This window comes from Zonotrichia leucophrys, chromosome 2 (assembly GCF_028769735.1).
Source record: "Zonotrichia leucophrys gambelii isolate GWCS_2022_RI chromosome 2, RI_Zleu_2.0, whole genome shotgun sequence".
NCBI classification, from domain to species: Eukaryota; Metazoa; Chordata; class Aves; order Passeriformes; family Passerellidae; genus Zonotrichia; species Zonotrichia leucophrys.
In genome coordinates, this window is record NC_088171.1 from 124527616 (window position 1) to 124664223 (window position 136608).

The following is a 136608-nucleotide window of genomic DNA, read 5'->3' on the forward strand; positions in this document are numbered from 1 at the left end:
TTCTGATATCCTCAGAAATGGTTTACATACACACTGGCCTTTACTGTGCTAAACAAGTAACTGGAACGCTTTCAGTTCTAGTATGTCAACACAGTGTTTTTGTCTCATGTTCAGGATGAAAACTGAAAAAAAAAAGAATTACCCTCATCCCCCAGTGCAATATGTAGAAATGTTCTCCTGTGGAAAGTTTCATTTTGAAGTCTTCCAATTCAAACTAGTTCATTTTGGCTTTGTTTCACATGGAGATGTATCCTTACAGGTGGTTTTGCTGCTTTTCAGTCCTTGGGATCTATATCCACTCAACACTGTCACAGTTCTCCTCATGCTCCACTCCAGCCAGAAAAGAGAATGCAGTGAGGGGGAAAAAACCCACCTTGACAAGAACCTCCATCCCAAACTTGTTTCTTGTATGTTCCAACGAGACATGTTTGAATTAAGATGATAGAGTCATTGATCAAATAGTTCATTCTTCTAGGAAAAAAAAGTCAATTTCCTCACAGTTGCATTTTCCTATAAAAATTTGTTTTGGTGCAAGTTTTAAAGCAGCTGTAAAATGTGATATATTTGACAATTATCCTCTTATTTATGGACTTTAATGTAGACTGAAGAAATCCAGATTCAACTCTTCAAAGTTTTGGTTAGGAAAGAATGCATTCAGATGTTTACTGAAAAGTACTTCTATAAATTGGATTAGTCTCTACCATATTTTTCCTAGATGGAAATGTCACTTCCAACTTGATTCTCCCCTCTAGTCAGTGAGTACTGCCTGCAGTACAAGCAAAAGAGCTCTGTTGTGAAAGAACAAAATCAGCTTGGCCACAAATTGTCAGCTCAGAATAAAAATATAGTCCCAGAAGAAGGGCTGAGGTTGAAGGACACCATTCAGAAGATGCAAGAAGCCAAATTACTCAAAAATAGACCAAATAGCAGGGAAATGTTGGGTGAAATTGAAGCAGAAGTCCTCAATACTGCGGCTTTCACTACATAAAACTTGCATTTTCATTTTCTGTCATAAGTCATTAGAAATGTCAGTTCCTGTTCAGAGAACCTCACTGCTGACTGTACCTCAGTTGGAGGTATTGCTTTTCTCCTTTGGTTTGTCTTTGCCTGTGCCTTAAGACAGCTGCACTAAATTTCCAGTGACACCTGCAGTTAAGATCCCTGCAGTGAGAATTCAGAAACTCTTCCCATCTGTCTGTCTGAAGAGCTGTGGTAGCCAAGTGTTTCCTCTGAAGTCCATGTGCATCCTTCTCCCCCACAGCCTTTGTACCTGTGCTCTGACACCGTGTTTGAAGTCAGCAAGTGAGCAGTACACACTGCAGAGCCTCCTTTCTGGACTGAGGCATTGCTGTTGCCTGCACACTCTCCCCTTCCCCCTAATGAAACCTGGAGTAACAAGGAGGAGTCACAAATTCAAGCTCTGTCCAGCTTCCACTTTGGAATCTAATCTAATTACACTAGATTTGTCTGTATCCCCTCTGCAGATTTAACTAGACACAGTGCACAATTCACTTCCCACTAGAGCTTGTTGTGTAGTTTCTTGGGTGATTGAGATACAGTTCAGTAAGAAGATAGTGGATAGCCTTTGTGTATCTGAAGAAAAATAAACAGCACCTGAACAGACTGAGCACAGCCTTGAGTTTTTAGTCTATGAAAAAAGAAAAGCCCTTACATCTGCTCCTGAAACCTGATCCCTGATGAAATATGCACCACACACTCCAGATCACACCTTAAGATCAGAGGAGAAAAACATCAAAACCCCAGTCAGACCTCTGCAGCTGATGGCTCACAACTTGGGGCTCCTGGTGGCAGGAGGCTGCCCAGGAAGTTCTGACACCCCAGGAAATTCAAGAATGGCCTGAGAGAGAGAGAGCCCTTCTGCTTTGTACTGGTAACACAGTGCAGGCTAAGCAGGGAAGCCCAGAGCCCACATCTCATGGGAACAAAAGCAGAAAGTGCCCCTAACCTATGTGCCTCTCCTCTGTGGGTGTCAAGCACATCACCACATCAGACAAAGAGCACATTTGCACACCCATTTCATCAGTACTCTGCCAATTCTGGGTCCAGCTCCACCGTCTGTCCACATCTTCTTGTTCATGCTGTGAACCAGCAGACTGACTGCTCAGCACATCTCACCAGCCCACTGAGATAACTGTTACCGCTGTTATTTCAGTAGCCATGCACATAAAACACCATTTCTCTCTTAAAGCCTAGGAAATCAGAACACCACTACCCAGCAAAAAAGCCTCCAAACCAACCAAAAACAAAATAACAAACCCAACCAAATCAGAGTCAGTCAGGCTTTCTATCTCTTTCTCTCTGGTGAATCATATGAAACTAGAATCACAAGGACAAACAATATATTCCTCTCCCAAACAAGAAGCTTTTGAAGTCTTTGAGGCTGGGACATGCAGCTCTGTGAGTCAATTCATGTCAGCTGTGCCCATCCACATCCCCCAGGAGGGCAGCTGCCCTCCCTGGTCTGTGATATATCCCCAGCACATAACACTCTCCAACACTTGGTAGCCATTTGTTGGCTTGCTGATGCTAATGCTCTGTGAACTCTTATCAGATGTATTTATTACCACAGTTGTTAATGTTTTGGGAAGGCACTGGCTGGCTTGAGTTCAAAGAAGAACGACAAGAACAGAAAATAAGGCCTGAAGGTGCTTATGTCAGGAGTCTGACTAATGCACCTTACTGAAGAGAAGGTTGAAAATGCAACGTGGTGAGTGGGTGTTGATACTCACAGCTGCAAAAGGTGTTTTAGTGCAGGGCTTTTCAGTTCTTCAGAGCAAGATCCAGTTTCTTGCTCTCAGTCTTAGAATCTTCAGCAATATATGAAGTATATTTCTGAGAAGGAAGTATAATTAATCACTGGGGCTGGAGAGTGGGGCTTTTGTGATTAATTGTAATTGATCAGCAGGGAACACAGGGGGCATCAATTAACTTGCTGTTAAAGATTTTAAAAGAGAGAGGATGCTGAGCTGCATTGCATGACATGTGATGTTGTGTTGAGGAGATTAGTGCAGGTGAAGAATGTGAGGTAGCAACATCCTGAGGTCTCTTTTCTAATGCAGTAACATGCAAATCATTTGTGTGTCTGCAGCGTAGCTTGTAAGGGTGGCAGTGGAAACATGTTCAAGGTCATGTTGTGATCTAAGAATACAAAACAGTGAGGTGCTGCATCTTATATTGCTCTGTATTCAAATAAACCCATCTTACTAATGGATTTATTTGAATACAGAGCAGTATAAGAAACAACTACGGTCTCATTTAATTCCAGAGAGGCAGTGCTGCATGTGCAAAAGCTTAAAGCTAAAAAACTTAAATGCATTTTGTCTCTCTCATCTCTGCAGATGCTTTGTTGAGTGCTTATTAACACAAAACTCACATGAAGGAAAACAAAATGAAATCACTTGTTGCTTTCTAGAATCTCAAATAACTCTCTTCTTCCCAAGGAAGGGGATAGTGGGAACACCATGGGGCTGGTACTCTGGAGGACACGAAGCCACAGAGAATATAAGCTGGATTTTTCTAGAAGATGTGTCGCTTCATGGAAGATTAATGTAGGTCAGGATGAAAATTACAGTTTAAGTGCTGTCCTTGTTCCTTTCTGTGGCTCCTTTCAGTGGCTCTTTTTTTCCCTGAGCTCTTGGGGTGCTTATTTTTAGGTGCTTGTCAGGAATTAAGTGATCAAGGGAAAGAACAATTTTTCCATCATGTTCTATGTTTCTTTTAAAATCAAAAGGTTTAATTAACAATATTCACGCTACAAGCTTCTTAAAGATTTTGTGGAGTTTGGTATTTTTTGACACTCCTTATCACATTCATAAGTATGGAATACATACATGCAGTTGACTACTTCAGACTACCCAGGCCATTCCTTTCATGTTTCCTTTAGAGAAGGAGAATGAAGACAAGATTTCCTTGCCATCCAGGGCCAATGTGTTTCATACACTCGAAAAGATTTACCACAGCTAAAATAATGTTGCTTAAAACCAAGGAGAAGGAGAGAAAATGTGCACAGGGCTTCAGGTGCTCTTGCCTGGTGTCAGCCCTGTGCGAGAGCGGCTGCTCCAGTGTGTGGGAGCTGCAGAGGGATGGGGCCAGGCTGGCCAGCTCTGCTTTGCCTCCTGCTTCTGCCAGAGGAGGCAGCCCTGGCTGGTCCTTGGGAGAAGGAACATCTTCCCTGTTGACTTTCCAGCTGACTCTGCTCCATCCTGACATTTCCAACATTCTGCTCAACTCCCTCAGCTCCGGGAATGCTTCAGCCCTGCCAGCAAGCCCAATCTGCAGGGACAGGGGATGGAGGGGTCCCAGAACAGGCTGGTAGAAGGGAGGGAAGGGGATGAACAGAAAAAAAAGGTGGTTTTTTTTCAGAAGTTAAAAATAAAGAGAAAGGATCAAGAGGCTGCCAGTCACCGGTTTGTTTCTTAATTTCCTCTGCTTAGCCTTGCCATGAAGAGCGTGCTTAGGTGTTCCTCTCTGTAGATTGAGTTGTTTTATTGTATAAAATTGTAACTGTAACTTGTGCAAAAATAAAATGAGACATTAGAAGGAGCTTTCCATTTGCCCCATTTTTACTGGGAGTGATGTCTTAAGTTTTAGCTGTCATGATTTTCAGATTCTGTACTGCATTAGTATGTAACTCTGAACTTCATATAAAGTTCATTGGTTTTTTTCATTGGTTAGAAAGCTCTATTCACAGGTCAGTCAGACAAAGCAATCCTTTTCCAGCCTGAGAAACAACGACACCATTGCACTGGAGGTATAAAAGTATAAACAGCAGTGAATTGAGGAAAGCAATCTAGGAAGATGGGACTTCATAACCTGAAGCTGCAATTAGACAATTAACCCCAATATCTAAATGGACCAAAACTTATAAAAGTGTGAAAACTCATGTCTCAGAGTCCATCTTGGCCAGGCTCTTGTACTGCCCAAGGTGTATCCTTTGAAGGCCTTTCAATAAATGCCTATTTTATTCCTTTAATAAATACCTACTTTATTCCTTGAACTCTGTCTAGGCTGTGTTTTAGGCAGCCTCTTCAGGCATCAGGAGCTGAATCAAGCCTAACTGAGGTAAGCAGAAAGGATTGTGGAAGGACACACAGCTTAACTGGAGACACCATGGGGAAATGAAGTTGAAATGAATGTAGGTTTTTACATATATATGCAGCAGTCACACAATCACTCATATGGCAAGAAGGCATGGATCAAAGAGGAAGAGCCTAGCATGAGATTAAAGGGGGGATAATTGCAAGCAACCAGAAAGTTTTATAATAGAGGTGATAATAATATACAGCAGAGGAAGGATATGGCAAGGAACAGAAATGAGGATAAAATGCAAATATAAGAGATCCTTTGATCCTTCTGGCTTGCTCCTATATAACAGAATTATTTTATCACCCACTTACTTCATTTCCCTTCCACTTTCATCTTGCTTTCCTCTGATAGCTCTCTAGTTCCCCTGCCCTGACACCATACCCCCTCTGCCTCTCTCCACATGTCTGGTAGCAGTGCAGTGCAGGATGTGTCCTCATCATAAAGTGCCGGTTCTAAATACGAAACATCTTCAGTGAGGGATTGTACTTCTCATTTTGCTGCTGCCTTTGGGAAGCAACAAAGCTGGCAGGGGGAGGAGTGCAGAAAATGAGCACATGTAGTGAGCCAAATGGTCAAAGTTCAGCCTGAAATGCCAAAACCCCTCACCGCCATTCTGGGGGAAAACACAAATATTTAAAGAAAAGAGAACTCGAGAAAGAAGCAGCCTGAGAGTGGGATTTCACAAATATTTTTGAGAATTTTTGTTTTTTACCAAAGCTGCGGAAGTAAAAAACATTTTCCTTCCTCCTTCCTTCCCTTTTTCTGTATCCTGTTTAGTTTCATAGGTCAAGAGGTCTGTGACCAGAAGGAAGGAACCAGCCCTTTTCTGAAGAGGATGTCATTTAAGTCTCCAAACAGAAATCTCTGCCCTGCAGCACTGCAGAAAGCCTGGTCAGCCCTGGCTAAAAACTGAGGCTAAACTTGGTTCTGTGAGTCACCACTTGACTGACTTCACACTGCAGGCACGACGGAGCAAGGCAGTGATGCTGATAGACACCAGGGCAGAGAAGAGGGGAGAAGTAACGAGAAGCAAACATGAAGTGCCAGTTTGTCCTCTTCCATGGCTAGAAGGTGTGTTGATGGCCTGAAAAAGACTTAAAAGCATTTCTGGCAATGATTTCTGCAGGTGGCTTGCTCACTGTGTGGGGGTGGGACTTGAAAGCACAGGATCTGCAGCTAGGAGGATTTTGTGTTTGTGTTTGAGCAGCAGTTCCAGCTGTAGGGTAGGATGAAGGCATCCTCGGTGTGCTCTGGTTTCAGAGGGTGCACTGGGAAGGCTGCTTTACACACAGTGCTGCTTCTGCCAGTGACTAAAGAGCAAGGAATAAATTTGTTCTCTCTTCTGAGGCAGGACTCAGAGCTCCCTTTTCACTGAACACTGGTGTGGGCACTGTTGGTCAGAGCCTTGTGTGTGTGAGGGTAGGCAATGCCCTGTGTCATCTGGAGAGTAGGTGAAGTGTACCCAGGGACAGGAAAGCAGGCCTAGTGGCACAGGTACAGGTGTACCAAAATGAAAGGGTACCTAGTGCAACTGGACTGCAGGGTGGGGTAAGAATATGATAATCCTGGTCTTGTTCCAGCTCTCAGGCTCTGACAGTTCTCTCCTGGCAGAGCGAGCAGTGTCTGCTTCCTGTGACCTTAAATGGGCTCACCACTGAGGGATGGTGTTAAATATATTTGGGTTCCCCCTTACTGACTCATTTTCTGATCCTCTGGAGCCTAAATGGAATGAGTGACTTGAATGATGTGAGCAAGCCCATAGAGGAGTGAATATTGAGCTGAGAGCATGTGTGTCACCTTCCCTGGACAGCTGTGGTGTGCACCGTGCTGGTGGGGAATGGAACAGCAGCAAAGGTGTCAGAAGTGAGACAAAAGGCTTGGCCTTCCACATATTAGTTAGTCAAATGGTCTTAACCACAAGCAGTGAGAGAGGGATGCTCCATGCCTTGTACACTGTGAGATAACTCAGTGGTGGTGATGACACAAACACACCTCTGACCTGCAAGGATGAAGGACAAGATTCCAAGCTAAAGCTGCTCATATCTCTTTGCAAGGAATTTAGAACAACCCTTCTCAACCCTTCTCTGTTTTTTCCTGATTCATTCACCATGTTTAAGTATTGGGTAAGATGCAGGATTTTGTGTGCATGAGAGTTAAACACCAAAGTTTAAAGGGGTGTGGGATGTGTGTCCTCTGGGATGTGCTCCTGGTGTTCCCTGCGTTCCCAGCCTGGCAATGGAGGACCAGCCTATCGCTCTTTCTCCGACCTCGCCGTGCTCTTGACTTCTGGCTACTATTTTTGGCGACTGCAGATTCCTTACGTACCACAGGAGGTCAGCACGGGACAAGTTTTTACTTCCACTGAATGCGTGGAAAAAATGTGTCTCGATGTCGAGACCGTGCAGTTCCCACCTGCTTCAACAAACGTGGTGTTGCTTTTGGTATCAGTTGTATGTAATACAGCTTTAGGCTGCTCGTATTTTTATTCTCATCTTTTCTAAAAACGGCCAGTTAATAGTTTTCCCCCCCTTTTTCTGGATGTTGTCACTATGAAAACTAATTTTGTGAAAAGCATTTCTCTGAAATATATATACACACACATATTATCACATGTATTTTTTATAGATGTATATACTAAGATATAGATAGATATACTTTTATAGATATATAAACTATGTATCTATGTATACTTTTATAGAGATATATACTATACTGCTTATGGTATTTAGAAGGAAAGCTAAAAAGCCTGCAAAGCTAACAGTTTGAAAATCTGGGAAGGATGGGTAAGTTTGCTTTTAGCCAATAGCCAAGGGGAATGTTCACATATTACTGAAAAATACTGAAATGAATGTTTGGTGGATTAGTGATTGTCAGAGTCAGACAAGACACCTGGAGCTGTGGCCCTTGCTTGGTTAAAAACAACCTTGGTGTTTTAATCCAGTCCTTGGTAGTGGCTCCTCCCTTTCTCACCACCTGTAACTTTTGGCTTTTTACAACTTGAAAAAAACCCAATGAAGTCTTGTCTCAGAGCAAGATTTTACAATAGGTATCACAAGGCAAAACTGTGATAGAGTAATGAGAAATTTGCTTGACATTTGCCTTGCATTGAAATAAATGGGTTTGAAAACTCTTCTCCTTCCCCAGAAATTATGGAGAAAAAAAAAGAAAAAAAGAGAAGAGCTATGTCTGTTGACAGTGGTATCTTCTGGGGATCAACAGGCAAAATATAATTCAGGAAGGTGCAAATTCTTTTTCCTCTCCAAAGTTAATTTTAGAACATGAATCTTAACATAATTTTTGCTTTTATTTTGTAAGCCGGAAAGAGAAGTGTAGCTTAGTCTTCAAACAATTTTTATAACATAAATATTTTTCTTGGCATCATAGAGATGAGTGTGTGGGAGAGGGAGAAAAAAGTTGGCAGTTTAGGCAAATAAACTGGAAAATAATATGTTCGCTTAAGGGCACCAAAATAATATTATTGTTCTCTAAGTGACATTTGCATTGCTAAAAAGTTTCTTCTGGTGCAGCAGATTTCCATGAGGACCTCACATCAGAAGTAACGTTATAACACAATGATTCTGTGAGGCCACATTTGGAGAACAGGTCTCAAATGCAGTAGAATGATGATGGCAGCATGCACAGTACAAAACACACAGCTCATTGAAACAGAAATTGTTTTCTTGCAGCTAAGATTATTTGAAGTCTAAATTTGAATCTAGTGAATTATTTTACTACAAGGAATTAGGTTACAGAAAGTTACTGATGCAGGGTCAGGTAGAGACGGAATCATTCAGTCTCAAAATTTTCTCTGGGAAGTTCATAAGGTTGTGAAGTATTTCTGAACCAAATGCACCTAAGCTAGTCATGTCTCAGTGCAGAACTGGATCAAAAAGAGACAAAGCCTGTGCAGGAGTGGAGGGAGGGAAGCACAAGTATTGAATTTTGGTCTAAAATGGAATCCCTTTAATGTAGAAACATGCTAAGAACTCTAATTCTGAAGACAGCCCATCTGTCTTCAGAAACATCAATTACAGCAGAGATTATTATCTCTTAAAGTGGCATTTAATTAGTGGAATTTACTCTGAAACATCACTTAAATGCTTCTTTGGTAATTATACAACTTCAAATCCCTTTCTTTTTATATCTACAGGAGTCAGCCATAGGATTCCCACGCTAATGGTCCAAGTGAGGCAGCTCTGAGTACCTGCGGGGCAGGAGGGGCTGTGGAGACAGCGGCTGTTCCAGCAGCAGCAGCTGCAGGGAGCGCTCCAGCCGTGCCTGGGGCTGCTCATCCCTGGCTGCGCACGGACGGACGGACGGACACGCCCGCCTGCGGGCACCGGGACCTCTTGTTGGGAGCAGGGCGGAGCCTTCTGGCCAGAGCTGCTCCGCCTCTGGCCTGGAGAACAGGTTTGTTCACGGATTTCCTCTGCTCGAGAGGTGGCCGAGCGCGCACGGGTGCGGTGGGGAGATGCTGCTCGAAGGGAGGAAAATGGGAGCACAAGGAAAGTGATTAAAGCACTCCTTAAGTTTAACAGCCTTGGTATTTACATTGGACTTGGCATTGTAGCAGGAGGTAGGAACGCATTAGCCAAAGGAAAGCCTAAATATGACCTAACAAAGCTGGGAGTCAAGAATTTGGACAGAAATGGTATTAGTTTATACTTTTTCTTTTTCGCAAGAAACTACTCCTTTTTTCAGGGATGCCTCTCCAGCTCGCAAGCTTCAAGCAGTAGCTTCATCAGCTTTCCTATGGCGAAGGCACATCCTGGCCAAACGATCCTTTGCTGCCTGATCTGTATTTTGCAAAGAACACTTCTGGGAGGGTAAAACTGTGTGGCTGATAACGAGCACTGTGGTAAGCTGCAGCAGCTGCATCAGGTCCTTGCAATTCCAGAGCATCATATTTCCAGACCTGGGAGAAAGGCATTGTAAGAGATGTTATCCAGAGTCCCATGTGATTTAGAGGCACATGCACCATTTTTTAAAACTGACTTACTGAGAAGTGATGGGCTGGGCAGGGCCTGTAGAGAAGTCAGATGGGCATTTTTGAAAACTGTACCCCTTATTTTAAAAGAATGGAAAACATGAGGCAATCACGGCTGATTCAGCATCCGACAGCCTCAGCCAAGTCATATTTTACCTCTTCCCTTCCCTCCCTGCACAAAACTTCCAGGAAAACCTGCAAAGAAAAGGCATATGTGGGTGGGAGGAGACCTGCTTTTAATTTCTGTACCTCCTTTGCTGCCAGGATTGCTCCCTGCTGTGCACAGGGAGGCTGCCAGGCAGGAGCAGGACAGGGGAAGTGTTGCTTGCAGAATGCATCAGGAGGAGCAGCGTGAGCCTGGAAGTGGGAAAATACAGTCACCAGCTAAAGGCTGAACTTCAAATTGACAGGGGCAAAACTCAGAATTCAACATCCCTGTCCTGTGTGTCTTTGCTCACAATGTGTAAACATCAGCTCTCTGATGAAAAGGAAGGGAATCAGCCCTGCTCCTAACTAAGTCAATGCACAGGTTATCTCCAGCTGGTCCTTGGTTGAGGCACAAGCCTTCATGGCTGGGAAGGAACTGAGGTTCACATAAACAACTAACAAGTTATACACAAGGGATTTATTACATGAATAATTTGACATACTCCATGGTAGTCAGATACAAGTGCATTTAATTAATGTTTTGTGGACATCATAACAGTCGGAATATTTCAGCTGAACAGTCAGTATTTGGCTGAATTCAAGCCAGTGCAATTCATGACATAACCAGAAACAGGGAGTTACAGGTCTACAATGAGGTTAGACTAGATAGCAACAGCATATTTATTGTCACATCAAAGCATTACAAAGTATGAAAGCCCAATATTTCAACTATCTCTAAAATGGTATTTGTACAAAGCTGTTGTAGATACTTAAATGTAAGGATTTGTCGCATCAGTAATGGACCATGACTTTATTTTTGGAAGTTATTTGAATATTCAAAACTATTTGGGGCAACAAGAAGAAATGTAAACATCTGACAGTCCTTTGAAGGTCCCTTCTGAGAAAATACATTGTGTGCCACAGGAAAAGTGCATTCTAACTGGTGTGTCTGCTATGGCCAGTTTGACTCACATTCACTTAGCACCAGGTATTTATCCATTTCTGCAGTAAAAAGTTAGAAAATCTTTGTATTAACTCAGAAAAGAGAAAACTAAGTCAAAAGTTTTTTTTCTTCTTCTTTCTTTAGAGGAACAACAGGTAAATTAAAAAAAACCCCACCCAACATTTAAACAGTTACCTCTTATGTACAAAGAAACCAGGAGCTAGCAAAGCGCATAGCCCCTAACAGTCTTTATTATTTTTTTCTTCAGGTTCATGTACCTGAATATATGAGTTTATTTACAGGTGGACAGGTATCCACAGAAGTAATAATCAGAATTTTTCTATTTGGCTAAAAGTTGTATAAAAAAAGACAAAACACTGTTCAAATACTTTCCAAATATATATATATATATATATATTAAAAGTATTCAGTATTTCCATCAGTGCCAGAGTTGGAAGCTCTTCCTCGTTGTAAAAAGTTAACTTTGTGATAGTAAGTGACAGCAAAGGACTGACAGGGTCAGTCAGAGCTTTGATTTGAGGGACTGCAGCTGGAGCTACCCCAGGCCCACAGGGCAGTTGCAGATTGCAGGGAAATGAATCCATGTGTGTCTGTTGCAGTGACAGGCCACGTCCTGGGAAGGGTGACCTGCTGCTCCAGAGAGCCTCCACTCACACTGGACAATCCTGTGGAACTCTCTGGGGCAGGTTCCCTTTGAAAACAATCACCCAAAAACCTCTGAAGTAGTGAAAATATTCTTTCTGCAAATGAACAACTAGCATGGGTGGGCAGGTAGCTCAAGAAATGGAAAAACGTAATCGCCACGCTAATTCTTGTAAAGAATATAAAATTAAAGGCTTGGCCCCTCAAATACAAATACATACCGCAAAAATATTTTTAATTAACATAACCTAGATGAGTGCAAATCTCTGGATACATAAGAATATGACTACCTTCATACTGGTATCAAATATTTAAACAGTTTGCATATAAACAAAATCTTTCTTTGTTGTTGAGTCCATGCTTGCTTTAGTCTAAAGCAAGGATATTCTTATTACTTCTACTTTTTTGGTCTTTCTTCCTGTAGGATAAAGCATATGAAACACGCTTCATTGAGTAGACTGGACTGATGTACATTACAGCGACAACCCAAAACTGAAGTAAGAAATGTTGCATGCAGTATCTTTTCCCCACATTTAATTACATCGGCTACAAGAACAAGATATCCCTTTTCCATCTTCCCTGCTCCCTTCCAACAGAAGGTGCACTAAACCCAAGCTCTGATCCTTTGTCCCTTGCACACCCCAGCCCTGAAGTCCCCAGTGATGAGGATGAAGGGCTGAGCACTTTGGGCAGTGCATCACTTGGGGCAGGTGCCAGCAGGGAGACCACAACCCCTGTGGAGCCATCCCTGCCTAGCACGGTGGGGAAGGGATGGTCAGAAGGAGCCTGGGCTGCAGGGATGGCTGGAAAGGCTGTCCCAAGGGCAGGATGGCACTGCAAGCCCAGGGGCAGCGGCCTCTCCTTGGCACAGCTCTCTGAGTGGCTGCAAGCTCCTCCTGAGCCCGGCTGAGCCCGGCGCCGGCCCCGCTCGGCCACCCCAGCGCCCGGGATGCTGAGCCGGGGTGCCAGAGGCGCTGGGGCTGGAGCAGCTCTGCCAGGGGAGCACTCGCTCACACCACACCCCTGCCTGGCCATGCTGCACCTGGCAGCCCAAACTGGGCCTTGACTTGGGCACGGGCCCCTCTGCTCCTTGGGCTCTCCAGCTCAGCATTGCTCTGTCCTGCATCTAAGGATTTTGGAGAGCAGAAACAAGACAGGAGACAAATATCTGCCAAAGGAGGTGGGACACACCTTCTGCTCCTTAAGTTTGGGGGTTTCTAACCTAGGGGAAAGGTTGAAGTGATTCAAGATACAGTAAGCAGCTGTGTGAAAATGCATAGTTTGTATGTATACATTCATTTACAAAGACCAAAGGAAGGTCCTTTGCTATGTAGTTTAATCACATCTGCTTTTAACAAAAATATGAGCTGACAAAGCTACAGGATGTCAGTTAGACACACAACCTGGGAGTAATGGTAGCTGAATGGCATTTCCCAAACAGAGAATTAACTTTTCTTTTTGCTTTTTTGAGATAATTTTTCAGTCATTTTTCATTTGAAGTCTGTTGTTTCTCTAACCGCGTGTTTTAGGATTTCAAGAGATTCCTATTCAACCGTGGTCATCTCAGCAATGACAGACCCTGCTCTGAAGGCTGTTAAGAAGTAAAAACCCCAAAAGACAAACAAACAAACCAAGAGAAACCTGGGTTTAGCTATGGTGTGTGAACTAGATCAAAACATGGCTCTTTTAAGCTGCTTAAATTCTAGTTCAGTAGTGAATAGTGCTTTTTTGTTGTTTTGTTTTTGGTCCTTTTTTTGCAATAGCTGAGCTAGTACTAAGAAAATCCTATGAGTTTGCTGACTTTCTTTTCATTTAGTTGACACTTTGGAACCTAGCTGCTTCCTGTGAGGAATGTCTGTTGTCCTGAGCATTCCTGAACATAGAACAGTAATGTAACAGGCAGGATGGGCTTAAATTGAGAAAATCTTGGTCTAAATGGTCTATTTGAATGGGTTTTTTTATTCCATTTGCACTTTTTCTGAAGAAAAACCCCTTTGTCACTTGTGACACTAAAACACAGTGGTCTGCTTCTAAATGTAATTTTAACAAAGATCAGTACTCTCTGCTAATCAGTGTGTTCTATCAATATTTAATTCAGCAATGGATTGACTTTTCTCATGAGACTTTATCTTCATGTTTGTTTCATGACCTTGATTTTTACTTAGCATTTGACTTAGATTCTTCCTTGCAATTTTTATTGAACCATATCTATGGAACTTGCACAAAAGCATTTTTGAAGCTAGGAAAAGGTAAGGATCTCATATAACCAGATTCACATGGAGGAGAGTAAAATTATCTAAGCATATTTTGCCATCTAAAGTCAAGAAACATTGCCTGTTGCTTAGTGAACTGATCATTCACTGGGAAATGGAAAAGTAGTAAAGGTTTTTTTTCCATACAAACAGCGATTAGAAGTGCAAGAGGACTTCTTCATTCTAAAATGCATTGATCAGAAACAAATTATTCATTACTTGAACTACTTGAGTAACTTGAGAAAAAAACAAACCTTCTAAATTTTTACAGAATTACTCTGTACAAAGGTGGTTTACTGTGTTGGTGAAACTCAGGAGCTCGTGCTTAGCACATCACAAATTCATTCTTTAAAGTTTCAGGTGCAAGCAAATACTTCTCAGTACCTTGACTCAATTATTTTTATCAACTTTTAGGCATTAATATGCATATTACTAATTTTGCAAATGTTTCTAATTTAAGAAAAAAAACTGAAATGTTTGGAGAGTCCCGACTTGTACTGAGAATGATTCCCAAGATATCTGAAGTCCACTGGAAGTACTCTTGGTTCAGCAGGCAGATTTTTAACTCATTTGCTGACACAAAGATTTTAACACTTTTTTTCTTATGAAATAACAGCAGAATTCTCAGAGGAGTTTTGCAGGGCCCAAGTCTGGGTAGCTTTGATCCAGCACTAAATCATTTTCAGTGGCAATGGACTGCAGAGGCCTTTTGATGAGTTATGGCCAAGGTCCTCAGAATTCTTGAGCTCTCCCCAGCTGCTGTTGCTGCAGGAGACTGGGAGAATTTGACAAAGGTCTGTATGGTGGCATCTTGTTGTGTGTTTTTAATGTTGTAAGAATGAGAAAAGCACCCGTTTCTTACAAGAAAGTTTTTTGCAATGTCTAAGTCACTGTTAGTGGAAGCCCCTTATCTAAACGTGCTGTGCCAGCCCATAGGCTGCCCCAGAGCACAGAATACAACCAGACTGTGAAGGAATAGCATCTGCAAGTCTTCTTTTCAAAAGCTTCTTTCAAACATACATGGAAATACAGCACCCAGCTGGGCCACAGAGCTGTTATCTGTGCTGCCTGACAGAACCACGTTGGACAGGGCCTGTCACTGCTCTTGTTCCTCAGCCAAGCACGGACTGAGTTTTCAGACACCCCGTGCTCACTATAAAGGTTTTAAGCTTGCTTTGCCCCATTGTTCCAAGAGCTGACCCACACTGTGCAGCCCTCATTTCTGGGGTGGGATGGGCAGGTGGCATCAGCCCACACTTCTCTTCAGCACAGGTACCACTGGTGTTAAGCACAAGGCTTGCACAGCACGGGCCGTGTGCTCACCTCGCTCCAGGGACTCCCAGAGCTCCCTGGAAGGACACAACAGCTTTGCAGCACACACAGACACCTGGATCATGCCCATCTTTTGCAGGAAGAACTGCAGCTTGATTAAAAATGGCAAGGTGATACATTTGCAGTCCAAGGGGAAGCTATACCCAGGCTATTGGAGCAGCAGTCAGCTTTTGCTTTTACCTATGGATGTAGAAATGAGCAGAATGTCTGGAAGCCTCTGAAAAGGAGCTGGAATCTCTGGGAGGTGGCCAACTAAGAGCTTTTTCAAGGATGGATTTTACATGACTTCCAAGCTGTGCATGGTCCATGCACACACACACTCAGCCTGGGAGAGGGGAGCCCAGCAATGATTCACCCTGGGAAGGAAATGAGCATTGCTGGCTCTCTCTCCCCTCTGCACTGCCATGTGCCTTGTTTTCCCCACTTTTCTTTGTGTGATTTGGAATAAAGAGTTTGGACAAAGTAAAAGTCAAAAAGGTCTTTATTTTTCAGCATGCTCCATAAGATTTAAAAGGATTCTGTGCTAGGGCAGAGTAGCTGTTCTTTGTTTAAAATGCTGAAACTGGCATTTACAAATTAAGACAAACTATGTGCAATAGTGTGAGTGCTGCAAGCTTAACACCAAAACCAGAGGGAAGATGAGTTCATTAATTCACTTAGGAACAAAAGGATTGTCTTTAGGACACTAGTTCCCAAAACTAGTGGGGATGGAGTCAGGAAAAACCAAATGGAAATACTACTGCCAACCTGGCAGTGTCCCTGCAAGTTGGGAGAGTGGCTGTTTAAAGAGGAAAATCCAAACTCTCCTATGGCTTCTGCTGCTGCCTTGTACGCGGAGGAGTTCACTGCCTGCAGGGCCCAGGGGCTTCACAGGCTGCCCACTGCACAGCACAGGGAGAAACAGCTCCTGGCTGCTCAACTTAAACTCATTTCCAAATTTATATGAGCTCCTGGCATTTTAAACTTGCCTATTAAACAGTTGCACACTTCTTTAAACTAGATTAGGCTATTTGTTTAAACCTTTATCAATTAAACTAATGCAGGTTTTGCATATAAGGAAATCTACCATCTAGAACTTTGTGTTCTTCTCATTCACATTCCACTTTAAACCATAATATCCATGAATGTATTGAGTTTACCAAATGATAAATAATTTCAGAAGCTATCATATTTCTCAATGTATCATTAAAAAATGTCTCTGACCCAAACAAATTATTTACTGTATTTTAGGGAATTTGCATTTTTATAAAAACATCTTCGTTTCATGGTTAATTTCAAGTTAAAACTAGATTAATAAAATGTTTACTGTTCTGTGTATCAAAAATACATGGCCCAAAAAGTGAAAAAATTATATAAAGTGCAATGCAGAGCAAATTAAAGCTCCGTAATTTTACACTGAATTGAAAGAGGAAATGCTCAGCTTCTAAAAATAATAATTCAGAAAAAATGGTTTTAAAAAAGAACTGGAACTTACTTTATACTCTCTGAAACAAGATTTGATAGGAAACAAAGGAAGAACAATGTATGCAGGCCGGTATTTCACTTTTGTCACTGAAGCAAGAAAAAAGGATATGTGGATATAAATACTGCAGTCTTCTGCAAGCAGAATGTTTTAGAAATCCCTTACTCATAAAAACTAGGCAGTTAGGGTTTTAGTTTCCTACAGCTACTTACCCTGTGCTGAATTTCCCCCCTTCTATGATGGAAACACTTTTCTTACATGAGACAACACAAATAGCAAGTGACAAGAAAACATGCTTGCTGTTTTAGAGAGTTAAAAACCCCACAGTGCAACGGGGGCTGATGGTCCTTTCTCCAGTTCCCTGATGCCCTTTACCTCTTGCCCAGCATTCCCATCACTATTAAACTGAAGCTGTAATAAAAAGAGGCTGAAACTGCACTAGCAAAGCAGCTGAGGATCATTCCTAGTTGTTACCATGTCTGGGTGAGAAGCACACCCTGGTTCTCTGTAGCCCAGAGATTCACAGAGGTCATGACTTCCCAGCCCCTTGCCTGAGATTACTGTGAATCATTCCAGACTGGTTCCAGGGAGGAACAGGATCCAGTAATGTTGTTTTTCATATCCCTTAACTCCTCCAATATCTGCTTAGCAAAATCATGGTGCAGTTAAGATGCAGACTTAAGATGCATTGGACGTACAGTTATTGATCTAATTCCTCTCTTTTCCCCCATATATTTAATTTCATACCAAAATCAATGCCACCAGCCATAGGTGGAGCTCTCCTGAGTTTAATGCTGCAGGGGTATTGTGCAAGTTCAGGTCTTTAATGAGAGTCCAGACAAGACATAGTGGGATAAAGGCAGCACTACCATGCCTGCCCCATGACAGAGCAGGGCACAGACCCAGCAGGTCATGAGCTATCTAGCATTTCACACAGACCTACACTTACAGGACTGGCTCAAGCCAGCATAACTCAGGAAGCTTCTCTCTAGAAATGTCTCTGCTGAGGGTAGGAAGAGCTTTTTCAACAGCAGCACAAGCTTATGTCACCTTAACCTGCTGTGGAACTACAACCTGACGCAGGATGCAGAGGTCTCAATCTAAAACAATATCCCCGAATTCCATGACTGACCAAGATGATGTCTGGCTCTTTGCAAATGCAGCAGTGGATGGTGCTGTGTTAGAAATACCAAGGGGCAATGTTCCCTTTACAAAGGTCTACTAATGAAATACTAACTTAGGTAGTCTAAGAGTTGGGAAAGAGTTGGGAAAGAGCTGGAAAGAGCCTCCTTTACTGGGGGTCCAAATTGGTTTAGGGCTCAGTGCTGGGTTCCAGCAAATGTTTGGGCAAAACTTGGTTAAGGTACAGGGCTCTGTGAGAGCCCCCACCGAAGCTGCAGCAGCATGGCTCTGGAAAGAGGGACACAAGGGACACAACCATGCCTGATTCAAAGTCTGACAATGCTGGCACTCATTCAGCAACTTTCTGTAATATAAAAGCTATTCCACAGTTTGATTTTAATAGCTGAAAAAGAGATTCTTTCTCTTCAAAAGAGTGTTCTGTACTATGAACGCGTCATGAATATACGTGGATAACCAACCTCCCCCAGGCTGGACACAGCAAAGGCAACACTGGAGCCAACAGCACAGGGATGTGGGGCTGGTGACTCAATTCCCAAGGGGCTGGCTATCCTGGATGCCATACTGAGAAACCCCTTCTCCCTGGGGCTGGTGTCAGCAGGACAGATTACGGGCTGAATACCACCAGCCTAACAGCTCTGCAATCTGGCACCAGGTAACACACCCAGAGTGCTGCCACTTTGGTATTACACATGTGCAGAGGTATCTACTGTATCCATCCCTCTCACAAAGCTGAATACACAATTCTCACGCCCTCAGAAAGGGAGATACACAATTTCACACTCCCAATCCCAGTGGAAAGTACACAGAGGAAAACCCACATGCCTTTGTACTACAAGCATTACCTGTGTGAACAGCCCTGGTCAATGAAGTTTTTCATGGGGATAGCTGAAATCTCCTGAGAAAACCTGTACTGCTGTGAGGGCTCAGCTTGTTACAATGGGATCTGCATTCTCTCTTAACTATGTAATAAGACTTTTTACCAGACTTGTAATGCAGAAAAAAGACCCCAAACCACCAAAAATCAACACAGAACTTGTGTAATTGACTGCTTAAGACTAGTTTCCTCCTACTGGGATCCAATTCTGAGCAATTTTTTCAGGTCCTGTCTGACTGGCTCAAGCCCCTTTGCCTACTGTCTCTGCATTTGTACTTTGGCCCTTTGTTACAAGTCTGTCAAACAGGGAAAGAACCAAACAGTCTCTGTTCAACAGACCTGATTATTTCTGTCTTTCAGTTAATTCTGGACTCAAAGCACAAGACAAAAACAGTAAGAGAGATGGGAAGATGATCTGTATTTCATTATTTATCAGCAAAAAAATCCCCAAACAGGGGTGAGATAGCCAGATACACTGTACATGGCAGCCTGTATTCCATCAACCCTGCAGTGAAGATGGAGAGAAGAAATATATGAGTGGAGCTTTTAGTTTGATTGTTCAGATCTTTCTCATGACTGAACAATGAATGCTCAATGCAATCTTTTCCTGTAATCTGCTTGTATGAACTCTCTACTTAAGCTGGAGCAGATCATGTTGCATGATCTCATTCGGACTGTACAGTATCATGAAGAACTCAATTTTAAAAGTTTTTTTCAAAATGATACCATTCAAGCCAAATACTGGTAAATTTAGGAATGTTTTCACCATCAGAATACAAAAACCCCCCAAAACTTTGAGGAAATACAAGAGACAAATCAAGGGAAATTTCAGACTAAACTGTCTCTGTAACCAAGGGAAGTAGATTTTTTTTTCTTTCAATTATCCAGAATTTGTGTGGCTTTGTAAAGGTGTTTTAGTTTACTTTTGTCATGGAAAATAACATACCACTATGTGATTTACAATTTCTCCCTCCTCCTTTTGGTTCTTAGGAATTCCCAAATCCTATACATTATAATGTATAATAAGCAGTTATAAAATTATACCAACATTATAATTTCAGAGAGGTATTAAGATCCCAGTGCTATAAAAGTTCATTTTCAGAGAGTGCATGCTTGCAGTGATGCACAAACACACATCACTTGTTTCCCTAATTTAGCCCTTTGTAAGTATTGCACCTGGTTAATAAGGCTACTGTCTATTTTCTTCTAACACCAAAAATTACACATAGGCAACATCATATGTGGCTTAAAAACATAGTATTACTAAAGTTTTTAGGTAAACTCATTTATTTCCTCGCATACTCAGAGCTCCTATGCCTCCAGTTGCCTGGAGGAGTGTTGAGTGTACAGGAAATACAGATGGAACAAGAGAAATTTATTTAATGTGACCTGCTTATCATGTATTTTTTTATTCAGTGAGCTCAAGTAGGTTTCTTTGAGCTTGATATCAAATACACACCTTTTACAAACTTAAACAATGCTTTCACATGGTGAAATGTACAGCTGAACTTGTCTCTTTCTCACCTTCCCTTCTGCAATGCAAAAAACCATAATAAAAAAATTCTGTAAATTTGTCTGGTCTTCTAAATACGAGATAAATTGCATAAATCCAGGAAAAGGCAGATTGTCCCACAAAGTGCATATTTCACACAAAGCTACAGGAGTTATCTGCTCTGGCCAAGGCCTGATTTCAGAAGAGCTCAAAAATGTGTGCCAAACTTTAGGAGCACGAGGAGTCTCCTCAGCAAACTCCCCAGGTGGAGGCAAACACATCTCGAGTGCTCTGGTGAACCTGAGCCTACATTTTGTCCTGTAATACCAGCAGTTCTGTGTCTGTGCAACTGTACTTTGTAATTCACAAACTATGTGCTCCCCTTCCCTGAAAGATTTGTTGGCATCACTTTAAGAATTAATTACTACAGTTAAACACTGATACTGAAAATTCTGATACCATGTAAATGCTATTTACATTTGTACTTCCTAATACAGAGGATGCTGATTTTTGATCACTTCATTATACACATTTGGGCAGTTGAAAAACAGAGTGCCTGGACACAGAAAAAAGAATCTATAGGAAAAGATTATTACAGATCAAATAGGATTTTTCTGGGTAAAAATAAAGCAAAATTGAGAATTTGCAAAAAAATCTTGTGGAATTTCAAAACCCTAGACAGCCCAATTCTAAACCTTGGTTTACTGAAGCTGATACCTTTGCAGATATGACAAAAATATGTGATGACATGTTTTCTTTTAATTTCATGTAGAAGTAGCCCTTTGCAAAGTGCAGTACACCACTCTCCAGGATATCATGCTGACATACTGCTTTTTTGCTTGCTGAAGTCATTTGGTAAGAAATAATTCAATTACAGACAAAGCATGTTTTGACCAAGCAACTTTGTAGACAAGAAGCCCTTATATTTACACTAGATCTTGAAAAGATTTACACAAATTTATAGATTTACATTAAAATAGGTTATGTTTTAAGCTAATTTTTTGTATTTTTATGTATTTTTTTTGTATTTGGAACTTCCTAAGCTACAGCATTAAGTAAGATCATGATCGTCAATTAGTGCTTAATTCTAATTTTAATAATTCAAGTAGTGACATATTGCTTTTTCCATTTTGCCTAAAATAGAAAAAAAAAATCATTCTCTTAGATATCTTCCATTCAAACAAACTCACATCCTGCCTTCACAGCCCTCTCATGTTCCCTGAGGAAATCTGTTTCAACTGTTTTCTTTTTTCCTGTCTTCCAGAGACAGCTTTTTACAAACATTTTAGTAACTTTTGTTTATCTGGCCATTGCCATTAAACATCATATATTAATTGATGCTGGGTATCACATACTATGTTAAGGACTCTAGAATCAAACCTGAATCTTTAAGAGGATTGGCAAGCAGTAAATACCAACACTCAAACATTTTAGAATGTTCAAGTCCATCTTTAGTTTTCATTACATAAAGAATTCATATTTAATGCTGAAAGAGCATTTATATTGCTAAATTTATTTCCCTCAAGGGTATATGGGAGATCTCACATTCAGATTCAAATACATAAGGAGAAAATTCTAGGTGTCAAGATGTGTCAAAAACTAGCAGAACACCAGCTCGTTACTAAATTTATCTATTCTCTTCTGTTTCATCAGCTGAAAAAATTCTTGCTGTGAATGTGAGGAAACACCAGAGCAACCTGTACTTTCTTCTGGCTGCTGCCATCAGAAACAGGCTGATTTCCCTGTTCCCGGAGTCCTTCTGCACTGCTGTTACAAATGGTCTGTGTGAAGCACAAGGAACATGAGTGCTTTCTGTATTGAGGAATAAGCTCAAAAAGTTGCAAGTGGAGACATACAGCTCCTTAAACCCCCCATTTGGATAGAGCTGAGAGCACAGTCAGTGTGAAAGCACTGTATTCCAAGATGAACTTGTAGTCCAAGTTCAAGTGGACACTCAAGTGGAGATGTACATTGGCTGTTAAGATTTTCCAGCTCCATGTGGATGCAAAGAAAGGCTGCTCCCATCTAGCAGACAGACAGTGTATCTAAATGCTCAGCTTAATTTCTGCCCATGACTTCCTTCTAGGTATTTTCCAAAGGTGCCATAAAACTCTGCTGAACTTGTACTAGAATAAAATCTACACTATGATACCTTATAGCTGTCTGGTTATGTACTAGAAAAACCTGACAAATGCAGATTAAAGTCCAAACTCCACACTGCTCTCAGTTCCAGTGCTACCACCTCACAAGAAGATTGAAGAAAATATAAGCTCAAGATGAGCTTTACAAATGTTTCCGTATCAAAATGTTTCTAAGAAAAGGCGCAGCACAACTGTCACCAGCAGATGCCTCTAACTTTGAACAAACAGATGGAAGACTCACTGGCAATCTCCAACATCTCTGCAAATGGCTACCAAGCCCCTAATTCCATGTCCTGCTCCCAAGATCATGTTCCAAGACATTTACAGGCGGCAGAAGAAAGAAATCACTTCGCAGTGCAAGACTTACAGCGATTGTCCTGGATTCTCAACAGGGCCATTTCAGCTGGTTCCAGGCCACAGCAAGCAATAGAGAACCATCCCAATGTACTGGATCAGAATGAGTGACAGAATGAAATTAGTGCCAAGAACATCTGGGACACTGCATGGTGCTGGAATCTGTTGTGCAGGTTCTACAAGAGCTTTTGGCTACAGCTTTACCTCCTGTTCTGCTGCCTATCTAGTCATTATTGTGAAAAACAGAAGGGACAAGGAATAAAGACAGCCAGGAACTGCAAGGACTGCAAGGAACTTGTAGATAATTAGACAGCTAACATTCATACCAGGCTAAGGTTGTAGGAAAAGTAAATGGCAGACAGGCATTCTGCTTGGCTTACTCACACAAGCAGGGCTGGCCTGCCAACAGGTACATGCTAGGTGATGACTGGTGTTGATTAAAAGTGTAAACTTGCAAATTGGAACAGAAGTTTGACTCACTTTGCATCTTGTATTTCCTGTTGTGTTTGTGCAAGGCACTAGAGAATCAGGCACATTGTTTTGTGTGGAAACCCTTTTATGACTAAGATGATCTGAGTTTTAATGTTCAATAGGTTCATAGAGGAGCAGTTGGAGCACAGTCAGTATTAAAAATTGCCATTAAAATTTCCCACTTCTAAAATTATCTCATTTTCCAGATCTTTTGGGGAATGAGGTGAATGGGGAATTGGGAAATAGCTTTGTTTTAACAATAAAATATTTTTCTTTTCCTAAAGAAAAATATTTGGGATGAGTATGGTTGATCTCCACTCTGATACTGATGCTGGCAATTTCTGTTACCAACGTCAATAATATTAACAATAAAACAGATCCTTAAACTTTTATATCAAGTTCTGGTTCTTGACACAGATGAACCCCCATCCAGTTCCCTGTAGCACACAGACACTGCATGATGTGTTCAAGACATTCCTTCTGACTTCTCTGGAGGGTCAGAGACAATGACCTACCTCCCACAGAGAAACCAAAAACTGCAACGGTCATCACATGTAGTGATGACAATAAATGACCACAGCACTCAGGCTAGCTCCTCCTCAGGAGAACAAAGCAATCTGACTGGTTTGGACTGGTCAGTGCAGAAGTGTGAGATAAATCAGGTGTTAGGACAGTGACACAGCCCAAAGCAACACAGAAGCAAGAGACTGAAAAATGGAAATGATTACTCAGATTCTGATCAGTACTGCCAGCAGAAGGGAGGCTTAGCTGACATTTCTGTTCCTGCTGGCTGTGTGGGGATCACAAAGGGGATCTGAGCAGGCACTGAGCTGCTCGTGCAACTCGAGTTAACTGGAGCTCAGAGCACAAAGCGACTGCAGAACATTCTCTGCATGGCCGGGCTGTCACCGGCCTGGCCTCAGACACAGGACCTCGACAGGTGCCTGCTTAGGAATCAAAATGCCACAGCCAGAAGATCCAAAATTGATTTAATATAAACTACGGATTAAAGGTTGAGTAAAAATACTGGTAATTTAGCTCTGTCCTGCAGGACTTATCTATACTTCTGACTCGTTAACATCAACTTTCTCTCCAACTTTGATGGTTTGTGGCTTTAGTCCTTTATGTAATCCATATTCAATTTGTACCAGAGGGCAATCTGGTCTGGCAACAAAACCATTCTTCTGTGCAGAAATTTATAAAGAATAATCTTATTACAATAATTCCTAAAGTGCCCTCGGGAAAGCTGCTCACAATGCCATGACATTATAGAAACAACATACAATCTGATACATTATTTTCAAAAAAATCCTCCAAAGCAAAAAGGAGGTGAACAACAAGTATATAGGCAAATACTGTTAGTTCAACAACAGTCGAATTATGGAACACTTTATAGTATTGGAGTGCCTTTAAAATGGGAGGCAGGGAACAAATTGGCAGGAATATCTTGGGAAAGTCACAATTTTTTTATGTTTTATCAAAGTAAGTACACCATCAGCAAACCCAGTGTTTGAAGATGAAATGTCTGTGAATTACCATGAGGTATTTAACCACGGAAATTGAAAAAAGACAACATGTAAAGAAAATCCAGGTTTTACTAAGAGGAAAGAAGATAATACAGTGTCTATGTATATCCATTGACTCTTAGTGTCTTTTTTTTCTATTTGTAAAGAAAACAATCTTTCTCTTCCCTGTTAATTCCAGATTTTATATACACATATAAAACTATATAATATATATAGTTTTACATGTATATACACACACACATACAAAAATACTCATACACACTCACATGTGTATATATCTCAGGGTCTTACTGGATTTCAGAGTCTGTTTTTCTTTTTTTTTTTTTTTGTGACTTAAGAGAACACAATTGGGTAAAAAATCAAGTAATTGCATGCATGCAAGCGCATCTTGCCACTTGTGCATGTAAATTACACAATTTGTAAATAACTGCAGAAATAGCATGCTCAAATTAGGCACCTGATTGCCCAATTAACTTGTTCCCAGAAAATCAGATGATAACCTTCAGTAGCTCCTATTATAGATTCTTCTTTTCACTGCTACCCTATGGAATCCACAGTGTATATTCCAAACAACTGCATTGTTATTTTGTGCTTTTACACAGACACAAGCAGCCCTGCACACTTAATAAAGCTATCAAGTGAACTTTGGACCAGATTTTGGAAAGTTGTTTAGATACTTAAAAGCCTTCTTATGAGAATGAACCGGCTTAGACAATTAAAAAAAAAAAATTTGTCTAATTTCAATTGGTTCAAATGTTATGAAAAAAACCAAAAACCAGTCATTCAGCCTCTATTAATAGGCAAAGTTTTGCTTCTGTGTCTTTAATTTTTTTAAGGTGTATAAGTATTATTTCGCCATATACATTCATTTCCTAGTAAATCCTTCCTTTATTTTGCATTTTGAAATAATCATTAATTAACAGTAATTTGATACAGTGGACACAGAACACCAGGCTGCTGCACTCCAGTGTATACTTCCTAATGGACAGAGAAACTGAAATATCCAAATCAATCCAAGTACTGCAAACACAGAAACTCATTAATTCATCTATCAAAATGAGTTAAGAAATGGTCTTTTACCACAAATATGCTGCTCCTTTACTGTTGTACTTCTTTTTCTGAGATGATGTTGCGGAAAGAGGGTATTTTCTTTTCTCTACCAATTTTTTGCATCAAATAAATCTTAGTAACTTTAAAAGAAAAAGCTGAACGAACCATTATCTTAACAACAATCTTTGAAATAAGAGAAAAGGAAGCAAAAGCAGAACTGCTGGGCTGGATCATTTCCCTGAATAAGGTATTACATATAATCCTAGCGGCTGCATTTACCAGTTCTTCACAGGCCTCCTGCAGCAACAGCTGTGCTGGTCCAACTGTTCACCCCCCCTCAGAAAGGGGAGAGTAATAAGAAAAGCTACTGGAGCCCCCTCATATCCTTGTGGGTTTCAATCAAGCATCACCGTATTTCTTCCCTCAGACTTCTTGTGACAGTATCTGCTGGTGACTTGCCATTGCTGCTTTTCTTCCTCTAGAGGATCAAAATCCAATTTGGTACTTAAATTACTTTGTTCCACTCCACTGGTCTGTGCCTCTTTTAAAAAACTTCCAGGAGTGCTGCTTGTCCTTCTTGCAAAATCAGCTTTGCTTTTCTCCTACAAACAATCAAATGAAAATCCCAACTCTTCCCCACATGCCCTTTTCAAAAATATAATCATGACCATTTGTATCAGGAGAATTATTTAGCAGTCTCCAGTCTTAGTACAGCTTTTGTTGAGAAAACTGTAGCTTATATGACTCTGAAGTGTTTATTAGAAAGCTTTCAAAGAGATCTTCATTTCAGGAAAAGAAAAATTGTTCAGTTTAGCAAATACAGACGTTCACAGCAGAAAGACTGAAATGGTTAAAAATGATCCTAGGGAGCAAGCAGCTCACAGAGTTAGCAAAATAATTAACATTTTCCTTTCTTTTACAGAAGAACACTAATAGCTGCTCTGGTTTCCACACTTACTGAGACATATTTTGTTGTGTGGTCTTGGTTTTGCTTTTTTTTTTTTGCTCTATTGCTCCACACAGGTTTTAATTAGTGCTTCTCCTTGGCTACAAGTGCTTCATTTTGAAATACAAAGCTCTTAAAAAAAAAACCCAAAAAAACCCCAAAATAAACAAACAAAAAAACCACCCCAAAAAACCAAAACCCTCAACATCACTGGAGGGGAAAATGGGAAGTGATACAGCGCAGCTGCAGCAATCTGCTTCTGCTGTTGTCCTCCCCCTCCCCAAATCCTCTGCATAATTTCAATGGTTAGTCGATGAACCTTTGGCAGGCCTTCTTCCATCGGCAGGCAGTGCACCACATATCTCTGTTCTCCATCCCATAGACCTTCCGACACTTTTTCCCCTCCCCTCTAGGCTTCCTGTCAGAGAGAAAGGGAAGCTCGTTAACCAGATGTTTTTATAGTTTTGCTTTTCATCCTAAGACCAGGACAACAAACTCAGTGGACTGCAGGAGGTAGAGAACCCATGGCTTTTCATGGGGTTTGGGCTGGTTTCATTCCAGCTGGGAGCTGAGGAAGTGACAGACACATGCATGGCTGTGACTTCATCACTCTCAGGGACCAGGCCTTCTCCTTGCCTGGCTTCCACAGCTTCTGTAGCAGCTGCTGAGCCCTCTCCTCTGCTCCTGGGATGATCCCAGGAACATACTGCCCTGACTTTAGCCAGCAACTAAACCTGGACTTAATGAATTATACTTTAGCCAAATGAAGTGCCAAGCTGTAATGGGCAGCCATAGCTGTTCCACAATACAGGCCAGGCCATGTCAGGCTAAAGTGCTGCAGAGCTGTGGTAAAATATTTGGAATAGCTCAGAGCAGCAGACCTTGACCACCAAGAAGTATCAGCTATGCCAAAGCAGAGAAAAGCTACCAGCTCCTAACCTTGCTGGTCCTTCCTGCAGTTTGCTCTGAGCTCACTGACTGAAAAACAACAGAGTGAGTGGGAAGTTTTAACCCTTGCTCTCACTTGCAGCACATTCTTGTGTGCACCTTCTCCGTGGTTCCCAAAGCCAGCAAGCTGGGCAGCACCTGCTTTTAAAGCTGTAACAATTGTCCTGTTTTCCATCTTACAACCACACTCAAAAGATCACAAGTTTAGAAAATGACCCAAGTAACTGTTAAAATGGATTTTTTAATTCAACACACAGCAAGGCAGCAAACCTGAGGAGCAATACTTCACCAAGCAATCCAATGTTCACTATTGCAATGCCACCTGTCCCAGAATCTTTAAATAAAGTAACTGTACCAACATAACTGTTTAATATCTGATTTATATGTTGCATGGCACACATGGGATTCCTTTCTTGCATACCCACATATTTTCTGATTACTAAACATGAATTAATGGGCACAATCCACGAATTGGGAAGATCCCAAGTTTGGTTTGTAGCATATGCAATGATCTGAGAGTCATGAAGAAAATGAAAAGCATGAAATCTTCTTTTTGCCTCATTTTAGGGTACAGTCACCTTTAGGACTGTGAGAAATAAGGAGTTTCTTTACTGTAAGAAATTTAGCATTACAGTCTGATTTTTTAACCTTTTTGAAGACTTTAAAAGTAGATTCTGGTCAAATATCAGTTAAATTTAGTAGTAATGAATGCAGCTTATGTCTAGGAAGACAAGGCATAAAATGCTTTGCCTTAATCTAATTTATTGTAAGACAGGGCTTCTTATAGTTCAATTGAAGCCAAACGCCATTCTGACTGAATGGAGATAAACATGGGAGATAGTCCAACCTTTCAGGGAAAAGTGCAAAACCAGACAGTGCAGCTGAACTTTACCTTTGATGGTAGTGAAAAGAAAAATAGGTTCTGAACGCTTACTTTGAAGAGCTCTAGCAAGAACCTGCCTGACAAGTGCAACCAGGGTTGGTGGTGGGCTTTTTCTGATCCTCTGGCCACCGACAACTTATTTACAGAATACTCTGCAGGTTGTGAGGCTGTAGTGTCAGCAGGAGCTAATGGTCCCATACCTCAAGCCAAATGCTACTCGAGGCGGTGATGAAAGAACCGTGTGGGTCTGTTTCTGCTCTCCACTCCCTGCAGCACGATTATGGGTTGGTGAGACCTGTCAATACAGACAAAAAAGCTGCTTACAAACAACATACACATATGAATGCAGTATAAATACTTTTCCTAAGGAAATGCAAATTATGCTGCATGGTGGCAAGGATACCCAGGAAAGGTGACTATATAACATACAAACATAATTAAGTGAAAAATTAATTCAGCATTAGGTACATTAACTTCTCCTTGTTTCTCTGTATTTCGAGTCATCCTCCTAGAGCAATCCAAAATACAGATCAGCATTACTGAAGGTTTTGAAAAAGACAAGAAATACATCCATTCTTATTTAAAAACTCTGAATAGGTCTTACAAAAACTTTCTCCAATAAGCAAAGAAAATAACTGGAAAAATAAACTCTGTCCTGTGCTGAGATCAATACCAAAAATCTCCTATGAAATAAAGGGATTTCACTTGTTGCACCTGCCTGTCACTTGGCACTCTTCGTGGAGAGACACCCTTGGAGAAGAGAGCTTGTTGAAGAGCACTTCCAGCAGGGCCCCTCGAGGTTTAACAGGCAGGGAGCACAATGCAGCCCTTCTGATCAAAGTTGCTAACAATATGTATCTCCTCACCCCACACAGCATGTGAATGTTTCCAAGAGAAGGGTGTAGTTTGGTCTTCTGAGACTTTCCAAAGAAGTCTCCTACATGAGCATGGGACTTGACAACATCACTCAAGTGATCACACGGCATAAAGCTTGGCCTTAAATGATACCTACATTATTTTACTATGGTCTTATTTTACTCCTGTGTGAAGGCCACAACCACTTTACATCTAAAATACCAGAAGAAAATTCTGAACACTCGTTTTTTTGTTGTATATTGAATGTAGCATCTAGTGCACAGTCAGCCTCCTGCTGCCAGGAACTGCAGATGTGATCATAGTTCTCTGCACTGCTATGACTTTTCCCTCCTGCCCTTTTCAAGTTTTACAATATCTAGAAGAGAGGGAACTGACTGACCTCACTTGAAGAGAATTACTGTATGTGCTTCGATTTTTGATACGAAGTCTATTTTAAAGCTACTACATGGTAGCAAAAAACTAATGCTTGTCATTGAGTGCAGACACTCGTTTAAACATTTACTCTTGGCAAGTAGCAGGAGAAATTTTTGATTTAAGTGTATATGTGGCTCACACTCTGAACAAACTTAGACCATTACTGATATACAAAATATACCTGCAAAACTTGAAAGAAATTTCTTCTCTCTCTGCCAGCTCACCATGTTTTGTACATCCAAATCCCACATTAGCTCCTTTTGTTCTATCCCTCCAGAATACTAAGGGCAGCTTGTTCCCTGCTACTTTTTTCCAAATTTTTATCAACCACTTTCCTTGTTTCATCTAAGAATGTATTAGCTGCTTGTCATTGAACAGAAGAGTACTTGGATGGCCTCCTATGTTATAAGCAATTATCTTGCTACTTCCAAAGAGAGATCAGGCTGGAGCAGTAATTACAGCATGCAGACTCCTCCCTTGCATTCTCCTGAGAGGGTCTCTACACGATGGCTCCACAGACTGGCACACCAAGGCAGCTACACAACACTGAAGCTGAGCTGCAGTGTATTCTGATAGGCTTTGCAGCAGGGCTATCCAATACCAGTCAGCTGCTCTCAACATGGAACACTGAGAGCAGATTAAGAGTAAGCCCTGAGAAGGCAATCCTTGCCCTTGGAGGCTTTTCATGTATGAAGCACTGTCGAATGCAGAGTGAAATAACGCTGTTTGTTTGAAGCAAGGGCCTGGAGTTTCCAGTTACAACTCCTGGGGGGGAAATTGTGATTTGAGAGAAGATTTGTGACCTGTAAACATCAGATGATCAAAGATCTTGCCTGTTCAACCTTTTTGGGTCTTACAGCAGGCAGATGTAAGTAAGAATCAGATGGTGGAGACCACAGTGACATTCAGGAAGACTTTTACCACACACTACCTAGAAGTGGAAGTACATGGTCATTATTTTAAGTTCTCCAGTACCAAGACATATGGACTTCACCATGGCACGTCCCATTTGCATAATTTAATTCTCTCTCCTCACACATCCCTAAGGTGTGGCTGATTGAGTCTCCTAATTCAGCCTCCATTAGTAGAAAAATCAGTCTGTCCTTTCTGCTTCATGCAAAGAACAGTACCTCACAGTAACTCATAACTGTTCCAACATTCAACCTTTCACTTGCAAAGTTTTCTTAGAAAAATGCTATGAAAAAGTGTATTTCCAATCTGCCTTGGAATCTAACCTGTGCATGATTAAGAGCACAAACAGCTTTGGAGGTTACCCTAATTACAGAACCACAGAATAACCTGAGTTGGAAAGGACCCACAAGGATCACTGAGTCCAACTCCTGGCCCTGCACAGAACATCCCCAAGAGTCACACATGACACCATGACCAGTACCTGACAGCACTGTCCAAACACTTCTTGAACTCTGCCAGCTGCTGCTGTGAGCACTTCCCTGGGGAGCCTGTTCAGTGCCCAAACTGGGGAAGAATCTTCTGCTAATACCCAACCTAAACCTCCTCTGACACAACCTCAGGCCATTCCCTCGGGTGCTGCCCCTGGTCCCCACAGAGCAGAGATCAGTACCTGGCCCTCCTCTTCCCCTCACAAGGAAGTTGCAGGTTGCAATGAGGTCTCCCCTCAGTCTCCTCTTCTCCAGGATGAACAGACCAAGTGACCTTGGCCATTTCTCCTCCCTTATCACTACAAGATGCCTAAATAAATGCCTGTGTTTAGATGTTGTGAACACTCCTGAGCCTAGAGCAGCCACATACTGAGCCCAACTGATCCAGCAGCAGGTATGGGTTGTTTTGAAGTGCTCAGTTACTTGCTGATAAGTACGCCCATATTCCCAAAGGCCTTTCAGTGCTGCTCTGCTAAAGACTTTCTGAAAATAAGGACTTAATGCAACTCCTGGTGTTTGAACACCCTAGTTCCCAGGACAGAAAGAAGGAAGTGCTCAATGTCATTGAAATTCACTGTCCACAAGAATGAAAGAGGGAAACAATATGTGTCAAAAAATAAATGTGAAAGGAGACTATATTGAAAATATGTAGATCTATGCACTTTTTCAAATTCATACCTAACCTTTTCCTATTCAGTAGTTTGTCCAGGCTGGAAAAGTATTCCCAAGCCATTTTAGAAAACTGCTTGCTTAAATATTAAGGGTCAGACAAAAACTAATGGTTTGGACTCACTCTCTGAGGTACCCTTGGGTACTACAGATTTGTGTCTCATCTCAGGGACTGTGTATGTCACAATTGTGTGAGTTTGTTATGCTGGCTCTGTCATACAGTCTGGCCTTAAATAAACCCCATCAGAGAAAGTCTGAATGTAGGTGAAGTACCTACACTCAGTGTAAGGGTGGGAACTATCAGACCCCTGATTTTGTAAAGCAATATCTAATTGACTTTGAAACAGAAATAAAACTTTAATTTAAATACAAGTATTTAACATAAATTTGCATTTGTAACATCACTTACTGCACATAATTTTTCACTGCAGGTAAGCCTCTGTAATTCATAAATGATCACACTGATGACAAAGGAGTCAAATGTGTGCAAACCTGGAAGATTTTTTTCTTCTTATTATGTTTTTTTCTTTGTTAAACAGCCTTATAAATGTTGTTAGAGCTATAATGGCAGTTCTAACAGTTCCCTGAGCAGTTCATAATTCTGCATCACTGCTTCCCCAGGCTTTTGTATTGGGATTACTTTCAAATTGTACTTAAATCGTTGCCATCTCCACCAAATTCTCAGAAAGTGATTTAGTATTTCTTAAATTCTATTGAGAACTCTCCACTCTACAGTCACAGATCAGCGCTGTTGCCTGAACAAGTAAACTCAACGTGTATGTGTCTAATCCTGCCCTATTAAGTGTCTGATTTACAATGTGACTAATTGCATTTTTAGATTCCCAACACTCCTGGCACCAGTTTCTGCTACTTCACAAAAGGAGCCAGTTTCATAATTACTCCATATCAACCCCATTGTTGGGAAATCAAATTCTCAGGGAACTCTGCGGATAGCACACTCTGTCAAGGCACTCTTGTTGAAATTGCTGCCAGCATGATGTCTTTCACTGTTAGTTGTTCCTTGATGGAATTTAATAAATATTCATTGGCAGAGTGCAGTGTAATTGATTCAGTCACTTTCATTTTTATCAGCTCTGCAGGATGCCACAGCTTCTGCAGAAAATCTCCAAGATTTGCCAAAGGTTGACAGTAAGAAGCTTTGGAGATTCACTTGGTGAAGAGAAGGGAGGGAAACAGTATCTCTTATCGCCTTGTCTAATATTCACTGTCAGGAGAAAAAAAGCTATATGGTTCTTTGGATGAGCAATGTGCCTTATATAACACACTTTAAAAATTCATAAATTCATAAAGTGTAATATCAAATGAGATGTTATAATATCAATAAAGGTTTATGATTAGAGAATATCAATTTATCACAAAAACAGTGCTTTCCAATAAATGAAGATACTTTACATTAATATTTATTTCTATTAATCATAGACAAGATTTCCCATTACTCATAAAGAGTGATTTGCATTTACTTTCAGCAGTCCCCACACCAGACACTACAAGCTGAATCCCTTGCAACTCTTCATGAAGGTTTTTCACTCCCCCCACAGTACCACACCTACACACTGTGGTGTACTACATGTTTAGAATCATTGCAACTCTATGTTTAAGCAAATATCACATTTCTGCAGTCCTGTTGATGTCTTAGGATTTTAGCATCACTGTTCACAGAATTAGGCCTTGTATGCCAGTTGAAGAAAGGGTCACTGTTGAATTTCCATCTAATACATCCTCATTAAAAAGCTATCAAACTGCAATATGTATGAATAACAAAATGCAATAGATACATGTTTTCTGTATAAAACAACATTTTCCTGCTATTAGTAGGGGCTACATACTTGCAGCCTCCTAAAACAGGACTTCGCATTTCATTTTATTGTTTCTTTCAGCTGCCTTTCAAAAATGCTTCACCTTCAAAGTTCATTTAGGTAACAGCCCCACTGCCTGAATCCAACTGGCCTGTCAGCAGAACCATCACCAGGCTGATTTTCCATCTAGTTTTTTTAAGAAATCTCTTAATGGCACAAAAATGAAGGACATAGTGCCAAGCTCTGCACCTACCAGAATGTTCTTTTGTAAGCATATAGTTAAAAAAATATATATACTATAGATTCAATTGCCTGCTTGTAGATACTGATGCAAAAATAAGCTAATTGCACTGATAAAGAGAGTTACATAGGTGTTAAAAACAGCCATGCTGACAAATTCAGGCATATGTTTAATTTGTTTCCTTTTGGTATCTGCTGTGTCACATTTAATTCCATAATTACACAGTCTGAAACAAAGCAAAAAGATCTAAAACCCCTTTTTTCTCCCCTTCTTTCCTTTTTGGTGTGCACTTACTGGAATGCCGGTGAAGGTAACGGGAGGCGACTGCCAAGAGATGCTAAAGCTACTGCCATTGGGAGTGAATTTGGCTGACCCTGGAATGTTCACCGGAGGAGTGGCCTGTGTGAAAAGAAAGTATTATTCCAGCAAGAAGAACCATTCCTCTTCCAAAGGATCTTTCATTCCTTGAAATGGTAAATATGTGAGAGATTTTCCAAGGCATAAAAAAACTTCATGGTGACAAGCATTTTACCCTTGTGAGAGGGATAATCATGGATAAGCTAGTAAGGAAGGGACAGAGCTATATATATACACCACTGTTCCTGAACCATGTTTAGAGAAAGATGATTGCTCTCAAAAGAATCCATGGAAAACTTTAAAGAGCTACATCTGCTAAAAAAACAGACAAAATCAAATGTCACATACAAATAACTTTCAAAATAATGCCAGCAAGAAGCAAAAACTACTGCACAGATGACCACTTGTTCCACAGTGACAAACAAGGCCATACTTAAACTCATGGCAGTTGTTTTACACAATTTTAGTGTGGACAGCAAGGCCTCTTGGATGAAGCAATTAACAGTAAGTGTTGGCCATTTCTCATTTATCAGAAAAATGTTTAGAGTCATCCCAATTGAAACAGTTTTTCCTATTAAGAACAAGGAGCTGTAAATCATCCTTTGGATTTAAAAAACAGCTCTTGAAATACTAAACTGAATCAAGTATTTGGGCTCATTGAACTCCTATGTTTTTCCCATCTGGGCTGTAATACCTAGAGCTGCCCTGGGGTACAAGGGTGATAACGTGAGCTTAGACTGTTGAGCATTTTTCATCTTGTGTCTTTCCTTTGGTTTTTTCACTGGGTTATGAATTTCCACGAATTCTTCCCTGTGTCTTTTTTAATCCCATTTAATTTTCAGAATCATGAAATTCATAGTTGTGTAGCTACCCTGCCTAGCGGGAGCGTGAGCAGCCAGCATGAACAAAGGCTCACTTTGACCCTTGAATTTCAAGCTGTCACAACAAAAAAGAGCCCTCCTTGGTTTAAACTTACAAAGAATTTGCTAAAATGAGTTTTCACTTCTGCCTTTCAGTTGTTGGTACATGACAATAACACAATACACTCATTTAAGCAGTGTTTGTGTCTGGAGCTGCTGAAATTGTCTCACTGGTTCAGGAAGAGAGTGCTTCCTTGAGCCACCAGGCAGAGAGGAGTGATGAAAAACTACAACCTGATAGTTCCCATTAAAGATAATCTTACAAGTAAACAAGGGTTGAAGCAATCCCCTACAGCCTTTCCAGGAAAAGGAAGGTGAGGCCACCAGATGCCTCTGTGTATGACAGCGATGCTCTGTGGGCTGCCAAGCTGCTGACAGCTCCAAGAAAATCCACACAGACATGCAGAGCAAACATCCACTGAGCTCCATAAAATATAAAACCCTCTCTGAAAGGTGTCAAGAACAATTTGGCAACTTCAGGTGGTACCAGTGGTTGTTCAAATGCAAAGGAATGAATGACCATGGAGCTCCAGACAGAAAGAACTGGAGAGAGCTGGATGAGCAGTGAGGCAGCACTGCCTCTGCTCAGCATCCCACAAGGATGGCAGCTCAAACCCAGGGTCTGCTCTGCAACTTCCTCAGGTATTTGAGTAAGACCTGGAAGGGGAATCCTAGGTGCTGAAAGAATCTGTCTGTAGCAGGTTTAAATTTAACAGGTTAAATTTAACAGGTACAGGCAATAGTTTTGTAAAGAAAGATGAAGTTTAAAACTGACGCAACTGGCAGTTGCTTAAAATACCGTAGTGCTCAATTCCTTTTTCTCAGTGCCTAAATATCTGCCTAGACATGATCAGACTTAGATATCTATCACCTTGTTCACTTGTTTCCAGATGTGCATCTTTGCTCAGCAAGCACAGTCCACATTTTCAGGCTAACATTTTAGTCAATCTCTTCCATAAGGCAAGCAACTAAAACATTACAACCAACTGAAAAATTCCTATACCCCAACTTTAATTTGCTTAGAGACCTCCATCTAATTGCCAATCAAGATATATTAATAAATAATTTGCATTTACTTGTGCCAACATTACTCTTATATCTGAAATAGCCCATGCTCATCCTCTTCAGCTCGTGCCTCTCCTTTCACTTTCTTCCCAGGCACCAATTCCATCTTCTTCTTGTCCCTTGCTTTGCCTGAGGTATCAGTCCCAGGACTGGGGAGGCTGCCCATGTCCTCTATGTCCTCTTTCTACTTCTTCTGGTTGGAGCCCATCACATCAAATTTGGCTGACCAGAATTCTAATTCAGGATTTCAGATGAAGTTATATGGGGGTCTTGTATAATGGCATCAACAATCCCTCTCTCTCACAGGTATTTCTTATCCAAGAGAGCTGACAACTATTTTTCCCCCCCTCAGCTCTGTTGTTGTTGGCTCACAGTCATTCCGTGCTTGATTAATGAACATAGGCTTCCTTCTTACATAATTTTCTAACTACTCTAGTTTATAGCAGAAAAATCTCATTAGTTCCTTAAATGCAGGACTTTGCGTGTTCTGACATTTAACTGCATCCAAAACCTATTATTCTTAAGATCACCCAGTCACGTAAGCCTGATCTGTAACTCCCTTCCTGCTGATGTCTCCCAGGTTTGTTATCAGTGAAGTTTATTATAGTATTTGTGTATTACCAAAATGATTTAATGAAAGTGAGATCAGGGCCAAGAACAGCTTTTCATTTAACTTCACTAATGACATTCAAAGGCCCTTTCAATATAACTCACTGCTGTTCTCTGTCACTTTCCAGCTCCTTCTCCTACACTAAATTTAATCTCTTAACAAATACTGCCTATATGTTTTAAGATCAAATGCTCTCCTTGAACCCAGAGGAATTTTTCTTTTGCCTCCTGTATTGTTCTAGTATCACCTTTCTCCAGGGCTCCTCCAGTGCAGTTTGCCTCAACTGCTGTACTTTCCAGAATTTCTTCAATTATTTTTCTGAATAATTTCTCACCCATAGGATGGGGTCAGGGAAGAGCATCAGGACTTTCCTCAGTTTCCTCATATCTTTCTCACTACAAGTAGTCTATCTGATGTTTTCCAGTCATAGAGGAAATGGCAATTAACAGATCTCTTTAGGATTCTTGTGACCAAACTTTGGGTCCTGTATTTTTCCCCCATTTTTTTTTTAACAGGAACCCTGTGAAGAACAATATTCAGCCTCCCTTATGCAAGTTCCTTGAGCTGCTCCCAATGAAGTAATCTCCACTTTCTCCTCTGGCTGATGAGATCTGAATCTCCACCCTGCCTCCTGGCCCTTCTTTCAGGGCAGAAGGGATATTGGCAGAGGATGCCACTGACCTCTACGGAAGCTGCTTCCTTTGCCAGGACAGCCAGAATGCTTGAGCAGGGACCTGCCTCCTGCTTCCAATTAGCAAGCTGTCAACAGTGGGGACTGTGTCACTCCTCACTGATGAAATTAAGCATTGAAACCAGAGCAACCTGAAAAGCCCACGGGGCTCAGGCACTTGTAGTCTTGTGTCATGGAATACCATCAATTCAGATCTAATTCAAGGATTTTAAACACTTGAATTGGGATTTCCTTGGCCAAGTGCTTTACTCAGAGGTTGCTTGTAAAAAAGGGTTGAGTGGGTCTCTGAACAGCAGGGCAGACTGTCATGACTGCAAATCCCAAATGAAGCAAAACTTGTCATCAGCCTAGACTTGTTGCCTCACTCTTTGAGGCAGGGCTTAAGCTATACTGAGAAGCAAGTCTTTCTCCTAGCTGGCTTCATCAGTCCCCAGGCTGGCATGCTACCTGATGCAGCTTCCACCTGCAATGCCAAGCTTCCACCCATGCTTTTCAACAAGCACAAAAGCCTAAAACAAGCCTGTGAATTCTCTACAGCTCCCTCTGACCTTTTAGTAGGTGTGCTCCAAACACATCACCAAAGTTTTATCTGTACAACGCTATATATGATAGTTATTGAATCTGATAAATTTAACAGAGTTCTAGAGTGCATACAAAGGTCATGGACCACACTGCTTCAAAGCCTTTATTCTTCTTTTATCTTATGGTATCCAGACCAAAACATGTCAAGTTTTAGTGCAGTTTTATAATTAATGCTTTCTGTCAAAGCTTAGCTGGAATGTTCTAGGACAGCAGTTTTTGCCATTTGGAAAGCATTACCTCCAAAAATAGGAAGGTACCATATTTGTTTTTTCATTCTTCCTGCTCTACTTTACAACTGCAAACTGACATCTCACACTGTACAAAAACAGGAAATGAATTGTTCCTGGCATCCTTGAAATCAGTCTTATACTTGCTGACTCTTCAAGCAGAGCTTGTACTTATCCAATAAAAACAAAGCTGAAATGAAGACTGGGAGGGATTCAGCTGACAGGATGGGAATTTTTACAACGCAGGAAACCCCATCTGAGTACATCACCTAGGATTCTCCTTATGGTCAGTGAAAATTGAACTGATGCAGGGCAGTGGGATACACAGATCAACTCTTCTCAACCTGAAGTATGCACCTATGTGTGGCCAAAATCCACCAGCTGTGGCGGGCACATAAACAAACAAACAATGAGCTCAGAAGAATGCATCTCAGTTTAAATAAAAAAATTGCTTTTGACTGCTCTGAAAAGCTTTCAGCCCATTAAAAGTCACACACTGTGCTGTGACATTCTTTACACATTAGTGAGATAAGTGTAATCCCTGGGGCTCCCAGCACTGGTGTTACCTGGTAAGCATGGTCCGTGTGTACGAGGTAGAGGTTGGTAGGAGCTGAGCGGCTCAGAGGTGTCATCACTTTAGTCTCGGTTTTGGCACAGGAAGTTTCAGGACGGATTGTGTCTTGGGTGGGAAAGGAAGGAGGAGATGCTAGAGATGGAGACACTGGGGAAAGACTGCTTAAGCCATCAGCTACTGAGTCCGTGTTGAGCCTGATTTCTGTATAGTAAAAATCCTCCTCTCCATCACTGTAGTCAGACTCTCCTACACGTCTGTATCGAGAGAAAGAAGTGAGAATTGATTGAAAGCAAGAACCCCAAGGTAAATTTTAAGTTCTAGATGCATGAGTGAATATATCCATATTGTTAATAAACTAACAGTTGCAGTTTCAACCCTTCCTACTTTATCTGCATTCTGACTGCAGGTAAGGGGAAGAGGAAAATCATCTAGTCCGAAGGGAAAAGAAGTAGGAATTACTCTTTTCCCCTCTGTGTTATTCTTGACCAATTCTTTCACCTTGGAGTAGATGTTTGATTCCCTGTGATCAAGTATCAGCTTCTCATTTGTAACTACTGTAAAGTTAACAAGAAGCTCAATGCACTCTGTCTTTGAAAGTCACAGCAAAGATAACAGACACAGACAAGATACACTTCACTCATGTTCCAGCAAACAATATGCAGTCTTATCAGAAGTCACTTAATTATACCAAATATATTTACAGCTGCCATTCACTGTAACTTCCTGTAACATAAGAGAAGAATATTTGCTAAAAAACAGTCTCACCATGCAACTCCCAGAGAAAGCACTCATATGGGCTGCTTGCCACAGCCAGGACTTTCTGGTCCTACTCTCCAGAGGCAGACTTATTGAAGGAGGGCATGTAGAAGGTTTAATTGCCTAAAGTTTCATCTGATGTGCATTTGAGCACAAGTGCTAACAGTGAACAACCCAGTCAAAGCAGTAGCTCCCAGCAGACTACACATTATCTTGAAGTCCAGATCAGAAGGTGCTGAGAGAACACACGTCCAGCAGGTCATGCAATACCCTGAACCTGTCTACTGCAGAGTGTCATCCCAGATATGATGTGCACACAGCACATATGATGTAATGGTACTGAGCTGTGCAGCTGACAGGGAAGTGCAGTGCAACCTCGAGCTCCATTTGACCTTCTAGCAAAGCTGACAGAATTTCAGGAAAGAAAGTGCCTTGCTGTTAGAATAAGTGCTCATTCACCTTGATGCACTATTCCACAATTTCCTCAGAAACACAGGGATATGAGACAGAGAAGCCAAGGGCAATCTAGTACCCTAGTTCATCTATCCAGCCAAGGGCAATTGCTCCACTTTTATACCAAATCCTTTAGACCCAAAAAGACTGCTCTCTTACCCAAGGTGAATGGTCCTTATGTGTTTCTGAATCCCTGCAGCTGTGCTGAGTACCTTCCCACAGTTCTTCCATAGGCATTTGAACATCACCTTCATGGAGTTCTGAAAATTATGAGTAAAGCAGCATTAGTTGTATGGAAGTTGTAGGGATATTAGGAAAAATTTCTTCCCTGAAAGGGTTGTCAAGCACTGCAACAGGTTGCCCAGAGACATGGCTGAGTCACTAACCCTGGAGGTATTTAAAGGACCTGGGGACATGGTTTAGTGCTGGACTTGGCAGTGCTGGGTTCAGGGCTGAAAATTTCTGTGACTCTGTAATTCTGGGAAGGTAGAAAAAACCCCAAACTGCCCAAACCAGATAAACAGTTACAAAACCCTGTAAAGACTCAGAGCCTTTGACTCCAAATTCATAATGACCTAATAGTCTCTTATCAAATGTGTCACCCTACTGAATTCAAGAGAAACCAGTGAAAAGCTGCAGTAGCAGCTTGTGACAAAATTTTACTTCTCTCTGTTTATTGGCAACACTTTTCCATTTTTAAGTTTCAGTTCCTCCACTAAGGGAGGTAGATGATGTAAAAAACTTCCTATACTTCTTTCAAAAAAACCCTGATGAGGATTTCTCACTTAATCCAAGGCACCTTCTTAAATTAAGGTCTTTCCAAAGCAAGCACTTGTAAATGTTTCTGCTCGTGATATTTGCAGCACAAAAAAATACTGTGCCAGAAAAATATAGCTTCTGTTACGCCCATATTCACCATGAGCTGGCACAACCTGTGTCATGGTTTGACCAGGAAGGAGTGGGAATTCTGGGAAGCTGTGGTCAAACCAATGAAGGTTTTGGGTTTCATACTGACACCTGGTGTAGCCAGTGGGGTTTGGACACACCTCCGAGAATACACAGGGGTTAAAAGCAGGGCACTGCCCTGGCACTTCCTCTTTTGGACATCGTCGGGCGAGGAGTTCAGATCTCTCTCCCCCGCCCGGCCCGCTGCTGCTGGGCGGGGGAGGGGCCGCCATGCCGTAGGCCTGGGCCTGGACAGAGGTGGGGTTGAGGGGGGCTTTCAAGGATGGAAGGGTGGGGGAGCCCCAAGAGACATCGGGCAGCCAGCCCCCCCCCCCCCCCCTCCCCCCAGGAGAGCAGCCAGCCAGGAGGAGAAGGAGGGAGACTGCCCGGCAGCGTGTGGGCAGCGTGCGGCGTGGGAGTCGCTCCGGGACCGACAGCAGAGACTGAAAACTTTTAACCCTTTCTTGCATGATTGGGGCCTTACAAAAATGCTAATCCTCCTCGAAGCTGAATAAGAAGGGAGATGAGAGATGAGATGACTTGGCCCGGAGATTGTGGAGATGATTGGATGGGGAGAGATGATTTGGAGTGGCCTTTTGGCTGGACTTTTTCTTGTAGCCATGGACTCAGTTGTTCCTGTGACACAGACTGCATTTAGGGGGAGGCAGTGCCTCAAAACCAGGAGGGTTCATTTGTGAGGACCCCCCGGCCCCAGGGGGTTGGAAAAATATGGGGGGGACAGTTGTCCCAAAAGCAGAGACTGTGCCTTTTTGGAGTGAGACAAGGCATCCTTGAAAGACCACCCTAAAAGCAGCTCTGGTCCATGTCTCGGTGGTGAGAGCACTGGGCATGGAAGGAACATGTCACAAGCGGCAAAAGGACTTTTTTTTCTCCCCGGGCGGTGCCGAAGTGACAAGGAAGCATCCGAGGTTTTCAGTGTGTTTCCAGAAGCCTATGGAACAAGAAGGACTCCTTTCCTCTTCATGAACTGCAGTTTGAGTATACTAACGTGTGGGGCCAAGGCTGGGCAGTTGTTTTGAGAGAATGTATTGGATTGGGAAAGTCAGGTGGTGGGGAGGAGGAAAATGGTTTTTTTGTAAGGTTTTCAATTCTTTTTCTTCTTTTTTCCTTATAGTCTCTCCCTATTTCCCTGTAGTTTAAGTAATAAAGTGGTCTTTATGTTTAAGTTAGAGCCTGTTTTGCTTATTCCTGGTCACATCTCACAGCAGACACCAGGGTGAGGCATTTTCATGGGGGGCACTGGCTCTGTGCCAGGCTCAAACCATGACAACCTGTTTTTGTTTCACTCAGAAGCTGCTGTGGACTTTACTCAGACAAGAGAATGAGAAGTTATCAGTCTGTGTTCAATATTTTAAAAATACAGGTATAATCTCATTTAAATATTCTTTATATATTCTTTAATATAACTTAATTGATCCCCACTGAGTTATCACTGATTTAGAGCACACCCAACAAGGCTATCACCAGGCCAATCTTCAACATTTTGAAGACTCAGGAGAAAAGCAGACTTAAAACAACACAGCTGTTACAAACCCTAGAGATATTTAAAAGCTATTTTTACCTCAAAAATCAAAATATTGTATTATAATTCTATAATTTCTATTACACATAAGATTAAATTAATATATTAATATAAAACTCAATTTAAAAAAAGGGGGAGAACAAGCACATTCTTAGGCACATTTCACTGTGCCTTGAACAAAAGCTGACTTGGTGCTTCCCTCAGTTTGGACCCTTTGGAACTGCATGCCAGTAGATGGTTTCAGCATTTGTTAGAAAGATGATGATTAGAATATAACTTAAAAAATAATCTCAGTGGACAGGCTTTTCAAAATACAAGTTGATTGTAGCAGCATGTTCTCACAGTTCCCTGCAGTCTAACATCTCCTGTTTTAAGGCATGGATGCTTAAGGCTTTGAGATTTGGGGTACCTGATCATACTGGTTGTAATAAAAACTTCTGTTTGGAATAAATTGCACATAAATTGCCCATTTTTTATTTGATAATACAACTATCAGTCAAACAGACAGAGAACTCTTTCTTTTCTCAAATTAATCTATAAATTCTGATTAATATTTTTCTTATTTCCATAATACAATACTAAATACTATTATCAGCTCAAAACCACACAACCAACCACCAAATATGTCAAAAAGATGAAGGCCATGTTTATAACTGATATCCTAGGAATTCCAATATGACATCATAAACACCATACACATCTTTATGAGCACAGAATGATTTAACATCCACCCCCAGTTTGATGGTAAAATCTGTGGGTTTTGGATTTATTGTCACTGGTAGGAGTTTGCAAAAACCCACATGCTTGTAACATAATCAAGTGAAAGCTCACTTGGTGGAAATAAAGAATATGCTTACATTTCTTCCATTTCCTTTCCAAAAATTACCTATTCAGGTTTAATGTTTTATTTAAGAAAATAATGGAAGATAAATGGTTTGGTGAGGAATAACTACCTTAGAGGAAACTTTTAAGCAAATAATAAAGTTACCAATCACTCTATTTCCAGCTTTATTCCTTCTGACTTTTGCAGCCTGAAGAAGAAATAACCTGAACATTTTTGTTTCAGCTTCTAAAGGTGGTAAGATGTACTCAGATCAAGTACCACGCTGGAACCAGAATAGAGAAAAAACCTGCAGGAAGGCAAGTTCATTTATAAAACCAAGTTTGGCATGGAATGTTACTGTTTATCTAAATAAAACATTTGCCAAATAAAGCCAGATCCTTGTGAACAGAACAGATAGTGTAATAGACCTATGGTGAGTACATAAATAGAAGTATTTGAAAGCAACTTAGAAAACAATAAAGATGGCAGCTGCAAACCCATCTGTCTCATCACAGCTGAGCAGTAAGAGTGGGGCTAATAAGATGAAGGTTAACTGAGAAGTAAAAGGCAAACCAGGACATTTTTGCACTCGTACTCCTCCTGCCCCACACCCCCCGCCCCAAATTGTCTCTCTGTTTAGTGCAACGCTCAGCTCCAACTTCTAATTTATTATAACAAAGGTGTCCTCCAAAATATATTTTTTCCTTCTTAGTAAGATGCACAAATATTTTCGCCCCTTTCCCATGAACAAGGGAACAATTGCATGGGTCAGCAAATAAGCAGCTTCTGGAGCAAGAGGATAATCTGAACAGATTTAAACAATCATTAAAACTTCTTCCTGCTGGTGATGAAGCAATTAACTGTCTCAGAGGCAGAAAAAAATTCACTAAGGGAAAAAATTCTCTGTTTTTTCTCCTTACAAAAAGCCCTTTTACATCTTGCTATGTAAAATCTATCCTGTTGTGTTGGGAGGGAAGGAAACTTGGACTAGTGCCATCTCTTTGTTTTCTTTTTCTTCCAGAGAAGCTTGCTGGCTAGCAATGGTGCTTTTTTGGGGTTAGTTTTGGACCTGTTTTTTAATGTCGTGTTTTATTTAGCTTGCTTTTGCACTCCAACTGAGGATAAATTTGGCTAATGCTAATGCTATATCAAAAGCCATCGGGTTTGAGCTCTCTCTCTCCATTTTCACTCCATATGTTTGTGCAGAGAAACCTTCACAGTATTAAGGTATCTGACACGCTGTCAGACAAACAGCACTTTCAGGGAACAAGGAGTATTAAGGCCATAGTCAGTTTTTGTGATGACATGTAAAGGCTGCCTGTTGCATCCTGAACACAGAGAATTTGTCAAAGTAGGACAGAAAACCCTTGAATGGCCAGAGGCAACACCTTCTGGAAATCCCTCTAGTGTTTTCTGAGCAAGAGGCTCTGTAGCACCTCACCATCTGGCAGGAAATATGTGGTGCTGATGGCAGCATGTATGTGCAGGAGGTGACCACGTTGAATGAGACACAGTGACTACATGAAGTCCCCATGTTAAATGCATGCCAAGGGAGGATACACAAGCAGAGCTATTTGGATGACCTGCTCCTCTCTCACAACAAAATAAGCCTACCAACATCCTATCTAACCATGGATGTGGAATTTAACATAAGGCTAACCTTTCTCTTCCTAGGAATGGGTTCATCAAAGAGAAGGTTGCTTGTTTCCCCTTCATCGATCCCATCATCTGCCTGGGAAGGCGTCCGAAAAGCTTTGAAGCTGTCAGCTGACAGAGGTGGAGATGGGGTGGATGGGTTGGACTGGTCACTGGGAGCATTCCAGCTCCAGTATCCACTGCTGCTGGTGCTAGAAGGCACAAATCCTCCTTCTTTCCAAGATCCATTCAGGGATTCTGTCAAGAACAACAAAAGATATTATTACAACAGTATCATTGTGAGAGGGCTAAGGAGCTCTTTTTTCTAAGGTTTAGATGCCATGTTGGTAATTAAATGCAAAATCAGTAAAGGAATGTGAAAGCACTGGATGTAGAGAGGACAACCATATCTAACCCACTACACATAAATTACATATTCCACATTTGATTTTTATTTTATTTAAAACAAAACAAAACAAAAAAAAAAAAACCACAAAAGCAGCAAAGTATTTTTCAAGTATTTTTCTAAAAAGAAATGTTGCATTTGAAAAGATAACCTGTTCTGAAGCATAAACAGTGATAAACCATCATATATTGCATGCATGATTTAAGGAAAACATTTAAATTGACCTTTAAATTTACTTCTGTGATTCTAAATACATCCTCAACTTTCAACAGGAACACACAACTCTGGTGTCCAAAGCAAGCTCCAAGCCACCACACTGCCAACAGGAGATCCCCTGGGAAGGGGACACACACTCTGAGCCCCAAAACACTAAGCAGATCCACAAAAACATGACCATCTTCCCAGTACTAAAACACCAAAGAAAACCATAGTTACACTCTGTTCTTACAATCTCTCAATATACCTGCCTCTGCCTAATTTGAACTTCCACATGAGGTGGGGTGTGTATCCCTTGGGATACACGGGTGTGCAGGCATCTGCACACTTCAGAAGTGAACACACAGACACTGGATCACCTCCACACCCACTGGAGGAACTGCCTAATCAGTGCTGCAGCTCCCCATCCATTACAGGCTAAGAAGACACTGGAACTAACAGCTAACACTGCAGCACCATGGGGGGAGCACCAGCACTGGAACTAACAGCTAACCCTCTGCAGCACCATGGGTGGGAGCACCAGCACTGCCTGTGCAGCCTGAGGCACAGCTCGAGCCATGCTTTATTCACATGCACAGATCCTCAGGCTTTAGATGCTGGCATGTCACCCTCACTGTCCCTAAAGGGCTGCTGGCAGCAGAGAAGCATGCAGGTCATCAGCTCAGTGCAGGCATGGCCCAAGCACACCCAGGGTGCAGCCACAGGCAGCTCTGCCAGATCTCTCAGGTTCTCACAGGACTTGGGCAAATGAGCAGGGACTGTTTAGGTGCAGCTTCTCCCTAACTCAGGCATTGGAGGCTTCTCCCAATGACACTGTGGGTGCCTGAGTGTTGTGCAACACCTGACTTTGGAACTGGCAAGCAAATAACATCTTATCTGTTCATGAAGCAGTATTTAAGTGTGAGACAAGTCCTTTCAAGCCAGTGCCTGTCTTTAAAAGATCTGCAGAAGTCACTCCTTCATTCCTTCTCAATTTCTTACAGATAAATTTAACTAATAATATTGGCAAGAAAGTGAGCTATCAAAAGCTTACCCCCAAACCAGTGAATTTCTGTTTTTTCTTTCTCCTAACTGACTTGGTTTTGGACAAAATTCTTAATGACTAACATCAGCTGCTCAAAAAAACAGAACACAGTGCCCCCTTGAGTAGGCAGCTGCTACAGTAGTACTGATTTACTGATCAGGACCACACAGTATAAATGGAATTGATCCTCTCCCTCCAGCCTGCCCAATTCCTCTTTGGAAAAGGACAAACATACATGTTCTGGCAGCTCTGAAGCTAACATGAAAATGTCATGTTTTGTCTCATGATTACAACCTTCATGTGACTGTAATGAAGGTGGGTTTTGCTCCTTTTATATATTTGGTACTTCAGTCTTGTGCCGAAGCCAAAAATTGCATCTGGTATCAACTTGTGACCTTAGCATAGCTTAAAATTTTCATGTCTTCAGAAAAACAAAGGAACACTCTTTCAACTACTATTTTCTGAAACAGTTATGGTGCTATTTGTATTCTCAGTGTGTACAGCTTCTCCTCACCTTGCTGAGAAAGAGATGTAAATCAAGAGCATTTTTTAAGTAGCATGGAAAATACTGAATGAGGTTAACAACAGGAAAAAACCAAACACTGGTTCTCATTCATACTAACAAATCTGTTAATGTAAAGAAGTTTAATATATAAATAAATGCAACTTACTCTTATTTTGGGGCTCTTTTCACACTGCTGGAGTTGCGTGAAAGAGAACCAGACCAAATATTATTCAACTGCAGAGAAACAAGGGCCAAACTCTGATCCAGTTTACATGGGTGATCATTCCCAGGAATTCCAGCATGGATCTCACTTTAATATTAATGCTAATGTATTTTTATTTTTTACTTCTAGGCAAAATTCCATTTGTTTTAACAAATGGTCCTTTAATTATACTGCTACTTATTGCCCTTTTTTGGAAAAGCATGTAGAAAAAACTAATCACTAATACATTTGTTGCTTGTATTACTAGGATCAGAGCCTAGCCTTGCAACACCAAATAAGCTTTAAATTATCCAGTCTTTATACTTCTATTCAAGTCTTTAGTAAGCCTTGACTAAGGCAAAACTAAGATATTCAGGGAGAAGGTGTCCAAAACCAGCTTCAAAATCTTGTCTGTAACTATTGAAAACATGTGAACTACATTTTCAGGCTAGTCTTCCCAGATTTTGGGAAACAAGCAGACAAGCTAAAGGAAGAAATATCAAAGAGCACTCAGACTATGCTGAGAAATATCAAAGGCAGTTAAACAGCCACCATTTGCTCTTAGTAATTCAAAAGGGCTTGTTTGGAAGATCTTGCCAATCGACAGCTGCACTGCTGCTCCTGACAAGTGTCACCTGCTCAGCCTAAGGTGGCAGATACTGCTTCACCCACAGCAGAGCAGCTCCCCAGGACAGGGATGCAGCAGAGCACATGTGTATGCCTTGGCCACAACAAATACCTGCTTGCCACATCAAGCACAGACCCATCTCCAGCTGTGGTTTTGTCTGTGAGCTGAGCAGCTGGAGAGCAGGTGTGCTTTCACCCTTCTGCAGGCCTTTCCCAGGGGCTGGCAACATCCTGTCCTCAGGTGTCACTGTCACAGGGATGTCACTGCCTGAGATTTCCCAGGGCTCCTCAGAGCAGTGGCACTCCAATAAGCACTTCTGGCTTTCAACACTGGAAAGCACATGAACAAAGGCCACGGGTGTTCACAGCCAGAATTCCAACCAAATGGATAAAACTTACATTTTCTGAAAATAAATGGAAAAAACACAGCACTGACATTGGCTATGAATTCCTTTAAGAACATCATACTGTGGATCATGCCTGTTTCCATGAAGAAAAGCAAGTATTTCTCAATCTTCCAATGACTGACAGTAGGAGAGCATCTAGGGTTTTTTAGCAGTTACGAGTGAGTAAGAAAAGTCAGTCATACAAACAATGCTGAGGTACCCTAACAAGGTTATCCTAATTCAAATAATTCCTTAAAATAAAACACTCCTAAAAATTTATTGTAACTCCAGTCAATCTTGCATAGATCAATTACATTTCATAATCGATCTCCTCATTACCTGAAACTTTTTACATTTTTTTAAATTTGGGTGTCTTCTGCTTTACCATGAATGAAATAGTCTTTACAGGGATTATAGATTTGATGGAAGACCATCAGAGAGTTACACACAGCACAGGAACTGGAGGTGCAGAGAAGCAGACTGCTTGCTGGGCAGATTGCTACTGCACAGCCTCTCAGCCAAGAGCTGTGATCTGGAAGTTCTTTGCCTTATTGTGGCTTTGGCTAAAATCTGATCTCATTTCCATTGAGTAGATGACAAGAAGAACTGCTTTCATGTTTCCTGGATATGGCACTCAGGACATGGTTTAGAAGTGAACATGGCGGTGGTGCCAGGCTGATGGTTAGACTTAGTGATCTTAGAGGTCTTTCCCAATTCTAACCATTCTACAACTCTAGGACTGTATGTGTGCAAATGCAAACAAACTCTTTGAAAAATTAAGTGTTTCAGAGACATCAAGAGACTTTTTGAAGTGCTCATATCCCATTTATGGAATGGGCATCTCCCATTTCATAAACCAGAGGTGCTCTACAGTTAAAGAAAATGTTTGTTTTCATTTCTGCCAGTGCTGCACCAGACTTTGACTAGGTTGGAGCAAAGCTCAATATGATCCCCAACACAGCAGAAGACAGCCACTCACCATTTGTTCTCCCCCATGGGCACAGCTCCTGGGAACAAGCCCCCCTTCCCGCAGCCCCGGGCTCCAAAGGCTTACCGTTGGGTCGGACAGGAGGGCTGCGGACCAAAGGGCTGGTGGATAAACTGGTGAGTACCATGGCTGCTGTTACTTTATCCATGTCCAGTTCTTCCAAAGATTTCCTGAAACACAGTGAGTGGGAGGCAGGAAACACATCAATAAAAATTTAGCTCTTTTTTAGTATTTTTTCACTTAGCCCAAATCCTAAGCCAGCACAGCACAGTAACAAAAACAAGCCACTGCACAGAGTTCTCCAAACCTTGGTTTTTTGGCAACCTGAGCATATCAAGAGGCTTCTATAAGCAAACTAACTCAGTGTTAGCAGGAAAAGAAGTGGGAAAAGAGAATACATCTTTGTATAAAATTTTCAGGATTACTGTGACTCTCTATAACTTTGACTTTGTTCCTTTTTTATATTTCAGAATTTCAGCTATTCATATTCTTAGGCAAAGTGTGTTCTTAAGGTGGTTTTCTTGGATGAAGACAAAAATGCAAAATTGGGTGAGATTACTAGCAACAATATCAAGATACATTAGTCTCTGTAGTGTAAAGAAAAACTGAACTGGAACTAAGGGATGTGAGTTCATTGCTTCTGCTTAACTATTAACATTCCCATACTCTCTGCAAAAGATTGATCTTAAATTTTTCCTGGTCAGATTAAAAACCAAATACTTTAAGTAATTAGGAAACTGGCATAAAAATGGTGCAGGAAGGGTAGGGGGGTAGGGGAGAGAAAGGGAGAGGAGGTTGTTTTGCAGGTGTGATGGGTGCCTGAACCAGCATGATGGCACAGGGGTCCACTGCTGCCTCAGCCTGGTCTCAATGGGAACCTGTGTAAGTTAGAGGAGAGGACATGGAGGAGGAGTAATAAGGGAAAGGAGAGCAGCCAGCTTTTCAGGGAAAGGAAGAGAAGATTTGGACAATGGTAAATGCCAACAGGAACCAGGATACAGTGATCCATTGCTCAAGGAGTCATGGGGGATCTTTTAGGCAAGGAAGGAAATTTTTCTTTGTCTGTAAAAATTATGTTCTGTCTTTTTTACCCAAGAGTAACTCTCTCACAATGTAAAATTTCTGAGAAGTCAATGTACCAAAATAAAACTACCAAACCCACTATATTAGCAGAGTTTTGCTTTCCACCCTTGTGGGCTGGAAATCCTTGCGGGATTTCCACCTTGTGGGTGGGATCAAAACAGACAATTTTTCGAAAACATTTGCTTTCAAACATATGACTGATCATCCAAAATCATCTTCTCAATTCCTAGAGATCAAGTTAATTTTTTTCTTACAAAAGGACACTTCCCCCCACCCCATATTCTGCTTTCTGGGTCTCTGGAGATATCTCTGTGCTTTGTCAGGAGCTCTACTGAGCAGATCAGGCTGAGTCTGATTTAAAGCCCAAGATAATAAGTGGTCAGTACCTGCTGTTTCCCATCAACTGTTGGTCAGTAAGTCACCAAGAGGAACAGGATGTGCTGGGTGCACTCCTTTTTCTGGAATCCTATCTCACCCATCAGGTGGAAGGTTCATTAAGTGGAAACTACACTACAATGAAAGACTCTTGGTATTTTAGTGAGCAAACCTTGACCTTGCCCATGAAAAGGTTCACAGCTGCTTTCTGGCTGAGGCAAGGACCCACACAGATGCTGATGAACACTCTCCCACGCCGCACAACAGCTTAACTCTCACAACTGTCTTTTGCAACACATCAGTGCCTGGAGCTGAAACACTGATGATGGTTCCTGCTACATTCTGATTATATCTGTAGAAACCCTTCTTTCCTCCAGCCAAGGCTTCTGCAAAGAGCACAGCAGCCATATGGTCATCATCAAGTATTGGAAAGGTCTAGGAATGTCTGCTATAATCAGCTGAATTCTTAATCTGTCACCCATTAGCTCCTCGTGCCTGCAGAAGAGTGTTTCATTCAGAATGTCAAATTCCTCTGGGCTCAGAAGACCCTTCCTCAGGGCTGACATGAAGATGCTACACTTTCTCAAGACCAACACTGCCAGATGATTTTCCAGTTACCTAATATCCCAGTATGAAAATCTAGTTTCTGAGAAGGCTTCACCTGCTCTGTAGCCCATTCCTGTCAGACTACACCAACTGTCCCTGTGACTATCCAGCTGTGAATGAATCATTACTATCTGTGTTTCTGCAACATACGAGGACAAAATGAGCAAAAGTTCCTGATAAGATGGAGAAGCTGATCCCTAGTGTTTGTAATCAGCTCTTCTGTAAAAAGCTCTTCTGTCCGTGTGGCAACAGAACTAACATGTTCCCATCCAGGCCTCTCCAGGATTGCAACATCTCACTACAGCAGTCGTTGCAAGTGTCTGCCAAGTTGGTGTCAAGATGTCAGAGTCTAGACTCAGAGCTAATCACAAAGTTTCCCCAAGCAGTTTATAACTACCTTCTAGTTATTTTGATTTTTTTTTTGTCCCCTCTACAATGATAAGCACTGCTGTTCTGAAAATCTAGCCCTTGCTCCAAATAATTTTACAATGTCCCAAAACTGTCAGTACTGGCATCTGTACTTAAAGTGGAAGTTTTCACAAGCAGGCAAAGAATAGGAATAGTCATGAGAATCCATGCCATTTCCAGCCATTCTAAACTACACTCTTGCAATTACTGGAATCCTTTTTTCTTCCTGATCCAATTTACCAGGATATCAGCCCAAATAAAATGAACTTTGGGCTTTCTCTTTGCCCATTCTGAATGACAGTCATTTTTACTATTTACTGCTCCTCAACTGCATCCAGCAAGCAAGAACACTCTGCTCATACTTCCCAGCCACAAGAATTTTAGCAGCTACAAGTGTTGGCTTATGTGACTCTGTTCCATTTTTACAGTTTGGCTCATAAATGTAAACACACATATTTCACATATCATACAGCCAGTATTGCAGCAGCAGCCTTTGAGATACAGGCAAGGCATAAAACTGAAGACAGCAACCACTAAAGCCATCTGCATTTAGTCAGCATCACATGTGAGTTCACGCCTTAAGATTTCCCCAATATTTTCCAGCTTTCTCTACTGGAAAGTTGAACCTGCACACAGCTGTTCAACACTATTTGGACTCAGAGGGGAGAACAACTTGTTATGCATCAATTGTTCCCAAAACATTTATCTCACCATTGCTAAGGCGATTTTCTGCGCACTGAAATCATAAGCCCTGATGTTACTGTTATTAGGTGCAATAAAATTTAAATCAGTTTTAAGATCATGTACTATGTCAATTATGAAGACTTCTTCTTTTCTCTAATCTCATATCCCAGTCTCCAAATTCCATCTCCCAACTTTTGAATGGATGCATTTGTGTCAGCCCAGTCTGCGTTTGAGAACCAAGCAGTTTTGGATCCTTTCCTTCCAAGTGTTTGTAAATCCAAACACATGAAATAGCCGAATTACAACAAATCAGCTGAGATATTAGCAGTAGAAGTTACAGGTCCTTGGAGGTAGACCTTTTACCACCACCCCAGGTCTCTGTTTCATGTCTCCCTGTCTCCTCAGCAGGGGGAGTGGTTTCACTGGATCCCTGCAACACACTGATCTAGCCAGCCTGGCAATTAAGGGTCCTTTTCTTTAACAGCCAAGGCCAATCAGACTTGGTTACTACACTTACTCTTGATCAATCCTTTCTCTGATTTTGATGATGAACGGATTGCTTTTTTGATAATAATTTATCAATCAAACCACCCATCACAGTTTCCCCAGTCAAAGCTATCTACAAGGAAAGGCTGGGTTTCAGCTTCAAGGGATGAGAAAAAGAGGGTCCCAGACAAGCCCAAGGCTATGCAAATGTTCCAAATCAATGCAGTGTCCAATCTCCTGCTGTGCCATTTCTTCTGCCATATCCTGGCCACTGTTACCTTCAGACTCCCTCCTATGTACTATTCCCATCTGGACACACCCATATGACAGTTCTATTTTTTTTTCTATTCTTCAAGCTTGCTCTCAAAGAAATCTTTACAAATACAAATTTTATTCTAGTTTTTCAGTCTTTACACTACTCTTTATTACTTGCCTGGCTTAGATCAAAAAGCCTGAAGATTTCCTCTTGGAAAGACTGAATTTTAAGTCTAACGCTTTTACCTAAGCATATTTTAAGGGTACTAGAGAATATTCTCAAAGCAGAGAAAGTGGTAGCAGGTGTTTTTGATAAAATTGACCCTATTGAAGAGCACAACCAAGTTTACTTGAAGAAAAGATAAAAAAAAATCATTAACTAGGATTGATAAGAAGAGAAGCAGTCAAGCACAAAAATGCTATTATTCCATGTTAACTGTCTACTGTCCTCCACCCAAAATTCAGCTTATGACAGTGGTTCACAAAACACCCGGAGACCTTTTGTAAGAAGTACCATATAAATATGTGTGCATTAATAAGCTATAACTGGGACAAAATAAAACTATATTTAAATTGCTCTCTCCCTCCCATACTTACATGTGCTAAATTTTCATAAAGACACCTCTGAAACCCAAGTCTGGTCACTTGACTACAGCCACACCACACTGATAATGTCATACTGAGCACTGCATCAATACTGATAAACACGTTGTTAGAAGCTTTTGACACCAAAAATATGATTCATCATATAATGAATCACTGTAATCAGTACACGAGTAATAACAGAAGCACTTCTGAAGTAAAAATCCTGAATTACATTATATAGGTAAAATAAAAATATTTTCATTTTGTTCAGTTCATCATTAAAGGCAAAAACCAACATCCCAACAAAGAACCAGCAAGAAAATCCATGTACATGACTGTGACTCCATGTATCTCAAGTAACTACAACCACTCTTCTATAAAGAACTACATTATGCTACAAAATATTCTTAGTCCATACAGGACTTCACATTTACCATAATACTTAGTTACCATGTAATAACTCAAAATACTGACAGTACAGATAAATTATCTTTGTGCTCTTGTGTATGGTTGCTGATTATGGAGATTAAAAATTACTCACTTGTCAAACACAAACCCACAAATTACAGAGAGAATAATCCATACAAATAGTCCAAGGTCTTCAACATTCTTTACTAAAAGCCATAACTTTCACAATAAAGCAAAAAGCAAAGGAAAATATTTCCAAATATTATATAAAATCAGCATAGTACTAGAATGATATATCTCAGAACATTGAGAGTGTTATTGTTCACATATTTAAAAAGGGAACTGATGTTTGATATTTAAAAGAGAGATACACCAATAATGCACTGATTAGAAGTTAGGGATTTCTGCCTTTGCTCATTGTGGTCAAACATAAAATTAACATTTTCCATGCTAGCTTCATATTTGCAGACTAATTCATATGCAGAACAGAGGCCCTTCATTGTTTCTGCTGTCCTTGTTATACACAAGCAATTTTTTTTAATACTGACAGTGAACAGAATTAATTCAGATGAAAATACAAATATAAGAACTTTTGTCCTAAAAAACATATATACCTGAACTTCTGAAGGAAAAAAAGAAAAATGCATCAAAGAGCACCTCAAAGTTCCCCACCTCCTCCTGGCCAAGCTAATGGATTTTGTGGTTCAGTTATCCAAAGGGCCTTTGGAAGTCCGGCTGGTGTGTTAGAGCCTGAGAGCACTTGACAGAGTCCTCAGTAACTCAGACATTGACTTTCCATTTGGACTGTAAGGCTTAAAGACAATAAAAAGTCTCTGCACATCAGTCCTAAGAGATGGGAGACATTCACAGAGTGGTTCTCAGCATCCTGGAGTAGAAAATACAATTTAACAGAACCAAAGAGAAAGTGGTGTGTAACAGGCAGGCTTCTCTGAGTGTTTTATTAGAACTTGCATCTAGCACTGCTCCACAAAGAATGGGCCTGTTTTTAAAAACACCTATTTCTCCACTGTCTCCACTTTCACTAAAACTAAAATTAGACAGAAGACAATCCGTTCGTTTTTACTACCAATTTGTAGATGTAGATACCCAAGAAATTGCAGTATTTTGTTCCAAAGGTTGGCTGATGGACTCTCCCCCACACAGAGCTCTCCCTTGTCTCTCCCTCTGCAGCTCCAGCCACCTCCTCAAGCTCCCCGGCCAGGTGTGTCCCCAGGAGCACTGGAGCACCCTTTCCCAGTGCCCTCCCCCTCTGAGGAGGAACAATCCAGTGATGACACCCAGGCTGCCATGGAGCCTATCACCACACCAGGCCTCTCTGTGAGTGCTGGCAGAGCTGCATCACAAATAAACAGGATGTCAAATTTACTGTGATTTCTGATGTAAACACATCCCATGGACATGCTCCTGCTGCCCCCTCTGCAGTCCAGTGCAGGAATAGCTGCTTTGCATCCTAAGGCTGCCCAGAAAAGTTTGCTCAAGTTTTGCAAAACAGATGGAAAATAGAAACCTTTTTATTACTGCTTTCTGAGCAACTTGTCTGACTTCCTTAAAGATAACTGAAATTTCAAACCTATACATATGGAAACAGGATTGAACTCTAGATCTTACTATCTGATTTACAAAATATGGGATACAGCGTCCTGGGAGTAGGGAGGGAGAGGATGGGTAGTAAAACACTGCTCTCATCAGTGGCTAGTGATAAGATCTCCAGTTTAAAATGCCCTGCATAAACAGGAACAGTGAGGCAAGCCAAATTCCACACTGGGAGATAAGCTGCAGTTTACAGGAACAATTTATTCTATATATTGAAAAGATTGATCCAATGAATAATTTTTATTTTTCCAACAGCTGCAACCTATCAGGAAAACTTATCTGGTGAAGAGCCCTTGGGGCAATGACTGAAGATTAAGTAGAAGTATGACACAGAAATTGTCTGCTTCAAAACAGAACAACCAAATAAAGGGTAATCTCTTGATAGATTATGAGTGCAAAGCAAAAATTAAATTAAGAAAGGAATAACAGAACCCTGCAGAGCACTGTTATCCCTTATGGTCATCCACAAATCTTGAGGATTTTTGGGGAAGATTTTCTGTTCCATTTTTTCTACTTTAAAGGCCACTTGCTGATGCAACAAATAACTCTTGTCAGCAAACCAAGCCTCAATAGTGCCCTGAAGCAACAGACCAGTTATTCCAAATTTATCCAAAATATTCATGTTCCATGCCTTTCCTGCCTGTGCCTTATGCTACTGTTCTAGTTTGTTCACAGGTACATCCCCACTCAAAAATGAGATCACTTTGACAGGGTACTGTTTACAGAAAGAAAACTTCACACTTCTGATGCTTTCCTCAGGGAAAAGGGCTGGACCATTTGCTCAATGCAATACAAATGACATGATGAACATGAAAAAAGATAGAAAAGAAACAAAACAAAAAGTTCATAAATCTTGCTTAATTTTTGAGAAGAATTATTAGCTAAAGATATCCTTACAGGAGATGCTACAGGAACTTTGTCTTTCCCAAAGTAAGAGAAAATGCACAATAAAAAATGTTTTGCTTTTCCTTCTTCCCCCTTATCTATTGCAGACAGTGTGATTCCTACACTGTATGAATATTCCCAAAATATGTTTTAAAATATTACTGCATATATACAGTCCTAATGCACATACATGGGTGATTTGCCTAGCACAATTTGTCTCTAAACAGTTGCTGTAAGTCAAGTTAAAAATAATATTTAACTTTTTTCTGCCACACATTAAAGTATAACTTTTTTCTAATAAAATATACATTGATGAAACATTTGAAAAAACCTGCAAGTCCTCATCTCACCAAATCAAAGAGCCACAGGCATGTTGTTCTGTTACTAATGTGAGCACTTTCCCGAAATCAAGCAGTCTCAAAAATGACCCAAGCGTCAGTTTCTGTTTATTTTTAATATTTACATGTCATTCACTCTGCGCTTTCCAATTATTTGGAAATAATTCCTTTTTTCAAGCAAGAAGCAAAGAGAATTGTAAAAAAAAAGCCACTGAGTCTGGACAATGCTGGCCAGAGCTGCCAGCACTGCTGAAAGAGATCTGGAGACTCCAGGCAAGAAACACCTCTGAGAGGGTCCCCTGCTTCCTGCCAAAGTGAGATTGCACCTCCCAAAGAGTGCGACCACTCAGCCATTGTTTCTATGGCATGCACAAGCCAAGCAGTCACAGCTCCATAAACCATCTTCAAGGGTTTCTTTGCTATTGCAGGCATTCAGGAGACACACACTGCAGTTCACCTCACAACTGGCTGTACTTCTGTCCTTCTCCATCCATTAGAAACCTGCTTCAGAACAGGGAAGGCAAACAGTTAGCTCATCTTGCTCTCTCCAGTCCCAACTTCCCTTCATCTCCTGTCCTTGGGGCAGTTCTGCAGGGCTACACAGACTACAGTACCTGTGGTAGCTCATTCAAAGCTATTTTGTCTATGAACACATTCATGGAGAGCATCCAGGTACACCTCTCAGATGGGTTCTCCTTCCATTTCCCTGACCATCCTACAAGTCTGTGCTCATCTCTTGTTAATAAGAGTACATCCATCATGAAAGGTGCTCCATGTGGTGTTAACATGGTCATGTCAACATCATCTACAAGAACACTGTTATTTTCCTTTTCCTGTTGAAATCTATGACTTGACTCACAAGGATAGATAGCTCAGTCACCTGTAAGGAACAGTAGAACTCCAGTGCTGCTCTCTTCATCACTTGTTTACAACTAATGAAGTTGGAATTATTTGGTGCTAATGAACTTTTTGTTTTGAACAGGTGATGAAAATGTTTCCTTCTAAATACAGTAACATACACAACTGACATTTAGCTTTAGACCCAGCCTAATTACAGGCCAGATTTTGATGCTTTTCCTTTCTTGGTTTTCATTTTCTCAAAAGATCATTATTGAGATAGCAGCACTTCGAGATACTTTTCAGGTAGAGCAATAGGGTGCATAGTACAAATACCAATAACACATAAACTCTCATACCTTATATGTGGGACTCTACAGACCACTTGCAGTACTCTGCAGCCAGCACAGACTGTGTCAAAGGAAGATGCAATAGGGACATTCCCACAAGTGATGTATCATCCTATCCCCATGATTGACAAATTTCCTTACACACTGTGACCAGATTAGAAAATCACAAAAAGAATATATTCTAGATATTTCAATACATCTTCTATCAGCTATGGCTCTTCTTTTATCAGCTATTCCTCATTTTCTCCCTCCTCCATAGACTATCCTCATGTCTGGGCTTCAGTCACATTCCAGGGCAGGGAGCAGAGAAATCTAGTTACATTATTCAAGAGACAAACAGTGCCTTGTAGCAGGTTTGATTTAGTTACTTCTGCAACTGTTCTGTTTTCAAGCTACCAGACATGGAGAGCAGAAGCTCCAAGCTCATCATTACTTTATTTGTTATGACATCACCTCCTATCAATTGCCTTTTTGATGCAAGTATATCCAGTAACTTCAGCATTTCTTTACATCAAGCTCCTTCCACGTTTATCAAACCACAGTTCAGGATACACTCTGAACTATTGCTGAGACGAGAAGGAGCTTCGGAATGAAAATGTCTCAGTCAGCCAGACATGTGAATGATGTACTTTGTAACAACCCAGTGTTTTACTGAATTACACACCAGAGATACAAAGTGAAGCCCCCGAGGCTATTCCAGTGTCAAGAATCTGCCTTCGCCAATTTTATGCCATGATGACTCAAGAGACAAAGTGATGTTCTGACAACACACTGCAATGTGTTGAAGAGCTAAAGGAGACCCGAGTCCTTCTGTTTTAGGAAAGAGAATGCTAGTTTACAAACTGAAATAAATCCCACCACATTAAAAATATATTGTGCAGTAAGCATCACCACCTTGTACACACTCTGCACCATATCAACTTGTTTTGGGTGACACACAGTTTACCACTAGGTCTTTCAGATTTTTCAGATAGGTTGCTTTAAAAAAAAAAATCTCACAATTACAGATGAGAGGTTTCTGTTGTTTCCTTAGCACTTAAATTTCAACTGGACATTTTGAACTGTGAAGTATCACTGCCAGCTAATCTCCAAGCCTAAACAAAAAAAAGTGTCTTTAACAAGGGAAACTGACTTTGAAACAATTAGGTCACAAAGCCATCTCTTCACTGACCCATCTCTTATAAAGAAGAAATACATTAAATCAAACATCCATCTTTCTTCTTGTTTTTTAAACAAATCTTCAAACTTTTCAAAGGCCCAAAACAACTTAGTTTCTTCCAAAAGACTCGAATACAACCTCTTAGACAGCCATCTCCTCATCTCATGAGTCAAACTTTGCTGAACAGGTAAGAACTAAAGATATGTTAAAAAATGATGGATATGAAAACAGACACTAGAAAAACAAGATTCAAGGAGATGAATGGACAGTAAGGAAATGACACTGAAGCTTCTGGGCAGAGTAGGACCTATCAGGCATAAGCCAAAGGTGCTTGACACTACCTACACACCCATGTTAAAGCATCACTATGGTTGCCAGCTTTCTTTTTTCTTTTTGGCCTTGTAAACCATCTGCACAGTTGGTGTGTGGAGAAGTCTGGGCTTTCCAATATCACTGTCCCCTGCATATACACTGCACAGCATGTGCATGTGAATGTCAAAGAAATCCCAAGCAGGAATAACTGCACCAAGATTTATGTATTTATGTACAACAGAATAATATTAACAAGAAAATGAGAAAGTATGGACCATCTAGACTGTCTATTCTAGACAGCAGCCAGTGTTCATTGATAACAGGTATTAGACTCCATGACCATATATATTTCTTCACCACTCAACACTAATTACTTCATTGAAGATGCTCCTCCTTAATAACCCCACTGAAGATGAGTTTAAAATAATCTGAGGTACAAGGCCCCTCCTGAGTCTGTAAAAAATTAAAATTGTTCTGTTTTTACCAGCTCAGGATGTTCTCCTAGGGTACAACAGATTCTAACTGATAGATGTTTGCAAGGAGAAGTGGTTGCAGATTAGTCATATTTTTTTTTTCATTCATGTAGTATTGTTAAGTGTCCAGCATCCCAAATAATGAGAATTAAAAACCCCAACACTAGACCTAGAGCTTTGATTTAAACCACACCATGGGTACAAATCCCAGTGGGAAAAGGGATGTTTCACACACAGATCTGGTGATAATGCAGCTGGGAATGATCATTCTTGCTGTAATAGCATGAACTGAAAATGTTTGTCATGAAAGGAAAAACAGGACCATGCACCTCTACTTTGCATTACACTGCACTATGGCCTTTAAGTAAGATGCCATAGTTCACTTAAACTATGTGACATTATAGCATCTATATCAGACCTCCAGATCTACCTTAAATTAAATTAGCATTTCACCTTTTATCCCACCACCACCATTTAAAGTAGACATTCACTTATAAATAGTTGTAGCACCTAAAACCCAGTAGTATGAGTAGTATTGATTTGTGACAATTATGGATACACAGTAGTTTCTCTTTGAAGCTACAGGGAAGTCAGTTAGTCCCTCAGGAAATTTCTGAACTCCGGTTTCTCACCTTTGATTCCCTTCTTTGAGGGAAGTGAAAACATTGCCCTTTTAGAGAGAGATGTGAATGAAAACCAAAACCAAAACCAAAACCAACCAAACAAAAAGTTAATCACAGAATGGCCTGCATTGCAAGGGACCCTAAAGATCATCTAGTTCCAGCGCCCTTGCATGGGCAGGGACATCTTTAACCATATCAGGTTGCTCAGAGCTATGTTGGTTTTGTTTTCAAAACACATGCCACAATCCTGATGGAACAAAATGGACCCGATGTTAGAATCTGACCCAGTAACTGAGACAACTGCAACACAACAATACTAAATCATCAACAATTAAAGGTTGCATTGTCAGGCAGAGGATGGACAACACACAATGTGAGACCAGAGGAAGGATGATATTCAATAATGTGCAATACACAAAACACCTTCCAAAGTGGTAGAGGATGTAGAAAAAGCTGGAGGCAACAATTACCACATATGGTTATATGGGAATAGTAGGAGATTTGGACAAAATTTGTCTGCAAATTATTGCCTTCCCTGTCATTTGTTTCCAAGCAATTTACCTATGACCTGTAATACCATTACAGGAAATAACCAAAATACATATTTACCTTTAGAGTGAAATAAAGGCAGAGCTTCATAAACGATCTGGAAACACGAAGATGGATTAAGAAGTCCTATGAAACTTATTTTTAATAAAGCATTGTAAGCATACAAGATGGTCAATTTAGATGGAATAAAACTGAAGGGAGGTTTTAGGAATATTTATAAGCACTCTTGATCTGAATGCTTTTCTAAGATGCTTTTAACATTAAACATTCATTGTGCTATGAAATATATTTGCTCTATGAGCCCAGGGCTTTTTGTTGTGTTTCTGTTTGCTTTTTAATTACTTGCATACTTTGTATTGAAAAGAATTAAACCACTGACATAATATGTGGTAGCTGAAGAATGCATCTGGCTTAACTCTGCTGTCATCTTTAGTGTTCTTGCTCTGAATTCAACCTTTTTTTTGTTACAAGAGCCTACTAAAACTGTGGCCTGCAGGTATCAAAGGGAAATTGAGAGTACTAGCCTCTGGTTAGTACTAGGTCCATCTTGTTCCTCAGTTTGGTCTGCTAGACAGAAACACTTCCTTGGTAATGTATGTATTTGTGTTAGAAGCTGTTTAGAAAGCCAAAATACAATAATGCTGTACAGACTCAGTTGCTGAATATGTTCTTGTAGTTTTCAAATCAGGTAGCAAAGCTGCTCACCACCCTTATTTTTCATTACTATTTTGTCTAGGAAAACACTGCTCTCACAAATATTACAAGCAATAATTCCCATGACATAAAACAGCCACTTATTGTGGGTCTGGCATTATGCTCATGTTATCCATTCTCAGACTTCCATAAAGTTACTTCTGCTGCTGAGGGAAGTACAACCATCCTAACAGCCACCAAAAGAAATCACACAAAACATGATTTTCATTACCATCTTTGCCACTTTCCATACTGTCCTATGCAAGCAGTGTTCTGTATTAAACTACAGATGCATGTTGTAAAAGTCTACCAGTCTTACTGAAATGTCTATGTTACACTGGATACTTCAAACCTTATTTCTGTTTCCATCTACCAAAGACAACACAGACTTTAATGACAAGAAGGCATCGTTTTCCATTACAGAATTGAATTCTCTTCTTCCTCTCAGAAAAGAACTGGACTCTTTTCCACTATTAGTCAATAAAGTACAACATTTTCCATCTTTTACTTTCTATTTTCATACAATTTGCAATGGACTAATGGTCTAGTTTCTTTGTCTTCAGATCACAAATGTAGAAGTGGCTAAGCATGTGGAATGTTCCACACTAAGGAATTAAGAGTATTTATAGGCAGAAAGGCATTGACATTTAAACATTTAGCTAAAATTATTTAAGGAATTCTCTCCATGTGCAACAACAGCACCTCTTTCTTCAGAATAAAGTCTCAGAGGAGCACTGTTATAAGTTTACTCTTAAAATTATACCTACTAGAAACACAGGCTTGGAAAGCTGGGAGAACAATAAATGCAGTCACATCCCACTCTGCACGCTCTCAGGCAGACTGTCCACAGTTTTCCTCAAATCAAACATCCTTGCCCCTCATTTTAGTCCCTCTGTGATGCTCTGCTCCAGTCTTTCTACACTCTATTTCCTTCCTGACAGGAGACTTCCCCTAGTATCCCTGTCTTTTCCAACAACCATCAAAGAATTTCAGGGAGAAAAAAAACCCTTACGATTTAATGACAATTCTAAGGTTAAGGCAAATAAAGACATTAACAAATAAATAAATCTTTTCATAAAACAGATGAAAAGGAGAAGCTTTAGCCTGTGAGCAGCTGGCAGGTGCCTGCTTAACATCTGCTTTTATTAAGTCCTCTCTGCAGTCCTGGACAGCCACAGCTCCTCCTTGCTGCTCTCTGGGGAGCCCCAGTTAGTGTGTTAGCTACTCTGGACAAAAGAGACACACCCTTCATGGAGAATGAGTTACTTCTTCATGAGTCACTGAAAGCAGCACTCACCTGATAGCAGGTTTTGATACAATACAAACATGAGCACTTCCACAGGGGGGTTACATTACTATCCTGCAGACACACTGCATTTTGTACAAGCTGGAGCACTGCAGTTATACCATATCTTTGCTGAACACTACAGCATTTTGAAAATCTAACAGTTTTATTTAAAGAATAAACTACCTTGAGAACATCCATAATTTCTAATTGTTTTTCTCCACAGAAAAATGAAGGTGACTGAATTTATGCTTTCTCCATTACACATCTCAATACAGATGTAAAAACTGCAATGCAGCTGCAACTCTCCAGTGGAGCTGATAGGAGTCTTATCTCTACCATCACCCTCTGGCTTTTAAAAATAGATAAACCACATTATTTCTCTCTTACTTCCCTTCAACAATCTTTTCTTGTCCACACACAACCTTGACTCTTCTACCCAAGCACAGCTTGGCAGGCCACTAATTCCCCTGGCCAGCTTAAGGTAATTTTTGCCTTATTTCATCTCTAGCACAAAGTCCTCATTTAACCTGCCATTAAGGAAAATATGTAGGTAGGAAAGTATTCCTGGATCCCCAGTATGATCTACCTGACACGAGCCACTGTGGAGAAGTGTCTGACAACTTGCACTGCAAAGAGCTCCTCCCCTGGGCAGAGGGAATTGCTCTCTATCCTTTATGTGACAGGATTTTGCTGTTTGCACTGCACATCTAAGCAGATGAGGAAATTTAGGCCAGCATCTTTAGACATGCTGGGAGTAAGGAAGCCCAAGTGATACCAAGTGCATCTTAGTAGGATGTTTCCTGTTTGCAAATGAAGATGATGATGATACTCTTTCAGCCCTGATCATTGTGGCTGCAGCTTCAGCAGTCTCATCCCTTGGTCTGCATTGTCACATTGTCCCAGAATATCTGTATGCTTCAGGCACTACTTCATGCAGACAAAACTATTAAAACTGCTTGACTTGGAACTTTGAGAACCATGGGTCTTGCAACTTGGCCAACTAAATCAGATTAAAACCATATTTGTGACAAACAAATCTGGCAAAAAGAAAAGGCATTTCTGTGCTTTAGGGATGACAGCTAACCATGAAGAAATACACAGCAGAACCATTGACTACAACAGCTGGACATTTTTACTTATCTTGTGATAATGTACAAGATGATGTACACGATCAAACTGCGGCAAAATGGGATCAAAAAAAAAAGAGCACACGTGCATGTGCACATAAAACTTAAAAAAAGTACAATTTTATGACTCAATTTTTTTGTTGTTTACATTTCATATTCCATCCTCTTGTCTAAGACCTTATAGTTGAATTTTTTTTTGTTCACTGATTATATATAAAATAAGATAAGGAATCATGCACCCAATGTATATTTGTCCTTCACTTTAAAGGAATATCTTAAAGACAAGCACTAACTTAACAATGCTGGAAGAAAACTCATAGTCACGTGTTTGTATCTGTACACAATCCAGAAATGGATTTCCTAACAAAAGACATTCAGCTATAAACAGCAATATGCAGAGCATGATAAATCACTTAGAAGCAAGCATCTGTAATAACACAGCCTCCAAAGAACATTTCACAAGCAAAAGCAGTATTAAAACAGTAACACATGCTTTCAGACTGATTTCTCTGGGTCTCAGTTTGCAAGCAGGGAGTTGTTTGAAGATGTGAAGATAAACTCAAGGGCAGATTGAGCTTGTGACAGTTTCCATCCGCCTGCCCTCCCTCCTGCCCTCCCTGCCCACTGCTGTGCTGAAGGGATGCCCTGTCACAAGGGATACATCAACCAGCCGACCAGCAAGGCTGTTATGCAACGCCTCCATCTGTGGTTCCTCTGCCGGCATTGACTGCTCGCCTCAGGAAAGCCAAGAGTGTCAGCAGCCTTGCTTTGGAAAGACTCTCCTTGTTCTTTAAATAACTCCAAGGATGACGTTTGTGTGACTCCTCGCTGCCATACCTGGCTCACGAAGAGCAGTGTGTGAGTCCTGGCAGTACAACACCAACTGCATTGCCCCTGGGGCTGCAGTACTGGGAACTGGGAAAATCCTGCCTTTCCAAAGCAGAAAACCCACAACACTCAACAGAACAGGAGATGAAAATGCAACAGCTTCATCCCTGAGCATTTTATTCTACCTGACTCTTCATCCAGGCAGAAATCTGATGACCAAGCATGTTTCTGGCTGAGCACAGATCCAGACCAGGACGAGAAAGAGAAAGCTGCTCCCACTGGTCTGTCTGGCCCAAGCATGCCAGCATGGGAATGGGTAAGATTCCCACTCATTTGAACTGGTCTGGTTTCTGTATTTCTGCTCAGATAACAGAACTGCTGGTAACTGCAAAGATTTGTCCCCAGTTTAGTGGTGTTCAAATAAATACATTCCTAAGTAATACCTACACTGTAGCCAAAGGCGAATAATTAAAAACTGAAGACTTTCAACTGGATAGTGCTGGGTGCAAACACACAGTCAAATAAAAAAAAAAAAAAAGAAAAAAAAAGCTTTGGCCAACTTCTGTAATTCACACCTTTCTTCAGCTCACCTCATTCCCAAACAACATACCTGAGACAAACTGAAACATCTAAAATGTGAGAAGAGACAAGTACACCATAAGGGTACATGTATTGGGCTGTTTAAATATATTCATGTGCTGTCAACATCAGCAGAAAAATGTTATTTTGGTATCCACTCAAGAGGACCATGTCTGAACCACCTTAATCACTTGATGGTGGATGTTCTATCAAAATGCTATCTCTTCAAAATACCTAAAGAAAATCTAAAGCAAAATAGAACTGTGCTGTTGCATGTGTCCCCACATTCTGGAGTAACCAGTAATTTGGGACCCACAACCCAGCACAACATTGTAAGGACCAGTTTTTCAGAAAAGTCTTTAGGTGAAAACTTTTCCAAAAAAGTTAAAAGCAAAAACAAAATGCCATTGCAATCAGTTGTTGCAATCAATGTGATCAACACAGCTTCAGGCATCACTCTTAAATCAGAGAAGTGCAGAAGTAAAGCTGGCTTCGCAGTTCAGCCTGAGTTATTCAGCGAAGCCCAAAAGTCTTGCATAATTCTGCTGTGGCATTATTGTCATGGTGAATAGCCATGATTTCAGATCAATTGAATGCAATAATCAAAAAAGTAATCACAGCCTTTGTTTTTTGACTAATCTCCTAATTTTTTAGTCCTCAAGAATAAGCAGTTTCTTACTCAGTTGATTTTTTTAAAAAATACCATTATTGAAAGAATCAAAGAAGATTCAGTAGAATCAAAGAATATGTGACTTTAAAAGTTGCCTTCATATAAACATTCACGAGTAACTTAAGTTTAGAGTAAAATACAGCAAGTAAAGGCTGTATTCTCACTGACATGAAACGTACTTCCATATTTAACATGGAACCATACTTTAAGTGTGCAATATGTTCTCTAACACTGCAAAATGTCTGCAAAAGTAATATCCACTATTTCTGAGTCCTTATGAGTGGGTTGGGGGTTATTACAATATCAGTCAAAAAATGGCATTTGCTTCAAAAAGTGGTAGAAGAGAAACTGCTATTAAAGAGAGAGACTTTATCTAATTATTTCTGGCAAGGATCTGCATAACGTCTGTTCCCACAGCTAAATCACAGGGACAAAATCTGTGGGGTCAATATTTATTTTTGTTAACTTGAGCCTCACTTCAGCTTCAACTTGTATGAACAGAAATTTGTAAAAAATAAACATTTAGAGAAGCTTTTTTGCAGCCAGAATTTTTACTGTACTTTAAAATCCAGCTCTGGAGTATCCATTTTTCCAACTTTTTTCCCATGGAAGTTTTTGTCAGAAAATCATTCATCTTAGAAGATGACACTGAATAGTTACACACAGAGTCCAGAGGATTTCAGGACATTTACTGATTGCATTCTTCCACATTAGACTGCTGGGAGAAATTAGTAGCTGAAATTCTGTTTCAGTAGCCTACAGTCCTCCATATTGAAGAAAACCCACACATGATGAAAAGGGCACTCTTTCTGGCCCCTATAGTTGCACTCAAGAAATTTCATTAAGTTATATGTTGCCTTTTTCTTCTCTTAGATAGAATATAATTTGACAGGGGAAGTTTAACAAGGTGAACCTCAGCTTGCAAATGTGGAATGGCAATTGATTGCATAATGCTTTTTAGAATCCATTTATAGTGGGAACAAGTTATTGGTGGAAAGTGCAAATAAATACCTGCTCCACTCAGAAATCAGCTGACAACCCTGGTGACCTCCTACTTGATTTAATTTCCATTAATTTTCCACTGGAGAAACACCCAGCAGGGAACACAAAAGATTCAACAAGAAGTTTCTACAAATATTTGGCTCCTTTACTCAAGTAATCATTTTTCCTGTGCTGTTTTTAAGTTAAATGTGCTAAAATCAATGTTTTTGCACATGACTGGCTATTCCAAGCCTAGTGGAAACAACCAAAACACAGGGCAACAGCAGTGCACTGCATAAAATGCTTCAAGAAGTTCCCAAATTAAAAAATCAAATAGTCAGCTAATGAAAACAATGTATTTTCTTCAAGTTGTCATAAATATCAAGGATCTAATCCTGTACAATTTAGTTCACACCAGCAATTCTACTAAAATTAATGTTCTTTTTCCCTTCTAAAACAGAAGCTCCATCAACTCAGAAAATGCCTGTTTGGCATTTATTATAGGATTAAAATGTATTGGTATTATGACTTAAGCCCTGTAAAAGGGAGTGTGATGAACTACTTCAAATTTATTTATTTATTTATCTATTTAGGTAAATGAAATGCGGAATTAAGCAACAGCTGAGTGGATAAATTGCCATGCATTTCTAAACCAGGAGAAAATGCTCCAATTAATTTAAAACACCATTCTGCAAACTGAGTACTAGAAATGGCCACATGCACATGTCAGGTCACTCTGAAATGGTCGTTTTCAAAATGTGAGCTCCTCAAAGAATAACTAAACAGGAACACAAATTAAAATTGAAATACTGCTGCTCAACAGTATTTATTTATTTATTTATTTATTTATTTACACACACAGACACATAAGTCAGCTTCAAGTTCACAAACTGAAGTCCCCCTAAGTAAGATGTTTGGTGCTGGGGAGAAGGCAGCACAACACTGCTGCTTTCCATTAACGTGACAACTCAGGATTAGGCCCAGGCAAGGGACCACTGGGCACAATGCCACCACATGAAGTTCAAACTCGCACTCCCTGTCTTCCACACAATGATCTTACAACTGCAGGAATCTGGAAATCTCAGCTGCATCTCAGGAAATCAAAACCCAGCCCCAAATTTTAAAACTGCACCCTGTTGAGTTTGTTAATAGATGAAACCCAGTGGTGGTTTCCCTCCTTCCACCCTCAAACCAATCTTCTCCCATTACACCTATATGCAGCAGTATCTTAAAAAATACAACAAAACCCAGAAAAAATTGGTAACAAATCTAGGACATCCATGCCTGTGTTTTTGAGCTTTTAAATGTAGTAAAATATTGCCTCCAGCTCGATTATTTAGCTTCCTGGGTACAAAAAGGGTATGGTTGAGAGCACTGAGTAGTCTCACTCTCCCGCAAGCCACATGCAATGACACTTGATTTGTAGTTTCCATATGCTTAACTACTGTAATTGAAGGATGATTTTTAGTCACAGTTCTGAAACCAATTTGTATCTTTATCAAGGCCAGCAGGAAAGCAGCACTACCTCTCCCTCTGCATCTCCCTGCTGAAAGATCCACATTTTATTCTTAGTGCTTAGAACTCTGCTTGTTGGTGCAGCACCCAAGGCTGCTCCAGCTATAGGATCTGCACTGGAAGTCTTGGTTTCTCTCAAGAAATTCCTCTTTCACAGAAACCTTTACACATTTGGAAATAAAATGTCTTTAATGTATCAGTATGTTTTAGAATCTACTGCCATAAGCAAAGTATGTGTTTAAAATAGTCCTTTTGAGGATTTTTAAAACCAAAATAGATGGAATATATGACATGGAGATTCAGTTAAAAGGATGGGTTAGAAATACATGCAAAGCTGTCTGACAGAGGGTGGGATTCAGGTGCTGTATGCCTGCACTCCTGTTACCATCAACAGAAACCTGGTCACAATAATTAGCAAAACACAAGGATAGATGCCACCAGCAGGGTTAAGCTTGAGCTTGCCTAAATTTAGGTACCCAGCATCTTTGAGATGCTCTAGCATATTCTTCCCTGTCCACCACAGTCACTAGCTGCTGTGTGAGCCACACACAGAGCTCCACACTGGCATCTCCAACACCTGATAGCCCCTAACAGGGCACGGGATGTTTGTGCTGGCCAACTCCATCTCCCACTTCATGTTCCCTTCAGGTAAGATGAACTGAACTCAAAGTCAACTGGCCTCTGTACTGAGGAGAAACATATCTGATCACAACAGCTTACACAAGACTTATATTCAATCCACTGAAAGGAAGATTCCATTCTTAATTATTTTTTTCAGTATAGCAAAATAGTCCTAACTTTACTTATGGAAAGGCAAAAGAACAAAGGAGGTTGCTCAGCATCAGCTACACCACCACAATCAGCTGGTGCTACTAATCCAGTTGTGGAACCCAGAGCAGATCCCCCTCCTTCGTTACTCCTGGAAGCAACAGCATCACCAACGGCATTTCAGAGGAAAACTATTAATTAAACTTTACTTCCACAAAATCAAGGTGTGGGCTTGTCTCAAAACTTCTACATCAGTGCAGCAGGCTTATTTTTGCTTTTGTCTCTAAATGTGAAGATTAAGTTCATCCTTGAGCACAGCTGTACAAAACATGCTGTAAAATACTGGAAACTAAAAAGTGTTTATTGAAGATTATGGGTTTTTTACAGAGGGACATGCTGGGTTGTTAGTCCTGAAGTCATTTTGAGTTCACTTCTGAATAAGTGTATTTTGGCACTGCTCCCACTCATGGTGTGAAATTAAAAGATTACTATTTTGAAAATGTACAAGCTGGCATATATACAATTTGTCTGTCACAGATAAAACTGACTACAAGGAAGCCAGCACTTAAACTGCAAGTCTGTTTGCTTTCCTCCAGACGTTCCTAATGCTCTCGGAAAGCATTAGGGAGAAGAAAAAGAGAGCACTAGCAGGCTCTCAGCTGAACCATGTTATAGGTGCTGAAGAGCTGTTACCTGCTGCTCATGCTTCTAGAACATTTTCATGAAGTTGAACTGTATCCTGCATCTTCATCTGTTCAACTTAGAGAGTCAACAATAATTACACCAAGTCCTTCCACAACTTCAGTAGCAGATTTCTTTTAAAAACCTACCTGAAGGTAAAAATACCTGTTTTGTGTACAAAAAAATATTCTTTTCCCTTCAGAGGACAGCCAGTGAAGAACTGTCATACTCTAACAGGCTGCAGTAATTTTTAGAAAACAACTATTTTCTTACTGGGCCACTTTTTGGTGAACGGACTGACAAAAAAGCTTGGTCTTTGGACTGAGTTATTTTCTCCAAGGTTGAGTATTATTGCCCAGCAAATAATTCACCTTTTTCTTCACTTCCAGGATATTCAGTCTCTCCTTAGAATCTGAATGCAAATTGGAAAGGGGGATGGTGCTTTTAGAGCAAACACCACTGCTTACCTCTATTTTATTTCATATTTCTGTGTATTTGTATTGCTTACTGTTCCACAGCTACCAAGACAGATGCATCTACAAGAAGTGGCTAAAGCACCTTACATCAGGAATGAATAACCCTGTAAAGCTGTTACAGACAGCAGCAATAATTAGAATTTAGAAGTACAGCAGTTCACCCCATCCTCAACTCAGAAGGCAGGTGTTGCATTAAGGGAGAAGGTACAAGGTACCACGAAGAAAACAAAGTAAGATTTACCTTACTTCTTAGAGGTGTCCTGAAGTATTTTCAGATGCTAGGCACAATTCACCCTTTGAAAATGACATCTAAATCTAACATCTTGATCTTTAGAAATATCTGTTGAAACGCATTTCTGAGGAGAACTTCACTGACTCTAAGTATGCAAATGCAATAACACCTCTAGCCTGCAGCGAGGCAGGAGGCAGAGTACAGCTGATGCAGTTCCCAGGTACTTTAACTGATTTTCAAATAGCTGTTCTGACCCATCTGCAAAATGACATGGTTTCTGATGAACACCCAGACTGGACTGTAAGACATTTTAGAATCTAGAATTTTTATTTTTATTGTTTTTTAATTTCTGTACAGAAAAGCTTACCCTTTCTTATATTAAACACCACCAAATTCCTTAAAACAGTGAAAGGCAAATCTATTTAGTTCTCAGGTACTTTCTTGTGGGTTATTTAAAAAAAAAAGTTAAATAGTTAGTCTTAACATGGACTCTAGAAATAGAACATGCTTGTTCTTTTCTAACAGCCCAAGTTTTAGATTTAAACTCCTATTAGAAATTAAAACCCAGTTATTGAGGGGACTAATACAGCTTTGCCAGAGCTACACTGCATCTAAACAAAAAACGTATCTACGCACACACATTAGGTCTACATACCCACCCACCTTCCACAAAAAGGTAACTCAGATTACTGCTGAAAACTAGTAGTGCAAAAATGTTAAGTAGCAGGAATTGGGGGAGAAAAAAACAACCTGCTTATCCTTTTGGGAATGGCAGACATGCCATTCTCTAACAACATTGTGGAAGCAAATAGAGAGTTCACTCTTTTGTTTTGCACTGATGCTTGTTTTTATTTAGTAGAAGCTCTCCTAGGTCTTTAAATAATTCATAATGCAGTGCCTGCTGTTCAGTTCAAGGAGGGGGCCTGGAGAATGTTAATCAAAGCAGAGATGAATTGGCACAGCTGTAAATCGGCAAGGCCCCTCCCCGATGAGCTCATCCCCGAGCAGTGCAAATGAGAATGACATCATGCTGGCAAGCCGCGGGTGCACTCACACTGCTCCCTGTCCCCTCCTTCCGCACAACATTTCTCCCGCTTTTTCACGCGGCTTTTTTCCCCCGAAAGATCATTAAAGTGATACAAGTAGGGAGAAGGAACAGAAGCTGGAGCACCTGCATTAAAATCCTGGGGTTTGTTCTCTTATATCTGTCACAGGTCCAGCAGACACAAGAAAGATACATCTTTCTATTTAGAAAGGAATGAAACTGCATATTTATCAGTCCAGCTGAAAAAACACTTTAAAAACATTAGAGACATGCCTTTGAATAAGATCTACAAGTACTTCACAGAGTACCACTTCTACTTGCTTTCTTATAGAGCATGCAATTAGAAGACCTTTGGATCACAAAAGCACTCTCAAAACTAGGTCTCAAAGAGATGTATTTGTACAAGAAAATGTTCATACAGCCATGCTGCTGGAATCTCTCATTTCTCTAACCCTGTTTCAATTAGTTGTCAGACACTTAAGGCACAGATATAAAAATATGCAACACAGATGAATAACCCACTATTAATAGTGGGTAACAGATAAACTGAACAGTTAATAAAAAGCCCATAAAAATAATGCATGGGAAAAAAATGGTCCAGGAACAATTCTGATACAAACCTGCAGAAATCCAAGGTGTTTTCCTATTTGTCCATGAACAGAAGGGCCAGCTCCATTTGTTTACTTTTATGAATATGTTAGCCAAGCTCCATAACAAGCTTAGTAACTTCAGAAAGTTTAGTAAGCATTAATATTAACAAGCTCATTTAGGTCTATTTCATACTCTTCAATAATTAAAGTTATTATTTACTGGAGAAGTTTATAAAATTACTGATTGCAGTAGAAAGCCCAGCTCAGCTGTCTGATGAAGCCAGCATACCACTCAATGAAACTAAATTGGGAACACCTCTCAGTCTTATAGCATCTACTGGTCTGGTAAACAGCCCATGCCAAGATCAGGTTTCTTTCTTCTCACTAAGGAGATACTATATAAAACTCCCATATGAGAATATAATGGGGGAGAAATATAATCTAGGGAAAGTTTTAAACCCTATCATCACGTATTCCTCAGAAAACACATAAAAAGTATGCTTTCTGCAATTTTGAAATCTCTTTTTTTTTTCCCTTTATGAAAACCCTTGTAACAACTGAAGTCAACATACCCAAAGCTACGTAATTTAGTTTTAACAAGCAGTATCACCTTTTAGTCCAGACCAAAACCAAGTTTCTGCTACCCGTGAGAATGACAGAATGTGGCTGCAAGAGATTTACAGGTTTGCTAATTATACTTCCAAACTCCTGGATTTTCTGTGCCTCATGTTGTCTGTTGAACTATGCTCCCTAAAATCCATAGTTTGAGGAAAGAAACCAGGCACACAGTGATTCTCACTGATGTCTGAAGAGCTTTGCAGACAGCAATACAGAGGTGAATTGAAACAAGTCTCAGAAGGAAAAGAGTATAGCTTCTTACATGCACAGGAAAAACAGAAAATGAGAAGAAATCAACGACAGACAAACTGCAGAAGCAGCACACTTGACAGTGATGAAGGATGCAAGGCAGCAGGATGCACCCAGAAGTCATTACCACATGGCCTAAGCCAAGATAAAAGATGGGGCACAACACAAGAGGTATCCCAGCCATGCAGGAATCATGGCTGCTCTCTGGGGAACACAACTGAGATATTTCCAAAGTGACAGAAATGCTTGAGAAGCACTTGAAAAAACAGAGGGAATTGGTTAGAGGAGGGTTGGAGAGAGCAAAGGACCATTACAGCTTGACACAACCTGCCTGGTGTGAAAGCAGAGGAGTAAAAAGGTCCAACTCTAAGGTTAGAGGACTTTTTTAGCTTAGAGAACTTCAGCACTACAACTTTGCATAGCATTTGCAGTGTTGAATACAATGGTGCCATTCTGGACTAGGAGCTTTTCAGATACCAACAGAAAAACAAAACTGAAGAGGTTCAATAAACTGAACTAATTCTTCCATTAACAAGCAGGACACCTTCTAATTCCAAACTAATACAAATCTCAATTATATTTTCAGATACAAGATTAAGAAACCCAAAATACATACACCCAGAAAATAATAAATGCATTAATGAACCCATACTTTAGCTACAGACTTTGGAACATGTACAAACACAGGATGCCATAAACCACTACCTGCACAAATGCTTAAGATCCTCCTGCCATCTCTATTCCAAGAAATCCTGCCTAGCATTCCTATGTAAACAGCTGCACATTGATATGCTCAAGATCTCAGAAAATGAGATTTCAGCAGAGGAAAAAAAGCCAAAACATCCCGTCTGATCCAAGTGTAGATTTTGAATCTTGTAAACAGACTCTGTATTATGAAGAACTGGAAATCTCCCATGCTAGCATCAAAGTCTTTGGCAATTAGCCCCCAAATCCAAATTCTGTAGCTTCATTCTACCTCAGTGTGAGGAAACATACTTATCCTTCCATATTTACTCATAATGGCAAACAGCCTGTACCTCTCCCTTCTCCAAGCTTCCCCCCTGCCCCCAGCTCCCATGTGGATATTTGGAACCCGGACAAAGTCTAACGAGAAACTTTAGAAAGTTTAGATGAAACAACAGATTGTTTGATCTCTCTGTGCTATCACTCTGCCCCAGAAGATGGTAACAAAATGTGCCAGTAATGCCTCTTCTTAAAAAAAGAAATTTTAGATTTGTAATTCAGAAAAAACCATTTAACCTAAGCTCTTCCACATTTTGTTTCCATCTGCACAAAGCAAGTGTTTAATGCAATCTAGTGACTAATAGCAAAAAGTTTTAGCCCTTAGTGCTTGATAAGTCTCTTCAAGCAGAAAATATATACATGAAGAATTACAATATGGAAAAATTATGTTGACATAGAAGACTTTTTATTTCTGTGGTTTTCAAAGGAGATACAGAATGACACTGACTTGGACAGTCAAAATGATAGGTGCACTTTCATTACTTGTTATTAATCTTTTAAAAATAATCTAATTCTGTAAAAGTTATTCTAAAAATCTGTGGAATGTAAGACATCTTTTCTGGGGACTGTGTACAGGCAAATGCAACTTGCAGTGGTTTAAAGGATGGTTTAAAAAAACCTTACAGAAGTACCATAATTGCATGCAAAACTTGCTTATGTGGCTTTTTTAATAATGGGATATGTTAATTTACATTTCTTTGATCTGCATAACACAAGCTCAGACTGCTGCCAGTTTCTCACAGGCAGGAATCTAATCCATAAGATTCAAGATGGGCAGGTGCATCAATGCCAGCTGCAAAAAAGAGGCATGCCCAAAACCAGAAGAGGGAAAGCTGTGGTGTAACATCAGGCAGAAGTGGCACTTCAAGGAATATCTAAAGATATATGGAAAGATCTGGTTGTGCAAGTCATGGAAAACACACAGCTGGGTACAAGGGAAATATATATAGAATATGCAAGAAAAGCATTTTTGGATGAAATAACCAGAAAGACTTCAAGAGCTATGATGGTTAGATGCAAACAGAAGTGGACAGCAAAGAAGGATAATGAGCAGAGAAAGGGCTATGTGTAAGTGGAAGTAAAATCATGGCTGAGAACAGAATTTTCAACCCAGTGTAGGTTCCAGTGAATTAGGGATGTGAAAATGGGAATGAACAGATCCCCAGGAAACAAAACATGCAATCTGTAGGACAAAGCTCCAAGAGACATGGAAGCTCCAGCAGAGGTGCTGAAATGCCAATGGGCAGTTCAGAAGGGATCCCTGGCTAGTGCAGGATTTCAGAAACCATCAGAAAAGACAAAATTGCACCTTCTCACTAGACATTTAATTTTTCTGCCTATACAGTTTCTCTTCTATGTGCTAGTGTAGCACTATTAAATATTACTAATAAAAGAGCAAAGAGAAAATCAGCTCAATTCTTGTGCTGGCCTGGTTAAACAGGAAAATCACCAGTTCACCAAAGCACAGGTCTACTCAATGTAAAACACAATCAAGTTACTGTTGGTTCTAAATATGCTTACTCTCCAGTTAAATAGCACCACCATAATCAGGAGAAAGCTTTCTCTGCTCTTCTAAGCTCTGCATGTCCCTAACAGCTGTAAGAGAAAGTTCATATTGGTTAAATGCAGCTTTTCCAGTTTCAATAAGATAAGGCAATACTCTGTTTCGGGGATCACCATTACCCCAAACTTAATATAATATCTGCTGCTAGATAAACAACTGCAGGACACTAATACACTACTTCAGAGCATCACATCAGTCATTTACCACATTCTCTTTGGCTGATTTATCCCTGTTTTTTTTGTTTAACAGCAGACAGTTATATTTCAAACACAATTTGTTTTCTTTGTCTCAGAAGCTTCCATTATGTGGACTAAAAATGATGAGTTTATCTAATGAGATTAGAGTCTTTTAAGCATTTTCATGCCAGTCAATCCTTATGATGGGATGCTTAATTTGGAGAGTCTTGCTGAACAAAAGCAAAGCACTGCAAGAGACCAGCAACATACAGTGCAGGAAGCACTGATGCTGTAACAGAGCCACTTCTACCACTGTGACTGATATGTATTCTTCCGTAGTACTGGTTACTTATATAGGAAGTATATATAAATATATACTTTTAAAATATGCACACATGCTCTGCACTCCATTTTAACTTTCCCACTTCTAGTAATTCTTCATGTAGCTTAGGCTGATAAGTGCAAAATTGCTGAGAACAGTACACAGGCTTGGAATCCCCCCATCTCATAGAGGCAGAGGAATCATCCAGCTCATTCCTGTGGCTTGAGCTGTGGAGAATATCAAACACATGAACATGCATTTCCTTCCCAAAAATGTACACTCTATTTACTTTTATATTTGGGTGAGATGCAAGGGTTGGTTCCCACATGCTAAGCTCTTTATAAAGTAAGCTACAATGAAAGAGTGAATGATGCTTTTATTCTGCTTTTAAATCTCAACTGCTATGAATCAGACTCTTCTGTTTGAAGACCAATATGACTGCAAAATGGGCTTTAAACCAGATAAAAACATAAACATCTCAGTTCTTCATTGCCAGACCACTGTTAAAATTTGCTATTTAACACCTTGTCTGGACTGATCAGAAAGACTGGCAATAACCTAAAATTGCAATGGTGCAACAGGACAGAGAGTCAGAATGTACTGCCAAGGCTAGCAACTCCCTTGTGTCAACCTGGACAGTTCACTTAGCCCATCATTTTCAGAAAGTGGAGATTCAGTTTGATAAACTCATTTACAAGTCTCACCACAAAATGCCTGGGACAACTGCAAGTCTGGATGCTCCATTGCTTTAAAACCACACTTCACATAATTTCTGTAAACACCCAAAGATAAAAGGTTTTAAATAAATAAACATTTTCAGAATATATGCTTTTGACCATCATTTGAATCCAAATACAAGCAAATAAAAAGTAATTTAACACATAAGAGAAATCAAGCACTTTTCCAAGGTCATTTGGCATAAAGGCAGGAATGGCACAGATTTTAAGTATGTAAGTCCTCATATGGAGTAGAAGGTATTTTGCTTTGTGTTTGGGTCAGAGGTTTTTCCCTATTTTTCAAGTAAAATTTGAGGCAGAATTTTGAACAATGGACTTTAGATGGGGCATAAAAGTCAGAAAGAGAAGCTGGCTGTTGGAAATTAAAAGAAGGAGGAGAGCAGGGCTGGCTGTCAGGAAGTCTCCACTTCTAATCCTAGTACAGCCCCTGCCTTGCTGGGCAGCCACCTCCTCCTGCTGTATTGCTTCTTGGACATCTTTAAAGTGGTTTTGCTTAGTGTTCCCAGTTTAGAGCATGTTAGTGTCTGTATAGCACTGAATCACAAAAATGCTGCACAATGAGCTATTACTTTTACTGTCAGCACAGTTGCTACCCTATACACACTGAAGCAGACCTTTTTCCCTAAAACAGTAATTTCTCTTTGCATGTCTGAAGTTCAGTTAAAAAGCAAAAAATCATCTCTCCTAAATTACACACACATTAATTAGCTGTGCTGCAGTACATAACTGTGTACAGACATGGACAAGGGAAAATAAATGGGCAGCAACTGGCAGCAAATGGAGTTAGTAAAGCAGCCATTCTCAGAGCACTTAATTCCTGGAGGACATGAGTTTCAACTGCATGATGCACTTGAAAATAGCTGGGTAATGGTCCTTCACTTTTAACACTGGGTCATCTGCTCAACCATTCCCAGGTCTAACTTCAACGCAATTCCCACAGAAGACAAATCAAATATTTTTGGATGGGGGGAAGGGAGAATAGAAATGACCCTTGAGACTCATCTAAAATAGGGACTTTTTGAATTGATATTCACAAAGCTTTACAGGTATGCATAGATATTGATTTATTCTATACACACATATACACACTTACAGAAACGTGTGCTTCATCAACACTGTTTGCAATCTGGAGTTTGTCAAAATCTATCTAGTGCATCACTATTCACACAAATAGTAATCACATTTCAAAGCTGCACAGATGGATGGTTGCCAACTTCCCTGTTCCTCCAGAGTGTAAAATAATGCTTCTGCTTTATACCTGCTGTAAACAAACTGTGCTCAAAGCACTGAATCCTCAATGCAAGCCTCCCTCACTCCAGCAGCACTCTGCTGTTGGGAGCCTACATACATTTTGGGGGGCACAGAAGCAAGAGGTGGGGGCAGAAAGCACAGCTGAAGCATACTAGGCATTATAAAAAAGAAACTACTCAGTTTAAATTGCAGAGCTAGCAGTGGTGATAAGACTACTGCTTCACAAGTGAACAACAAATATGTCTTCTCTAAACTAGTTCTTGTGCCATTCTTTGGCGGACAGAAGTGCTTTTCTTGGCTTCCAACCATATGTGAACTACAGCAGATTGGGTCAGGTCCAAGCTGTGCCCATACAAGGCATCAATGTGGAAAAACAAGGGCTGCATTCAGTTTTCAGAACAGGTTACTTGTATCAGCACATTAAAATGCCATCAATCTCACCTGGTCATTCTACTCACTAACCTCACACAGGTACTGAAACAGCGCTGGAGCTCCTCTAATCCTCTCCACCACTATTTTACCTACTCGGTTAAAACTGGAGAAAAGAGGCAGAGGGGCAAAAATAATAAAACCACAGAAAATACAGATGCTTAAAAGGCATGACCAACAAAATTCCTCATGAGCAGCACAGAAACCACAGGCATCTTTGGTTCCTGCTTGTGCTCAAGGGTTTCTGCCACTGTGTGTCTGTGCTGATTGGTGTCAGTCTCATCCTCATCCCAACCCATTCCAAATCTGAACCCCAGCTTCCCAGAGGGTGCTTCAATCCCTTGCCCTTGAAATGGGATGATCACCCGTGGGATGCTCATTCTCAACTTTATTCATGCAATCTATATTAAACAGTAATTGGATATATGGTGTCACTTCCAATATGTGAAATAATGGCAGAGAAAATAAATAAATAAATAAGGTTATATTGTTTCCATGCCCACTGCCGCATGGGGAAGAGGCAATGCATACAAAAACAATGAAAATTTTAGTTGCAATTGGAAAAAATTACAGCAGAAAAAAACACTTAAATCCTGGAACTGACTGCCCTTCCAAATAATGACCTGCCAACAGGTACAGACTTTGAAGAAGAGATTAGACCAACAGTTATCAAAAGGGGTAAATACTACTTATCTTGCATGATCTATATGCCTCATGGAGGATTTTTAACCTATGGTTATTCTATTCCAATGCTATAAATCATATTATGCCAGTATCTATCATATCTTCTAAACACATCTCTGAGGCAACAGTATTTAAGCTACCAGTGTAGTAAGTGAGCAATTATTTGGCATAGCTGATGATACAGGAAATATGGCAATATACCAGAAATAAAATATGCAGCCATGCATATCCTAAGCAATAGAGTTTGGGCATATTTTTTAAACAGAACTTGGTATGAGTTTAAGGCTGGTAAAATCTGTTCAAATATTTTCCATTAAAACAACATCAATTCTCTGGATCAACAAGGCAATTCTGCAGCAATGACAGAATATCCATTTTGCCATCAAGATAAACTCTATGCACATACACATGGATATGTTCCAAGGGAAATCTTTATCAATTACCACCTAGATTTCTGTAAAGTCTTTTATCCATAAACTTTCTCTGCAAGCTGTGTACTGCAGATGATGGTCACACCTTGCTTTCACTGAAATCAACCAGGGAGGCTGCACAGCAGCAGAGTCCTTTTGCTTCAGCAGAGCAAGAGCAGCCCACTTCATGCATATCGTGGCACTGCTCACTCCCATCTCCTGCCCATATTCCACAGGTAGCTGCCCTCCCTGAGTTACAACGAACAACACTTCCCAATAGCCCAAAAAGGGCCTAGTTTTGTGTGCTGGGAGGAAGCAAGGTACCCTTAAGCCCATGAAACATAATTTCAGTAACAGATACCCACTCACATTTGTGCCGAACTGGCAGACTGGCAGGCTCCTGTCATTGTCTAGAGATAACTGTGTGTGTTTTATCTCAAGTATAGTGTGAACAAACCCAACTCATTAGACTTAGCAATATATACTGACAAAACTGGTTTAGGAACAGAGGAAATTAGCCATGTGCTCATAATGGTTGTTCTCCAGGCTTTTGGCTGCCTGTCCTTCACTTGGCTTGTGGGGCTTGGTTTGGGATTTTGTGTTTGGCATTTTTTAGTTTGTTGGTTTTTTTATATTTGCTGTATTTGTTTGTAGTTAGAAAGATAAGCTTCTTCAAAGTCAAGTGCTTTCTTTAGGTTGTACTGTTTACAGAAATAGGAAACAATTTGTCCCTCACTGCTTACATAAAGAAAGTAATGTGCATGTTGTTTGTGGCCTCACCACAGGCGTTACGCAGCAAATTTTAATTATCCTGTTGGTGATTTAATGTTGTGTAAAAACACATCCTAGCATGTATACACATCTGCCCTTGCTTATTAAAATCTGTTAGTTTTGGCTAGCTCACAGACATGAAGATACTTCCCACCAACCAAAGCAGATTTTAAACTTTTGTCTGTTGTTCACTGCTCTCGACCAAATATAAACTGGGTATAATCATATACCAAATGTTAATTATTTCATGAAAACAGTAGCAAAAAAATTACAACTGGGTTCAGGTATGTAGTTAACCAGATTTGCTTTTTCCCAGCTACTTCCTTCTCTCCATGAGCTTGCACAGCTCTCAGAAGCCTTCCTTCACAAAGCAGTGGGGCAGGGAAAGGTTGCTTGGATATTTTTCCAGGCACACAAATACAGTTAGTGCAAAATGTGGGAACTATGTAATTCCTTAATAAGCACAATACAACATATTCCATACATGGTTTATAGAATACATCACAGAAGCATAAGATGATTTGAGGTGTATCTTTGGTAGTGGAAGAAAATTTTTTTCCTCACTGGAACTGAAAGGAATGCTTTAGAAGAGTGACCATAAAAAAAGTATTTCAAAGAATGTGAGGTTTGGAGAATCAGTGGTGGTCTTAAAGGATTGCTAGAGAAGAAGCATACCCATGGATGGAAACTGGGCAGAGCAGGCGGGAGGAGGAGAATACACAGTGAACGGTGGGAAAGGAGGAGAGGTTTGAAGAATCAGTGGTGGTCTTAAGGGATTGCTAGGGAAGAAGCATAGCCATGGATGGAGCCTGGGCATAGCAAGTGTGAGGAGGAGAATACACAGTGAAAGGTAGCAGGCTACAGAGCACAGTGAACAGATCTCACAAAGCAGGAGAGCACTCTAGGCCAGACGCTTTCTGAACTCTCACGATATCAAGGGATACATTCAGCTCAGACAAGCTTTAATTTTAAAAAGTAGGTAAGAAAGGCAGAAACAAGAGAATGGCTAAGTATTTGCCCCCAGTATAGGAATGAACTGAAGGACAGCTTGTTCTCAGTTTTGAAGTTCCACGGAAGATTTTATCTTCCATATTTCCCGTTTCTGATACCTTTGTAGCAAGTAAGCAAGCCATCCTTCTAAGCCCACTGAGAGGCAATTAACAAGGGTCAACAGTACTTTCAAAGGTACTAATGACACCGAAGTACTGTGATGAATTGCAGCCCTGTTATAAGGGCTGTATTTTACCAGGCATATAGAATAAAAACTACCTAGGAGCCAGAATCTCCTCAGCTGTACCCAGGCAGCCCCTCCATCTTGGGGGGTGAAATGAGGCCAACATCGCCAACTGCTCTGGAGGCTTAGCTGCAACCATGACTGAGGGGCAGCAGCTGCTGAGACCTCCACCCTTGTCCCACAGAAGGAAGCCACAGATGGATGGGTAGCACTGGTAGGTGGGACATCTACTGAGTTGTCATGGTTTCTTTCACAGCAACTTTATTTTTCCATGTTTCTCAAATCCAACTCCTCACTGCAGAAATGCTGTCTCTCATATTCCTCTGCCATAATAATGACAGGAAAACTCAATTAACACTGTGAGCAGTTTGGATGTCTGCACGACAGGTTGCCAAAAAATAATCCCAAGGGGGAAAAAACCCAACCAAAGATAACTAAGAACATTTGTTGCATAATGTAATTCAAAGCTTCTATCTGTAGGACCAATAAAATACATGTTTATTATGTCTTAAATCAAGATATAAAAGCTTGGTTTTGAACTGCTTTAGTGTTAATGATTTATTATACATGCAATACGTATCTAGTTTGGTAAGACCCATCCTATACATTCAATGCAGATTTTCTCTTCAAGCTTCTTACTGAGATCAGAACATAATAAAATTGTGCATTCCCCTGCTAATAATTTATTCAGAGATTAGCAAGAGAGTAATGTATCTTCCTTTATAATAGCCCGGATTTCTGTCAACATCATCATCAAATATATACCACAAAATACAATAAGTGTAACCACAAGCCTTTTTATATGACATATTTTAAAGGACTTTCAACATTGATTAGATCTTTACTACAGATGTTATTATTCTTGTGATCAAAAAGTACTCTAGACAGGTACTTGAAGCAGAAACATTAATTTTGAAAAATTAACTATCAGGAAGACATTTCTCTAGAGACAAGCACACAAGTATGTCACCAAACAAATGCTTACCCCAAATTTAAAAACAACAAAAGTGTGTATGTGTATACACATCCATAAACATATTATTTAATAGCTACTCTTCACTTACTGTGAGAACTACTCATCTGTAATCTTGGAGCCAAGGGCCCAGTGAACCCCATAAAAGCAACCACCATTATATAAAATAAATTATGCTACACTGAGAAGCAAGAGATAACATAAACATTCCCCATACTAATAGCCTTTCTATTAGAGAGAAAAGAAGAAATCATTTAGTCCAAGAGGGCACTGAGAACAGTCCATGACTTCAGGAGGTAGTTGTGGGGAGTTAAGCAAGGAAAGAGCAGCCAAAGCATTCTTTCTAAAATGTCAGCACAGGCTTATAAGGAAGTGACATCAAACCTTTCTTTCACAGACACTTCTCATTACAAAGAAATTTCAAAACAAGCCCAGCACACCCTCTTCATCATCTTCTCCCTCCTCATCCAGCCAAGCCATCAGGTGACAGCACAGTATGTGGCACTGTGTGTGTGTATAGGAAAGCACTAAGTGCCTTTTTTAACACTTTATGTCACTGCCTCCCTTCAAGGGAGGAACCAATTGGACATACACAATGAAAACAAAAGACATGATCCAAATTAACATACACAGCAGGGACCATAAGCTTGGGAACACAGGATGGGATGAAAAATGTCCCTCACATACAAGATTAAGAATACAAAGTATTTAACAGAGGTTTTCCTGGGGAAAGCATTACCTAAACACATGCTCTCCACTGCATTATAAAGCTGATGATAATGACAGTACATCTGCTGCTCATGGAAATATCACCCTCTGCTCTTCCTCAAACAAACAGCCGTGACATTAAGTTTTGGGTAACAAACCAAATCAAATTAGGAGCAGCAGTTACAACAACTTACAATATAAGAATAATTTACTAAAAGCATCAATTGGCTGTTGACTCCATTTACCATCTGGAATATTGCCATTACTATAAAAAAATACATATGTCAACAGAGCAGCAGCCTCAGTGCAGTATGCTGGTGTTGATGCTGCAGAGGACAACTGTTTCCACAGGATAACACAGCTCAGTTGTCCAGCCATTTGTGGGCTTCTGGTAGGCCCCTGGAGAGAAGGAAGGACAACACTCAGATATCCAGAGTTTAGTAGAATGTATAATTAAGGAAATTCTGCTACTGTATTTTGGCATTTTTATTCTTTTCTTTTCCCCTCAGTTCCCCAAGGAGGCTATCACATATGCAGCCACTAAGAGAGAATGTTTTCCTCCAAAATGAGAACAAACAAATGTTTCTAAACATTGGTTTTATGCAGAGTGTAAAAATACATTTGCTTGGGAATGCTAAATATTTTTAGCAAAATTTCTAATCTAATTTCATTTTACTCATTTGATGAAAGAGCAAAGAAGCAAAGTACTTTGGGATGAACCTTCTCTGCTGGGATAACTAGTAGCAGAAATTCATATTCTAAGCACATTTCCCTCAGTCCTCTGATGATGCTACTACCTCTGCTCTGGTCACTGGGTACCAAGCACAGATGGGCTGAGGTCACAGTATCAGATCACCTGTAGGAATTCTTATGGCAGAATTTAAAATAGAGATCCATGCAAAATTGCAAAGCTGTTTCTGTATTGAGCTTGACTATCATACTTGAAGAACAGAAACTATTTTTTATTGTTGGCTTGAGAAAACTGTGATCAGGTTAAACTTTTGCAAGTTTCCAAAGAGCAGCTGTGTATCCAGGTATGGAGCTAGGCTTTCCACACGTAGCACAGGTGTGGTGCAATACCACACCATGTTACCCAGTGCTGCTTCAGTAACAAGATCAGATGGCATCTTTTTTGAAAGACTAACAGCTGATAAAAATTTGTAGAGGCTTTATGCAGACCCTGTGTATCTAGCATCACTTCTGTTGCACCATGTTCTCAAAATGATCAGGGATTCGAGAGGACAGAGTTATAGACTATATTAAACTATGCAGATTAGTAAAACCACAAGAAGATGGGGTTCTGCTTCAAATAAAAACAGCCCTTTAGAAAAAACTAATTTACACACATCTAGATACTGATACACATAATCTAGATACTGATATTTTTAAGTGATTAAGTGCTCTCTTTGACAACACACTTATTGTCACAAAACCTGAAGTAGTAATAGGCAAAACAGGTATCTGATGCATATAAATAACCATATAAATGCATATAAATAATAATATGAGTATTTGTTATTCATAAAAGACATCTTAAAATATCCTTTCTTCTACACAAACCACTTATACAGTAACACACCAGGTTAATAAGAGTCATAGGAGTTTCATTGTAGTGTAGTTGTCTTAGGGGTATAAACAAAATATTTATAACTCTTCATACACACAATGCAAGCATATTACTATAAATGAAGAAAAGCAACACTTTCTATCTCCTTTTTTCAAAATGTGTAAAATGAACGTTTTCATGCATATGATGCTAATTGAGTTAAGACAAAAACTTCTAAATATATTTTACAAACAACTGTCAGTGATATGTATTCTCTCAGAAAGAGGCATTGTGTTTTTGATGACCTCAGTGATACAACATCAAACACCACTAAAGAAACTAGAATATTTTAATTTTACAGCATGTAAATAAAATTATAGCTATGAACATAGCTATGATGTGTGTAATCTGTGTAACCATATATAAAGTAGCCCATTCTTGCACGGTTTTCACAGATACACAAGTTACAAACCATTTACTCATTGACTTTTTTCTTTTTCTCAGCACAGATGGCATTTCAAGAGGAATTTTTTTGTGCCACAGCTAACACAACCCACAAAGAAATTACTCTTATTGAATATTGCCTGCTGTTGAGGAGTGTTTTGAAATTACACTCCATTTTTTAAGGGAACTGAAGAGCTGAGAACAAGCCGTGCATTCACATCAATGGCTAACACGAGAGCAGCAGGGCTGACTGAATGCAGCTCTTCACCAACCAGCTCCTGACGGCCGCTGCAGACTAGGGACACATTTTTCCTCTGTGCCACTTTTGAGGAATTCATTGAAATTTGCTTCGTAATGAGATCACTGTCTGTTGGCAACTTCCATCACACAGATAAAATTATGCAGCCTTTTGTACTGGCTACCAGTGGAAGAAGATTTTTAGGGGAAGTAGGTGTACTTCAACAGATGAAGACAGATCTTCAAAGCAGTGCTTTGAATACAGGATTTCCTAGACAAATGGGAAACTTATTTATATAAGTATATATACATATACACACACTCAAGCAAAGCCTCCATCTGAAGATAATAACTCTAAAATAATACGGACGCCAATGTCAGGCTGTAGAACAACTTAGCTTTACCACACTTAATTGAACCATCAGATTTTCATGCATTGTATTTTTCACTGGCTAGTAAGTCCACAGTTTAAAAAAATGGAAACTAACACTGGCCAAAAATCCAGATGGCCAAAGTCACCAGCTGGTGTTAAAGTTCCCTCTTCTAACATTAATTCTATGGAAACCTGGGAACAGTGAACTCAGAAATGATGACCAGGTGCTACAAAAAGTCTCACCAAAGAGAGAGTCACTTTTTCATGAGAAGTAAGCTTCAATTGTATCCTTGTTAGGTCTATTCCTGTTAAATCACATCCTGCTCTCACAGAATCAATTATGGTAAACCAGGCCCACAATCACACATAGTTGCCATTATGCCCCATTGCGTGAGAATCATCATCAAATATGAAACATTACAAGTAAAGAACAGCAAGAGCATGTTCCTTTATTCAGGAGATTAATATCCCTTCTGCTTTAAACATTACTGGGAAAAAAATAACTCAAGAGAAATGTTAACTAACCCAAAATTAGTGCTTTAAAAAGAAAATTACACTGCCAAAATCCTCCTGGGTAGGCAATCCAGCATATCCAAGACAAATGATGAAAATAAATTGTACTGGTCAGACAACTGATTCCTCTAGAAGCTCCAGCTGATTGAACATGATGGTCATGGAGATATCAGTAACACAGACAAGTATGAAATATCTTGCAAGTGTCAAATCTGCACACAGCACAGCACAAAGGAGAGAAATGGGGGAACTGACAAAAGGTCCACTGAAGAATAAAGATACATTATGCACAATTTCAGAGCAAATTTTTCTTCATCTGGGAAGGCTACACCTCTTTTAAGAGACAATGCTATCCACATACTGCTGTGGTGCTCTGGCAGCGGGGACTTCTGAACAGTAGTGCCTGAGTATTATGCCATACCACCAGCTAGGAAATACAAGCTTATTTATAGCAAGATTAACCCTCCCGGTGTTCAGCCATGCCTCAAATGGGACAGCCCTGCTCTGCTCCCCAGCATGTTTGGTACTTGATGCATCTCACCACTTGAAAGGTGAGTTTCCAGCAGTTTGCAAGCTGTCAGGAATGCTGTCATTGGTCTCAACACCATGAGCAGCTGGTTCAGCTATCATGGCAACAAACACTATGCACACCTAGGCAAATAACCTGATGATGCCCTTCCAGCATCCTAGAAGGCACCACACCATTTTGTAGCAGACCTTGACAAGCAGTCTACTACCATCAATATTAAATGTAATCAAGGTTTACTAACTGATTGGGTAAAATTCAATCAAGCTGCACACATATTTAACTAAACAAATGTAGTAAACAAAGCAACAATTTACTACTTCAGTAATTCACTGGTGTATATGTTTGGAGAAGCTACTTTTATATGCATGGTATTGCCAACTATCAGATTTTTTACAGAAGCTCTGAAATTCAGGAATGACGCTGGGAATAGTTTTTGTTATATAAAAACAACTGCAATCAGTTTCTAAGTAGCATGAGTATAGAAAATGAAATTTAAGAACCAGGATCACTCAAACTACAGTATTGTGAAAAAATAGGAGAAAATATCACTCCCCCATGGAAAGCTATTGGGCTAGCAGGGAAATTTAGAGGGCTCAGAAACTCACAGAGCTACAGTCAGTAACTCTGAAGTACAGCCTGATTTCTTGGCCTTTTGTTTTCACTCAATTAAGCTGAAAATCCTCAGCAGCCAACAAACAGTTGATGCCCTCTGAAGCTGCCCCATCAATCCCCTCAGCAAAAATTGTGAGAGATACATGAGAGAAGTTCCCCCAAGAAAATTGAGGACTAGTCTAAAACAGATGGAGAAAAATAACAGAAGACAATCTCTGAATAAACACCACCTCTGGATAAACAGAAAAGCACAACTTGATCTTCCCTCTACAAGCAGATTGGGAAGTTCTTCCAGTGAGGTTATCATAGTTAAGCAGATACTGCTTTTGATCTTGAAGTCAGACTCCTGGAGAGTTTTGGCTATGAAAATATGCAAATGTTTCCATTGGAATGCATGGTGCATAATCAATCATGCCCAGCAGGCCTTACAGATCAACAACACACTCTAATCAGAAGGCTGCCCAGAGCTATGTTCCTGGAGATACCAGGCAAGAAAATAATTTAGGAATGAAAATATATCACCATCTGTACTATTTCTTTATAATGATGGTCAGGAAACATGGCTGAAATTCATTTTCCCCCATCTTTCTGTAGCTATTCTACAAAGAGCTAGAGAGACAATGTTGGAGAGAATTCCTAGAGGTATTTAATTTACTTTATTTCAATTATTTAATATATTTTTCCATTAAATTATTAACTAATTAGTAGATAAAATATAGGTACAGGAATAAAAATTAATTTCACAGTAATAGAGCAGCTTTTTTAATATAAAATCATCAGAAGATAGCAAAATCCAATCTATTATTGTCATGGCAAATGTCACTGCTTAACAGCAGTGAAACCGAAGAGCACAGGGTTTATTGCACAATAACTATTTTAACACTCTAAGGAAGTGTTTAAGCAACTGATGTTTAGCTGAGGCTTGTCCTTTAGCAGGACAAACTATGTAGAAAAAGTTAGGCAGTTAGAAAATTTATCTTCTGTTCTTTTCTTCAGAGACAAGAGTACAGGAGGGCTGGGGAAAATAAGGATGATGTATCAAGAAGATAATACAAATTTCACAATATTTTGAGGTCATCTAGCAGAAGACTAATAAAAGAAAATCTCATGATTTATTCAAATGCACTTACCCATCAGAGGGGCAGAAGTGATGCATACCTGGTGCCTTCTGGAACACCTGAAAGGATCTCCTCCAACACTACTGCACTTATGTTCTGAAGGGTTTCCAGCTACCACTGGCCAAAACACTTCAGTCTTAAAAGGCCCTTAACACCACCACCATTCTCCAACATTTATTCTCACATCTTACTCAAAAAAAGGAAACTTCATCTCCTGCTCTCCACCACCCACCCTTCTATCCTCCTTCTTCCAAGAGGCAGAAGCCATTCCCTGTGGAGCTGGCCTGCACTGGGTCCCTCCTCACATCCTCACACCCACTGTATCAGCAGTCCAGGCTCTTTCTTAGACATGCTTTGGAACTATGTGAAGTAACTGAAGAAAATACAAATGAGCAAGAAGGTCCTGTTAACTTCTGCACCTCTGCCTACTGGGAACATCCTCTCTGATCGCATTTGACCTCTACAGACACAGCTGTCTGAAATATTGGCAAACCTGGGCCTGCTTCTGCCCACCAGAGAAGGTGATTAGTCCCACAGTGACACCACTCTCTTTTCACAAAATGGCCTTTCACTACTCAGATCCATGGATCTGGCTGTGTTAGACTGCTGCTGTTTGAACTGGAGATCAACCAAAAGTGTATTTTCTCTGTTCTACAGATAACATCTCAGTTGTCAGAGATAACTGCAGTTCAAAGCCAGACCACTTTTTCCAAGACTGCAGTTCTTTATGCATAAAAAACTGACAATAAACTCAATATCTAAAGGAAAAGTAAAGAATTCAAGTTTCCTCACTATATCAAATAATCCATTTGCTCAGTCTGAACAGTTTCATTAATGCTTATCTGCATTTCAGAAGAAGGAACACAATTTAGCTCAGATAAATTTTATTCAAAATGACCAATTGAAGAAATCTGAAAAAGGAAAGAATTAATGCTGTTAACTGCCATTTAATTTATTGCATTCCAAAAGTAAAAATCATTATGAAAACCTCATGCTTTCCTCCTGCCTTAATCCAAAAGATACTTCCAGTACAGGACATAACATAGAGAGAAACATCTGTAGTATCTTCACAAGATGAAATAAAAATGTAAACAACGAACTTAAAAATTCTGCATCCAATGAAATATTTATTTTACTGTAATTTCCATGCACCTGACTACCAGCCACACAAAACACTAGGACTCATTTAAGATATTTTAACATTTCTAAAATGTCAGAGTCCAAAAGCAATAATGAAAGCCCTGAAGCTGAATGCCTTCAAGAAACATTATGCTGGTGTTCTGCTGAACTGTTAGTTATTTTAGATACAGCCCTTCACAAAGATTTCCATTCTTATTCATTGAGATCCTTAAAACAGCTAAGAAGGGATGGCTTTTGTTTCATTTTGTGGAAAAAGTGAAGTAAATTTAATCATCTCCTAACAGCTCTTTTGCAAACACTTCTTCAGAGCTCTTTTGGACATACTCATATGCCCATGCTAATAACTATTATGAAGTTATTTTTAAAGTTATTTTATAAAGTGGAGTTTATAAATCCAAAACTTTTATGAACTTCTGTCTCAAAATCACTTAAATATTGTAATGGATTTAGTTGGATACTGCAAAATGTAATGTCACTTTGGCATCTTTGAAGTGAAATGGGTTCCGCTCAGTTCCACTAAGGTTTTAAAACAAAATAAATAACAAGCTTCACTTTGACTAATTACTACATACGCCCTCTTTACAAACTAAATACTGGGGGGTTTTTTGTAAAGAGGGCGTATGTAGCAATTAGAAATTAAGACCATATTAAACCCCTTATTTGTCTCACATAATTGCAAACATTATCTGATTAATTCAAGATGACCTTTCACAACTGGGTATAACAAATCTGCAAAGGCAGGTGGATTTTCTCATCAGAAGAGAGGACAGTTGACCCAATGAGTCCTGCCAGGAGGCAAAGAAACAAGGAATTCACCTCTAAGGAACATGCAACTCTCTCAGCACAGTCCTAGACAGAAGACTGGAAGGGGCCTAGAAAGAGGCAAGAAATGCACGGAGTCTTCTTGGAGACTTAGAGATGAAACTGTGCTGCCAAGGAGGAGAGACTGGGTGCTCCCCTTCATTACAACAGCAAATATTTTGGAAGATCTCCAAGCAAGGGTTTAAGTGTTCTTCCTGTTAGTTGTGGACAAATGGCCCAGTAATTCACCTCAGCCTCAAAGCAAAGGTTGAGCTTGACTGGAAATATGTATTAAGAATGACCAAAATATTTATTATGCTATTGAACATAAATTCCAGGTTTCTTTCCTACTTCAGTCTTTAATTCTGCTAATGCTGGAGCTCAACCTGCATGTCTGAAAACACACAACATAACACAGTAATTTTTATGCCCCTAACAAAATACATGCAGATGGAAAGAACAACTTTAGAAGACACCTTTGTAAAGTGAACTTATTTCCTATCATCTTAAGTATTCTGTGCTCAAAACTGGTGTCACAATTAGCCTTAAGAAGGCATTAAAGATGTTTATTCATCCTCTTTACCAGCTCATTGGGGAAAAAATATCCATCCCTCCAAGGAAGGATGATCTTGTAGCTACAGAAAATGAGGGCTTGACTACTACTTCAAGTAGATTATCTCCATGAAGTCACACAAAAATCACTTAAACCCTGTACCTTAGCAGCCTGAGCTGTTAAATGGAAATGCTAACATATGGTTTGAGCAGAAGGCTAGCCTAGGTGACTTCCGGAGGTCCCTCCTGACCTACATGTTCTTGTGATCCTATTTGCTCTGAGACACACAGGATGAATGAGAAGGGCACTCAGACATTAAAAGGTTGATTACTAGTGAAAATCTAAAATAAGTACCCTAACATTTTCAAGATTGTAATACACAGCTTTTTACTACATATATATGGGGAGAATCCTGTAAAAATGCTCATGGACTCAGTGCACGTGACATCTATGACAGCCAGAGAAATACATCAAGTGATCCTGCTCTGGATTACGTGGTAGAACCTGCTAGTTATGTTGGTTTTCAGAAAGCCAACAAACTGAAAAACTAAACATCTGTTTTGACTACAAAATTATTAAGTAGCATCATAAACTTGAAAGGCCTTTTACTGAATTACATGCAAGTAAATTTACCAGGTAGATTAAGCAGAAATCTTTACAGACAGACTGATGCTAACATGAACAAGAAAAAGAAAAAGTACTTGTCATCTTGCAACACAGAATACCCAATGAGTATAAAGTGTCTGCAAGTATGACAGTAAAAAATTTGAAAAATTGCTAGCAGGTAAGATGATTTTGTATCTAATTTAGAAGATTACTTCTCAGGGTGAAGCTGAGTCAACAATCTCTTCTTAAGACTCATTCTTTTCTCCAAGTACCTCAGCTGCAGCACATTCTAAAAGCGAAAACAATGCAAAAGCAACAACAAGTCCTACTCTACAGATGCTCTCATTTTTAGCTACTGGTGTTTTTCATTTCCTGGCAGATCTCTCAAATAGGAAGGTTGTGATGGATTTTGGACTGCCTGGGCACAAACACTAGCCTTAGCAGCTCATAGTGCTGTTTACCAAACTTGTATCTAATGTCCCATTAAAAAATGTCAGGGAAGAAAATGGAATAAAGCTTAAAACAAAACACAACAAAAGATCAAACTCACCTTGCTGGAGGCACATCAATATTTGAAGAAACAACCTTGCGCTTCTGTTCCAGAAGACAAACAGAACGAGTGTTTTCCTTTTCATGCTCATGAGCTCTGTTAAGTTTTTTGGTCTCTGCTGTTTTTAAATCTTCCTCCTTTGTGGTGAACAGGAGAAACTGTTGGTCTGGCAGTTTTCGACTGATGTCACTTTTTACATCCTCCTGTTGAAATGCATGGAAGGTCATTTCACGCTTGATGTTGGCTGCCTGAAAAATTGAAAGCAATTATTAAATTTTCCTTTAATTCACCTAAAATGGGAAACAACCCACTCCCCACAGGCATTTGCTTCTAATTAATTATTTGAATTAGTGAATACCATTTCTTTGTCCTTCATAAAATCTGAAACTGCCATTAATTTCTCCAAAATGACTATAGCCAGGAAAATAAGCAATTTTTGTCCATTTGATAAAGCTATCAACCTCTTTATGTTAAATCAAAAAGGTATTTGAATAAGAATGTCAGAAACCAAATTATAAACAACATATCTTTAATGCACACACATCTGTGCAGCATAGCTATGCAAATGAAATCCTAGCTGTCTTCCTCCTAAAATGACAGGGAAAAGAAGTCACAATTTTTCCAGATTAAACATAACCAAAAAATTAAAGCGCTTCCTACAGCCACATACTGGATTTTTTAAAAGCTGTATTTGTAAATGAAGGTTTTTCCAGGAGCAGAAAATAATTTGGTATGATCCAACTCATCTGCCAGAAGGCAAAGGGGAGCAAGTGATGGCAGCAGGATCTCTGTGAGGAGCCATCACAGGGCAGGGACACACACCCAGGAGCAACGCCAGGTTGTCTCTTTGCCAGCGCTTCCCAGATCTTCTGCTCTGCCACTTTGCACAACCAAACACTTCCCAAGCAAACAGGTGCCTTAGCAAACACACTCCCACTCTGGAATACAATGTGCTGGTGTTTATAAAGCAAACTATTGCAGGGTTGCAGGGAAGACCCTGAAAACTCATCAGAACCAAGCCACTCCCGCTTCCCAGCAAGTAAAACAAAGCACAGGACCTAGATTTTCCTGTGAAATCCATTCCTTGGACAGCTACACTTCCATAGTTTCACAGAGGCACACCTATCTGTGAGGTGACCCCTCCAACCAACCCAAGCAAAATATGGCCCAACAAAGTGGAAGCTTCTCCTGCCTCCAGCAGAGTTACTTCCACACCACACGCACTTGCTCAGAGAAATCTAGGTGCCTTCTAGAGCTGCCAAATTGGATTTTAAAAGATTTGCAAATTACTGCTGATCTTCACATTGGAGATATCAAAGCTGTATTGTCCTCAGATACTAACAGCACAAATAAACTGAAATTCCTATGTCAACTCTTCTAACTTATTCCTCCTTTTCATCATCCAAAAAATTAATCAATGTATTTGTGTATATATTAATGTAGTAAAATATATTCTTCTCTCCAGAGATCTCTGTAGATTTCAAACCTTGGCAGTTACAATAATGGTGCAAGCAATTTTAAGTTCACAGGAAAGATACTTGCCACAGTAATTTTGCTGCATTCTGTAAAGTGTATCACATCATTAATGCATAACTATTTAGGACTGATGATTTAATTGTTTCTAGTGCTTCCACTGAGGGGCTTCAAGAACAAAACAAGAGTTATTATTCTATGAATGTAAACAGTAGAAAGAATTAGACACTTTACACTTCTTCACACACAAACAGATGACACATTACCAAGAAAATCTGCCTGGAAGACAAAACAGTCAGCATGTGATCACACAGAATTAGGAGAAGACACATAAACAACACAAATTGAATTCTGATTTAATGATTTTTAAAAAAAACCTTAGATTTACAATTAGCCTTTTTCTGAGTGCCTGAGAATCCCTGAAATGCTGAGTTGCATTCAATTTTCAATAAAACTGACTTATAAGTAATGCACTGAAGTAACAAAAAAGCCTGAAAATACCCAAGTTCCAATATCCTGCCCCTAGAAATTATGTAACACCAAACAAGGGTTTACATAAGATTTGATTTCCATCCCCTCTACTGCTGCATGGTTTTCTCTTGCCTGACCACAGCTCCCTTCCTCCCTGGCCAGGATTTCCCCCCACCTGCTGCAGAGGAGGGTTCTGTGCGGGGCAGGAGCAGTTCCCCTGCTGGGCATGGCAGAGGGACCACAGGTACTGGGCAGCAGCAGCAGCTGCCTCCTCACCCTCCACAACCCTTAGTGTGGGCCGAGAGCATGGGGAGGGACAGCCTCCCTCATTTCCTACTCTCCAATGCCTGACTGAACTCAGTTTTCATCAGGATGGTTTTAATGAATCTTTTAATGGACTAAGTGCATGACTGTACCAAAGGAAAAAAAGGTATCTTTGTCTTCTATTTATGAAATTTTAGGATTTTACTCAGTTTCAGCAACTATAATGTACTATACATTGCTGAGTTTTCTTTACAGACCTAAGTAGTGACAACAGAAGGCTGCAGGCTCAGACTACAGCTGTAATATAAAGCCAAAACCAAAAATAGCAGAATACTTTAACTGTGATACCAGATAATCTATTCTTATATATCAAATTTATCCACATCCAGTTCAAACACATTTCATACGTCAATATGCCACAATTAACAGTCAGTCCCATGCATGCATATGGAAGTGAGGAAAGACAATAATCAGAGCAAATGCTCAGGTTGCAGAAGCAGCTCAGGTTCTTCAGCCAATGGCCAGAAAAAGGAGAAGACCAAATCCAACCAGCTTAGACTGATTCTCTTCCTCACCTTCAGTTTTCAACAGATGCTTGGAAATACTAACTTCTTTCTAAACTTTCCCTTGAGAGTGACTGCATGTAAAGAATCTTTTCTGCTTTAGAAGTAAAGATGAAAGAAAGCCAAGAGTTTTCTTGAGTGGGCTTTTTCCAGTAGCTTTCTCCTATACTCCACATGCAGTTTTTCTATTTTATTTCATCCATGTCTCTGGAAGCCACTTCCCCTTGAGACACCTGCCCTCTCTGGAGGTGTATGGTGTCTTTTGCTGGAAATCCAACCACCTACACAAGCAGCCATTGATGTGAGGAGTGCTGAGGACCATGGTCATCCGAATGATCAGACTCCTCACTTCCTGGCAAACACCAATTAATGACCAGGACACCTCTGACCTCAAGCTCTGCTTTACCAGAACTCATAGTTCAGAGATAACACAGATAATTTCCAAAATATCTTTCCAGATAGTTAACTGTTCTGTCATATTTTATCAATAACTTTATTTTTTTTCATAGATCCTTAATATTCTTTTACCCACTTGAGTCTTGGGATGATCCCTCAAGTCCAGAATGTTTCAGCAAAAATTCTGTGGAAAATCTAGTGAAACCAATCTAGGCCTGTCTCACAGACAGAGAGAACCTAAGCCTTTGACACCATTTTATTTCAGCTAACTTCCAATACTTCACATTTCTCCATCCTTTGCTGTTCTCAAATTCCATTATTCCCAAATGGTTCAGCTTTTCTTGTCCTCCAAATCTGCCATCTTACTGCCTCCAGTATCAACTACTGGTAAAATTTCTGTCCTTTTCATGCACTTGATGAATTATCACTCATACAAGCCACTTGATAATAGGCTGTTTTTCTATGCAATTCACTGTGTATTTTCACCCTTAAGCTATCAGCAACCTTCAGTTTACTTTCAACAGAGTTCTTTACAACCTGGCCTCAGGCAACCACATCACTTGGAAGTTCAGTCACAGAAACAGGAGCTATAACCCCCCTGTAAATTAAATAAACTAGTTTTGTTTCTCTCTGCAGTTACCTCCACCTGCCTTTGTCAATTTGTCCCCCACCATCACTGCTGGGCAAAGGAGACTTTTGTTACCGTGATCCTTGGAAACAACCATATTAGCCAAGCCTTCCCCACTGGAGTTCAAGCATGGGGCAGGGGCAGAGCTGAGGTCTGATGTGGCATCACTCCTTCAGTAATCATCCTGCAAAAACTGAAAACTATTTAGTGCTTTGGTTTCTAAGTAAAAACTTTATTAAGAAAGCCTTTCAATTTCTGTTTCAAGTTGTCAAGACAATAATATATATTTAGATTGAGGGTTTTACTTTTAAGTTAGGAGTTTTACTTTAAAGCTTGATTCATTATTATTAAATGACAAAGTTTAATAATCCATGTGACAGCTAAATTATTAGCACAGTTACTATTTTCAGCAGTATATTAATAATTTTTCATTGCAAAACCTATCTTAACCTGCCTATAGAAAGTTTTATGTGGTGGTATTTTGTCATAACCAAATTGCTGGTCCTGAACTCCGCATCAAGGCCATGTGTTGCAATGTAAGTCCTGTCCAAAATGAGCATGCTTAACACTGGCACAAACTGAGGGATTTAGAGGAGTGTTTCACTATTCCTTACAAATGATGAGCAGGCTGCAATTTTTCAGTAGTTTAGGCCTTAACTTATGTGCAGTCAATTTTTGCCCTACCCAAGAGCACATCGTTATAAGACGCTGACATTGCAGTCAAACCTCAGTCTCCTCCAATTTCAGTTAAATTTCAGCTTGCATTTTACCTTGAACAGCAAAAAATTATTGATCAAAAAGACAACTCAGGCACTGAATTGCCTATTTAAAGGATCAGCAAACACTAGAATAAGTAGACCTATCACATTTATATGGAAACACAGAGACTCAGACTTGACAGATTATTGTGTCACTCCTTGAGTATAACCTGACTAGACTTTATCATCTTCTCTTGCTTATGGTACACTGCTGCTTCAAAACTGGGGTTATTTATTTACAAATAGCTCACTAGCATTTAAGAGGCATTAAGATGTCTGTGTTTCCTATACAATGGAAGGTACTGAATTCCCAAGAATATTAGCATTGTGATCCAACTGTATGGAAATATATCTTCAAATGTGAAAACTGACTCCTACCCACATTCTTTCAAATTTCCTATTTTTTTGGTGCAGAACCTGTGGATTCAGGTGGGCACAGCAGGAATAGAAACATAATTTTTAACAGGCTTTGTAACAGACTACACAGACAGATGGAAATACAACAAACCATTGAAAGAATTGCCACACCACATACCATGCCTACTCTGCTGACAGTTTTATAAACATCTCAAGGGCTGATTTCCACATGGCAGCTGCCCAGCCCAAGAGAGCACTGCCTCCCACCCCTGTGACTCGATGAAGCACCTTCCATGAAGCTACACCAATTTACACCAGATGAAGAAGATCCTATCACTGCATCTGCCTGCCAAGAACAGGCCTGCAACCACAACCTGGCAGAGAGAGGCTTCAGCTCCCTGCCAGGCAGCAACACAGCAGTGAGAGCCCAGCGGGCCCCTTAACCTTCTGGGGGGCACTGGCTAACTTCTGTTTCTCCTCATAATGTCTGCTGGGATCTGGAAGGACTAAGACACATGAGAAAGCTGAGCATGTCCCTTCCACACACACTTTGAATCCTAGAGGACTGTGTAAAGTAAATAATCTTCCAACTGTGGCCTATTTTGTGCCATTATGTTTTGTTCATACAGATAACAAAGCTAATTTTACAATAAAAGCAAAGAAGTACCTCTAAAGTACAATAAAACTATTTTACAGGGCAAGTATCTGTAGAAAAGCTGACTGCATTCAAAGCTCCCTATAAACAAATACACTGTAGAAATACATTTTGGGAATCTAGCTCAGAATAATCTCACCATTTCTTAATAATCCTGAACCGTTGTCATCTGTCCATTTTTGTACAAACTTCTTTTTCTCCCTCAACCCATAAAGCTGTATTTCCTTTGCCTCACCTACCACCACTCTAACTGGATTCAACTCCAGTATCACTTCATTCCCAAAAGAACAAGATCCCTCACAAGCCACACTAGGCTGTTTTCCAGAGTGGGGGAGGCAGGGTGGAGGGGTGGTGGTATGTGTGTGGGGGTGTAACATGCTAATTAATAAACACATATCAAAAAACCCCACCCCACCAGCAATCACCCAACTCACTGATCCAATTCTGGCTATTTGCATTGTCAACAGATAAATAATTTTAACAGTGAGTCCTAGGCCTATGCACAATACTGACACTGCATAGCTGACAAAGAAGACACAGTTTTGAATGTAGATTTTTGATTTCCATCGGATTTATGATGTAATCAGCTGATCTAATTCCATCAAAAAACTCTTTAGATTAAACACCAATTAAAAAAACACCAGATTAGACAGATTAGCTATGAGCTGGCTTAGCACCAGCCAACCTGCTGTATAACTCTGCTGCTTTTCATAAACAGTTTTTTGATTCTGGCTTTGTGACCACCTCTTTCCATTTTCTGAGATAGATGTAATCATCCTAAGTGTTTAGGACTGCTAATAAACCTCCCAGCTGATAAGAAAACAAAAGTTCCAGTTTTTTTTTAATTAAACAAGGCTTTAGCAACATTTTTGATCCATTACAGAACAAACAGGCAGCTCAATTGGGAAGTGAAAGAAGGAATCAATATATTTCAGCCTAGCATGCTAATGGGAAACAAGAATGAGATGTGTATATGTAACATGACATACATTTAAAATGTTCAGCCAAAACAAGAGCTCAATAACTGCAAGGCCCTTTTCAGGCCAGCCTGAACAGCCAGGCAATGCTCTAGGGACAGGGATAAGCCACTTTTCTCAACAAGAAAGAAATCAGGAATAAAGTTCACAACAAAACAAAACAAGCAAAAATGAGAAACACCAAACTTGCTACCAAAATTAAATGCAAGTAAAAAATATTTAAATTAAATCCCTAGAAGGACAAAGATTTTGGTTCACTCATATTGTTTCATACAATATTTCCAGTTCAGGTTCCTGTAACAGAGGGGGATTTTTACGTTAAAAAGCTCTAATTTTTGACATTCAAAAACAGTGTCCTCAGTGGAAGGAAAGAATGCATCAAATTTCCATTTTGCCAGAAATCTCTATTCATACTGGAACACAAAGAGATAAGACAGATTCGCGTAATGATGCTTGGAAATAATCTGCCCTGAATTTCAATGTATTATTACATTTTCAAGTATACTTTGCATTTAATTACTCGCTTCACCAGCAGTTGCTCATTACATATAAATCATGTAGATCTAATCACTCTAAGCATTTATAAACTGTTGGTCTCTAACAATATAGAACTTAATGCATCTTAAGGTCACTGTTAGTGTTCTTTACAATATATAGTACACATTAATATATCGTAATGTACTATTCATCTTCAATCAGGCTAGGACAAAATCCCTATCTTCATTTGACCAAACATAGAAAACCATCCATAGAATATATTTTCTATGTATTAAAACACAACTCGAAGCATGTTAAGTTGCATGGATTCACAACAGAGTGTTATGCAGCAGAAACTGGAGTCAGCAAGAAGTTTCTACCCTCCCGTATCCTCACGTGTATGTCAGCACTTACCTGGCTAAACACAACTCATCTGCAAAACCCACATGTCCCAGCACCAGTTTCAGGTGTTTCTGAGTTATAGAGAATCTACCCAGATGAATGACAGAAACTTTCACTCCCACATTTGAAATCCAGTAACCAGCCAGGTACCTGTTGTACTCCAAATAAAACCACTGCACTAACAGGAAGCATAAATGTTATTAAAACTGGACAGAAAGGTCTCACTAAGATTACAAGGGGAGACAGCAAGGAACACAGGGAATTCATGGTCCTTCCCATACACCATTTTCAGGTCTGAACAAAAACAATTCAGAGATATTTGTGCCTTTTTCTCTCCACCACATCAACAAATGACTGAAGATGTGGAAGTGTGGAAGCTTTCTTCCCCATCCCATATGCAGGCATAATAAGTTCCTCACAGAAAAGTACAGGACATAACTTCCAACATTATCAGGCACCAATCAGTAACTGTTACCAAAATTTACTACTAATTACTGAAAGTATGCATCTTCAAAATTTGCTTGCAATGTTTAAGTCTCAAAGAAATAATTGTGCTCTGTGTCCTGGCTGTGCTGTGCACACAGGAGTGTGACCTGCAGTGACCACCCTGCAAATCCAACCACCTGGCTTCCAACTGGACACTGGCCCCAGGCTTGGCGTCAGTGCCAGGATCTCAGCAGAGCTATTTCAGCCCTGTTTTCCTTTTCCTAAATAAAACAAGGGCCTAAGAAACACGTTGCCTCTAAACATCTAAAAATATACACAGTACCTTGGAAAACTTTAAGCAGGAGGAAAGTGGAGGGTCATAGTTGCAAAAAACAGGTTATTTTTTTATTTAGGAATTCTGTTGCTTCAATCTTTGCCAAGCAGGCTCACCACTGAGTGCTTGGTACTCTACCACACTTTCAGCAGGACTTGCAGGCCACGAATGGGCAGTCATAATTGCCTTCCCAATTACTGGTTGCACAGAAAGTGAATTTAAAATTAACTAAACCAATTATCACATTTTTTTTCTCACAAGGACCTACGTGCCTGGCCCTGCAAGTGGGAAGGAAGGGTTCCTGCCAGGCACCAGGTTTCCCTCACCTCTCCTGCTGTGAAAGCAGAGTAAGCAATGCTCAATGCCACCAGAGCAACCTGTGGCCACACAGAGAACAGATGAGTGCCTGGAAATGTGCGCCCTGGGCTGGTCAAGAAAAACAGGAAAAAAGAGGAGGATACACTTGGGTCTTGTTGGGGAAGCTTATAAAACCCTGGAATAGGAGAGAAAAAAAACCAAGCATGCTAATGTGGGGTAGCAGGGAAGTTCAGATAAAGCTTTTCTGTTCTTATTTCTGTTGCATTACTAGATGTACTTACAAGCTGCAAGTAGTGAGCAACATCGAACCAGGTGTTCCCACTGCACCAGCTGAAGTTCTGAAGCCTCATGTCAGGGTATTTTTTATAGTATGCCTATGAGTATCTATGAAATGGTGATTTTACTTATAAGAGATGCAAGAAGGGTCCTAGAACTCAGCGGTAAAGTACCTACTGTCTTTCCTGCTCCTGGTTTTTTTGTCTAGATTAAAAAGTTGTACACAACAGCCTATGTAGCTTAATACAGCCATGCGTATGGATTGTCTTACTCATATATCAATATGGCCTTTACTAGCTGAATTTCATGTGTAAATAAAATATCTTTTAACTATTTCAAGACCATTGCTAAAGATGTACAAGACACTCCACTTGTTTCTCTCTTCATCTGCTGGTGGGATCAATAAGGATGGCAGCAGCTCAAAGAAGTACCACATCCTTCTATAATTTCATTCATGATCAAGTAAGTAAGAGCTCACAAAAATCAAACTGTAGAGGCAGTGGGGAACTCCCCACACTTAGCAGTATGTTTTGGAAATGCTGCCTCACTGCTCCTCAGCAAAAAAGCCCTTGATTAGTACATCTGCCTTTGAAAGCCCTCCTCCTCTTGACTGGACAGTAGGATATTTTTAGTGAAAACCAGGTTTGCTTTATTTTCAAGATCTCTTGCAATTAAGATACAGAGGTTTGAGATTTCTGAGGTCAAAAGTTATTGTCTGACTTTGAAAGCAGCCAGCTGAGATGAGATACTGCAGATCTTAGATCCCTTAAAAGGGTATGGAAATGCAATCCATTTGCCTTTACATCCTGGAACTTTGCTCTTTTTTATTTGTTTGTTTAAATTACAGCATTTCAGTGAAATAAAACCAAGGAAGTTCACAGATGTATGCAACTGTTTTAACTTCCAAATGAAATAGGTGCTGTGAATGAAAGGGCCAATGCTGATCCCTGATGCTGAAAGCCTGGAGGAGATATTGCAAGACAAAAAATAAGCAGAAGTTCTGATCTCCTCTAACAGATCTTGAGCCTGGAAGTAGAAAGCACCATCCCTCAGCAGAGTAGAACAAGCAAGAAGCACTGCTCCAGTAGAAGATTCTCCCAAGTCTGGGTTCAGCTCAAGACAAAATCATGTAGCAGTTTTTCTGTTCAGATTAGGAGAGGTGCCAAAAAAATGAGTTTATTTTTGTGTCTGACTACACAATAAACAGTATCACAGAGTTACAACTCATTACCCCTGGAAGCAACAGAATAACATCAGTAAAAACATGCAGAGGCGAAAGGCCACCTTCTCCAGCTGCTCCAGAAAGCAGCCCTCTACCAAACCACTACAGGGATGCAATAATGTCTCATGGGAGAAAAGCCTTCACTAAGAACCTGAAGGACCATCAGGCTCAAAGTAAAGCACAGCCCAACTGCCACATGGCTTCTGTCTTCTAAAGGATGAAGGCTTGCTCCATTTCTAACCTTCCCTTTCCTCCCTATGCCTGTCCTAGCTGTGATATCCCATCTTTTCCCCTGCACTCCAAGATGCTTGGCAAGCTCTTCCTTGATCCACTATAACTGAAGGACACCACAGAGTCTGCAGAGGCTGCTGCACGTGTTTTCCACTGTTTCAGTAACCCACAAAAGCACACAATGAATTCTGGCACAACCACAAAGCTGCCTGAGTAATTGGCAGCTGGAGGAAAGGAATACTTTACCCTTTTTGGAACTGATGAAACATAAACTCCACAAACTCCAGTTTGTGGCACATCCAGTGCCCAGGCACACAGTGCACTATGCTACCCATGTTGCTGCTCCAGCAGATGGACCTACCAGCATGGAGAACGAAACACCTGCAAGACCAAGCACTTCTCTCCTGCTCTGAAAAAGTAGGGACAACTGTCTCAAACAGTGTTGGTCACACAAATTGAAGCAAAATATCACTGTAAATCTTTAGCAACCATCAAGTCACCCTTATTCATTTCACTGCTTCTTCTGTACAGCTCTGTAAACCAGATGTGAAAGGCTGTCCATGGTCTGATGGATCACCACTGACCTGGACCTAAAGGCAGCAAGGGCTGCATTATAGTGTTCTCTTTAAAGTAGAAAAATCTGATATTGTCCTCTGGAGGTACTCACATTCCTCATCACTGCATTATAGAAAGAAAACTGTTGAGAAATATGAGGTAAAAAACATTTTGGATCCAATGAGAGTTTTCTTAAACCATTTTAAAGATATGAATACATACAAAAAAAGATCAGGCTGGCTCAAATGCTTATCTTGCCAGCTTTACAAAGTCCAGTTTATAGAAGGTGATTGTACAATTTGCTCTCTATGTCAGTATGATGTAGGCATCAGTCACCTTATCTGCCGAAGCACAATCTTGACTGCTTGTTTTAACAGCACTACATATCTAAAGTTCAAATAATCTTTGATCCACCATGTAAAAAATTGCATGAAAGATGGTAAAACACTGAGCTATATAATTTCATACATCAGTGTCTGATCACTGAGGCATTTTACCTTCCCTCCGAGTCTGTGTGTAGTGATCACAACAGTCTTTTACAATTATTAGGACCACTATGAAATGGTTTTAGTCTACTAGTAGATTTATACTTGTGTTCAATTAATTGGGCTGAAATCCTAAATCTGCTTAAACTAGCAAGACTTTTCCATCAACTTCAGCTGGGTCAGGATTTTATGGAAATTAAATTCTGTATGTTTTGGAAAACACAGATAAAAAGATCTGTATTTTTACTCAAAGTCCAAGCAACAGAAGTTGTTCAGTTTCCTGTCTTCATTAGTTTTGTTGTCAAACAACAAATACCACCCACACATGTACTTTTTAATACAATACGACAAATGTCACTGCAATAATCATTTGAGATTGGAAAGTTTGGCAAGGTGCCAGAGCAGTGAAAGTGATCCTATCACAGATTGTTCAGCAGCAGCAGTGGTAACATTAAATTCCTGTGGCTCTGCTCAGCAACATGCTACAGTGAAAAACATGAACACAAGTTCATGAAATTAAAGCTGATTCCCAGAGGAGCTAATGAACGTTCTTTTCATTTACCTTTTATTTCCTGTTCAAGTTTTGAAAAGAAATAAAAACACTTGAGTTTCTCTTTTGACCTATTGTCCTTCTTTAGTATTTGAGCAGGCCTTAAGCTGCAGTATTAGTCAAGCTGCTCACTATTTTTAGAAATAAGCAATTCAATAAATCACTTGAAAGTATTATAAAGCCAATGTGGACTCATTCTGAGGGAATTAAAAAAAAAAAAAAGCATCATTGCTCAATCCACACAGTATTTACAAAGCAGACACCAGCAAGGACCAGCATGCTCCTGGCTGGCCAAGCAGCCAAACTCTCATCTTTGAGGCACCAATTTATCCCACAGTCTAGTAAGAGCTCTCCAGTGCTCTTGTAACACTGGAATTTCTAATCTAGCAGCTGGAAAAACAGAGTAGGACTTGAGGGTTCAAAGCTGATTTACAGGATTTTTAGACTTCTCTGTAACCTTGGGTCTGAAGAAAGCTTGGAAGAGCACAGGATCAACAAAGGCACAGATGGTCTGTGCATCTGCACTTGTCACAGGACACATTACAAATGTTAATTACCAGCCCACGAAAAGCACTTTCTCAATACTTAGTTTTAAGATGAAAAAAAATGTCACTTCCATCTCCAAGGAAGAACCAGGGAACTACAGGCTGGCTGGTCATCCTCAGCTTGATCCCTGGGAAGGGATCACAAGACAGGGAGGAGTGGCTGATACACCTGACAGTCATGCTGCCACCCAGAGAAACCCTGACAGGTTAGAGAAATGAGCCAACAGGAACCTCAAGAACCCAACCAGGGGAAATGTGAAGTCCTGGACCCGGGGAGGGACAATCCTGGGGAGGCACAATCCCAGGCACTAGTTTGTGCTGGAGGCCACCCAGTTGGAAAACAGCTTTGTAGAAAAGGTCCTGGGCTCCCAGTGGACACGAAGTTGAACATAAGCCAGCAGTGAGTCCTTGTGGAACAAAGTTGAACCGTGTTCTGTGCTGCATTAGACAAAGTACTGACAGCAGATGGAGGGAGGTGATCCTGCCCCCTCCACTAAGGCACCAGAGAGGCCACACCTGGAATCACAGGTTCAGTTCTGGGATCCCAAATACAGGAAAGACATGGACACACGAAAGAATGTGCAGCAAAAGGCCACCAGAATGATTTCAACAAGGAGAAGAAAAGGCTTTGGAGAAACCTCATTACAGCCTTCCAGTACATCCAGGTACAAAGGAAGGAGAGGGACTTTTTATATGGGCAGATAGTGACAGGACAAAAAGCAATGGTTTTAAAATGAAAAGAGGGCATGTTTAGAGTAGCTGTTAGGAAGAAATTCTTTACTCAGAGGGTGGTGAAGCACTGGAACAAGTGCTCAGAGAAGTGGGGGATGGCCCAGCCCAGAAGTGTTCAAGGCCAGGTAGGATGGAGCTCTGAGCAACCTGGTCTAGTCAGTGAGTGAGATCCCTGCCCATGGCAAGAGGCTTGGAACTAAAGAATCTTTCAGGTGCTTTCCATTCCAAACTGGTCTATGACTCTGTGATTAACAGACTGGATTATCTCCTGTGAGGAGAGGTGGGACTCTCCAGCCAGGAGAAGAGAGGGCTTAGGGGAATCTTAAAAATGTCTAGAAACACCTGAATGGAGGGAACAGAGAGCCAGGCTCTTCTCAGTGGTGCCCAGTGCCAGGACCAGAGGCGATGGTCACACACTGAAGTACTGGAGGTTCCCTCTGAAATCAGGAAACACTTCTTCATTGTGAGGGTGACCCAGCAATGGCACAGGTTGTCAAAACAGGCTGTGGAGTCTCCCTCCTTGAAGATATTCAAAACCATCTGGACATGGTCCTGGGAATCAGCTCTACATGACCCCACTGGAGCTGGGGGGTTCAGCCAGGTGATCTCCAAGGGTCCCCTCCCAACTCAAACATTCTGTGACAGAGACTGAGCAGCACATCTCTATCCACTGGTACATACTGAATACCTGAAGGCTGTCAACTGATCACTCCCAACTGACCTAATTTAGACCAAAAAGTATATAGCAGATAAAGACCAGTGTTAGTGGCTTCACTTTTATGTAGTTACAGTTTTCTAATCCAACTCGTTGTAGAGGCAAAGTGGTTTTGTTTGGTTTGTGTCCAAACAACAACAACAAAATTACATTAAAAAAGCCCCAGTAAATTAGTCCCATTCATTCTTTATTAGGGGAAAGTGGACAAAAATACTATCTTATTTTCTCAACTCCCCCATCTCTGCCTCCAGTAATCCATATTATGTATAAACTTTTTAAACTTTTCAAAAGGAAGAAAAGAAAAAAAATCCCAAGTCTAGCCATGACTTTTCCACACCAACTTCACTAGACAGGTTTTCACTCAAGAACAAGAAGCAGCCAAATGAAGTTTGAAATTTAAAAATTAATTAACTTTATCTACTTACAAAAATATGGCTAAGCTGCTGGTGTTTATCTGCCTCTCTCATCTCACCCTTTAGTTGTTCCTCACAGTCCATCAGTGTCCATTCATATCTTGTGTTACTCTTTGTAGAACTGGACAGACCAGGATCATGCTTGTTCTGAGTTGGTACACAGCCTAGCCTAACAGGCTCCAAGTTCAGGACATGAGTTCTGGTGTTTTAATAGCTAGCAGTACTTATAAAAATAACATTATCATTATTAGTCTGAAAGGAAACATTTTATTTTTTTTTTAAGTTCCTAATGTGTCTTGCAAGGTCTATCCTCCACTAAGCACATCTGGTATTTGAAGCTTGTATTTTGCAAATTGCCTCTGAAAATATATTTACACACACACATGAAAGTGAAATTAAATAACACCTCCTAATCAAGCAGGAAAACCCACTTTTTTGTCCACAATGAGTATATAGCCCATTCAAACAGCAAAGCTGAAAGTCTGATTTAAAGGACAGTGATGAATTCACACTGGCTTTAGAAAGAAGGAGCAAAAGAGAAGAGGGTGAATTCAACACAGTTGAACAACACATAACTAAAAGGCAACTGATTTCTTCCACACAAGCTCTAAAGATGTGCGTCCCATATATCTTCTGCATCCCATATATCACACAGATGTCTTTATCTTTAAAAAACAACAACAACAAAAAGGGTGAAAAAATCAACCCAAAACACAACAAACCACAAAAACTGTGTTCCAAAAGCATAATTTTTCACTAACTCCTACCAATGTGTGCCATCTCCACTCTGAAACCTCTGGATTAGACTTGTACATGCCCCTTACTTTGCATCTGTTGCAAATTTTACTTCACAAGGTGGGTGAAACTAATCCCAATGTTAAAGCGTAAGCATGAAGTTAAAGTCTTGCTTACACTGCTTGGGCTTTTGTATTCCCCTACCATCACTGCACAGCCCTCTGGGCCTTTAGTTTTCAGACTCTTCATATGATCCTTTTCCATCATTTGGGGACCTATGTATTTGCAGGACCAAATCCACTTGTGGGAAATTCATCCTTCTGAACTACGAAGAGGCGCTCACAAACAAGCCAGTATGTGGAACAGGTAGTTCCATGGGTGAGGAATAAGTGCAGATCCACAGTCAGCTGGATTAGCAATGTCCTGTGTCCATACTCTCAGCCTGGGAACAGAAACTGGGCTGGAAATAAACTGACAACTCCAGTGAGCTGAACAGAAGAAAGCACCAACCCCTGTACTGTTCATAAGAGCAGAGAAAACATTGCAACATGCTGGCATGTTATCACAAGCCCATGTTCACTACTAGCCCATTCTCAGTCATAGCACCCTGATGGTTTACAGACAAATTAGCATAATTCTGCTACTTGCAGTGGGGTTTTCTTCCAAGTATTGATAAAGTCAGCATTGGAGACTGCTGATGGGCCCTACTTCAAAACTTCTTTCCCCATTATCAAACTCAACAGTTTTCCCAGACTACATCAACCCCAGCCTGGTACTACCATGGCTGTGCTATCTGAAACTAGGCTGCATACTAAAGATGAATTAAACAGGACTGCAAAATAACCCATGCTTCAAGACAAAGTACTAGCAATTACACTATTTATACTTTTTCATCTCATTTTAAATGGCTGAAAACCCAAATGCAGCCAAAGCAAATACAGGCTGCACAAAAAGGGTTTCATGTGCAAAATGAGTCTGCATAATCAGCACCTTGGTGTAATTCGTTTCCATATAGAGATTAATGGACTAGTTCTGACTAAGTAAGAAGACACAGCACTTCTCAACAAGGCTTTACAGGCTCTCCAAGACTCTCTGGCTATTCTGCCATGACACACCAGCAACACACAGCATACTCCTGCCACTTCCAGCACGGTAACACAGCAGTGGAGAACAGAAAACAAAAATGTGTTCTCCGCCTGGACTGCTACACAGCTACAGCAACATACAGACACAATTTTTGTATCTTCCCCATGGCCACCAGTCTTCTCTTTTTTGTCATATATGTTCTCTCTTCCCACGACTTCAGAAAATGGAGAAATAATATTTATCTTTATAAAGTACTTCATCCTCTCTATCCCCTTGCTTAAGAGTGAGGGTCAAAACCAGACTACCAAAGACACAGGTGGACTCCTTTCTGGAACAGAGAATATGGCTCTAAGACCTGATAGTGCCAGTACTATGCTGATTTTGACTAGTGGACCAAATTCTCAGGCACCTTTTAATGATAATTAATTCCACTGCTGACCCTATGATGCTTTCATCCATGTATCACAGGCAGTCCACAGAAGTGACTGTCGCAAGCCCCTGAAATCTGTAGCTTTGAAGTGCCTTTCCACCCAAGGGCACAGACATCAAGTGTGCATGTGAATACACACCAGAACACCGTGTGATGCTTCTTAACTGCATTATCCAGATAGCACACGCTGCAAAATCCAGATCACTTTGCTTTCAAGTCCAAATAAATTCTGAAGCTCTTTAGGATGTCTCTTATTATGAAGGTATTGGTCAATGCAACAATCTATGCCATCTCTCAAGAGTGGACACCCCTTCTATATACTTTGCTCCCAGTCACCAGTTAAGAAGTCGGTGTCTGGGAGTCAAATGCTGCTGACTCCTTGCCACCCCTCCATTTGGAAGGAATTCCAGCTGACAAACCACAACCAGACTGCTACAGTTCTATTACACTCCCAGTGCCTTGCAGTTGGACCTCAGTATTCAATTTATGCCTTATTCTCTCATTAACAGAAACATAACCTGCTTGGAAAATCCACCTTCTGACACACTCGGGGCCACACAGCCAGAGCTACTTTTGGGAAGCACTTTTACATTCAGTCACTTCAGGCTTAAAAGCATTCACAAAGACAATGCCAAAGGCAGAGAAGTTTAATCTGTTGCTTTAAAATTACTTGGAAGAACCCTCCCATTAAGCTTTGAGAACTCCCACACTCACAGTCTCTAAAGAAGCACACAGAAACCAAAGGTAATTTATTTACAATGTTAAATTTTAAGCCCTCCCAGTTTATAACACTCAATAAGTACAAACAGAGAAAGCAGAAACCGAGGCAATGACAGTTAGAAACATTCCTCCAGAGGGTAAATATGCACACCTGGTTATCAACGGTGACTTGACAGTTTATTATGTACACTAAGCGTAGCCCAACAGGCATTACTACACTAATCTCACCTCTGAAGTACGTTTACTATTCAAGGAAGTAAATACATGCAAGCATAATATTTTGGTATGTACACATACTCCTAGGTGTAAGGCAGAAATACCAGCAACCTCTAACAGTCCTGCTATTTGAAAGCATGTTGAGGGTTGACAAAGAGGACAGTACACTCCCATATTATATGCAGATTATACTATGTAATCCTGTTATATTTCAGTTCATTGTGCTCCACTTGAGAATTTCACTCTTTTTTCCTATTAGGTACACCGAGGAAGCTCCTCTAAGCCTCCTCTACCACTTAAGACCTTCATTACTAAGGGGAGAATGATGGGACCAGAAGCCCATAATGGTGCTCTTCATCCTAAGGCCACTCAAGTGTCAATGGCTGGTTCTGTAGCAGAAAAGTTGTTGTCAGGCCTCAGTACCATGGATGGTCTGACCCAGACACTATAACCACAACTCATGGCATTTGACAGACTCAGTAAAGAGCTACAGTCTCTCTTATTCTCTCAGTGCTGTAACAAAACTGCTCTGAAGTAATATGGGAATAACGTGCATTTCTGCTGCTATTTTCCTTTCTGTACTGTTTGTTTTGGATTTGTTTCCTTCTTCTTCTCCTCATCTGTGGATACAGGAAAGACCCCAGTGGTAATACAGCACTCCTAACTATCCAACCCTGAACTCTTATTAAGTAAGAATTATTACCTAGATTGGAAAAAATAAAAATCAATTAAAAGGGGTACCCTTTAAACTTTCATATACATTTATTTTCCATAACCAGCGCACATCTATCACACGAATCCTCTATACTACTACTATACATAGACTTAATCCTACTACCCTGGTTATCCCAAGGAAAAAATAATTACAGAAAATGCCTCATAATAAAATCATTAAGCCTAAATCTGCGGGATCTCAGCCAGTGGGTGTGTTCATCAGGTTGTTCCAAACCGCACCGATTTCAGCGCACTGCCCGCGCACGCTTCGATGGGGTTTGAATCGGGCCTCTGCACAGAAGGGCTGCATTCCTAAACTTTCCACAGGTCTCCCACCCAGGCCTCCTGGCCACGGCCACCCGCGCTCGCAGGATCCTTGTCGGGCCCGGCAGCTCGCCCGCCCCGCAGGCACAGTTCTGCGAACACCTCTGCGCACACGGCCGGGCTGAACATCCTTCAGCAACCCCGGCCAGCCGCACGCCTCACCCCGCCAAGTCTGCACTCCCAGCGCTCAAACTCCTTCAGACCCCGCTGGCTCCCCACGCCCCCCGCCCGCTTTTCGCCGGCCGCCCCCGCCGCCCGCTTCGTCTGGGACATGCAGAGGGCCAGCCGGGCCGCCCGGCGCCGGAGTCCCCCGCAGCCTCCCGGTGCCAGCCCGCTCCCAGCCCCGCCGCCGGCCCCAGGCCGCCCCCGGCGCTCGCCGGCCCGGCCCGCTCGCCGGCCCGGCCCGGCCCAGCCCGCCTCACCGGCCCCGCTCCCCGGCCCGGGCCCCTCGACCGCCCCCGCCCCGCTCCCTCCCGGGACGCACCTTAAGGCTCCCCCGGAGGGGGCCCTTGCCGTGGCCGGCCAGTGCCGGGGGGGCGCTCCCCAGGCCGCCCTCCTCCTCCTCCTCTTCCTCCTCCACCTCAACCACCACGTCCTCGTCTTCGTCCTCCTCCTCCAGCGCCGCAGCGGAGCCCTCCCGCCGGGGCGGCCTCCAGGCGCTCTCGGGCTTGGGGGGCCGGACCGCGTCCACCTGCGGCGCCGCCGCGCTCAGCCGCCGGCTGCCCATGCTGGAGCGCTTGGCCAAGCGCCGCGCCTGCATGGTGCCTCCGCCCGGCCGGCCCGGCCCGGCCGCCTCCCGCCGCGCTCAGCCCCGGCCGCGGGCAGCGGCCCCGCCGAGGTGCCCAAGGGGCGGCGGCGGCGCTCACCGGGGGGCGGCGGTGGGTGTGTGCGGCGGGCGCGCCGCGGCCATGGGGGCCCGCGACCGCGGCCAGGCGGGCCCGCAGCCGGCGTGGCCGCCCCGCCGCTCGCCCACCTGCTCCCGGCGCCCTCCTTCTCCGCCGGCTCTCCGCCCGGCCCGGCCCGGCCCGGCCCGGCTGTCGGGCGCTGCGCGCGGTCCCCTCCCGCTCGCCCTTCCTCGCCGCCGCCGGTCCCCGGCGCCAAAACCCGGACTGGATTCCCTCCGGCCGCGGCTCCGCCAGGCGCGGGGCGCTGGGGCCGCGCTGCCTTCGCCGGGAGCCGCGCGCGGGTTGGGCTGCCGGGCAGGCCGGCCCCCGCCGCCCACTCGCCTCGGGCCGGGAGCGCCCTGCCGGGGGAGCGGCGCGCCGGGCCGGCACCAGCCCGGCACTGCTCGCACGGCCGGAGCGCCAGGGCCGCCCGACTGGACATTGCGGGGCTGCAGCGTGTCCAGGGAAGGGCAACAAAGCTGGAGAAGGGTCTGGAGCACAAGTCCTGTGAGGAGTGGCTGGGGGAGCTGGAGTTGTTTAGCCTGGAGAAAAGGAGGCTCAGGAGGGTCCTTGGTGTTCTCTACAAGTCCCTGAAAGGAGGCTGTAGCCAGGTAGAAGGTGGCTTTTTCCCTCTGATAAGCAGTGACAGGACGAGAGGATAAAGTCTTAAGCTACCTTAGGGGAGGTTTGGGTTGGACATCAGAAGGAATTCCTCCATAGAAAGGGTGTTTAGACATGGGACTGAGGTGCCCAAGGAAGCTGATGGTGGGAATCGCCGTCCCTGGAGGTGCTTAAGGAAAGACTGAAGGTGGCATTTGATACTATCATTTAGTTGACACGGTGGTGTTCAGTCACATGTCGGATTTTCCAACCTCATGGATTCTGTGACAACCTCCACCTGTAGGACAGGCTGTCAGATTTCTTGGGCCTCAGTAAAATAAAATTCTTTCACTTCTCCCCCCTGAAAAATCTAAACTGGGGGGAAATGGAACTTTTGAAGGAAAACATAAAAACCCAAAATGAAGAAATTGGGTTTTTTCAAGATCAATAATTGAAGCAGTGGTGTCTATACCCTGTCGAGAAGAAAATTATCTGGGACAGTTAGGGAAGTAATTTCTGGTTTAAATTATGTGCTTAAAGCTCTAAAATACCTCCCTAAAAAGCTTTTTTAAAAAAATTTAAATAGTTTCCAACCAGTCTGAAGTTACTGTGGCCAGCATTTAAATTTGCTACAGGCTTCTATGCCATCCATTAATGCCTCCTGAGATTGAATTATACTTAAGGTTGTCACATGCTTTTCCTAAACTCTTCCTCTCTAAGTCTTAAGTCTGCATTTACATGTAGTTTTTGAGCCATATGTATATTCTTTTCCATCTACAAGTGAATTACAGTCATTCCCTTCTCAGTGTTGAGTACCTTCTCCCTGCACATTCTGTTCTAGAGACCTGCCAACAGGCCAAATGTACACATATTGTCAGCATGGGGCCAAGCTTCACCCTAGGTTAATTTATCCCTTTCAAAAAGTAATGGTATTTTTTATTCTGGAATATAGCACACAGCATTTTTAGGCAAGAAATCATACATAATAAAGTACCCATTCTTAAAGAAATACTGAAGTTACTTTTCATGTCAAACTCTATAAGTTGTTTGAATTCTCTCAACCCAACCCACAAACCACAAATGTTTGCATTCATTATTTCAAGGTTCCCACAGATCTGGGTCAAGATCTGCAAGAAAATTGCCGGCAAATTCTGGCATATCAGGGCTTCCAGCAGTATTACCCTACCCCTCCAAAAGTGTCTTTTCCAGACATTTTGCCTGTGCTTTGGCCAGCTGCGTAGCAATGTCCACTCAGCCCACCTCAGCAGAACAGCAGCCAAAACTCCTGGTACATGCTGCCACAAGATATTCTGTCTTTTTTCCTGCCACTTCATGTGTACTTAGCTTCTTGACACCTGGCTGAGTGGATCAGTCATAGTTTTTTGAAGCTGATGTTGCATAAAGGAGAGGGGAAGGAAAAAAAAAAAGATAAATGCTTTTCTGGTTTTATTCCCGTGATGAATGTTCAGATTTAGAGCTTATATTTGACATAATTAAGTTATGCTTAGGTTGTATCTTAAACATGAATTTTAACATGAACTTCATAATGAATTTCAATGATAGTCATAGTTCCTTTTATGCCTAGGTTTTACCTTAAACATTAATTTTAACATGAATTTCAATGATAGTCATAGTTCTTTATACCTTAAAGGCATGGAAATGTAATCGTTCCAATACCTCCCAGTTTTACAATTATTTGAAATGTTTTGTATAATTTGAATACCACCTGAATCTAATTGTGATCTTTCCTAGTGGCCTGTGTTCACAGTTATCTGAATTATAATTGTGCTACTATGGGTCCCATTCCTATCTGCCACATACTGGGGTATGTACTAAGAGACTTCCTTCACTTTTTCAACGTCCTGTATGTTTTAATTGCAGCAAAGCAAGAAACAAATTTAGAAACCATATGCAGCAAGTGTGTTATCACTGAATTGGATTATATGTGCTAGCATGAACACCACAAATAACAGAATGGAAACCAAAGGATCTCTTGCAGGAAACAGTGGTGATAAAGGATAGCTAGGCTTGTACAGGCACATCTGTTAACTCTCATGACAGCTCACACTCCAGCCTCTCTTTGAACTCCCTATTCAGCCTTTTTTGCCAGGTTTGTTCTGGGATTTGCTGTAAGGTACAGCGAACTTGACACGTCTTGCCCCGAGGTTAGGTGGGTGAATATAAAAGCAGAGCTTGTTAACCAATTATCAGGCTTTTAGTTGTCAGCTCAACAACTGTTTCAAAATTACTTAGCTGGGTTCTCTGGTTTGGGAGCTTGGTGGCAGGAGGCAGAGAGGCTTAGGCAGGTACACGCAGAACATCCCAGGCCTGCCTGCCTGCCTGCAGGGGGATGCTCCATGCCCCAAAATGCTGCCTCTTCTCCACAGCACTCTACCAGATCATGGCCCATTAGATCTCAAAGCAGAGCAGGATAGCATGTGAGCCCTACAAGAGTTGGTATGGGTGACAGAGGAAAAGTGTAACCAAATTTGGAGGGAGAGATGCCAAAATACTTTTGGGATCCAGAGGGAATGAGAATCCAGAGTTCAGTAGGCTGGTGGCCAGGTCAGTCCCAGGAAGGGGTTTAGAGAAGGCTGACTTTCCATTAGTAATCTGAGCTGCTAATGTTTTTTATTCCCGTTGGGTTATCAAATGCAATGAGAAGCCGGTGTTGACAACTCTACAACAGATTGGTTAAAGATTTCTAGCACTTCTCGGGTGAGCCAGATTGGAGCTGCAGTAGGAATAACTTCTCTCACAATATTTGATACAAATAAAAGATAGAAATGACTGTTTGCTCCACTTCTTCCAGGCTGCCTGGCTTTGCAGTATGAATGGAGCTGAAGCTGAACCCTTGCTGTCCTTCCAGAGCTTCCCAGGGGAGCTAAATTATGGAGGAAGTCAGGGAGTCCTAGACACAGGCTTCTTCTATATCTTTACATTCACAAACAGTTAAGAGTCAAACACAGGTCATAATGCACTATCACACATCAACATTTTTTGCCCAGGACTCAGTCTTAGCACTCTTGGGGTGATCGGCTGAACAATTCTGACCCATAGCCATGGCCTGATATCAAGTAAATTCTTGTGATACATGGGGTAATATGGTATCACTTAGCACAACAGAGATATCTCATGATTGTAGCACAGCATAATATGCCTCTAATGCAAGTACAGGCTCTGGCTGGAATAAGAGCTGTTTGCATGTCAATGATTTCCAAGCTTATTAAAAGTTAATGTGCACATCAACACTCCCTTTGTGCACACAGCTCTCCAACACAGGAGAAATGTTTCAGATGCTTCTTTGCCTCTAACCTTAACAATCAGTTCATACTTCCAAAAATGAAATTTCTCTCTAAAGACATATGAGGCTATTTGAATGATAAGTACATATAAGCATATATATCTCCCTCTACTTCTTCTAGAGCAAGTGAAGCTGAATTACACTGACAGCTTTTCAGTTCATCTTGAATAATTATTGTCTAACTTCTTTTAGTATGCCCACTCGGCAGCCCTTTGCACTAGCCAGAGAAAAAAAAATAAATCTGGCTTTTCCTAGCACTGCCCTAACTACTCTGTGCTGATTAGCATCAGGTGAAGTTGTCTTATGATATATATTTTTCACAAACATTTCATTTAGTCCATTGTTCAGTTAAGTATTCCTTGAATTTTTAATATAATTATTTACTGATCAGTTTGACATTTTGTTCTATTCAGCAGCTGCTACTGTGATCATGACTGCAGGCAAAGCTTGCCTGACATCACATCAAGGGAACAAGTTCCTTTTACTTCAAAAAGCAGAGATTTTTCTGTAATGCTGAAGAAGGCACTACTCTGTAACCTCCCTGCTCGCTGGTCTCAGAACTGCTTCCACCAGGGACCATCACATCAGTCAGCAATGCAGCTTCCAGCAGGGATGAGCACTGGCCACAGCCAACAAGCACTAGACTGGTGTGCTTCTGTTTGCCTCCTAGGAGCAGGTGGCTACATCACAGCAGGCATTTCATTGGACCACCCTGAATCCTGCCTCAGCTAGCTCTCCTTTTTTTTTTTTTTTTATTTTACTCTCTTTTTTCCCATGCCTTTAATGAAAGAATACATTTTTTGTTATTTTCTTTAATATCTGAATATTTTTCCCCTTGTTCATGAATGCCAGCTTTTTGTCACTAGAGGCAAGATCTCTCCTGCACCTGCCTCCTCCCAGATTGATGCTATGCTTCAGTTCTTGCCATTAAAAAGTCTAGCAGCAAAACAAAACAAAGAAACCCTCCATTTACTGCACATTTAATCACATTTATTTTCAAATATAACCTAATCAACAAGTCGTTAACTTTTCTCTTTTTAGTGTGCAACAAATGTATTTGTTTGAGCTCTGGTATTCAAACCAGCATGTGCATTAACTGTGTGTGTGTTCCACTTTCCTCATAATCCCAGGCATTTGAGCCCCTGCCAACTTCTTTATTCGGGGACCTGCCTTCTCCACACTCCCTTTGTAAACTTTGCATTTGTTTTGCTTTCTAGTGATCATTGAAGTTCTCACTCCAGCTGGGAGGACAGCCAGGCACCTTCAAGAACAAGGGAATGATTGACAATATTAGGCAGAAAATTGTCTACCAGATGCTGCTCAAAAGGAGAGGTGGCAACCTTCCGACCCCCTTCTCAGTACGGGAAATCATCGCTTGTGTGACACGCCTCTGCCCCACTTGTCAGCTGAGCGGGGAGCGCGGGGTCACTGCTGCGTCTGGCTGTTGTGCAGAAAAATGCCACCCTGCAGACAAGGCTGTGCCTTCTGCCTGAAGGAGGTCCCAGTGCCAGCCATGTGTTGGAATGAAGTGGAAAACTTCACCAGATATTACACATTACTTTTCAGTTACCACCCTGAAATACTGACTAGATCTGAATAACCTTATGGTACAGAAATGAAAGGAACTCCAGATAGTCCATCCTTGGACTGTCACAGCATAAACACCAACCAGACCTGCACGGCTTTTAAAAACCTCTCCCCAGAGGTCTTCCTGTTGCCATTAGTACTTTAACACGATTTGCATGTTTATGTCTCTTAAAAGGTTTTGTTCCTCCCCTGAAAAGAGAGGTCAGCTCACTGGAGTTTCATGCTAGTGCTAATACAGTGACTATGGTTCCCCTTTTTACAAATTAACTAGACTGAGAAAAACAAAGAGATGAACTTGAAAAAGGTAAGACTAACATTTTCCTACTTAATTAGCTGACTGAACATGAAAAAGAAAGCAAGGAGAGAGAGGAAACACTTTTTCTGAACAAAAGCAGTGGAGGACCAAAAAACCCAAAGAGTCTACATGGAGAGCAGACACACAGGACACATAGGCCTCTGAGCACAAAACAGAAATAACCATAAATATGTAGTTGGGGTTTTCTTACACTCAGACACACATGCACACACAAAGCTATTTGAGGGAGTTTCTATGTTGTTTGTGCTTATTCATGTGGGGTAACAGCAATGTGTGTGAATAACAATCCTTGAAATGACACCAGAATTAAAGGAAGGATATAGGAAATGAAAGATGATAATTGAAATGCTATTTTAAGCAAATGTATTCATTAATTGTCTTAATTCAGGTGGAACTTCCCCTGTAAATTAGCATGTCAACTTCCTCATTCTTAGTGAAGTGTCAAGGAACTCAGATTGATTCTGAAAGTCAAAGCTGAATTTGCAGAGGTAGCAATTACGAAGAAAATAACTAGCTTTTCCTTTCAAAATGAACAAATTAGATCAGGAACTCAGCAAAACATAAATATTACAGGACACATAAAACTTCTTTCAGACTCACTCTTTACATGGAAACTCCTTTATAAATCTTGTGGAAGCAAGAAAAAAAGAAGACTACATAACTCCAAGTCAACACCAGCAATAAAAATATTTACACCAATAAATTATGCAATGGGTACAATTTTATTTTTATCATAAGATAGTATCCTTTTATTTGCATAAATTCTTTATCTTGGAGATGAATACTTTCCTTTGAAAAAAGGCACTCCACATTTTTTTACTTGCATACCACACTGACAAGGTTCCAAGTAAACACCACTAACCAAAATTTAAGGGAAACAACAAATAGCCAGATAACTTGAGGATCGCATCAAAGATTCCAACACAAAAATATCTCCTACCTCTCCAGCTAGTGAACTACAAGATAGGAGAGATAGGAGATATTTTCTGTGTTGAACGTGTCCCTGTTTTCTAGTGAGTGCAGTGCTTTGTAAAAGCTAATTTTTGGTGCTGGTGGAATTGTTTGTTTGTTTGGGCTTGGTTGTTCTGGTGTTTTTTTCAGGAAAGCGCCCTGAAAAAATGGAAGTTACTCTGGAGTAACTCCTCAGTGAACTCCTTGGGAGTGTCTAGAAATATGGACAGTTTTGATGGCGCTTTTTTCCCCGAAAGGCTGACCGAGACCACAGCAGTCTGTTTGTTCCGCTTTACTCGCCCGTCCTCCTTCGAGATCAAGCTGTCCCGCTCTCCATGTGGAAACGCGGCCGACCTCTTCCTGCCTCCCCCACCCTGCTCTCCTCCATGCAGAAATATCCCGAGTAAACAAGCAGCTCACACAGCCCGGAGCTGGACAGGCACCACTGAAGAGGACTGGCATGGAAGCGGGCTGTCCCCGCAGCTCCATGCCCCTGGCTGTGACGCCGCTGCTGCCGGCCGCTCTCCGCACCGCCCCCGGGCGCTGAGGGCCGGCCGAGCCGCGGCAGCCCCCGCTCCCCGCTCCATGCTCCCGCCCGCGATCCTGTTCGGCTTTTGCCTCGGATTCCCGCCGCTCCTGCCGGCGGAGCGCGGCCCGTACACACGCGCGGCGGGGCCGCGGGGCCGCCCGGCGCTGCGCGGGAGGGGCGCGGCACGGCCCCGGTCCCGCCCGGCCCCTCGGAAGGGGCGGCCCGAGGGCCGGGCCCCCGGAGGGAAGGGGCCGTGGCCCGGCTGCGGTGGTTGTTGCGTGGTTCCTACGCCGTGCTGGAGGCGGGCGCTGGTCCCGGCTTCGAGCAGCTCCCGCCCGCAGCCGCCTCCGCTCTGCCCCTCTCCGTGGCCCCGTGCGGTTCGGGCTCGGCAGTAATCGGTGCCACAGCGAGTTATAAATAAACACCGTAAAGCCCCCGCTGCTTACACGCCGGAGGGTTGTGTAAGACTTTCGGCTCCCTTAAAAAAACATCCAAATAAAGCCATTGTAATCTTCCTCTATGAGAGGGAAAAAAAGTTCAGAAACTTTTATACAAAAGCTCAAATCGCCAAATGAGTAAAATGACCCAAACTTGGACCTGTCACACCTCATGATTATTGAGCTGAAATTGATAACCAGGGACCCTGTGAAATGGACGCGGCTGGGACAGTCTGTACTGGAGCAGTTCCCTGCTTTACAGGCACAACACAAGCGTGAGCGTGTACTGCTAAACACGCAGGGGGATGTGGGTGCAATACACATAACGTGAAACACAGCCAAGGCCGCAGCTAATAGCTGTGGCAAGTTCAATTCAACTGCAGCAACCCCCCTGGGAAACAGGAAAAGGTCTTAAGTTCCATCTACTAAATCTCACTCATTTCTCTTCCGGCAGATTGGGGCTTTGGTTTTGTTTTCAAAGGGAAGATGTTGTAAAACCAAAACTGAATTTTAAAGTGGTGGTGCTTTAAGTCTTTCTGGGTTTTTTCCTTTTTTTTTTTTTTTTTTTTTTTTTTTTTTTTTTTGTGATTATCTTTTCAACTGTAATATTTTGGCTTGAATTTCTAAGTCTTTTGAATTCATTTTTTGGTTTGTAAGTGGTTGGGCTTCGTATAGAAACACTTCAGCTCTTCTGTTCTGCTGCCTTCCTTTGGTAGAGGTGTGTTGTATTTTAATCTATGATTTATGTAAGCAAAAAGAAAGCCTTGCGGGTACTAACATGTTGCTAAATACAAAGGGTTCAAGTGTTTACAGTACAAACTTACTTGTGTATAATTTTTTTTTCCATTTAAAGGAACTGTCAAGTCAGGCTTTATTGTGGGACAAGTGGAGCTGCAGCAAGGAACAGAGCAGAGGGAGAAGCCAGTTTTCCTGGAGGCTTTTTGTCTTACTGGTATTGAAGATATTTGGCCAAAAGGTGATAACACAATGCACAAGTTTGGTGTAGATGATAAGAGAAAGAGTTTCATTTGAGTTAGAGCTAATGAAGCATCTACTGCCTTGTCTGAATTAGTAATTTGGAACATGTTACTTGGATAAACACAAAAGTGGAAAACAAAGGCAGAGTGAAGCAGCTCAGGGAAGCACAACAAAGAAAAGAAGGAGCAGGAATGGCAGAGGAAGGCAGTAGAAGAAGAGTTGAAGGGCAGGGGAATGGAGTAGTAGGAATGGGAAGCTAGCCCCAACGCAATGAATAATAGCAGAGATGTGTATGAAGCCAATAATTTTGTTTCTAATACTTATTTCCTCACAACCTTTCCTTGAACACAACTCTTTTTGATGGACAGCTTATTGGGACAGGGAGGAAGAGAACTAGACACTCTTGTAAAAGAGGCTTGGGATAATTACACATGACATAGGTAAGTGTACTGAAGATACCTGACACAGCAGTTGTTAAAAGTTTGGATCATTTTCCTTTTGTGTCTCTATTTTGTGGTCACATTGCTCTTTGTGCTGCTCAGTTCAGCTGTGTGCAAAACCCAAATTTAGGAGACTTGGGACCTAGATTACCATTTTGGTCAAATTCTTATAGAATGACAGCACTGATTTTAGAGGAGAATTAACCTCTTCTGCCACAGAGCATTAGGTGAACAGCCTGATGCATGAATTATGATTTCAAGTGTTTTAATAACTAAAGTGTAGCATAGTTCTTTCAAAAAGGAGATTAGTTAACCAACACCACCCATCTTGCTAGTTATCTACAAGTAGATTACAGAGAATGATACTCCTTTGCACATGCATTTTGCAAATGTTCTCCTTGGTTGTACCCTTTATTTTGCAAATTGCAGACATTGAGATGAAGGGTCTATAATTTCCTAGCTTGCCTTTCTCTTGGAACACTGGTGCTGCACTGGCACGCATCCACTTTGCTGTGACTTCATTTGAATACAGCAAATTCTTTATTATGATGAACAAAGGGTTGCTCCCTGGTCTGCTTTGAATCTCAGTCTGCTCATGGAGATTAGTGGGTTTTGAGCAATGCCAAGTCACTAAATATCTCTGCTTCACTGATCTCAAAGACATTTGTGACAATGGATTTAGTAGTAATTTTCATGCATGTTCCTGCCTTTGAATGGATAATACCTTAGTAGTTCTGCTTCCCATTGCTATTAAATTCTCCATTTCATTCAAAAGGGTTTAGATTCAAAACTTCTCTTTACTCATATGTTGTTGCTTTGAGATACATAAACACATTTGTTTGTGGTTTTAATCCTTGAATACAACTCTCCTTCACCTCTTTACTTTTATTTGCAATTTGGGGTTTATTGTCATTCATATTACTAAGAAATACCTTGTGCCTAAACAATGTCTTATATTGATGTTTATCATATTGCTTCTGTCAGTGCATTGGACAAAACCTTGTATAATAAAATAGGATCCAGAAATGACAAATTAAAAAATTTCTCAAAGACTGTTGGTCAGACTTTTTCTCTTTCCTGAAAATTTTTTAAGACAAGGAGTATTACTTTATCTTGATGTACAAGACAGAAAGTGATAAACCTTTAAAAAACACTGGGTTAAATTTTCCAGAAGTGGACAGATTCCAGAAGCCTTGTGTTGCTGCCAGATCAAGCAGTAGACTTCTCTTTTAGTTGTTCCAGGAAAACAGCAATTAATCTCTAAAGCTGGGTTTGGTTTCAGAAAATGGATGAGCACAGTGAATTACTTATTAAACTAAAGAAATTTACTAAGCTGACTTCCTTAAAAGAGTAAAAGCAAAAGCTCAGTTAACAGAAAATTCAGATCAACCAACACAGACATAAAATATGCAAGAGAGGTATTTAAAAAGGCTGATAAAACCTAAATAGGCCTAACTTGATAGTAGTTTCTTTACAATGAAGTTGCTCCTTGTTCAGAATTTGGCTGTTATACTCCCAGTCCATGCATGCCAAAGGATAAATAAATATTCATAGTATTTCAGAAACCTTTTCTATGTGAATCTTTGAAGATTTGTCCTACTCAGTACCTTTACCTGCATTCCAAAGGCCTGTACTGTCCTTCTAGTTACAAATTCACCCTGATGAATCCAATGATCAGCCAGGGCTTTTGCTTCTGTACATAACACACTCTGACATCAGCAACACAAAACCAAAGTGGGTGCCACAAAAACCTTTCAAGAAAGCTGTGTCAGGGGTGTGCTACACTCACAGCAATAAACCACAAAGATTGTGTTCAGGGGGAGAAGCCTGCCTGAAAGGATTTCTGTCACTTCTCTTGCTCCAATGCCAGATCAGCCTGAGCTGTGAGCCCCTGATCACTTCTGCCTGCTGTTCATCATGTTAGTCAGGAAAGATACCTGGCCTCAGGCTATTAAATCTAGGGCAAGGTTTCACTGAAGGTGGTGTCTGAACTTCCACCCAGCAATGTGAGGTCACCCTGCATCATTACTTGCCCAGGGATGTAGTAAATCTTTCTTGGTGGGATTTGTATCGTTACGAAATGTTAAAAAACTGACTCTTGTTTTTGTACTCAAATAGACGTTTTGCTGCAGTGTGGCTCTGGTCTTTTCTTCTCAGGTAGCCACCTCCAGCTCTTCTTACCAGATCTAGGGTTTCCACATACCAATTTTCAGCTGTGCTCCACAGGGATCCCCTCACATTTGCTGATTTAGTTTAAACATCTTCCAGCTACCAGCATTTCCATTTTGGGTAAAAAAACCCCACAGCTCCCTAGTCCTTGAGTTCTAACCATGTTCCGGCCACCTTGATTCCAGTGTTCTGACCTGACCTGAAGATGCCAGCAATGGAAAGAGATATTACTGTTTTGCCCTGTTTCTTCCCTCAAAGCATAATTATAAGCCATAAGTTTTGCACATAGACATGTACCAACAGGTGCTAGGCCTGTAGAAATTTTTCCATTGATCAAACTTGAATTCCATTCACAGTTACAGTCAGGGAAGCAGCTTCCAATGCAGGCACAGAGCATTTGGTAGATAATGAAGAATTTAAAAACTTTGTAATACGAGATGAAGCCAGAAGGATTGTTACTGTATCTGCCCAAAGTTTCCACTGCTGAAAAGAGCAAGATGATTGAATGGAAGGCAAGATTTTCCAGTTTGCCTGTCAGCAATTATGAGGAACAGAAGATAATGAGGAAAAAACTAATGGCATTAATTTCAGACCAGAGTGAAAAAAAACCAACCAGTGCATGGTTCATCATAGGGCTAATACTCTGTAATGATTGATGATTCTGTAATCAGAGCCCACATGGAGAGAAACAGGCTGTAAATTAAATGGTGTATTTCACAAATGGTTTGGAATTGTAATGCGATGATCAAGAATTTGCAGAGAAAGACTTTATGCCCCTTTATAACAAGCTGCAGTGCTTCTAACAGAAATAATTAGGGTTCTGACAATGTATTTGTTTGAATGAAGAATTGAGTTTGACAATAAAAAATAGCCTGTAATCTGCGTGTCACATGCAGCTTTCTACTGACACAGAGCCTCATGGTCTAGTGCACCAGCATTCACAGCAAATTAGTCTCAGTTTTACTGTATTGCTGAACCACAACAAGTAGTACCTAGAAAAATAAAGTTTTTACCAGGTCTCTGCTAATTGAATAGTTCTTACAATAGAAAAATAATACAACTATTCAGTGCTTAAAAATAGACTTAAACTAAGTCTTAAAATATGTCTCACTATGGTTTGAACTTTCTATTTTAGACTTAGTAGTAAGGAAAAAGGAGGAGGAGGAGGAATCCATTTCTCTTTCACTTTTGAAATCCCCAGTTTGGCAGGCCACTGGTTTCCTCAAGCAATTCACTGCAATTCCTTCCTGGAAAGCTTCCTTCTCTCCAGAAGCAAAGCAACTCTCTTAGCTTTCTATAGAAGAGGAAAAGTACATATTGAAAGTAAATTCCCATGTTCGTTTGGGGAGATGACTAGAATTCTGGTTAGGAAACTGGACTAACATGAGAAAACATGCGCTGAAAAGTCCATGTCAGTTTGAGTTAAACAATACAACTCTTGTTTTGGTCAAACTCATCTACATCCAGCACATGGGCAGATCAGCCATGCAGCACACACAATGCCTCTGACACCTCCAGGAACCACAGGATCTGTTGCAGCCTTTCAGAAAATCTGAGTATTCCATGAAGTTTTGGATGTGTTGTGCCCGTGTTCCACCTCGCATATGGACATGCTCTATTTTGGAAATCCCATGGGCAGCAGCCCTGATTCTTTCTAATGTTAGGTGTCACAGCGCAGCTGACCTCTTTCTTAAGGCAGTCTAAGATGCTCCAGAACTGCCACTCCTGAGAGGTCCTGAACACAGTTTTTCAGCAGCTCATCAGAAAATTGGGTAGTTATTAACCATGTCTTAAGCAACTGATAAATAGAAAAGGATCTTACATTCTGTGATGGCTTGTGTGATCATACAGTCTAACCAAACATAATTTCTGAGTTACTGAACCTTTTTGGGGGCCAGCCTAATTGTTTCAGATCAGATCCAGAGGAGGGTAATTCCAGCAATGACTACTTTTGGACATTCAGAAACTGCTCACAGAGAAGCCTGAGTCTGCTCATGTTGGGGCAGTCCTTACCTGTGGCATCCATACTAGTAAGAAATTTATAAGCTTTGCTAATATACCTTTTATTTTCTGTTTTAGTAATGATTTGTAACAAATTTCCCAGCTTTTAAATATGTGACAGAGTTCTTGTCTGTTTGTGGTGGTGCATTTCAGTCAGATTTTTCACTGATGCTGGGAAGGTGTGTGTTAGCATGTGGAGGAGATGAGACACACCCATTCACAAGAGCTGTGTTTCTTGGCTAACTTTTACACCAGTCTGGTTATGACAAGAAATGAAAATGTGTCTGTGCCATAGCTATCATCAAGGATTGCAGTGGCTGTCCCCAGGCTTGCAGGAATGAGCATGTGACAGTTGTGAAAAGGGGCACAGCACAGGGTGACACAAGCTCCTCTCTATTGACCTCTGACTTTGATCATTAAGTTAGTAGGGAGAATTTGCAATACAACGATATGATTCAGTGATTTAAGTTTTTTTTTTTTTCCAATATTTTGTGCAAAGTTTTTCTCTGGAGTCTCCCTTGTGTTATGCGTATGAACTTGCATGCACATGGCAAATTGTCTGATGTGTGTGTGATGGATTACATGGCTGGGGGGCTTGCTGTGCTGTAGCCACATACCAAACTGTCTTTGAGGGTGAGGGTACTGACAATAAGAGCACTCCCCATTGCTTCACTTTTTGCTTGTTTCTCCACAGTACCAACATCACAGTAAGATGTTGTAGTGTTTAACCCATTCCCACAAAAGTTTAATGAGTCAAAAACCCATTGGTTTTGTCCCATGACCATGTGGCCCTCTCAGATGTGCATCAAGTACAGGAGATAGGCCTTTAGTGTGGAACATGAAGATGTAATGGTACAAAGTGCTTCTATCCCCTGATAGCTCCCAGGTGTGGTCAGCCACATATGGTTGACCCAGAAAAACAGTTTCCAGCTACCACACCAAAAAAGTCTCCTTCCAGTGCTAAAATCAGTGGTCTCAGACATATTGGTAGCAACAACAGATGTTGAATTTTTTCAAGTGAGCTCAGCAGACCCAAAATGAATTCTGGGCAGCCACCAAAGCCTACCCTAAAGACAGGGAAATTAGAGAAATGTTTTCAGTTCCAAATTTGCACAAGTGAAACAATCCTTTAAAATTTAATCCAAGGAGCTACCTACTGTGCTTTCAAGTTGTCATGAGTGTTTAATGCCCTCATGACAGTTTTAGAGCTAGAGACAAATTTGAGGGGTGTTGAGCCAACACTTTTCACACATATTTCGTTTATTTACACTGCAGCTTGTTTTGTACATTGCCTACAAAATTGTGCTTCATAGAAGAAAAGCCTGGCAACACCAGAAAAATTGTTGTAAACAATCAGAGTGAATGCTCCAGCCTGTATACAATAGACATGTTAGAACTCAAAATAGCACCAGAGGAAAAAAAACAACCTCCCTTAACAAACAATAAGAACATTGTTTGTTTTTAAGAAACACTGAGCTTTGTTTTCAGTTTCTAGATTAAGCCTAATTGCCAAAAATGCCTTTGTTTCTGCCTAAACCAAACTCAAGTTGGGAAGTATGGTCAATAATTATTTCAGTTAAGAATGTACCATCAAAACCTGAGGGTGGGAATGGAAGAAGTGAACAGTTGTTCAAAATTAAGAGCCTCTTTCTCTCCCTATCCTTTGCCTCTTTTTTTTCCCTCAGGTATAGAAATTGCGGCTTTAATGAACAGCAGTAGAAACTGAGTTTCTGAGAAAAACTAAGTTCAAAATGGAGAGCTTTTGGCAGCAGTCTCCCTCCCCCTCTCTTTGAGATCCTTAACACATGCCAATTTTTTTCTCTTAGTGCTTGCCAGGGCTATTGAATGCTGAAGTCACTGTTTTGAACTCAAAACCTCCTGGAACTCTGAGACGTCTGTATGGAGGGTGCTTGCTGCCCTGCATATCTGCCAGGACCCAAGACTGAAATTCAGCTTTGCAGTCTTAGAAATGAAAATGATCCCAACTACATTCTGTATCCCATAGTTTCTCTTCCCCTTCTGGCTCTTCCACCTCGTCAGGCACAAAGAATAGAGTTTCTTGTACCCTGCAGTACCCACTTTCTTCCCATTAGGAACAGAACACTTGGCAATCTTCCTGGATACCCATGCTGGTCCAAATTGTCTCTGGGACACATGCCTTCTTTCGTGGTCACTGGAGTGAGGGGTGTGTCCCTGGCAGAACAAATATTACTCAGTAAAAAGAGCAGGAACAGAAGTTGTTCACTAGTGGCTCTTCCTACAAGTGGATGCATGTTGTATAAACAGTAAGTGTGCTAAAGCTGTCCAAGCCCAGGGATTCTGGGGATTGCCTCTCTTCACATCCTTTTTCTACTGAATCTGTTGATCAGAGACAGGAATGAGTTAGGGAATTAGGCAGCTTAATGGCAAAGTTTTTATTTCTGCTCTGACACTGAGTACAACCCATAAATTAAACAGCCCTGAGAAAAGTTAGGAGACGGCCCCAAAACCTGCATGCAAGGAAGAAGAGCATTTGAAGTTATGGACCCTGTGGAGATCACTGATGGATTCAGAGCCAATCATGCCAAGGGCTTGCAGCTTTCTAGGAAAAAGAGAACATATTCTGTATGGTGAGGAAAAGCAAACATGCAAGAGCACTTACTTGATAGGCCTTTGGTGTCAAATCTACAAGCTGGGTGTAGTAACATGGCAGATGTTGACAAAGTCTGTCTGATTAAAATTCCTGTAATTTTTTCACCTACCTTAAACTATCTCTGTGTCTGTGAAGAATAAGTAGCAAGAATCCTTTGTAATGGGATAGCATTCTTATTATTTTCCTTTGTTGCAGATCTGCTTTACAGAGGAGCAAATGAATTAGCTTAATCATGAATTAACTACATTTCAAATGGCACCATGTGGCTGTCAGTGCTGCAACTTTCTTCTTCCTGCAGTATGAAAATTGCATGCATCACTGGAGACAAATCCCTCCAAATGCAGTTTCTGTTGCTATTTCTAAAATACCAAAAGGAAATCTGGACATCGTGTTATCCATGAGAGATGACCTGGCCTGATCAGATAGTAATCTCAAATGAGTTCAAGCACTCCTCTAAATCAGTTCTGAATGCAGCCTAAAGTGTACCCAGCACTTTATATTTCCCACCATACTATTATGGAGATGACACATGCTTTAAAGTGTTGGATTGATGCAGATTTGCCAAGAGGGCAATGGTGCACAAATAGAGCTGTGTTTAACTGAAAGGACATGTGCTCCCCATACGGATGTGGTCATGGTTGCTTAGGCTCTGAACGAGTTCATATTGCACTTCTCCAGAAGAGAACATGTGTTAACTATTTCTTCAGGCTAATTTTTTCATGCTACAAATAGTAGTTGTCATCATCTCACCCAACACAGAGGTTTCAAGACACAAGCTGTCAGAACATTCTGGAATGGTTTGTGTCTGTGAAAGATGACTGCCAGGAAGTACCTGCCTATCCTACGTTGGGTGAGCAAACCCTTAATATCATCTCTGTGTTCCTCAGTGACTGCCTCAAGTGGTTTGTTCTCAGTACTTTGCCTGTTGGAGACTCCTTTGAAGTTACCTAACTCCCTTAGTGCTGTAGGGAACCCAAACACTCAGCTCTTACTTTGTGGTAACCATCTAGGGCTATAATAGCCTCATGAATATCCTCCATACATGCTAAAGTGTTTTGGGTTTTTTTTTTTGAAAGCAAATAGAAAGTTACTCAGCTTGGGTCCAAAAAGGAAGAGTTTGTTTTTTGAAGGGGTCTTTTTAGCTTAACCTAAAATTACTTAATTTATTAAGAACATGCTTGTACAGCCACCCCAGGCACCAAGACAGTAATTTTGGTTTTAATTTTGTCATATATGTGGCTGAAAGGTGCATGATAGCCCCCAGGCCATGTTCTCTTCATGAAGGGGGTACCTCTTGCTGTAGCACCTCATGGTGGTATTGCCTCCAGCTCACACTTTTCCAGTGGGAGAGTTCTCACTTCCAAACTCTCTTGCTCTGTGAACCACACAAATGATCACAAACAACCTGAAATCTTTCTGTCTAGAGTTTCAGGCCAATTTTCACTATAGGCCATTGCTCAGACAATTCCAAGTGGAAAGGTGCATAAGAAAAGCTTTGACAAGGGAAGTTATGTGATCTCAAACTTGTGACGCTGCTCTTTCTTCTCCTCTCCCCTTGACAGCCATGCATACACATAGTTAAAGAAATACACCCACCTATTTATCTCCCTTTTGTGGTAATTACCTAGGTTGTGGCCAAACTGCAGTGCTTGTGCAGATACATACAAGCTCCATGGGCTTGTGTGGTTCTGTGCAGGCTCCTCAGCTGAGGCTTGGACCTGGGCCTGCCAGGAACAAGGCTGGAGCTGTGCTGAGGCAGCTTAGGAGATGTTATCCCAGAGCTGACTGTATATTCTGGTAACATGGGCTGCAGAAGCAGGCTGTGCCTGGGCTAGGAGGCTTGCCAGACACCATGTGTATTGGAGAGCACTGTAGATAAACCCAGGAGGACCTAGTGGAAATTTGGGAGCCATGGTAAAAAGTAATCTCACTGTTAGAGTATCATAAAAAACCTATTACAATGAACAGCAGAGAATGGACTTTGCTCCCACTCATCTCTTTGCACTCATCTGCCCAATGAGTATTTTAGCTGCAAATTATAAAGGATGAGATACTTGTCATCTTATCCTTCCACTTACCAGTCTTTATAGTGCCAGCTGCAGACATGTCACAAACAAGTGGCAATCAACATCTTTCAATCATGTACCAAACCTTCAAGTGTTACCTAAGCTGCAAAATCTGGAGGGAAAGAAACCTCAGATTTACAAATAACTTCACATACTTCATACAGTTTTGTGCTATTTTTTTTATGCTTAGAACTACTGAAACAGTTTCTGTGGGCAAAAACCCCACACCTGATTGGGCAAGTAAAGTCATTGTAAATAAGGTCACAATACTACTTTTCCCAAAAATCCTCTCATTTGGTGAATGAGGTGGCTGTATGGGATCTGCTTGAAAGAGTCCAAAGGGATAAGGCTTTGGAGGGATCCAAGAAAGCTGATTGATATTCAAGCTTCACTTCCTCCAAGGTAAACAGGGGTCCATTTAAGGAGCAGAAAGTCAGGCAAAAATGCCAGGAGACCTGCATGGATGAACAAGGAGCTTCTGGCAAGATTAAACCACAAAAATGAAGTATATAGAAGGTTAAAGCAGGGACAGGAGACCTGTGAAAGATATAGAGATGCTGTCCAAGCAGGCAAGACACAGGAAAGCCAAAGACCAACCAGAATTAAATCTGGTGAGGGGTGTCAAAGGCAACAAGAAGGCTTTCTGTAATTAAATCAGTCACAAAAGGAGGACTAGGGAAAATGTGAGCCTGTTGCTGCTGAAGGTGGCATGGGCCTGGTGACACAGGACACAGAAAAGGCTGAGATACTGAATGCCTTCTTCACCTCAGTCTCTACTAGAAAAACCTACTTTCAGCAATCCAAGGACCTGGAGACAGAGGGAAAGTTTGACACAAGGAGCACGTAAGTGAGGTGGAAGAGGATCAGGTTACAGAATACTTAAATAAAATGGACATAGATCCCAGTGGGATGCACCCAAAAATGCTGAGGGAGCTGGCTCATGACATTGCATTTTGATTATCTTTGGATCATCATGATGACTTGGACAGGTGCATGAAAACTGGGGGAAAGCAAGCATCCCTCCTATCTTCTAAAATGACCTGAAGGAGTTCTCAAGGAACAGTGTGTTTTAAGGACAAGCTACTGATAACTCTCCTCCAGTCTGTGACAGCCTCAGCCCTCTCACCTAGAAACAGCACAGTGGTGGCTCTGCTGCTGGGTTGCAAGATTCATTACATTACTTGGAGCAGCAGCTCTTTGCTTCCTTCAGAACCCATCCAGACTTCATTTTGCCCAAACCCTTTTTTATCTTTGTACTTTGCTGCTGAAAATAAGCAGCAGCTGAGAAATTAGGAAGACCTCTGAATGCTAGTTTGAGTGCCAGCCTTCAAGTATCTGCTGGACAAGGCTTGGCTATCTGCTGGTGGACATGGAGCCTCAGTGCAGCCTTAGAAAGTTCAGGTTTGTGTTTATTTGTTTGTTTTTACAGGCTCCCATAATTTTCCAGAAAAATAAAGGAAAGAAAAAAAACCAGTGACTTTTAGGATAATCTGACTTTTGTAGCTCAGACAACCCCTTAAGAGAATTTTGTGGCATAAAGGAAAACCAGAATGCTGGCCTTAGAGTTTTGTCCTTGCCAAATTTCAAGGATTAACTACATAAATGTGGAGCATTTTTGTGGTTTTTGAAATAGGTGACACAAACATTTTGCATAATAGAAATACTTCATCAGCCCAAATTAGAGATTGCAACCAGATCTTATTTTTTATTTCATCTTGTGGCAAACTGAAATCCTGAATAATAATGATCCTCGTTATTATTATCTTAAATTATCCTAATAATCCTTAATTACATTAACTGATAATGGGATTTACATGCCATTTCAGTCACATCAGTAAATATGCAGATCTTGACTACTTTGGTCAATAAGCTCTTTAGTAGGAGCTGTTTCAGAAGAATCTGTTTTAGCTCTAATTTGCTTTCTAGCACCACGACACACACAGGATCCCTGTTTTCTGCCTGAACTGACAATTCTCTGTTCTTGCCTATCAGTCCTTCCACAAAGGCTGCACAGAAATTCCAGTCGTGTGAGTTATATGAAAGGTCAATCTCATTTATGTAATAGCCAGCTGAGAAGAAGTAGTGCAGAAGTGTCTTGCCAGCTACAGTGCAAGGAAGATCATGCCACTGTAGTTTTGGGCTTTTGAAACAAATCTGTCAGACACATTTTCTATGAAGCAATGTCAAGGCACTCTTTAGCTCCAGTGCTTTGTAGTTCAACATAATGCTATGCTCCATGAACACAGGATCAACTGGGAGTCTTTCAGTGAGTGTGTACCCAATTAAAAGTAAATTGTCAGCCACACTTCACAGGGCTAATTCTACTTTAAACACCAGGTGTCACTGCAGTATACTCTTGACTACACACCAAGCTCCCATCAGGTTAAAGCTTTACTTTTAAGTCATGTCAAAGCTTATGGAGAACAAAGATGCTGGTACTTTCTGTTCCCAAGTGTCTCCACACAGCTATATGAGTAGCCAGAATCTGGGAAAATTGTTCAATATTTCAACCAGCCACATTTATAGTTCTATGTGGTTGGCCTGAAACATGAAGCTAACCATAGTAATAGAGCAATTTTATGGCTGATAGCAACTGTTCAGAATGAAGAATTAAAAAAAAAATACGTGAAACAGTTCTCTTGATAATAATGCTGCATGCACTTTTTTTCCCTGAAGAACAGCCTGTATTGGATAATATCCAACAGTTACTTAATACAAAATTTATATCAAATTGCATAATTTGCAGCTTCTTAGCCCATGAACAAATGTTCAGGAAAAAGCAATCTTCTTTTACACTTATCAGATCCTGAATGATTTTGCACATGAAATATTCCTTATTTTCACAAATTCTCTATTTGACCTATAACCTTGTATCTTTTGACTATTAAAATATACTCACCCAGATTAAACATTAAAAAGCCATCACTTTGACAATGAACAGATACTTGTCTGTCTAATTTCTTCAGTCTCCTAGCTTGGTGTAACTAATACTTGTCTGCACTGTGAATTTTCCAGGAACCCATTCATCAGTAACTACTTAGTATTAAGTGGGTAAAGCTTTTACTATCTGTAATTAAAGATAATGAGGAGGAAGGTGCAAGTCATGGAGAGTGCAAGCCCCAAAAGTCTAGGTAAAACCTAAAATTAGCCTTATGCTCTAGTGTACAAAGGGACCTTGTTCCAGTTATATGCTTAAAAATGACATTTCTTTGTGTTAGACTTACAAGCAGAATCTGTGTTACATATTCAGCAGTGGTCCTGTCACCTGCCTCTGAAATGCTTCAGGATGCTCTTAAAAGTATTTCTACACAAATGAGTCTTGCTACTGATAGAGCAGTGCAGCAAATGGATGGGGAACATTACCTAGAGAGCATCTATTACAAAGGAAAAGGAATCAAATGCCATGGCAATTTCAGAGGATAATCCATAGGGCTGGTAATTGCAACTTTAAAAATGCTGAAAGCTGCACAACTTTGAAAGGCTCAAACCCAATATTCTCACCTGCATTAGAGAGCATAGTGCCAATATTCATGGCACTGCTTTAGTCAGAGACAACTTCAAGTTGGTACTGTTGTGTGCATGCTTGAATCTTGACAGGACTGTGGCTTTGGGAGGAGTAAGGTGCTATATATCACAAAGAAGTCTTAGTAGTTCTTGTCAGATAATGAAATCAGCACAAAATTCCTAGAACAAACAGAATTCTATAAAATAATGCAGGTTTTAAGACCTGCAGAATGAAGTGACTGCAAGGACTGAATAATATATTTGTTAATAAAACAACTAAAAGAAGCACAGCTGAAAACCAACCAACCAACCAACCAACCAACCAACCACTAAAACAAAGGACAAAGCTTATTTATTGTGGTTTATTCTGTCTGGCTATTGAATTTATATATAGATTTTAATCCAACGAATTTTGCCAGGATTTTTGAATTAAATTAATTTCATTGCAATGTAACGTTTCCCATTTGACATAATTTACATGGATTTCCAATAAATTTGAGTTATTTGCAAATATAATAACCAGAGAAAATGGCAGAGCCTCTTTAAAATGCTTTCAGAGAATACAGTACAGAATCATATGATTTTTCTTCTGCATATAAACAAGTAAATATTAGGATGCTACTGTACATAAATAAAACCTGCATTTTTTATTATTGGCCTATGTTCTTACTTTTAGATAACTGCTTCATATGTTCATGTAGCATTTTCCCCCCAGAAATATTTACATAAAACTTTCTACATTTACAGTAAATAACCATAATTGCCTACTGTGCTTTCAGCAGCCAAAAGCAGAATTGGCTATGGAAATATCTGATGAAGATTCTTGGAACAAAGGTATGACTAAATGACATCAACTTGTGTATGCTATCACAAAATATTGAGAGGAATTTAATGGCATTTGTTAATTTACAAAATGCAATTTAGTGTTGGATCTGAACTGCTCTAACAGTAGAAAAAGCCCTGCAATTACAGTTAAACTACAATTTATGGAACATACATTCTGCAAAACTACAGTATTTCAGTGTTTGCAGTGATGTTGATTAAAAAATTCTGATTTCAAACAGGTAGCAAGCCAAATAACTCTTCATATAGCGAACAAGCCTTAGCTAATGCCATCTCAGAAGTCTGCATGCACTGACTCCATGCATTGTGTACATGGCACAGTCATTGAATCACTGCTCTCTGTGCCCACAGAGCTGAACTTTGCAGGATATTCACCTATATCCACTCTCAGATAGCCAGGACGGTCCTAAGTCTGTCTTTGCACAAGCTCATAGTGTTCTGAGGATGTTTTGCTGTTCTGTGTCAGTGATCAGAGACTCAAATAGTTGTCCAGAAAACACTCTTTGTTGCTAGAACACCATGTAAAAGAACTTTGCTTGGAGATATTCCAGTAACACGTATTTTTTCCATTATAAAACAATGGATAAAATAAACAAGTGTCTGTATTTACAAATTCTCATTCACTATGTTCTTAGTATGCAGTATTCCATATATAAAGCAATTTTATGCTGAAGGTCATATAGCACCCAATTTTAAGTGACTCTTACTGAGGCACAATTTTAATAACTAGCTATTAGACATCATTATCCCTATAACTGGCTATTTTTTGTTGTTATTTATGGAAGTCATATCAATTCACTAATATAAAAAAGAAAAAACATTTCACTGACAATACAAACAAAAGTACCTATCACTAAACCAAACTTCTAAACTCTTAGGGCCCAATCCTGCAGCCTTGGCTCATGCAAAGAATTCTATTTAAATAAAGTAATCCAGTTAGAGTTGGGTTTTCTGTTCGTTTGGGTTTTGTTTTTTGCTAAAAATCCCATATGATGCAGGTCCAGATCTACACATGGTGCTTACTTTAGTGCACTTACATTTGTCCATACTGAGTTTTTAATAGAACAAAAACATGTATTTAGAATTTATTAATTTCCATTCTGTTGATATGGAGGCTTGATAAAAGATAATCCAGTTGCATCATGACTTGATCCTGCCTCTCTCTGTATAGGGAATACTGAGAAGAATAAACATTGTTATCTGTCTCTTGTGAGAATCTCAGCAACTCCTCCCTTCACTGTAACCTTTTCTACCTTAATAATCTTTCAAAACAGCTTGTCTGTGGGATGGGGGAAGTGCAAATGAAATTTAGCTATTGTTACTTTACCTTTCTTCCTAGCTGCTGCTGTGGGCTGTACCTGTCTTACCCTGACAGTGAATGCTCTTTTGTGGTTCTGAAGGTGGGCTCTTAGCACACTTTCATCTAGAAAGACTGGTCAGACTGAGGAGAAGCAGCTCACATCCCCTTCCCTGAGTTAAAGGGATTGGGACTTTGTGAAGCAAAGGGCCATTCCTAAGTAGTCATGCCGCAGAGATGAGGTGAGATGAGATGAGATGAGGTGAGATGAGATGA

General features: G+C 40.8%; 1 protein-coding gene across 1 annotated transcript; it reads right to left on the bottom strand.

The window, feature by feature from the left end:
• Positions 1-26675: 26675 nt before the first annotated feature.
• On the bottom strand, positions 26676-112579 carry ZNF704 (zinc finger protein 704). The gene is made up of 9 exons (XM_064706268.1): positions 112279-112579; positions 93347-93594; positions 49739-49842; positions 45344-45576; positions 40532-40632; positions 39156-39417; positions 34432-34536; positions 28921-29015; positions 26676-27307 (listed from the first exon to the last, which is right to left on the bottom strand). Exons 1-9 carry the CDS (start codon positions 112552-112554, stop codon positions 27196-27198), a joined length of 1536 nt encoding a protein of 511 aa, XP_064562338.1. The 5' UTR covers positions 112555-112579; the 3' UTR covers positions 26676-27195.
• Between the last annotated feature and the right edge of the window lie 24029 nt (positions 112580-136608).

Excerpts from the sequence above, each read along its gene's own strand:
- ZNF704 (XM_064706268.1), bottom strand. The coding sequence starts at position 112,554 with ATGCAGGCGCGGCGCTTGGCCAAGCGCTCCAGCATGGGCAGCCGGCGG. Across the intron at positions 40,633-45,343 it reads CCATTCCTAGGAAGAGAAAG|AACTCCATGAAGGTGATGTT; the intron begins GTTAGCCTTATG and ends CATAATTTTCAG. Across the intron at positions 39,418-40,531 it reads ATAAGGACCATTCACCTTGG|ACGTGTAGGAGAGTCTGACT; the intron begins GTAAGAGAGCAG and ends CTCTCGATACAG.